General features: G+C 43.4%; 1 protein-coding gene across 1 annotated transcript; it reads right to left on the bottom strand.

Annotated features, from left to right (window-relative positions):
- Positions 1-29,193: 29,193 nt before the first annotated feature.
- On the bottom strand, positions 29,194-106,822 carry B4GALT5 (beta-1,4-galactosyltransferase 5). Its single transcript, XM_060124489.1, has 9 exons — positions 106,644-106,822; positions 47,701-47,835; positions 37,712-37,825; positions 36,622-36,746; positions 35,514-35,630; positions 34,697-34,884; positions 33,841-33,963; positions 30,879-30,980; positions 29,194-29,836 (listed from the first exon to the last, which is right to left on the bottom strand). The coding sequence occupies exons 1-9, from the start codon at positions 106,756-106,758 to the stop codon at positions 29,689-29,691; spliced, it is 1,167 nt and encodes a 388-aa protein (XP_059980472.1). The 5' UTR covers positions 106,759-106,822; the 3' UTR covers positions 29,194-29,688.
- Positions 106,823-119,924: the final 13,102 nt, after the last annotated feature.

Genomic DNA, 119,924 nt, shown 5'->3' with positions numbered 1-119,924 from the left:
GTCCCTGGCCTATCACCACCCTGTTCATCTACGTCTCTCCCGAAAGCCCAGGTTTTCCTTGTTGCTCACTGTGGCTCCAGGAACGACATCAGCCCATGAAGGCAGGACCTGGTCTGTCCAGTTCAGGGCCGTGGCCCAGGCCCACGTCAGGATTCAATACATTTTGGGCAAAGACCTTTGGGATCAGTTGTCAGTGGATCAGTCACTTGCGGCTCAGAGACAGCCCCAGTGCCGACCCTGTGAGCCTAGTAAGCTACATGCCCCCACCGCACCCCCGCGAGCCTCCCTGCCCTCATCTGTAGAATGCGCAGTGTAAAGCTTATCTCTTAGGTCCTACAAATACTAAATGCTCAAGCAATGAGCTGGAAGGGCCATAGCGTCGAGGGTTGTGAACTCAGACATCCCAGCATCCCAAGACACAAGGGAGAAATGATGGAGTGGGCTGGCCGCAGACTGTGATAGCCCCTAGGCAGCTCCAGTCACCAGCTGCCAGATCTTCTCATTTCTCGAGAGAAGAAGAAATCTAGAGTTTACGAGAAGTTTACGAGAAGAAATCTAGAGTTTACGAGAAGTTTCCCAACTCTTGAGTGCTGGCAGCTAATCTAAAACATTTAAACACTTCTGCGGGAAGGATGTGACTGCAGGCTGTCAATCTGAGACCGCTGATTAATCCAATGTGCCTCAGATGTGGAGATTGAGGCCCAGAGAGGGTGAGCCCCCAGCCCCAGGTCACAGAGCACAGGAAGTAGAGGGGAAATGGTGACCTTTATCCCCCAGCTGCAGCCCAGCTGCCCAAGCCTAGGGTATAGGCGGGCCCGCTCACCACGATCCCAAGGGAGGCACCGCAACCTTCACCTCCCAGGCCTGGCAGTTCTGGGGTGAGAGAGAGAGGTCACGGTATCTCTGCCCAACCTGCCTAGACCAGGCTGTATCAGGCTATGAGGTCCAGAGAATAATTCCAAGCAACAGGCTGGCCTAGGAAGCAAGACCTGGGGTGGGATTGGGGGTGGAGGGGAGTATGCTCCTCCCTCACTTCAGTGACTTGGAAACCATGTCAGCAGGCCTGGGCAGAGCTGGGCAAGGGGCAGATCTTGGTTCAACTCCTGTCTGGAGAAGCATGTGGACCTTCAGCCTAGCACTGCCCGTAGAGGTCTTGCTGACAGGCCAATAACACGTGCCAGGCCCATCTCACCAGAACTCACCTGACACCCCACGTTCTCCCTGAGCCCCCCTCCCTCCAGCCTCCCACCACAGTGGCTGCCCTGCTGTGCCTGCAACATACCAGGCATGCTCTCACCTCAGGGTCTTGGCACTTGTGGGTCCCTCCACCTGGTACACTTTCCCCCATTATCCATATGGCTCATGTCCTCACCTCTTTCAGGCCTCTGTTGAATGTGACCTTCTCAGGGAAGGTCACATTTTAAGCGGGGTGAACCTGCCTGTTCACTGTGCTTAAAATCACAAGCCATCCCTACATTCCTTATCCTCCATCTGGCTTTATTTTTCCCCACAGCACTTATCACCACCTAACATATTATATGTTTCATTTCTTTATCATGTATTAGTTTCCTCTTGCAACTGTAACAAATCACAATTTGGTTGCTTAAAACAATACTAATTTATTATCTTACAGCGCCGGAGGTCAGAAGTTCAAACTGGATCTCCTTAGGCCAAAATCAAGGGGCAGGGTTGACTTCCTTGGGGAGATTCAGAGAGAGAATCTGCTCCCTTCCTTTTCCAGCTTCTACAGGCTGCCTGCATCCCTTGGCTCGTGGCCCTAGCCTCCAGCTTCAAAGCCAGCAGAGGCAGGTCTAGTCTGTCTGCTGCTGCATCCCTCTGGCTCTGACTCTCCTGCTTCCCTCTTGTACTTACAAGGACCCTTGCAATTAAATTGGGCCCACTGGATAATCCGGGACCATCTCCCAGCTCAAGGTCAGCTGCTCAGCAACAGTAATTCCACTGCCACCTTAACTCCCTATGTAACTAGCATATTCACTGGTTCCAGGGGTTAAATGGACGTGGATGGGGGTGGGGGGGCATTATTCTACCCACTACACACACATACACACGCACACGCACACACACACACACACACACACACACGCGCCAACAGAGCTCCAGGAGGGCCCGGATTGCTGTCCGTCTGGTTTACTACTTTATGCCTAGTGCCTGGTGCTTCATCAGTGCTCAATCACATTTGGTGACCGGGTGGGTGGATGGAGCAGAATGCGGTGACTGACGGAAAGGGAGGCCCGGGAGGGGGCTCAGACACCCCAGGGGTCCTCCCCATCTCACTCATGGGACCTTGGCTCAGAGGAACCCAACACGCCTAGGGCTGGGGCACTGTGACTTAGCCCCTAAGTCTGTCACTTTCTACTCTGTCATCCTGGGCCCACAGAAAGAGGACGGATGTGGGTGGTCTCACTCCCTCACCACTTAGCTCATCCCCTTCCTGGACTGAGCTTTCATTTCTCTGACAGGCCCTGGGCTGCACGTGGGAGGCCCAGAGAAAAGGCCTGAGCTCTGAGTGGCTCCAAGAGGGGTAGTCCCGGCCATGACCCCCTCTCTGCCGGCGCCCCCCACCCTCAAGAGCTCTCCTCCCAAGGCCGTGCCAGGCGGCGTATGCAGACAGCTGCCCAGCCCCAGCCTGTCCATGGCGGGGGGGTGTGTGTGCCCAGCAGGACCCAATTAGTCACGTAGCAGCTGGAGCTCTCTCCTCCTTCCAGCGGTGCAGGCCCTCCTGCCTTCAAAGGAGACAGGCTCAGGGCCCAGGTTTTCTCATGACAAAAAAATGTTCTGCCCCCAAAGGACATGAGCAAACAGCCTGCTAGGAAGGCAGTGGAGATAACGGTGTTTCACCGTAGCAGGAGACACTCGTCCCCAGCAACAGGCAGAGAATTTGGAAACAGAATGTTGAGTGAAAGAAGTGAGAAACAGAAGAAGAACTTGTCTGTAAATTAAAAACACCCACGTGTAAAATAATAATACTTGTTTCACAAAGACACATACATACCCAGAGACAGATGTCACAGGCTTGGGCATTAAGGATGAAGGGAAAAAATACAACAAAATATAACAAAGTAAAACCATGGAGTTCCCTGACACAAACCAACTGATAGCATGCTTAACGCAACAAATAAGAGGTGTCTGCTTCACTCTCAATTTAAGAAGAGAGGTTTAAACTATACTAAGATATCTGCTTTCATCTATTAGAGTGACCAAAAAATCCAAAAGTTCATAATACACGGTATTGGCAAGTTTGTGGGGAAAGAGGAAGCCTCACATTTCATTGGTGGGAGAATAAATTGGTACAATCTCTGCAAAGTGCAATTTGATCATACAGATCAAAATGTAAAATGCACAAATGTGTCATAAAATCTCACACACAAAGAAAGATATTAAGGAGAAAGACACTTACTACAGTATTATCTGCTAAGAGCAAAAAGCTAGAAATAACCTGAGGGCCCAGCAATAAGTGAATGATTAAGTAAAATACAGTCCAGCCACATAATGGAATACTACGCACCTGTGGAAAAGGATGATGCAAGACATCATCATCCTATTTGATGAATTAGGAAGATCAACAAGGTATGTCAAGAGGAAAAAGCAAGATGCGAGACATGGGTTGTATTATGCTTCTATTTGTGTAAATAAAAAGTGTTTGTGGTCGTGTCATGGTCAGACTTCCCCTGGAGGAGCCCACGTGAGACTGGAAACAGGGCTGCCTTGGGAGAGACAACTGGGAGAGCTGGGAGTCAGGGTGGGGAAAAGACTTAATTTTCACTGCTCACCTTTATGCGCCATTTGAATTTTTATCGTTTACATGTCTTGCCTATGTTTTGAATGTAATTTTTTTAAATGGAAAAGCAACACTCAATTGATCACAAAATTTAAACAATGAAATACAACCAGTATGAACCAATTGTTCCTAACTCTTCCCCTGAAACCACTACTATTAACCACTTTCCAGATTTAATATACGATCTTAAATTTTGACATACTTCTGTATTGTTTGAATTTGTAAGACAGGCTGCATGACTTGAAATTAAACATGAAACTGCTTTCTTTTTAACGCAAGAGACCAGCAAGGAAGCAGTTGTAGTTGTAAAGGTGAGAAAAGATGGTGACCTGGACAGGCTGTTAAACAGTGAAGTGGCTGGTTTCCGGAGACAAGTGTAAGAGTCAGATGTGAGGGCAGGTAGGGACAGGAGGGAGGATGTGCCACGATCTCATGTCCAAGTGGACACCAGTGTGTCGGTCCCAGACAGGTCTGGGGAGACTGGAGCCAGGGTCAGAAATTCAGTGATGGGGGTCACGGAGTACCAGGAGTGGGTACAAGGGTCCCAGATTTTAGGGGCTGGGACTCTTGAGGTCAGAGCAAGATGCCTGGATAATGGACTCAGTTTCTAAGAGTTAAACTCCAGATTTACTTGGAGTTCTTGGGACTTCCCTGGCGGTCCAGTGGTTAGCACTCCGTGCTTCCACTGCAAGGGGCACAGGTTCAATCCCTGGTCGGGGAACTAAGATCCCACATGCCTCGTGGCCAAAAAACAAAAAAACAGATTTACATGGAGCTCAGGAGTCTGGATTCACTGCTGGGAAGTTTGGAGGGAAGTGATGATCCCAACAATAAGAGTAACAGAGGCCAATACTTTGTAGCACTTACTAGAAGCCACGTGCTTTACACGTGTTAACTCCTTTAACCCCACAGCCACCCTCTAGAGAGGTGCTGTCGTCCCCATTTCACAGATGGGAAGACTAAGACACAGAGAGGTGAAGTAACTTGCCCAAGTCACACGGCTTATGGGCAATGGAGAAGGGCAGGGTGCACCACTGAGCCAAAAGGAGGTCCCTTCCCCCCAGAGTCCCAAATTCAACCTTCCTCAGTCCCTCCATCTCTCCTGCCACCACTGCATGGACAACTGCCACAAGCCCCTCCTCAGCCTCCCTGCTTCTGCCCTCATCCCCCAGCCCCTCTTCCACCAACTGATCGAATTTAACATCACCAATAAATGATAATGACAATCAATAATTATTTCAATAACTGGCCTGTACTCCTCAAAAATTATAAAGATTAAGGACAGAATCTGTCAGATTAAAAGAGACGAAAGAAACAACAAAGTCCTATTATATAGCACAGGGAACTATATTCGATACCCTGTGATTAACCATAATAAAAAAGAATATGAAAAAGAATATATGTGTATAACCGAATCACTTTGCTGTACAACAGAAATTAACATAACATTGTAAATCAACTATATGTCAATAAAAAAATTTTTTTTAAAAGAGAGAGACAGGGCTTCCCTGGCGGCGCAGTGGTTGAGAGTCCGCCTGCCGATGCAGGGGACACGGGTTCGTGCCCCAGTCCGGGAAGATCCCACATGCCGTGGAGCGGCTGGGCCCGTGAGCCATGGCCACTGAGCCTGCGCGTCCGGAGCCTGTGCTCCGCAACGGGAGAGGCCACAGCAGTGAGAGGCCTGCGTACCGGAAAAAAAAAAAAGAGAGAGAGAGAGAGAGACAGAAGAGACATGACGACTAAGTATGACGCACAATCCAAATTAGACTCTGGATGGAGGGGGGCGAGGAATTGCTATGAAGGACACCACTGGGACAGTTGGCAAAATGGTTATGGGCTTTGGGTAGCATCTCTAGTAAAGCTGCTGAATCTGATGGCTACAGGGCTGGATAAGGGAATGCCATTGTTCGTAGGAAATACACACTAAAATATTTAGGGGTAAAGGACCATCATGTCTGCAATGTATTCTCAAATGATTCAGGGAAAAAAAAAAAAAAAGATTTCTCCAGAAGAGAGAGAGAAAGAGTGAATGATAAAACAAATGCAGCAAAATGTGGTTAACAATTGGTAAATCTGGGTAAAGGGGTTTTTAGAGTTCATTATACCATTCTTGCAACTTTCATTTCTTTCAAAATTAAAAATCTTTTCCAAAGTCCTCAGCATCCCCCTGTGGTGGGTAAACCCTCCACGTCATGAGCTCAGGCTACACTGTTCAATTCCTCTCTGCTTGTATCCCCTGAAGGTTTATTTCCCTTCAATTCTGCAAGCCCAGCCGTCCCTTTAAAGGGCTCCTTGCCATGTTTTATCCAGAATCCCTAGGTGTCCTGGGGGGAGGGGGTCCCCATCCCTGACCTGTCCCAATGCCCAGCCTCTCAGCACTGTGAGGGCAGGAATGCGTCTCTCTCACTCCCAGGCCCCTGGCACAGACCACGGGCTTGGCAAATATATGGTGAATAAACAAGCTTCGGGTTATAGGCTGGGCTCAAATCACAGCTCTCTACTCACCCATGGGGAAGCCACTTCACTCCACCAAACCTCCCTTCCTTCATCTGCATGGGGACATGTCCGTGTTTTTTTTTGTTTTGTTTTGTTTTATTTTTTTTAATAAAACACAAATACAGAAAGCCACACAGTACAGACATATACCTTAATGATTTATGATAAGGCAACTAAACTTCCTTGTGGCCACCTCCAGGTGAAGAAACAGAACTTGGCCAGTTACCCCAGAAGCCCCTGCAGTAGCCCTGTCCTACTCCGGGACAGCCCCACCCTCCTTCCAAAAGGAACCACGACCCTGACTTTTAGAGTTAACTCTTGTGTTTCTTTATAGTTTTATCACTTCTGTTTGTATCCCTAGGCTATATTTTTTCTTGCCCATTTAAAAAAAAAAAAAATTGATTGAGAATTCCTTGGCAGTCCAGTGGTTAGGACTCCGCACTTTCACTGCTGAGGGCCTGGGTTCAATCCCTGGCCGGGGAACTAAGATTCTACAAACCGCATGCAGCATGGCCACTACCCCCCCCCCCGCCAAATTGATATGTTTTCAGTCTTTTAATTTCTGTTTCCCCTACCATTTGTTTCTTTTCCTTACAGTTCACCTGTTGCAAAACCTGGGTTGTCTGACCTGTTGATTGCCCTGGGGCTGATTGTAACACAGCACACTCTAGCCTTGGCGTTTCCTGCAAAATGGCAGAAAGATTCAGATGCCTGATCAGGGATATTTGTGAGGAATGAGGATGGGAGAGGAGCCTGGCACCAGGGGGCAGCCCCTGAATGCAGGAGCCTAGAAGGTTCGGGTGCCCATGTAACCTGACCGCAGCTCAGCCAGGCGAGACATCCAGTCTCAACAATCCATCTTGGCTTCTCTCCCCAACTCAGACCAAGCTTCCCCACCTCAGGAAAGTTTCAGGACCGAGGCTGGCTCGTCCCAGTGGGAGCTGCCAGCAGAATGGCCCATAATTTTAGCAGTTCCTCTTCCCTAAAATTATTTCCCATCTGGAAATGGATTCCAAACCCCGCCCAGGAAAGAGTTGGTGGTGCAGGGAACATTTTTCTATTAAAAACAACAAAATGAGATCAGACACCGAACATTGAGTTATTGTAGGCCAGGCTCTGGAGGCCTGGCTGAGTACCAGCTGTATACCCTCCTTGAGGGGCTCTGCCAGGGAGGAGCAGAAGGTGAGAGGGACAGTCAGGCTCTGTTCCCAGGATCCCCCATCCCACCCTGGGCACAGACTCTGCATGCAGGGCCTGGGAGGGCCTGGATGACCAGAGGAGAAGAGTTTGGCCTGGGATCGAGCTGTGGGCTGTTCTAGGTCACATGGGACATCAGGTCCCAGAGAGGAAGGCGGTTTTCCCCACAGGGATTCTCTTGCTCTGAGCACCTCAAGGAAAATGCTTCTTGCTGCTAACAGCTCCTTATCATCTAACTAACCCTCCCATCCCTTCTAACAAAGTCCCAGCAGGCTGTTTCCAGACTGGGCGAGGAAGCATCTGGCAAGGATGCAATGGTGTTGTTTAGCTCTCATTGTGTTTATTTTCATCATTATCTTCAATTCATTACACAGGTTTTCCATTTCTGCTAATGATATATAGTTTCCTTTGTACAGAAACAGGTTTAGTTTAGAAGAAAGGTGGGTGGGCAGTCCCTTTAAAATATAGATTAAGGAAGGCAGGGAGCACATATAACACAAAACTCAGAGCCGACCAGAGTTTGGGAGACTCTGGTGCCACGGTTAAGAGGGCAGACTCCAGAGCCTGAGGGCCTGGACTTGAATCCTGGTTCTGATGCTTGTGGGCTGTGTGATCTCGGGAAAATCACTTGCCCTCTCTGAGCTCTGGGGTTTTTAATCTGTAAAAGAAAGGAAAATAATAGCACTTCCATCACAGTTCTTTCTTTCTTTTTTTTTTTTTGAGGAAACTTTTAGTTTATTTTAGTAATTTTTATTGGAGCACAGTTGCTTTATAATGTTGTGTTAATTTCTGCTGTACAGCAAAGTGAATATATAAAACCTTCCCATTTAGGTCACCACAGAGCATTGAGTAGAGTTCCCTGCGCTATACAGTAGGTTCGCATTAGTATCACAGTTATTTCTGAGGATTCAATAAGACGTTGCTGGGAAAACACTCAGCAGGCACACGAAGGACCCATTCTATTCATTCAGCCAAAATTCACTGAACGTTGCTCCTGAGTTCATGATGTTTCCTGAAAAAGCAGGTTCAAATCCCAGCCCTCGGCTTACTGGCTGGCTGAGCAAGCTGCCCTGCCTCTCTGAGCCTCAGCTTCCCCATCTGTAAGAGGGGGACATTGATAGTCCTTTGAGGTTCCCGCAGGAGGTGGAGGGTGGCCTTCTGAGACCCCATGGCACACTGCGTGTCCTGTGTCTGTCCCTGCCTCTCAGTCACAGTGAATTGAGCCCCAACATCTACCTCATCCTGACTCCCTGCCGATCTTTTTAAAAATTATTTATTTATTTTATTTTTGGTTGCATTGGGTCTTCGTTGCTGCCCGGGGGCTTTTCTCTAGTTGTGGCGAGCGGGAGCTACTCTTCGTTCCGATGTGCGGGCTTCTCATTGCAGTGGCTTCTCTTGTTGCGGAGCACAGGTTCTAGGCATACGGGCTTCAGTAGTTATGGCACGTGGGCTCAGTATTGTGGTGCACGGGCTTAGTTGTTCCGTAGCATGTGGGATCTTCCCCGACCAGGGCTCAAACCCGGGTCCCCTACATTGGGAGGCGGATTCTTAACCACTGCGCCACCAGGGAAGTCCCCCCCTACCCCGCCCCATCTTTTTGATGTTATTTTAGACAGACTTGGCTACTGAGGTTCCTTGAGCCACCCCAGGGCCTTTGTATACACTGCCGCTTCCGTCTGAAATATCCTCCTGCTTCCAGATGGGTAACTATTGCTCCTCCGGAAAAATCAGGTAGGCTTCTTGCCCTCCCCTGAAGCATCCCCTGAGGCTTCCCCTCTCTGGGCCATCCCAGCTCCCCAGTCTTCCCATAGTTTCTGATTCTCTGATATGGAGGGTCCATGAATATTTTAAACAAATAATTATGCTCTTGGCACATGTCTGCCTCCCTTTTTTCACTGTGTGGATACACTCACTCCCTCCCCAAAGGAGACCACGCAAATGTCTAATGAGTACAATCATAGCTTATGATCCCAAGGTGCGCGATCTGCCTCCATACACTGAAGACGCATGGTGGAACAGCATCGCCTCTGCTAGCGACCTCAGCTGTCCAGCCTCAGTTACCGCCTCTGAATAATGTGGCAATAACAGTGCCCGCCTCATTCGGGCTGTCCCAAGGGCTGTTAACGTATGTGGGAAGCCCTGAGCACAGCGCTCGATGCAGGGGAGGAGAAAGACATCTCTTTGGTAGGACAGGACCTCTCAGACCAGGGCTGGGACTAGGGTGAAGCAAGCGAGGTGCCTAGGGTGCGAAATGTAAGGAGGTGCTCACTCTCAGAGCCACGAAGACCCAGTTCCCAGGAGCCTCAGAGGAGGCCCAGATCTCTGCTGCCCCCTGCTGGTCACTCTGCAGAATGACACTCCTTCCCTCTGCTCCCAAAGGTCCCTGACCCTCATCCTCAGAGCTGGACGGGAGGAGGGCACCTTGCCAGCTTCGAGGGACAGGTCCTGCTTCTGCACCTGTGGGAGCCTCAGTTTCTTCACCCATAAAATGGGGTAGGAGAGCCTCACAGTGCATGGCAAACAGGAGGCACTCAATCATCTATGTCCTTCCTTCAACACCAGCATTTAAGGAGCACCTACTATGTGCAAAGGACAAAGAAGGAGACTGAAATTCAAGTCCTTCCCTTCAGGGGCTGAAGGGGTGGAGAGGGGAGGATGAAGGAGGCCGGGAATGGCGACTGAAGTACAGGACTGCCCCTATTAGGCACCCACTGGGCACCACACACTGTTCTAAACACCTGTGGAGGAACACACTTAATGCTCTCAGAATGCAATGAGGAGGGTACTGTTTTTACTCTTGTTAGGAAACTGAGGTCCAGAGAGGTTAAGGAGCCTGTCCAAGGTCACACAACCTTGGTTATGGAAGTGATACTAAATCCCACAAAGTTCTAGTGCAAGGTGGGAAGGGTTGTGCAGATTCATCCATTCATTCATTCTACAAATATTTGTTGCACACTTACTGGGTACCAGGCACGAAGCTGGATGCTGGAGAGAGAACAGTGACCAAACAGACAGCCTCTGCCCCCAGGGAGCTGTTCACATAGAGGAGATGGGCAAAATAAATATATATCACTTGGTGATTCTTGCTGTATATAAAAAATGGAGTGAGAAGGGAGGGAAAGCAGGCTGGAGTGTCTTTTGATTTTAAACAGAAGGACAGGGGCCTTTGGGGCCATTTAGGGACTTTGGATTTCTTTGTGAAGGAGAAGTGGGAACCATGGAAGGTTCTGAGCAGGAGAGGGACATGGGGGTGACAGACAGAGAGAAGTCAGAGACAACTGACTCCCTGAGTGTTTGGGGGAAGAGTTCAGTTTCAGATGCGTCCGTTCAAGTTGCCTGTTAGTGTGGACGTGAAGTTTGGGCTCATCTGGATAAAACATCTTGCATTGACCTGGCACACCGTGAGCCATGGGCAAGCGCTTGCTCGATACTATTGGCATTATTATTACAGGAATGCTGGAGGGATCATTTCTGAAGTCTTGGTTCCTCCGGGAGCTGTTGCAGTGTCTCACGAGGCCACCAGGTGGCACCAGCGCACAGTAGGCAGGCCTGAGGCTGCTTACCCGGGGACACAGCATCCCAGGCCAGCATCTCTCAACCAGCCAGGTTTGGACAGGCTCATTCTGTGGTGACAGCTGTCCTGTGCACTGCGGCATCTTTGGCCTCCGATCACTCGATGTCAGCAGCACACCCCGATGCTCCGGGGGACCAGCAAATGCACCAAAATTGTCTTCAGACATTGCCAGGTCATCTCCTCGAGGGAAAAATCTACCCCTGCTCTTCTCTCAACCACTCTGTGCCAGATACATTGGCCTCTTCGAAGCTCCTCCCACTCATCTGCATATTCCTGCTGCAGGACCTTTGCACTTGCTGTTCCCTCTGTCTAGAACTCTCTTCCCCCAAGATATTGTCATGGCTCCTCCATTTCATCCAGGTCTCTGATCAGATATCACCACGTCAGGGACTTCCCTGGTGGTCCAGTGGTTGGGACTTTGCCTTCCAATGCAGGGGGTGCGGGTTCGATCCCTGGTCAGGGAGCTAAGATCGCACATGCCTGGCAGCCAAAAAACCAAAATATAAAATAGAAGCAATATTGTAACAAATTCAATAAAGACTTAAAAATATATATATATCACCACCTCAAAGGCCCCCTGTCCCAGACGCTCTCTACCCAATTACCTGAATATTTTTACAGCGCATTATCACTAGCAGAAAGGATACTGTTAAAATGTTAATTCCTTTACTGTGGATCTCCCCCACACAACAGACAAACCCCTGCCCGCTTAGAGCTCAAGTTCTGGTGAGCCAGATGGTCAGGAAGGGCCTCTTTGAAGTGGTGACATTTGAGTTGTGACTTGAAGGATGATAAGGGACTGGTTGTGGGAGAAACTGAGGGAAGGTCTCTCCTGACAGAAGGAATAGCAAGTGCAAAGGCCCGGGGGCTGATGAACCCCTAGAGCCTGCCTTGGAGCAGGCCTGTCTGCTCACTGGGTGGTGAGCTCCCAGGCCACGCACAGCTGACAACACTTGAGTCATCAGGAAGCCTGATGGTGTGGACAGGGACTGGGCTACACCTGGTCACACAAAGGCTAATTCACGGCCAGATGGGAAGGACACAGGGCAGCCCAAGTGGTTGGCTCCCTCTTGTCAGCTCCCAGGAAGCTCTGGCTGGAAACAATTGAAAGTCTGGAGTTTCCCAGGAGACTCAAGTTTCCCTGGGTCGGGGAGAGAAGCACGGGCAGCCTGGTCACTTGGACACACTGGGCAGCTGTGTAAAGGCTTTGAGGTCCCATGGCCCCATTCTAAGTCCAGCCCCCCACCCCTCGCCAGCTGAGCGACCTTGGCCACATCATCCCACTCTCTGGGCTTCAGTTCCCTCACCTCTAAAATGGGGTGAAAAACAGGACAGTGTGAGGCCATGTGGGAACCAGGTGTTATGCGGTAGGAGCTTGATAGCAGGTGGCCGGCCGTGGCGGTTGGCTATGGTGGTACTAAGTATGAAGACCAGCAGGGGAGCATGGCATGGGTTTCCGGTTCAGAGAGCCCGGGTTCGACCCAGATCTCCTGCTTTCCAGCCTGGGGCAGGTGTGATCTCCCTGCTCCTTGCCTCGGTTAAGGGATAATGAGAGCCAGACACAGGACGATGGCTATAAAGACCCCAGCATGGGGGCCTGTGGCTATAGATGTGGGGTCCAGGGCTTCAGAGGGCAGCCTCAGGAGGGCAGGTGGGAAGTGTAAGGGCATGTTCCCTACAAGCTGACAACAGGAACGGTTTCTGGAAAGGCCCGGCTAAATGGCTGATATGGCAGAAGAATGATGCATCTGGGTCAGCCTGCTGGGTTCAAGTCCCCCATACTAGCCGTGTGTCCTCGGGCAAGTTACGAAACCTCTCTGTGCCTTGGTGCCTTCTTCTGTGAAACAGGGGTAAGATCATCCGCACTAGGCCATGGGGTGGGTGTAAGGTCCTGATGGGAGAAGGTTCATACAAAGAATGGCTGACAGGCTGAGGGTCTGCTTTGATGACCCATAACTGAGGAGGCGTCAAGGCTCCAAGGAGCTGGGAGGGGAACGGGGAAGCGAGCAGGACCCGGAAGGGCCGTGGGGCAGAGGAGGCAACACCCGCGTGTTGTGTGAACACATTGACGAGCTCGGCCGCGGATCAGGGTGAGAAGGCATATCTCAGGCCGGGGAGCAGCAAGAGAAGAGAACCTGAGGCTGGAAAACTACACAGTGGCCATGGATGCTTCAGGTCCTACCAGAAAAGCTGGCTGCACCCAAAGAAAGGAGAGCGGACATGTGGAGATAAGGGGTGTGGACTCGGCCTGGGGCACTAGGGAGCCATGGAAGGTTTGGGAATTGAAGGCCCAACGGCTCTTTGCATGAGACTTGACGTAGTTAGGATCCTCCGCTTCGGAGCTTCAGCCCCTGCACCCAGCTTGGAGCCTGCCACACGGTGGGTGCCCAGGGAAATGGTTTTGAATGAATAAATGAAATAATGAGCGCATGGAACCCAGCCACTTGACAGCTGCCCTTATTCTGCCTTTCCCCACCCACACAGCACTACATACCTCGAGGGACTTAGATATAGCTCTAGAAAAGATTATAGTAGCTATAGGGCATCTATTATTGGGTTTTAGGAAGAGCCAAGAACTAAACAGGTCTAGTCACTGCGTTTGTGGAGCTCACATTTCGGTGACACACCAGGAACAGGTAAACAAATAAATGTGCGTCTGACGTGATGTGCTCTGGAGTGGATGAAACAGGAATGAGACAGAGTGATGAGGTGAGGGTCAGGCCGGCCTCTCTGAAGAGGTGGCTCTGAGGGGATAGTTGAAGGAACAGCCATGGGAGCAGCTGAGGGAAGGGCATGCCAGGCCGGGGGACTAGCAAGTGCAAATGTCCTGAGGTGGGAATGAGCTCAGTGAGAGGGAGTCGCGGCGAGGAGGCCCTAATGGCTGAGGAGGGAAAATGAAGGGACAGGAGGGCCTGCAGGGCCTGTGGGGCGAGGAGACAGGACTTCCCTCCGTACGCAGCGGGCGCCCTGGAGGGCTGTGAGCAGGGAACTGGCTTGGTCTCCTTCACCGTTTATATCCTCCTAGTCAAAGGGCTCCACCATTATCATCATCCCCATTTTACAGATGAGGAGACCGAGGCTCCAGAGTCTGCATGATTTACCTTAGGTCATATGGCCAATAAGAGGCAGAGCCAGGGCTCAACGCCCCCCTCCCCACTCCCCACCCCGTCTGTCTCTGGGGCCTGCAGGGCTGGAGGCAGATTGAAAGACACCTGCTGGACCCAACACAGGTCTCCTGAGTCACCAGGTTGGGCCCAGAGCTAATTTCTAGCAGCCAAGAGCTGCCCCGGGGAGGTGTCCCTCGCAGGGTCACTCCTTGGTGGCCTGCCCCAGTGGCTGTGAAGTGCATCCCTGCCCTTTTGATTCCCCGGCAATTCCGGCTACACTACCTCAGCCCTCAGTGCGCGTGTTGTCCCGTGTGGAGTCCTGGCCCATTGCTGATACTGGGCCCAGGCCTGAGGGTAGAGGGCAGGACAGATAAATGCAGGCAGTGGGAAGCCCCTGTGGGCCCCACTAGGCCAGACTTCTGTGGATGAAGCAGAGGCCAAGGCTACCTCATCAGAAGCTCAGGGGCCCAGGTCCCACACAGATAACATGACCCAAGAAGAGGGAGACTCCTGTGGCAGAACTTGGCTTCTATAAGAGAAAGAGGGAAGGAAGAGAGAAGGGGAGGTAGTGAGGGAAGAAAAGAAGGAGAGAAGGAGGGAAGGGATGAAAGAAGGGATAGAGGGAGGAAGGAAGGATTCTAGTGCTATCATCTCATTTAATCCTCATAACAACCAATGATGATGATGATACCCATTTTACTGATGAGAAAATTAAAACCCAAAGAGGAGAAGTTTTCTCTCAAAGTCCCAGAGCCAGGAAGGGGGAGAGCCAGCATCAAATCCAGGCCTTTCTCCTTCCAGAGCCCCTTTGACTGGGCCTGGTAGCCCCTCAGACTCTTAAGCTTTCGTTTTCTTCCCCACAAAGTACAGCACTCTGGACTGAGCCTCCAGGGGCCAGCAGGCCTTGCTGTGGACCTTGGAGCAGGGCAGGGTTGGTCAGTGCAGCAAGGTGGGCCTGGGGGAGCCTGGTGGCCTCCCTGGGGTTGTTGGCCATCATGCTGGAGGCCACTCTGTCCGTGGGACCCAACCCACCCAGGAGGAGCTCATCTCAACATAGGAGTCATCTGGGGCCTGTGTGGCCCATTTTGGGGTGGGAGGCCCAGAAATTGCTTGTAACTTGCCCAGGGTCACACCAGGGGAGAGCAGACACAGCCAGGGAAGAGGGGGTACAGTGTCCTTTCTTCCTGCCCACTCAGGGTAGTCTTCCAACAATTGCCTCTTTTGTGCAGCCTCAGTTTTCCCCACTCCCAGGACCTCATGTTAAAAAACATAAAATGCCTTCCCTTGACCCCATCACCTTACCATGAGCTCCCCTCCCTCCACTCCCCCACATACCTGGTGACAGTCCACACTCCCTGGCCCACTTCCACACCCTACCCCCTCCTCAGTGTCCCCCAACCAGGCTTCCACCCTCTGTGCCACCAAATGGCTCTCAATGTCACAATCCTTGTTGTCAAGTCCAACCGTGGCATCCGTGCTCAGCAGTATCATTTCTCAGCAACATCATTTCTCAGCAATGTCCTCCCAGAGTCCTGCGTTTGGACCCCTGCCGGCGGCGCTCCTCTCCCTCCCTTGGTGACCTCACCCATTCTGCTGCCTGAAATAAACATGCGTGATGAATCTCACATTCCTATCAGCATCCTGATCTCTCCTGGGCTCTGGACTGGAATATCGAATTGCCGACTTGAAACATCCTAAGAAGACATCTTGCGTTTCTCCAAACACTTATTCCTCCCCCATCCCCACCCCAAACCTCCAGTCTTTGCTCCTGGTGACACTACCCAGTGGCTCAGGCTCCAAAGGCATCACTATTTTTTTGTTTTTAATAGGGGTAGAGTTGCTTTACAATGCTGTGTTAGTTCCTGTTGTACAACGAACTGAATCAGCCATATGTATACACATATCCCCTCCCGCTTGGACCTCCCTCCCACCCCACCCCCCAGGCATCACTCTTGATTCCTCTGTGCCCCTCACTGCTACCTCCAAAATGTGTCCTGAATCGTCCACTTCCGCTGCCACCACCTCGCTCCAAGCCACCGCCATCCTCACCTACAACCTCCTTGCTTGTTTCTCCGCTGCCACAGAGCTCCCTACAGCAGCCAGAGGGAACTTTATTTTTTAAATTGTTTTGGCCACATCGCGCGGCTTGTGGGATCTTAGTTCCCCGACCTGGGCTCTCGGCAGTGAAAGCGCCGGGTCCTAACCACTGGACAGCCAGGGAGATCCCAAGAGGGAACTTTTGGAAACGTAAATCCAAACATGTCACTCGCCTGCTGAAACCTTCCAGTGGCTCCTGGCTGCCCTTCCGCAATCACCAAAGTTCTCACCACGGCCCGCAAGGCCCCGTCTTTGCCTCCTCCTCTCCCCTTCAGCTGCTCTGGCTTCCTTCTACTTCTTCCAACAAGCCAAGTTCTCTCCTGCCTCAGGACGTTTGCACTTCCTCTTTCCCATTCCCCTGTTCTTGTCATAACTGCCCTTCTTTTAAACCTCAGCTGAACTGTCACCTTCCCAGGGGTCTCTTCCCCGACCATCCAATTGAAGGAGCCCCACCCTGTGTCCTGGTCATTCTCGACCCCATCTCCTTGTTTATTTCCTTCACAGTTCTAAGCACATCTGGAACTCATTTATTTGTTTACTTGTTTATTGTCCATCCACCCTTCCTCCCCAGAAAGTTGGTTCCACGAAGGCAGGGATTTATATCTGTCTTGTTCGCTGCTATAGACGGAAGCCAGGTACCCAGCACAGTGTATAGCACAGAGTAGATGCTCAGTAAACATCTGTTGGATGGATGGATGAATTCATACACAACCAGAAAAATGAACCTAAACTACACATTTAATCTTGCCACTCTCCCACTCAAGAACCTTCCTTGGCTCCCCACTGTCTACAGAGTAGACAGCAAACTCTTCTTTGTGACATTCAAAGCTTTCTGAACTGGTCCCACATTGGGTGCTCACTGCACCCCCAGAAGATAAATCATTCATCGGGGCCTGTTAGGAAGTGGATCGGTTAGGTGTCCGTCTCCCCACACCCTGCCCAGAGCCATCTGAGAGTGGGGTCTTGGCGGTCTTCATCTTGGTCTATTGGCATTTAGCCCTTTGTCAGCAGCATCAGAGACGTTTGATGAATAAATACAAGAATTAGTGAGCGAGTGAGAGAAAGTGGCCTCACTGTGACTTGGGGAGCCAGCAAGGGAGAAGGCTCAGATGCAGGAAGCTTCAGACTCAGAGAGCGGCACTTTCCAAATTTAGAATATGGGAATAGTTTCACTGTTTCAGGTCACTGCTCCTGGTCAGGGTTTCAAAAGTATGCAGAGGTGGGGCTTTGCGGTAACAGGGAAATTTTGAAAACTACCAGCAATCAGCCCAGCAGTGTCTCTCAGGAAGGGATGATTTGTTTTTTTTTCTTTTTTTTTCCCCTAAATTATTTATTTTTGGTTGTTTTGAGTCTTCGTTGCTATGCGTGGGCTTTCTCTAGTTGTGGTGAGCGGGGGCTACTCTGTTGTGGTGCATGGGCTTCTCATTGCAGCGGCTTCTCTTGTTGCAGAGCACGGGCTCTAGGCGTGCAGGCTTCAGTAGTTGTGGCACGCGGGCTCAGTAGTTGTGGTGCACGGGCTTAGTTGGCCCGCAGTATGAGGGATCTTCCTGACCAGGGCTCGAACCTGCGTCCCCTGCATTGGCAGGCAGATTCTTAACCACTGCACCACCAGGGAAGTCCCAGGAAGGGATGATTTGAATGATAATGATCAGATCCTCCAATTCTAAGAGCTGTGCAGTATCAGATTCGTAAAAACACACTCTCATGTGATTTTGACCAAAACCATGAAGACCCACAGCCCTGGCAGTGAAGGTCGTTGGGACTTACGGTCTTGCTGGCATTCTTCTGGTCTTTGCACATCTCTCAGACCCTTTCAAATCTCTTGATTTGCAGGTGGGATGGGAGCAGAGCTGGGATGGAGGAGAAGCAGCTATGCGAAGCCACTGTGGCTTAGCAAACTGGTGTTATGGTGCGTGTGTATCTGGAGTGGCTTTGGAGGCATTGAAATTACGGGGAAGAGACAAAGGCACTTCCCACAGCCCTTGATGCCAGCCCTTGACACTACCACTAACCATGATAACACCCCAGGCCTGATGTGACAGATGCCAACGCTCCCTCCTAACCTGGCCCCAGGACCCCACGCTACAGTGGGGGGTGAGCTGTTCCTTTAACGATCATGATGGCTGATTAACGATTCATATTTACCATCACCTGTGAATTAGCTTCAAGGGAAACTTGTTAAGGGTAATTTATGCCACTTGTGAAATGAATTCTGCTCCCCATTCTGGCAGAAAACTTCCTTGGGAGGTTATGAGCTGTGCAGCTCAAGAGACCACAGCTCTGCGACCTTCTCTCCCTCCCTACCACCTTGCCCTGCCCCCCTCAGCTGCCCACTACTACTGCATGTGGCACTGACAGGCGCTGTGTGATTAATCTCCGGGACAATGGTGGGTGGCTTGGTGAAGTAGCCAAATGGGAAAGAGGTCCCTGCTTTGCGGGGGGAAGGAATAGGGGAGAGGGAGATGTAAATCTTCTGCTCTTAATTCTAGAAAGAAGAGGGACTGGGAAAGATGCTCTATAGCTGGATTCCACTTCTACAACTAGCTCCATAGCTAGAACTCCACAGCCTGGGGAAGTCATTTCACGTCTCGGGGGCTCCATTTCCTTAGCAGTGGTTCAGATTTTTGTAAGAAGGACAAATTGAAAAGCCAAGAAGCCTGGGTAGGTGGGTAGGCATCTCTCTCTCTCTCTCTCTCTCTCTCTCTCTCTCTCTCATTCAACAAATATTTTAAGACCATCTACTGTCACACCCTACCCTGGATGGCAAGGAGACCTGAGATTCTTGCCCTCCAGAAGTTTACAATGTAGAGGGGGAAGAAAGATAATAAACCAGTGAACACATAAATGAACAAGCAGATTCATCTAGTGATGTGGTATAAAGAAAAACAACACACAACTGGACAGTCGGCTGCTCCAAACTGGGTGTTTAGGGAAGACACCTGAAATTGATGGAGTGCTCCCAGCAGAGGGAGGAAAAAGAGAAAATCTTCCCCAAAGCTAACGTCTCCAGCGTCACCTTTAAATGCACTCCAATTCTTGACTTACTACCCTACCTAAGATATGCCAGATATACCTACAAAATTTAATCTTTTAAACTGAATTAATTAGCCATGAGGCTGGCAAAATTTTTCCTGTAAAGGGCTAGATAGATAGTAAATATTTTAGACTCTAGGGGCCATACGTAGTCCCTGTCACAACTCAACCACTCGATTTTCCCGTTGTAACTTGAAGCAGCCGTAGACAATATGTAAACCAACGGGCATGACTGTGTGCCAATAAAACTTTATTTACCAGAGGCTGGCTGGCCAGAGTTTGCCAACCTTTGTCAATTTTTAGGCTAAAGGGTCTTCCCTGGTGGTCCAGTGGTTAAGACTCTGTGCTTCCAACACAAGGGGTGCAGGTTCAATCTCTGGTCAGGGAAGTGAGATCCCACACGCTGAGCGGCGTGCCCAAAAAAAGAAAAAAAAATTAGGCTAAAAATTAACAGAAATATGAATGGTGAAGGAAGATCACAGAACAAAAAGAAGTCCAGGAAAAATAAAGCTAACAATGTGTACTGGCCAGTTTATCACCATGTAACACGTAATAGCAATCCCGCAGAAGGAAATCAAACTGCCCAACAAGAATAGACAAACATGCTAAGCTCTGTCAACACAAAGGAAAAGGAAGTGACAGCGAAGAGTGACAGAAACACGGAAAAGCAAGCCAGATAGTGAAGAAAGGATGCACCACAGGAAGGATGTGCCGATTACAATATTAAACTGTCCATTCCTTGATCCTGGCCCATGGCTGGAGAGAGCTAACCAGAGATTCAGAGCAATGGGGGACATGGTGCTTTTGTCTGTCATTCTGTCTTTATGTCTGTCATTTTATGTCTGACAAACATTTATGTCTGTCATCTGAACAGACGATCAAAAACAGAACAGAGGCAAAAGTTTTTTTTAATTTACAAATTGATTCAACAAATATTTAATGAGGACCTACTATGTTAGGGGCTACCAAGACTTAAAGTGGGGAAAATGGCAGTTCTTATTGGATGGGGTTATTGAGAAGCAGAATTTTATGATTATTTTTTTAATTTTAATTGTGGTAAAATATACATACTGTAAAAATGACCATCTTAACCATTTTCACATGTACAGTTCAGTATTGTCAAGTATATCCACACCATTGTGCAACCACCTCCAAAACTTTTCATCTTGCAAAAATGAAATTCTATTATCACTGAACAGCAAAATTTCATTTCCCCCTCCCTTCAGTCCCTGGCAACCACCATTCTAGCTCTTGTCTCTATGATTTTGTCTACTCTAGGAAGCTCATATAAATGGAATCGTAGAGTATTTGTCTTTTTGTGAGTGGCTTATTTTACTTAGCATAATAGCCTCAAGGTTCATCCATTTTATAGCATGTGTCAGAATTTCTTTTCAAGGCTGAATAATATTCCATTATATGTACCACATTTTACTAATCCATTCCTCTGTTGATGGACACTTGGGTTGCTTCCACCTTTTGGCTATTGTGAACAACACTGCTATGAACATGGGAGTACAACTATCTCTCTGAGGCTTTCAATTCTTTTGGATATATACCCAGAAGTGGAATTGCTGGGTCATGTGGTAATTCTATTTTAAATTTTCAAAGAAAGACTGTTTTCCATACCATTTGCACCATTTTACATTCCCATCAACAGTGCACAAGGGATGCAATTTCTCCACATCCTTGTCAACACTTATTGGAGGCAAAACAATTTAGAACTGAAACCTTAGCTGTACCCTGTCACTCCCTAACATGATATATTGATAGATACTATGAAGTGGGTTTTGTTTGTGTTTGTCTTTCTTCCCAACTGGATTGGAGAATATGGACTCTGTTTTTCTCACTGCTCAATCCCCAGCACCCAGTCCAGGACTCGTATACAGCAGGACCTAAGGTATCATGTAGGTGCTCAAAAATTTCCTGAATGAACAAAAGAATGAACCATCTCAATTTGACATGGAAAAAATCAGATGAGATAAGATGAATGTAGAAAGAGCCAGACACACCCATCTCTGAATCCCACTCAGGAGCTTGGGGCCTTAAGTGAAGTCACATTTCTCCAGTCCTGATTTCTCTCTTGCAAAAGGGAGGTCACAATACTTTCCATATGATGTCATTGTGAAGGGTAAGTGCAAAGACATGTGAGTTACTTAGCACAATGCTTGACGCATAATAGGTGGTCAGCCAACGGAGCGTCCTTCATCATGGCAGCTTCACCATGAAGTGCGGTATATAAATCTAAGGTGTTCTTACTATTAGTAAATCCTCATTCTTAAGACCAACTTACCCACAGGAGAAGTAACTTGGAGCCAAGATTTCTAGCTGGTGACAAGACCACAGACATATCTGTCAAAAGAAAAATTGTAATGGAATGAAATACAAAATAATACAACAAAATAGAAAGATGCCATCAGATTTGTTTGCCTATCATTTAGGGATTTTTCTTTTCTCATAGTATTTTTGCTGTGAATCCACTGACTAATAAAAACATAGTTGCAGGGCTTCCCTGGTGGCACAGTGGTTGGGAGTCCGCCTGCCGATGCAGGGGACGCCGGTTCGTGCCCCGGTCTGGGAAGATCCCACATGCCGCAGAGCGGCTGGGTCCATGACACATGGCCGCTGGGCCTGCGCGTCCAGAGCCTGTGCTCCGCAACGGGAGAGGCCACAACAGTGAGAGGCCCGCGTACCGCAAAAAAAACCCAAAAAACAAAAAACACCCATAGTTTTAGGATCATGAGTTGGTCACAGCTAGAGGGAATGGTTCATGTTTTCTCTGAGCAAAAGGATTTGGTAATTCTGGAGATTAGAATTAATACTGTAAAGATACTAAGACTTCCCAAATTAATACTTCAATGTCATGTCAATCATAATCCTATATCGATTTTTTAATAGAACTTGACAAAATGAATCTAAATTTCACTGGATTAAGAAAATACATAAAAATATCCAAGAAATTTTTAATAATAAACAATCATGAGGTTATATGGATATGTTCACTCTAACAATTCAAAGAGCTATTCACTTATGATTTATGGATTCTTCCGTATGTAAACTCCACTTCTAGGAAAGCTTACATTTAAAAGTTCGAGGAGTATATGGAAGATGAGAGATACTTGTCTTTTGAAAATATACTATAGGGATAAATATGAACTATGTAAAGCAGAATGAGACAAAGAACTTGGTGGAATGCAAGAATCTTGCTAAAGGGGACTTCTCTGGTGGTGCAGTGGTTAAGACTCCAAGCTCCCAATGCAGGGGGCCCGGGTTCGATTCCTGGTCAGGGAATTAGATCCCACATGCATGCCGCAGCTAAGAGTTTGCATGCCACAACTAAGGAGCCAGTGAGCTGCAACTAAGGAGCCCATGAGCCGCAACTAAGGAGCCTGCCTGCTGCAAATAAGACCCGGTGCAACCAAATTAATTAACTAAAAAAAAAAAGAATCTTGTTAAAGAATTTAATGTATGAGACATGGTATTTCAAAAACAATGAGGAAATTACATATTATGATAAACAATATTGGGACAATTAGCAGTCCATTCAGAAAAAAAAATTTGGACCCTCCCCCCTACCTCATCTCATACACAAAATCAATTACAGGGGATTAAAGATATAAAGGGCATGGTCATTCATAGATGGTAGAAGGGTTAATTCAGACTTCCTTTTTGTAGGACAAATTGGTGTATTCCATCAACATTTAAAATGTGCAAATTCTTCGCCCCAGTAATTCCACTTTTTGGACTCTCTCAAGTTGACCTGCTTACATATATGCACCCGAATTTATGGGCAGCTGTGTTCACTGTGGTGCATATCATGTGATAGTGGAAAACTGGAAACAGCCTCCATGTCCCTCAGGAGTAGAATAGGTAAATAAATTACATCCATCCATACTACATGCGACCATTCACAGGAATAATATAGGTTTGCTCATTCATTCATTCAACAAATATTCATTGACAACCTACTATGTGCCAGGACTGGTTCTTGGCACTGGGGATAGAGCAGGGAATAAAACAGTCTCTACCTTCGTGGGGATTACATTTGGGTGGGGCCGACAGTCAGTGAACAAAGAACGAATAACCATATAGTAGGATTCAGAGTAAGAGATCTTGTGAAGCAAAAGAAAGGTGAATGAGGGCTGACGCACAGTAGACTGGGTGCCCATGGAATGCTTCCCGGAGGGAGTGACATTTGAACTCTGAGACAGCTCTTCATTCACAGAGGTCACCAAGAAATAGTAATATACAAAGCCAAAAGTAATACAATTTTTAAGTTTCTTTAAAAGTATACATGTCTTAAGCGAGAGAGAGACATGGACATATATACACTGCCAAACGTAAGGTAGATAGCTAGTGGGAAGCAGCCACATAGCACAGGGAGATCAGCTCGGTGCTTTGTGACCACCTAGAGGGGTGGGATAGGGAGAGTGGGAGGGAGGGAGACACAAGAGGGAAGAGATATGGGAACATATGTATATGTATAACTGATTCACTTTGTTATAAAGCAGAAACTAACACACCACTGTAAAGCAATTATACTCCAATAAAGAAAAAAAAAGTATACGTCTTTATCTCCCTATACATGCACGTAGGCATATAGGTACATACAGACACCAGCTAAACTGCTAAAATTAAAGGGAGAATTGAAACATTTTTTTCAGCAAGCATGTGCTCATGCATTACTTTTATAATAAAAATATTTGTGAGTTGTGTTTGTGAACAAAAGCTAGTAAGAGCACATATGCAGAAAAAGAAGTTGCATCACAAGTAGCCTAGGGGTTAAGAGCATTTACCTTGGGGTAAAAATGACCTGGTGTTGAAATCCTGGCTGGGCCCATCGGCTAGTTTTGTCACCTCAGGCAAGTGGTGGCTTGGTGGCTGCCGTTCCCCACCTCTAGCGCCATGGTTCCCAATTGGGGATTTTGCTCTCCCCAGGGTCACATGGTAATGCCTGGTGACATTTTTGGTTGTTACAACTGGGAGGAGGGAGTGCTATGCTACCAGCATCTAAAGGGTAGAGGCCAAGGGTGCGGCTAAATAGCCTACATTGCAGAGAGGATGCCAACCCTCCCCTCTCCATCCCGTACAAAGAATTATCCGCCCCCAAGTGTCAAGAGGCGAGACTGAGAAACCCCACTTTAGAGAAAGGGGCAGAGTCTACCTTGCAGGGCTGAGGATTAAGAGTGCACAATGCACTTAATTAGCACAGCACCTGACCCAGCACCTGACCCAGCACCTGACCCAGCACTCAATAAATGGAAACTACTATTTTTATCACTGGACTTCCCCCAAATTAAAAAAATTTTTGAGTGGGGAGGAAGTGGTAGAACCAGAAATCAATTCGGCCAAATTCCGATTCTCGTGACTTACTAGAAAGGATCCTGGATCTTTTAACAGCAACATGGGTCTTCACGGGCTGTTTGCCAATTAGAGATGGCATAGGAAGGGCTCCTAATGCCTCCTGGTGTTTGCTTTGATCTCACCCCCTGCTACTAGTTCGGGAGCATTCCTGATGGAGTATTCCTTGTCTCACGTATGTTCAGCTATCTTTCTCTGGTGGGCATCTCCCTGGGGTTCAAAAACACACTGAAGTTTCTCTTGTTGGAAAGCCAAAATCAAAACCTGCCCTGAGCCTCACACACTTCCTCCAGGTACCAGCCTTCTTTTTTCATCCCTTTATAGGAAATTCAAGAAACGCCTGCACTCACTGCTACTCCACCCCCTCCTTTCTTGGTCTTCTCCAGTGTGGTTCCCCTTGCACCTCCACTTCAGCAGAATGGCTCTAGCCTTGACCAATGTCCTCCCCGCTGCTCATCCTTAATTTTCACGCCTCATCTTGCATCACTTCTTTGCTGCATTCAGTGCTATTGACCACCCCCTTGAACATGTCTCCTCCCTTGACCTTCCTGTCCTATCCACTCCTGTCTTCCTCCTATCGCTCTTCCTGTCTGCCCCACTGGCTAATCCTCTTCTTCCCAACTGTTATTAATGGAGATCTTAGAGTCTTGGGTCAAGACCACCTTCTGTTCTCCCTCTATGCGTCCTGTTCTACTCCATCCCTAAACAATCTCATCCACTCCTAGATTTTCACTAATCTCCTACCCCAGAGACTCACAAATCCATCTGTGGTCCCGACTATTCCTTTGAGTCCCCGAGCCAGCATACGCAGAACGGCCTGTTTGCTGTTTCGGCTTGGTTGTCTCAAAACCCCCTGAACTCAGCACACTCATGACTGATCTCATGACCTTCCCCGTGAACCTGGTCCAATGCCATCCAGTGCCCTCATCTCATGAAAATGGCCTTGCCATCCATACAAGTGGCAAAGCCAGCTTAGTGGATTCCTCCATCCCAACAGCAATCCATGTCCAGGTCTTGTGAGTATTACATCAGCATCCCTCCATCTCCTCTCCTCCGTCCTGCACACCACGCCCCACCATGACCACATTCACCTACCTGGTCCTCCTACTTCTTTCTCTACAATCCGCCATTCTCCCTGCAGCCAGAGGCCTCTGTTCAAATTACTCTCAACTCACATCACACACAGCCCTACCTACTGGAAGCGCTTGAATCCACTGCTCTAAACATAAAACCTGAAAGCTTTACCTTGGCTCACAGGGCCCTGCACTGCATGGTCCAGCCCCGTCCACCTCCCCAGTCTAACACTGCCCACTGTGCCCCTTTGCCCTTTCTGCTCCCGCCTTACCGGCTTTCTGTTCTTGCAGCTCCCGGGGTACCCTGTTCATCTCCCCTCAGCTCACCCACCGCACCTCAGGGACGCCTTCCCTACCGTGCACTCATGGTCCGGAATTACCTCCTTTATAGCACTTACCGTGGTTGTAGTTAAATCATACCCTCCATCTGGGAGTGCAGGAGGAGAAAAGGATAGTAAACTTTACGAAGCCACTGACCCTTTATTATTTTGCTAATCATTATATCCCTAGCACCTGGGCACAGAACTTTCCACGCAATAAATATTAGTGAGTGGTAAACATTCAACAAAAAGAAGCTACGATTATACTCCACGCAGTATCAGGCAGACGGCAAACTGTGGACTGGCCCCAGAGGACCTCCTGGAGGCAAACTCCATCGACCCTCACCCCACCCTTATTCGACTTGATGGGCATCGCCTGGGCCAGTTCTTGAACGAAAACCCAAGTGTGGGGGATGCCTGGTAGCACAGTGGGGTTCGATGCTTTGGCTACATGGGCAGCGTTTTTCACTCAAGTGGTCTGACTGCAGGGCTCGGGCTGGCAGTACTTCTCTCAGGACTACCTGGAGCTCAGCCCGGCAAAGTGGAAGCCAAGGCTCTAAGAAGTCAAACTGTCCCAGACAAAGACAGACAACCACCAAGGTTTGGTTCTTGAATATGTATTTTTTACTGAAAAAATCATTCATAAATTAACATACAAAAATGTACAAACACATGAGTAAATAATGTAATGACAAAGGACTATTTTCTGTGAAAAGTGTTTTTTAAAACATCTTTAGATTTCAGTGCAAAAATGTACCCCTGGCACCTCTTAAAACATAAGAGCAAGCTCAAAAAACTCGTAGTGATGGAAGTAAGCGAGCTACGTTCAATGTAATGGTCATTGGTGAGTGGATACAATCAGTACGTGTGCTGCTGCTTAGCTCTTAACGTCTGTGGTAGAGAGGCTCTCACAAGAGGCCCTGTAATGTCAGAATGAATAGTTTTGCTGATAACCCCCCCCAAAACAAAACAGCGTGAAAGGAAAATTTCTTCCTATACACAGCAATCAAAAGACAAGACTGATTTAAGGGGTCATTCGTTGGTAGCCTTAAAGAATTTCAGCTGTCAAAATATATGCAAGGTCACATTTGGTTCTTATTGTTCTTTTTTTCTTAACGTGAGAATTTCACACTATTAACAGCACACAGGCCTGGCTGTGTTTTTAACTTTTACCTTTCCCCACACGATACTCAGCTTGGTGGATAAATGACTTACAGTGCACAGCAAGAGATTTCACATGAATAAAACAAACTCACACATGACTGCAAGATGATTTAAATGACCCTACTTTGAGCAGTGGAAAGAGACTTTTCCTTTTGTCCTCAAATCAGCATTTTCTTTTTCAAATCAGGTGTTAGCCTTTTGCCAACATTTTGTTCTTGATGGTAAATGTGTTAATGAAAGGCTTCAAACAATATCATTTTACAATGCTGCCGAGTGTACACGAGCCATTCTTGACCAAGAATCAGTCTGTCCTGGCAAATTCTTCCAAATGACATCATAATTTTGTCACACTGAAAGCAGCTCACAGCCCTCAGAGAGAAGAGGCCAGGCTAGCCCAGAGGCCTGGGGGTGCTCAAAGGAAGGGGGGAAAGAAATCTTTATTGCTATTTGCACCATACATCAAAGGAAAGCCAAAAGAACGTCTGTGTGTCATGTTCCTCGTGAAGGTCTTTTAAAGCAAGAAATGCTCAAAAAAAAAACAAAAAAAAAACTCTTTTAAAACATTATGATACAACTTACCAGCGTGTTCAAGGGCAGGAGTCTGCTCTCTCATATGAGCTGGTAAGAGCTTTGCAATGCAGTTTATTTTCTAAATAGCATTCTCCTCTTTGAAGGAACAAAAACACAACAAAAAAAACAAGGCCTGGCCAATCACTCCCACAGCGTGTGGGGATCATACGTCCATGGAACCAACACATGCAATGGAATAAACCCCCAACCCATGTGTATATAAACAAATACAGCCTCTACACACACCCATGTAAACCATGAAAATTAAGGAAGTTGAAGGCAAACAAGGCAATTAAAAAAAAACATGAAGTACTCTTCAGAAAGTACTCCTAATAATGATATATAAATATGTTTTATGGAAAAGGAGGGGAAAAACCTGGCATTTTTCAGAATTCTGCAGAAGCCAAAGGGGACTATGAGGTGAGGGATTCGGCTCAGGCGAAAACACAAAGGCACAACTTCAAATGTGATTGAGAATCTGACTTCAGAAAGCACATGTGGGTGTGAATGGAGCACTTGGGCTCCTGCGGCCGCCGTCCGGCAGCTTTGTTAGTCTAATCCCAAAGCTTGGATTTGGTCTAACCTGGATCCCAGCTGACCCCATAGCACACGAGTGTCACCTGCTCCCTGGCTGAATTCTTCATAATTCAGTTGCTCATCATTCTATGTCCTAGTTAATAGTGTTAACGACAAAGCTTTCCAGAAACCAAAATGGGAAATATTCAAAGGAATCGCTGAAGCTGGTTGGTAATTTAGGCACAGACTTCAGAAACTGTGGCCAAGTTCCATAAGAGCAAGCGAAAGAAGGAGAGAGAGAGAGAAAGAGAGAGAGAGAGACGGAAGTAGGGAAAACCAACACCCACACTCTCTCTTTACGATGATGGAAGGACAAGACAGGAAGTCCAGAGATCCAGGGGTGTGTGCACAGTGGGCCCACCTGACGGGTTTGCTTCAAGCGGGAGAGCAGTGTTCTAACACAGCAGCTTCGTGTTCAGCACAAGACTGGGATGAGAGTGGACGTGCCCAGCAGGGCAGAGACTCCAGAGCCAAAGTCGGGAGCAAGACTTTTGGAAAAGGGGACAGGGGTGGGGGCACAAGAAGTTAGCTACCGGTGATAAAGATTGGACTGTTTTGCTCTCTTGTGACATGCCCTATAACCACTCCCTTCCAGAGTGACAGCAATTTGGGAGACGATGTTATTCCACTTGAGCTGAGTTCCTGCATCTGCCAAACAAATACGGGATCTAATTTATAAACCCTCGGTTTGAATTGGAGCCAGCTAGAAAATTAAATTTAAAAAAGGCATTTTACATGGCTTATTTACAATTATACTTCTTCAAGAAGTGATTGTTATATGTCTATTTATCTTCCCCAATCCCTCCCCCACTCCCCCCTCATCCCCACCCAAAGCAGGTAATTTTTTTTTTTTTTTTAATGAAACCGAAGAGAACACCAGAGATGTAGAAGAATGGTTGTGTGGAGTTGCCTTTGCTCTTCCTAAAACACAGCTGCCCTGTGATGGGTCTGCCTCTTTGCTCTGAAGGGCAAGAAGCTCCCAAGGCCATTCGTGGCGGGATGGTGGCGGATCACAGTTCCGGTTCTGCAGATTGTGGAGGAGATGGGACGTCAGGGCAGAAGACGAGGGAGAAGAGCAGCAGGACAGACGTCTGTCTTGTGAAAAGAGCAAGTCAGTTCCCGGCTGACTCCCTCAAGTCCAGTGGGTCCAAACGGTGAAGGCGTTATGTGCGTGTGCTCTGTTCACATTTTTTCCTTGAACCCTGTGATCCCTCATGGATCCACACTGGATTTCTGTTTTCTTCCTCTGCGGAGCCCCGAGACATGTCGTCAGGCTGCTTTCTTGGGGGCGGTGGGTGAAGCAAACATATATTCTCCCCTCGTCTCAGTACTCGGTCACCTGAGCCAGCTCGGGTGTCAAATTGACAGTAATGTTTTTATACAAGGCGTCATATGTGATGTTTGCAAAGTAGTTCAAGTTGTTGAGGCCGTCCAGCCCTTGCCGTTCTTTGGACTTCCTCAGCAACGCATACCTGTTAAGCAGAGAACAGAGGGGTGGCTCTGAGCGAGGGTCCAAGCTCCTCACGACACGGACGGGGCAGGGCAGACCACAGGAGGCGGCACAACCCAAAACGATGTTCCTGCCCCACATGGCGGGTGACTGGCCGTTCAGCTCCTCCAGGCTACACGTCATCATTAGAATTAGAAACATGTCCTATTTCATGTGAGGTGTTTTACTTACAGCATTATTTCATTTAATGTCAGCTCCTCCAGGCTACACGTCATCATTAGAATTAGAAACATGTCCTATTTCATGCGAGGTGTTTTACTTACAGCATTATTTCATTTAATGTGCCTGCCCCTTTGCAGGTGAGGAAACCAAGGCTCTCAATATTAACTGGCTTTCCCAAAACCACAGAGTGGGGAAGTGGGAGGTAAGCTGCTAAACACATGGGATGAGAAAGTTCAGTCTGTATTCAGTGCCTGCTTACTCCCATGAAAACAGAGTTCACGCAGCCAGATCGACTGTCTAGAGAACAGTGCTCCCCACTACTAACAAAAGACACAAAGAGCCACTCCTGAGGACGCAGAGACGTACTCCACCCACATGCCCCGCTCAGTCCGATCAGGAATTTCTTTATTGAACGTACAGAGGGTAATAAAGCAGCTGCAACCACGCAAACAGAAGCTGAGGGACACCCTTCCAGAACCAGAGCTTGCAGAGAGGGTGCCAAACTTTTTGTCATGTGACTGTGAGTTACACAGAAACCTTTACCGGAGTGGATTCTTCCCCAACTCCCTGAAGGCTACAGAGGAGACGACAAAGCTTAAGACACAGAATGAGTGATTTCCTTAAAAGATCTTACTGTCAAAAATTTTCACCAATGGTATGATTTTGCCCCCAAACACCTGCCTCACACTTAAATTAAAATATATATAGGAACTCTAAAAGAGCTGTCCGAACAAGACCCTGGAGAGGGGTGGGGAGCAAGACAGGGGCTGCAGTGCTCGGGGACACCTGGAAATGCGAAGTATACAGGATATTTGTACAAGGAATAAATAAACTGCACCAACCTTCCAAGAAACTGGACTTCTCCGCGGTGGTGATGAGGAATGGACTTGTACTTCCCCGCGTCACCTTCTGGCCGACTCACAGAATAGCCTGCATTCTGCACTCTGTCCAAGACAAAGAGGGTGGGCTTTTGGGTAAAATGATCAAGTCCCATAGGTGACCAAACCTATCCCGAGGCTGAAGGACCCCAAGCTGAACAACAGAACTTCTGCATCTAAATATTCATGTTGCTTCCCCTCTGGATAGGTTCACAGTTTTAGAAAAGAAGTCTACAATACAAAAACGTTTTGAAGAAGGAAAGAAATTTGAAATTCAAAAAGAAATTCAAAATTCTTGAGGTGTGACACAGGGTCTCCGTGACAGGTACAACCACACTCCCTCTGGGCCGGCTTGTTTGGGTCCTATCAGAAACATGTTCTCCCCGGTGGGCACACCTGTCTTCCATGACCTACCACAGAGCAAGTCAGCAAAGTCAGAGTCACCGTGTGTCCCCCCTAGAGAGACCTTATGTCTCCGCCCACCTCCCCCATCACCAGGGAGATGAGCTAATTTATACGATGTCCTCCGATATAGATGTAAAACTTCACAATTTATGAAAAGTCACCATGAGGGAAGAAGAATTTAGAGGAGGTGTTCAGGATATTTATTCTTAACATGATAAATATAAGATTTCCCAGGCTGGGTTTACTGGAAACTTGACAGGACTCCAAGAAATACGCAATACATGGGGTAGACTTTGGATATCTATGCGATATTTATGATCATTTTCATATTTCAACATCCTCCTCGACTCCAAATTATACTCTCATTTTGATATATAGTCAGCCCTCAGTCTCTGGGTGGGGGACTGGTTCCAGCACTGGGCCCACAGATATTGAAATCTGTGGATGCTCGAGTCCCTTATGTAACATGGCATAGTATTTGCATATAATCCACTCACATCCTCCAGGATACCTTAAACCAAACCTAGCTAACTTATCACACCTAATACAATGCTATGAGAATAGGCGCCAGCATGTGGCAAATCCAAGGTTTGCGATTTGGAACTTCCTGGAATTTTTTTTTTTAATATTTTCATTCCGTAGTTGGTTGAATCCTCAACTTCAGAACCCATGGGTACGGAGGGCCGACTGTGTGAAGACGTGTTCTCACTCTCACTTGATAAATATATATGAAATGCCTACTGTGTGTTTGGAATTGTGCAGGGCGCTGGGGAAAACCAGCTGTAGGTTCCTGCACTGAGGGGCTCCTTGCTGAGCTGAGGAAAGAGCAAGACGAGAGTTATGGCAGATATCCTGGGGGAGCTCAACTGGATTCAAAAACCAGTCAAACTTAGTTAAATGTCTGGAAAAGCTGTTCATCCTCACTAGGTTCCTAAGAAACCCAAGTTAAAAGGATGAGATGCCACTTCTACCTAACAGACTGAGAAATAACTGTCTGGAGCTGCTTTGCCTAACAGCAGCCACAAGCCACACGGAGCTACTACAGAGCTGAAACACGGCACACGTTTAAAAGGTTGTTTACATCCAATGTTGCTGGTGGTGTAAGAAAATTTGTACGCTAATGTGCTGTTGGTCAGAATATTTTTGCAATCTTTTCTGGAGGAAAATGTGACAATAACTATCGAAATTTAAAAGTGCATTTACTTCTTGGGACTTCCCTGGTGGCGCAGTGGTTAAGAATCTGCCTGCCAATGCAGTGGACACGGGTTCGAGCCCTGGTCCGGGAAGATCCCCCATGCCGCGGAGCAACTAAGCCCGTGTGCCACAGCTACTGAGCCTGCGCTCTATAGCCCGCAAGCCACAAGTACTGAGCCCGCATGCCACAACTACTGAAGCCCGCGTGCCTACAGCCCGTGCTCCACAACAAGAGAAGCCACCGCAGTGAGAAGTCCTCGCACTGCGTCAAAGAGTAGTTCCTGCTCACTGCAACTAGAGAAAGCCCACGCACAGCAACAAAGACCCAACACAGCCAAAAATAAATTAATTAATAAAAAAAAATTTTTTAAAAAAAGTGCATTTACTTCTTGACTCTGCAGTTCTGCAACTAGGAATTTAATCTAAAGATATATTTGCACATGTGAACAAAACATGTTCAGAATTAAACAATGTTCATCAACAAGAGAGGATTAAAATAAATTGTTGTCTATCTACAAAGAAATACCATGCAATTGTTAAAAATAATGAAGTGGCTCTCTAACATGGTTGGAAGGGGAGAAGGGATGTGTCTGGGTTGTTTATGTATGAATAGAAAGAAGTCTATAGAAAGAAACAGCTTGTTCAAATGGCTACTTCCTGGGAAGGAAACAGGGTAACAATGGGGATTAAGACTTATACTCCCTGGCTTAGACACATCTGTATCATCTGAATTTTTACCCAAAAATATTATTTTGTATTAACAACCAACACACCCTTTCTTTTCTTAAAGCTGAGATAGAAAGTGGATACAAGGTAGAAATTCTTTTGGTTATTTGTTCCTTATTAGGTTACTATTTACTTACTCTGTAAAAATACTACTTTACACTAATCACACACAGGATTGTTCATACAAACTTACATAATACAAGCCTTATCTGATGGCATGGATAAATCTGTGTACACATAACAAACATCTGACCTCTGGTTTGGGGAGGTTTCAGTAAAATGTGCTGTGAGTGTAAAGTACACACCAGATTTCTATGATTTAGTCAGAAAAAAATGAATGTAAAATATCTCATTAATACTTTATATTGATTACATGTTGAAATGGTATTATTTTGGATATACTATGATAAATATAATTTAAAAAATATTTTTATTAATATAATAAATTAATTACACCTTTTTCTTTTTTAACCTTTTTAAATGTAGCTACTAGAACACTGAAATTTACATACGTGGCTTAGTACATCATATTCCTATTAGACAGTGATAGTCTGGAGAGTCTAAGGTAGCATTTCTAGAAGACATCAGAAGAAGGTAGTACCTGTTCCACAGGTCGTCATCTTCTCCACCCCAACCCCAGAAAGCATTAGGAAAGCCATTGATTTTCCGAAACTGTTCCACTGTTAAGCCGCTCACTCCACCAAAGAACTCAGTATAAGGAAGCCTAAAAGGAGATGTATGGTATCAATCATCTGTGCATTAAAGGGTGATTTTTTTCCCCTAGAACAGGCCATCTCACTGGAGAACTAAGTCTTAAGTAAAACAATACTCTCTGTGCTACTGCCCTGAACCACCTGAAACTGTTTCCTCAGGACGAGACGCATCAATCTGAGTAGCTAATTGAACTTTTTCCTAGTTGATTATTTTGATAACAGCTTTATTGACGCAGAATTGACATACCATATAATTCACCCATTAAAAGTGTATAATTCAATGGTTTTTAGTGTATTCATGGAGCTGTGCAACCATGGCCACCAACAATTTTAATCAATTTCATCACCCTCCTGAAAGAAGCCTTGTACCCACCATCAACAGTCACTCATTTCCCCCTATTCCCCTCAACCCTATGCAACCACTATTCTCCTTTCTGTCTCTACAGATTTGCCTATTCTGGACATTTCATATAAATGGAATCATATAACATGCAGTCTTTAGTAGTTAGCTTCTTTCACTGAGCATAATGTTTTCTAGGTTCGTCATGTTGTCACATATATCAGTACTTCATTCCTTCTTATTGCCAAATAGCATTCCATTGTATGGATGGATATACAACATTTTGTTTATCCACTCATCAGGTGATTGCCATTCGGGTTGGAGCTAATTGGATTTTGTCATCTTTGCATCTCTCACCATCCTTTTAGATTTAACCTCTTTAATTAAGGGGAAATGATACTCACAGATACATATACTTATCCAGTTTAGTTGCAAAGTGCCTTGGCATCTGTCCACATCCATAATAGTTACGATCGCTCTCTGGTATATGATCCACATCATGAAAAATAAGACAGTCCCAGTCCAGGTCCTTCATTGCTTCTTGAAAACCCACATTAAAAAGCATGGCTCGATTAAAGGGCTGGGTGCCAACCTAAAAGAAGCAGACCTTTATTTTTAAAAGGACTCTTGAAGCACAATCTTTGCTGCCTCAGCCCCGCCTAAGGGAGAGCTTATTGAGAGATCCTGGGCCAGAAGGGAGGTGGGTCCTGCCCAGCTCATCACTGACTCACAATCACTTGACCTCTGGCCTTGACTTCCTCGGAAATAAAAAGGGGTGATAAAGATAAACCCAAGCTCCTCTCTCCCAAGGCTGTTGTAAAGGCAGACAGTCAGCCATGTAACAGCATTTAGAAGGGTACCCAGCCCCATATACGGAAGGAAGGACAACACTGCCATTTCGACCTGTGGCTCCTTATCTTAAGGGGAATTTCCTGGGTCTGGGGCCTAAAGACAACACTTAAAGCAGCTCTAGCAAAACCAGCCCACAAGAGGCCTTTGTTCAGGGTAAACAAGTTCCAGGCTGCACTCAAATCTGCTGATATTGAGCAACATCTCAAACCAGAAGCAGGACTGCTCTCTGCTCCCCTTCCTGCCGCAGGGCGACTCAGTCGACTGTGAGCTTTCAGTTTTACTGGATCTTTCCACCAAGGATGCATTAGCTTGAAGCTCTCTAAACTGCTGTCTCAGAAGAGAAAGAAGAGAGAAGAAAGGACCACTTACTTGCTCCACCACATAAAATGCAAACTGTAGGCGCTGGCGTTGGAGCATGGGAATCAGGTGTCGGAGCAGGACCGGGAGGTGCTCATGGCGGTTCCGGAAGGGGATAAGGATTGCCACCTGCAATGGGTCACAGCAAAAGAGGCCGCCCTGTTAGTCCCCTCATCTGTTGCTTTGCAGCAGGGCACTTCTGCAGAATCGGGGACCAGCTCTTGGGGAGTTCTGGGAGCTGTCTTATCCTCAGCTTCTCTAAATGAAGACCTATGGTGGCAAGTCGACCCTTGGAAGTAAGTGGACCTCGTTCTTACATGTGCCATACCATGTACACAGTGGGCCTGCAAATGAATTCGAGACCACAACCCAGAGAAAGACATACATTCATATTCACTGTGACCCAGTACACAAATATAGAGACATACAACTAAAACACACTTCACAGAACAGTACTTCCCCTTAAAACATGCAATGCACTTTTATATATATATACATAAATTTTTTTAAATGCTGCTCATTAAATTGATTTTACAACCCAGTGATGGGCTGGAAACACTGATCTGTTCCAGACGTGCTTTGATCACTGCTGCACCACAGCCTCTCATAGGGCTGGCACAGAACAGGCACTTTACTAAATACTTGTTGAAAGAATGGACTTGAGCCAGTGCCATAAGCTTGATCCACACTACCGATGTCTCCTGATTAGAGTCACGCAGAAAAAAACTAAACAATTCTCAGTGTCAGGCTAGATAACTCCACTTTTTATTCCACTAGACTCACGGCAACAATGCCAAATAAGGCATGAAGCACTGAATTTGTGAAGATGGCTTCTGCAAATGTGTCACAAGAGACCTACCACCCCCTACCCCCTGCTTAGCCAATAGTCCTGTAAGGAAGAAAAAGGGTCCTGGCTCAGTCATCAGAACAACGTGAATTTCTGTGGCTACAGAAGAGTCCTCAGGGAAATCCATTCCTCCCGTATGTTCCCATCAAATGCAAATATTTTCCATTAAGTAGTAAGTAGGGTGCAAATTACAGAAGGTCAGAGTGAAACCCATGGTGATCCAGATGATGGCAGGTAGGCTTCCAGCACTTGGGGTCTGACCTCACCCCCTACCTTCCATCGAGGAATGCAATCCGATGGCTTCCAGTGACCTCCGAGCTTGATGGTTGGGTCTTTAGAGAAGAGTTCATGGATGGCATCCATTCCAATTTCACTCATGTTTATGGCTATGGGGCCCTCTGAACAGAGGAGGGAAAAAAATAATAATTAAGAGGCCAGAAAATGGTATTCTTATTCCTATGTTCAGGGTTGTAATCTCTGGAGCAGTTCAGTGCTTTTTCAGTGGGTGGTGTTTTTAACAGGGATGGGGGTCCCTTCCTCTGCTTTCCAACTCATTGCATTTCAGCAAATCACTATTACTAGTACTGTGTAAAGCAGCAAATCAAGAAATTGAGCCTTTGAGTTCTGCTTCTGCCAAGGGTGTACAGCAGCTGAACTTCTGAAAATGGAAGGAGGAAAGTAGCTGAGCTTGGCACCGTCGCTGTGTGCTCCTGAGGCATGTATAGACACACTATCCCAATTCATTGATCAGTGACCCCGACTGGTCACGTCCAAACTCAGAACTCTCATCGTCTCGGACTCAAGTCCAGAAGAGGACTGTCCAAGAAGTCCCAAAGTACAGAAAAGGTGTAACAGTACATTGTCATTGTTTCAGATTATACATGAGATTCTAAGAAGGAAAGGAAAGGGGAAGAGGAAGGGGAGAGGAAGAAGAAAAAGGAAGAGAAAGAAAAGATCCAAGAATTTCCTAAACTAGCACTTTGTTAAGAAAATAACTTCCCTCATAGCGAGCAAGTCATATAATCAGTGTGAGATTTATACTAAAAGACAAAGCTGGTTGCCTACACTTTCTCTAGGACATCTTAACAGACCCCGAGTTACAAAGGAGGGGGGCATGTGTAAAGCAGAGAGTGAAAAATGTGGTAGAAAATGGCACCAGGAACACAGGCCACCCTACAGAAGTGCTGAAGAGGAGCCAGGGCACAAGTAACTTTCAGAATCCCCGTTCCCAACATCCGGGAGGCGTTTACAATCTCTGTGTAAGTAGACATCGACAGCTCAAGAACACTCTCCCTTTTAGTTTACTCAAATAAGAAGGCATCAGTTTCAAAAGCAGAGGAAGATAAGCAAGAGCTCTACTCACTCATGGAAGGGAGCCTTTCGGGGCAGGTATGGTTTGCAAAGTAGGTGAAGTCTTCAGGAAGAAAAGTTGTGGTTTGTAGGAAGGTTTCGCTGTGGTTCAAGTCAAGAGGATAATCTAGAGAGGTAAGAAAAAAAGGCAACTCAGACTGGTACATGTCATCACTCCTACAACTCTTCGATGCCTACCAAAGGAGTATTTTTCTTAGATATCATCTTTTGGGGAGGCAAGCCACTGGCCTAGCTCTTCAGCTAAAATCTGAACCTGTCAATAAAAATGTTAACCAGATGATACTAGTTTACCAGTGTTTCTATTCTTACTGTTGTTATAGCTTTATATGCAGGTAGTTCACAGTCAAATAACCTTACAACGTAATTAAAAAAAAAAAACACAGGGCCCCCTCGCATGTCTTTCTCTAAAGGAGCCGCTCTCACTTCCTCACCTACTACCTCAGCATTTATCTCCGTCAGCCTGCACACCCAACCTCGATGCTTCGGTTTTAGGTCCATCTGTTGACTTCTCACTGCGGGAGCTGAAGACTGCGCTCCCTCCCTCCCCTGCCCCCACCACACACATACGCTTTCCATCCTCCAGTCTCCCTCCAGTCAAATATGATAATCGTGGTTAGGACAACCTTCAGTATTTATATTATGACGATTCGATAAATACTCGCTGTAGCTGAGAAATGTGGAAAGTTACGATTACTTTTCCTTTCCTGCATAATTATTTTTTCCTGGAGCGACTGTCTTGTTTTCCTGTTTGCTTAGTTTTATGTGAAATGATGACAACTTGACGTCATGCCCTTTGCCACTTCATTTCCCCTGAAGACACAGGCATCAGGTCTTCCCTCAATTTCCTCTTCCTTAAGAAGGTCCAGCACCTCCCGATCCACTCCAGTTTGGACAGGCTTTCCTGTGAGCCTGATGTGCACATGCTACTCTGGGATCTCCCTTCCTCAGCGTCCTGGGGAGTCCCTTCATCTTCCTATAGTATCGAACCTCAGTTTTCCTAAGTTCAGCTTCTCCCTTGTTCTCACTTGGTAGAGCACATTCTTCCAGTGGCTTCCTAAGAAGGGGGAAAGGGCAGTGATTTTGAAACCCTGTATAGCTGATTATTTTCATTCTTCCTCACTTGATACACGGTTGGTTGGTTTTATAGAATTCAAGGCTGGAAATAATTGTAAAGGTGCTTTCCCACTGCCTTCTAGATTCCCCTGTGCCTGTTAAGTCCGAAGCCATTCCCATTCTTTATCTTTGTAAAAGGTGAAGTAATTTCTTTCTGGAAGTGTAAAGAACTTTCTCTTCAGGAAATTTCATACTGGTGTGCCTAGCCCACCCTGTTGACCTTTTGGTGGGCTTTTAAAGTTTGGAAATTCATTTTCTGTTCTAAAATTTTGGGGTGAGGAGGAGGTATTACTGTGATGATGATTTCCTCCCTTCTGTATTGTGCTATCTTTCTGGAGAACAGAAAATAGGACTCAGATGTTGGACTTCCTGGCCCTACAATTTTCTCATCTTTTCTAACTGACTTTCCATCTTGCTATTCTTCTGCTCTACCTTGAGAGATTTCCTCAAACCCAGTCCTTCTTTTAATTATCATTTTCTGCTGTTAGAGTTTTTATTTCAAAATGTCCCTTTAATTTTCTGAATGTTCATTTTTTTTCCAATGTCTTGTTCCATGTTTGCAATCCTTCTCCTCTGACCCTTGAGAACATATGTGATAGTTAAGTTTTTTCCTCCCAGTATATTCTGTTTCTTTCAATTTGCTGCTTCTTATTTGTTTTGGTCTCTAGCACAGTGATCCCTGGCCATCTGCTAATATTTAGGAGTGGGGAACGAAAGCTAACTGGAAGGGTCTGGACTGAGGTTCTTCATTGGAGGGTGTTCTGGCCAAAAGTTTGGTTTGGAAACCTCCGGTGTCAATATCTTTGGGTCCTTCCTCTTGGTCCAGTCAGGTTCCCCAGAGAAGTCCATTCTAATCTCCTGCCAGAATCACATGCTCTTTGCTGCAAGCACCCTAAAACTGAGGAAGAGGAAAAGGCTAGGGTACCCTAAACCAAGCCAGGTCCCCCCGGTTGAAGGACCCTCTATTTTGCCATCTCTGGAGGTTATCAAGTCTCTCGTACTTTGCCAGGACGGGGGAAGGAATCTGGGTATCTGACTGCTTTTTAAACAGCTTTCAACCAACCTTTATCTTAGTTGCCTCCTTTATTCTTATCTCCAAAAGTACTTGATGTTGCTGATTCCTGAGCTTCTGAGGGATTCTGGGGTATAAACTGCAGTGGTTGCTGGCTTTCCTTGCTGCCACATTAGCAGTCAGTTTTCTTAGGTCCATTAAGTCCTTTATCACTGGTCCATCTGCTTTCCAACTTCCAAAATTTTTTGCTGTGGTCTCCTTTCTTGTTCTCATTTACAGGGGTTTACGCCATTAAACACACACACACACACACACACACACACACACAAAATCTACTGTCATTTTAGTGATGTGTTAAAGAGTAAAGCAGAGGCCTTTTTCCTAGGGGGAGGTATGAAGGGGGTCCTCCAACCTCTTTATCTTTTGACAGATAAAGAAAGTGAGGCACCGTATACACAACTTGTACAAGGAGACCTGGCTAGTGCATAACAGAGACCCGACTGAACTCTTTCCATTACACTGCACTATTTTTTCAGAGTATGAAAATCTCTTTCTCCAGTCCTTTTGGATTCATGCTGATTCTATGAAAATTAAAACTTCCTATTCACATTCACTTTGCACCCTGGAATTCTAGAATCTTCAACATGGATAGTTTTTAAAAAGCACTATGAAAAGGCTTCCAAGAATCAAATGGCTAATACAGTGAGTCCTTTTATACAGACACATGGCTGCCTATTCTACAAGTACTCGGAGGACGAAACTCAATGAGAGGCAACTTGAAGAGAATTTGAAGTCTCTTTTTTTTTTATATTATGAGTATTTATTATAAATATGGCTGAATACAAGGATTCATATATATATAATAGGTTTCATATCATCTCGTAAATACAATAATATTTAAGTCTCTTAACAGGGCAGGAAAGGACAGAATGCTTTCTGTCCTTTTTAGTTGCAGCTTTCCTGAAAAACAATAAACTTGCATTTATATAAAGACATAAACCAAGTCAGCATGAACACTAAAGGTAAAATTACATTTACACAGAAATTAGCCCAAAGTCCTCAGTTCACACATGCAAATCCATCCTAAGTCCAGCCCTTTCTGAAGGTATTAACATTTCAAAAAGCTACATCAAGAACCTCCAATGCTAATCATTACTCTGGGTGATTCTCATTTTGCTTAATTGTATACATATATATACACACATATTTTTTTGTACATAAAATGATTCTTTTTAAGAAAAAAAATTAGCAGTTTTCATGTGTTCTAGAAAACGTGTATGTCTGTGATGTGTGCATGTGTGGAGGGAGAAGCTGGTTAGAAACGTCATCACAAAAATTATAGTCATCCTCATCAGTTCACTCAGTCCCATGTCAAATATACAAATCAATTTTCACTGCAAAGTAAAGGCGCTGTTACTGTGGAGGATTCCTGGACTGAATGTCAATATTATGACATAGTGTGAGTGTGTTTCGTGTTTGGTAATTGCAATCATTTTTGCTTCTGTTGTGGTCATCCATTTACAATGCTTGGTGTCAGTTTATTTATCTCTTGTAAAAATAAAATACAGTGTGTGTGTGTGTGTGTGTGTGTGTGTGTGTGTGTGTGTGAAATAAATACATACATAAATACTTTTTAGGGGAAAAAAAAAAGAAACGGCATCACAGTAATTAGGCAAAGAAATTCCCAGAAGTATTACAACAGGCATTTTCATAAGCAAATCAACAAAAACAGAATAATAATTCTGGGCAAAGACAGAACCAAGCCTTAGAGCTACAACCAAAGTAGGGAACAAGAAGTTAAAAAAACATGTGGGAGAGGAGACAAGACACCGTCTAACCTTAATGATCCTACTTTGGGGGTCTGTTTGGGGACACAGATAAATTCCTTTCTACTTCCTTCCAACACTGATATATATATAATAGGCCTGGTAGTGAAACTGTACAACCCAGATTGGGACTTGAACCCACTGTCTTTTGTCTTTTTTTTTTTGGCCACTCCCATAGCATGTGGGATCTTAGTTCCCTGACCAGGGATCGAACCCGCACCCCCTGCATTGGAAGCGTGGAGTCTTAACCACTGGACCACCAGGAAGTCCCATGAACCTACTGTCTTTTAACAGAGATCACACATCTGGTCTCAGGACTTACTGAAGCTCAGGTTATGTCTCAGCACAGAAATTCAAATTCGGTGACAGACAAAGTGATAGGTAAGAAGTGGATTTGTTTAGAGATACACATTCCACAGGCAGAAGAATGCAGTCCATTGCAAAAGGCGAGAATGGCCTTGGAAGAAACACACACCACAGACAGAGTGTGGACCATCTCAGAAGGTGCGAGGCCTCGAAATACGGGGTTGTTGTTAGTCTTTCTGAGCCGGGTAACTTCATAGGCTAACTAGTGGGAGGATAATTCCAACTTTTGGGGGGAAGGGGCAGAATTTCCAGGAATTGGGCCACCACCTAATTTTTGACCTTTTACGGTCAGCCTCGGAACTGTCATGCGCCTGTGGGTGTGTCATTTAGCTAATGTATTACGGAGAGTATATTATGAGGCTCAAGGTCTACTGGAAGTCGAATCTTCCGCCATCTTGGACCTAGTTGGTTCTAACCAGTTTATGTCATATCCCAAGGGCTATGTCATTCTTTTAAAGGTTGTGCCCTGCCCCCTTCCCTCCTGTTTCGTTAGCAGCTAGCATGAAACAAAACACCACTTATTCTTTTCTTCTGGTTACTAAATTAATAATGTCATTTTAAAAAAAGAAAACCTGAAACACACAACTCCTAAGTGAAAGTCCTCCATAACCTTGCCCTACACCGTGGAGAACACCCACCCCCAACAAACACAAATTTCCTCATTTCTAATTTTAAATTCTTTACATAAAAATTTAAACAAAATCTACCTTTCCACTAGTAGTAGAAGCCTTTTAAACTGGAAGAGGCAGAGGAAATTAATTGCTCACGACCTGGTAAAACTGTGCCTGGTTATTGTGGAGTCCTAGCTCTCCTCCAGCCGCCTAGAAATGGGAGGACTATACTGCATACTCTCTTCAGGGGTTCCAAACACCCATTTCTTTTTTTTTTTTGCAGTACGTGGGCCTCTCACTGCTGTGGCCTCTCCGGTCGCAGAGCACAGGCTCCGGACGTGCAGGCCCAGCAGCCATGGCTCACGGGCCCAGCCGCTCCGCGGCATGTGGGATCCTCCCAGACCGGGGAACGAACCCGCGTCCCCTCCATCGGCAGGCGGACTCCCAACGACTGCACCACCAGGGAAGCCCCAAACACCCATTTCTTAGTCTTCTAAAGCACGACCCTACTGAATGAGGGAACTGCTGAGAGAAAAAGCCAGCCTGCTGAATTTCTATGGTCACGGTTTTACTTTTTAATTTAAATCTAATCCATTTCGAATCAGGACATGTTCTTCCAGCAAGGGAGGTAGACAGCAAAGAAAGCAGCTGCTTTTACATTTATAACATGGGACCACAACAGACATCCTTCCTACCTGCAGATCCAAATGGCCTGCTCGGTCAACTTTGCTTTACATCAGTGGTTCAGCAGCCTTGGCTGCATACTAGAATCATCTAGGAAGCTTTTTAAAAATCCTTATGCCCAGGATATACCCCAGACTAATTAAATAAGACCCTCTGGGGGTCAGGGGTGGGGGCAGGCATCAGCATCTTGTAAAGCTGCCCAGGGGAGTCCAGTGTGCTTCCAGGTTGACACGGCTACCCCAGTCCACGGTGGTGGGAAAATTCTGCTTTCTCCCTCAAATTACCAAATCCAGCTGAGCGGGGACTGAAAAGTGCTGACTAACAGACGCCAGGAAGAATCACTACTTTCTCCTCCCATTTGAGAAAAGGCCAAACCCTTGCCTCTCTGACTGAAAAAAAGTGGAAATATATATATATCAGAAAGATGCCATCAGGACAAGCATTTGTAAAATATAAAGAATTTGCATTCTTCGAGAGTTAGCTCGCTTAAGGCTGACCACCTGCTGGGAGAGGAGACGAAAAGACAACTATGGGCTGAGCAGGCAAAAACCAGAGAGAAAGAGGTTAAGAAAGAACATTGACCTCACGGAATAAAGTATGAAACGTACTGGCAGTGACTCTGTTCATTTTATTTGTCTACAACAGACCTGTTTTGAAGGATGTGGGCAACAGGATACTTTCCTGAGTATGTGACCACAAGGGGACTGAGGCCATCAGCACGGGGAGGTTTGTGTGCATGTGCACGTGAATACAGAGGGAAGAAATCTCCCTCTGGGTAAAAGTGACTGCATAGAACGACACCTGGAAATTCGTACTTAAGAATGAGAAACGCCAGGCCACCCAACCACTCACCTCAAATATACAACTAAGTGGCTGGACTGGATGAACCCAGGGATTCTCTTCTGATGCCAATATTCTCTTGAGCGTCTCCCCCCGGTGCTCTGGGTAAATTTTACAGGACTCACAATTTCACATACCAAAGGCTTTCAGTGACAAGAAGTTTCTCCAGGTCATTATTTCAGGCTTAATTCCAGGTCACATTCCTGGTCCCTCAAAGTACTTTCTTTTTAGGCAGTAGCCATTTTAGCTTTCAAGGATAAAGAAAGCTAGCATTACTTAAACGACACACTAGCTTTTTAGCTACCCTTGGCCTCCTGAAGGCCTTTGAACATGGGTGTGTGCCACAGCACTTTTTTTCCAGAGCGGGGCAACACAGTTCATGAACTACCTCAGTCCAGGCTACGCTTACCAAACCCACGGTGCTCCTGGCGGGAGTGGCTGGGGTCAGCGGTGGTGGTCATCTGGCTATCTCAGCAGCTTTAGGCCCCAAATGCTCTTTCTGACTGTGCTAGGCAGAAAATTACTTTGAAATGAATAAAAATAGTTGGTTTTTACTGGATAACTTCCAATGAAATGATGTTTCCTCTTCAACACTTACTCACCAAGGATGTGCCAATAAAATAGAAGCCAATCAAGATGGTAATCTCAGAACTAGGTTACAACACTTAAAATGTGTTTTCTTGTTAAATCTATCCACTCACACACTCAAAAATCATTTACTCTATGCCTCCTATGTGCTAGGCAGTGTACCAGGTACCAGGGGTAGTACAAAGGCAACACAGGCAATGAGGAGCGCTGCTGGGGTTCAGAGGTCAGCAAGTCCCAACCCCACTGCTGCAGAGAATCCTATAACTCCGACCCCTTCATCCCTGAAAGGGGGACACAGTCGTTTTCTTACTGAGTTCTTGTGAGGAGCCTATGAGATAATGCAAGCAAATCATCTACCCCAGGGCGTTTATGCTGACGGAGCGGAGCCAGCAGCGCCAGGATGGTGCCGCTGGAGAGCGAGCAGATGATGATAGAACTAATAAAGCCGTTCCAAGGAAGGGTTCTGTGGAGGGCTTTGAGCCCTCAGATGACAAGTGTCCGTTAAGAGCTACTGATGGGAAAAGGAAGATCAGCACTGTGGTGAGCTCCGAAGAAATGATTCAGTTTCAGATGGCTTGTTCAAGCCTACTGAGAGCTAACATGGGTGGGCTGGAGAAGGGGGACAAAAAGAGTAAGAAGAGCAAAGCAGCGCAGTGAAGGGCACCAGATCTCCCATTTTCACCAGCTAGCCACTGAATCGCTATTTTTCCTTTGGTTTTTACTTTGGGCCACAAAGCTGGGTTTCTGATTCCCCTACAGTAACTGTTTTCATGTGAGATTAGGGTCATTTTTGGATGGAAGAAGGGCTGTAGTATTTACAAGAAGCCAGTTTATTTTAGATCTGGCTAAGTGATCTGTGTTGTATGGTTGTAAGTTTCTGGATAATAGTTTATAGTCTCTGTAGCTGTCTGTGGAGAGCACTGTATCATTAAACCTGTATTTATCAGCACTGACCATCTTTTATTCCTTTTCCCACCCCATAAAAAGTTTCTGGCAATAGACCCTCATTCTGGAATGATGTGACTATGAATTGGCTTTAGGCCCTGTCTTATGGGTTACTGGAATTGAAACCTGACAATTTTATAAAAAGTTGTGTTATTTCATGGGTATTTTTCCCAACTTGTTGTATAATTTTATCATCATAGTGCCTTTAGCAAATTTGAAAGAGTTCTCATAGCCAAATTAGAGTTTGCTTAACCAAACTAAGGATAAGCTATTACAAAATCATAAAGAATAAAGATTCCAAGTTAAAAAAAAAAAATCATCTACCCCATCATAAGCAGGCCCCGACAGCAAAGACTTCCGATTTATGAGGAAGAGAGACACATTAAACACACAATGGATGATTAACTAGTCCAACCAGAGGGATGCTGGGAAGAATTATTTTAGTGTATGATAATTTGAGGATAAACACATGCAAATTCAAGTAACAATGGGTCCCTGGATAGGACTTCCAAGGGTGCAACTCACTCTCTGCTCAACTTCCAGGGACAATAACCCCTCAGGGAATTAGCATGACCTGTGTTGCAAGACCAGCAGTGGTGCAGGGATGGAGACCTGCTGCGCACCCTCTAACTTTGAGAGAAAACAGGCTACCTCGCCAACGGCCCAGAGAGACGCCCCAGCAACCTCTAACCTTGGAGAGGCATGAACACATGGACTGGGTAAAGGTCATGACAGCACACATGCTCCTTTATCTGGAGTGATACAGGGGAAAGAGCTCTGAACGGCGGTCAAAGTATTCCCGAGTTTTATCACCCAACTAGAAGCAGGTTCGGGCGGGGTTTAGGGAAAGTCGCATGACCAAGCCACTCCAACACCCCCAAGATTACCTGTACGTGTGAAAAATGGAAGTAACAAAATCCTGCCTACCCGATGGAGCCATATCCGAGTCAAGTGAGACAATGTGTGTGGGATCATCTGTTAAAACCGAACACCACACAGGATGAATTAGGAAACAAAAATCTGCTTGGCCTTCTCCCTTGACTTCAGGAGCTGCAGGGACTCCTCTTCCAGGTACGGTACAGAGCTCAGGCAGTTTGTCCCGTGAGGCCACAATTTGGCTGAAAAGCTCTGAAAAGTTGATTGTTCGCTCTTTGCGAACAAGAAGAAAGGAAGTAAGTACCAAAGCTTATGGGTTTGCTAACTGTAGTGCTTGGTTGATGCTAAACTGGCCAGCAGGACAGACTGATAAATTAGGGCATGGTCAGTTCTTCTCAGGATTTAACTACCCTTTCAGAGGCAATGCTTTCTCTTGATATCCCAACACCCCAGAATAATTCTCACTTGCAACGGTTGCAAAGCAATTTCACATTCTACGGTGAGCTCTGGACAATCTTAGAACTTACTAGAGAAGAAAAAAGGATTGATTTGGAGGAAAGAATATTTTTAAAAATATACATATTTTATAATACTAGGCTTGAGTGAAATCACTAAGAAGCCACAGGGGAAGCACATTAGTCCTCAGTTAAAGAAATAAGTGGCAAATCATGAATGCGAAACAAAATGAAATCTCAGAATCTATTTTCTAAATAAAAACCATCCCTGGCTGGAGACTGGAGAGGCTTCACGACAGACCCATTTAACCATCTGGAAATACTTCCTCTGTTCAACTTTTGGAAGAGTTAAAAAGAGAGACATAAAAAAGACAGCCTCCTCTCAAAGGTGAAGAACTTGCTATGTACAGTCTTTTGTAAAAGTAGTTAAAGTGAAAACTACGATTCGGGAACAAGTTCTTACAATATAATGTCAGGCAAAGCCATCTAACCTCAATGTTCTTTTCCCCTCTTTATATACTTAGTGCTTATAAGACAATAAAAGTTACAGGTAAAAGCTCCAAAGACTGAGGCAGAAATGTTCACTCCTGGGTCCATCATTACCGCTTAGCTGAACTCCTGGGAGGAGGCCCTCTGAGCAGACCACCTCTTTACTAAAAATATACCTGAGTCATTCACGCTGCTGTTCCTCTTGGCATAAGCGCTCCGAACCACCTGCTCGTAAACCTGAGCGCCGATCGTTCTCATGTTGTCCCGGATGAGAATGCCTTGAGCCTGCATCATGAAGAGGTAGGTGTTCACTGCAGGAAACAGACAGGGAGGGAAAAGAGGTTAATTCAAAAGCAATCAGTAACGTAAAACACACAGAAAACCCCACATAACTTTGCGTTTCTTTCTTTTGTATCCCCTTTTCTTTTTGAAACCTCTTTCAGTTCTAAAACCCTACAAATGCTGTAACTTCTATTTTCCATACTGGGTTCTATGTTTTCAGGACACCAATATTCCTTGGGTAGCTAGTAGAACTTAGGGGTATTTCTGTCCATATTCAGCAGTTTTAGAAAAACCACAAATGAAAAAAAAATTATATTCTACCTGGTCTTCAAATACCCAAGCTGTATTCTAGCACTGTTATGATCAGAAAGACCTTTATGGATCAGTTAAAACATTTTGAAAAAGATCTCCGCTCTCTTTAAGTTCACATTCTCAATACTCAATCGCTATTCTCAGAGAAAGGAAACCACCAATTGCCCTGCCTTCTGGAAACACTTAGATGTAGGTCTGGTCCTGGCTATCTTTCGAAAGTGGTGATGAAGGTTCCAGCTATTTTTCTTTGCTTTATTTGGAGAGAAGAAGAAAATAACGAAAGAATGTTAGCAGTCCTCACTACCCACCCACCTCAGCCCCAAAGTTCAAAGCAATGGGAAAGGAGCAGGGGGCTTGGTCCAGGTGTCAGTTAAAACATATTCCCTTCATGATACATACAAATATCCAATCATTATGTTGTGCACCTGAAACTAAAATAATGTTATATGCAAGTTATATCTCAATAAAAACAAAGCGAAACAAAAAAAACACATATTCTTAACCATATTAACTGCCCAATCATCGTCATCTTTGGAAAGCAATCTCAGGGGTGGCACATTTATAAGTCTAAACTCTGGCGTGTGCTAGGGATCATCTGAACACTTGACTGACCTCTAACCAGGCCCCAGGCAGGTATGCAGCAGAGAGGCTGGGCCACTCCTCCAGACTCAATACACACAGCCTCGGGCGGTCCTGGTTCTTCAGCAAGACATATTTTGTGGACACTGTCTCATCATTATTATCACAGTGTCCTGCACATAATGGGCAGTAAATAACGACTAAATGGATGAAGCTTAGAAGTCTATTTACTTTATTTCAAGCTATTGTGTGGTGCTTGTACTTCTGATGGGGGTGGGGACAGGGACAAATCAAATGGCACAACTCTCAATGTGGAAAACATCAGGTGGCCCACATTAAACGGGGACATAAACTCTTTCAAAAGATTTCTAATCATCTCTAAGATAAATCCAGAGCCGTAAAATAATTAACAAAAGAAATCAATGTTCAGAATGCTTTTAGAAATGAGGGAGGAGTTTCAGATTAGGCCCGGCTGTGACTGGAAGACAACTGCATGCTTAACTCCTGGCACTGGCTGAGAATATATCAGATACAGTGTTTACTCTCTGTAGCAAGAAAAAGTTACAGGAAAAAAAATTAGCTTCAAATCCTTAAAGAAAGTACCATGCTGTGAGGCCTCTGAAAACAACAGTAGCATCTCATTTTCTATTTACAGCAGAGAGCACTGTGCCCGGTCATAGTAGGTAGGTAGGTAGTTAAGCCTAAGATTTAAACTTCTTCCAATATCATATTTCTAATATGGTTCTGTACTATATTTTTTAATCACTTAGACTTATGTATATTATACATATTATATTAAATCTTCCTTCTATCCCCAACATACTACTTAAACCAGTTGTCTTCAATAACATAGAAACAAACATTTATTGAACATTGTGTGTAAAGCTGTCAGGCACTGCAAAAAATACACTACCTCTTTTCTCCCGAATTTCATCTTCTCTGAGCTTTTTATCTTCTACACTGTAAAGGGCAATGTTGTTAGCCCCTCTTTTAAAAATTCCCTCCCTTTCTTAGTTCTGTAGGATTCCTCTAGGGCAGTTCTCAAACCTTTCCCTGCCTATTGCCTGGAGAGCTTTCTGAAGCCTGCTTCTACGCCTCCCACTCCCAGAGACCCTGATTCAGTAAGTCTGAGTGGGGCCCATGAATTTGCACTTGTAACAAGTTCACAGGTGATACCAGTGTGGCTGGTCAGAGGACCACACTTCCAGAACCAAGGCTCTAGGGAGACTTCAGCTACCTAATAAATAATAGTGAGTAACATTTATTGAGCACTTAATTACCTAATTCTTTATCTTGTTTAATCCTCATAACCTAAGAGGCAAGTAATACCATCCAACTTAGAGTCAACTTCTAGGCTTCAGTTTCTCCACCTTGCTTCACCAAGGTCACTGAGGGATGGATTTGAACCAGGTGGACCTACGCTCTAACCACTGAACTTAAGAACTTGCTCATCCATATTCTAGCCACAACCTGTCCCTCAAAGTTTTCACACACCCACATGACTTAAATGATTGCTCTTAAGGAGATTTTTTTTTTTTCTTGCGGTACGTAGGCCTCTCACTGTTGTGGCCTCTCCCGTTGCGGGGCACAGGCTCCGGACGCACAGGCTCAGCGGCCATGGCTCACGGGCCTAGCCACTCCGCGGCAGGTGGGATCTTCCCGGACCGGGGCACGAACCCGTGTCCCCTGCATCGGCAGGCGGACTCTGCGCCACCAGGGAAGCCCAGTGGATCTTTCTTAATTACAGATTTAGCCACACTGCTCCTCAAAACCCTTCTACGTCTCTTGCCTGCATGCCTGGGCTTCTGTTGATCTGCAATGCTTCTGCTCTCCTTTCTGCCATCCAAATCTCATTAATCCTTCAAACCCCAGTTTATATAATTCTCCAGTCTTCCCCTTCTAGAATTTCTGTGGTACTGTTAAAGATTGTCAAAATTTTGCCTTTTGTTTACATTTTGTCTTAGTTTGCTAACAACTGTCTCGTGTGTTAGTCTTGTCATTCAATTAACAAATTTACACAAACCACGTATTATCAACGCTTTTTCTAATTATCCACAGGAATTAGCACAAGGCTGAAAAAACAAAAGGCGGAAGACATAAATTTTGCCAAACAAAAGAAAATAATCACAAATTCACAGACTCAGGGTTGGATGGGATTTTAAAGAACACTTTTCAATACCTCCTCATACACCACCCAAAAACTATGCCTTCCAAGAACACAGAATCAGTAAGTAAAATAAAGCCATCTTCAAAGAAAATTCTACTTTGGGTTGGGTCCAAAATGTTTTCCAGCCACTTTTACCCACTGGTTCTCATCCTGCCCCTTGACAGAACAGTAAAGTCCCTTTCCCACACTTCAGATATTGGAAGACAGGCATTTTCAACCTCCCCCCACCCTCACCTCTACCCCACCTAACCTCCTCCTGCAACCCCTTGCCATCACCACACCTTCCCTCCCCATCCTGGCTGCTGTCCTCTGAACACCCGCCCAGTGGTCTACACTTTGACAAAGAGTGGTGCCCAGGCTGACAGTGGTCCAGGTACAGTCTGATGGGCCCAGAAACAAGCAGAACTACCAGCAGCCCTATTCCATCTGTTACCAAAGCGCTGTCAACTAAAGCCTCCTCTTGGAGATGCAAATGCACAATAACTCAAGGCCAAAGAAATCCTACAGGGGAGAGGCTGAATAATCTAATCCACCATTTCCCAAACCAGCCCCTTTTCCCCCACATAATATAACTAGTAGTATCAAGTGATTCTCTGCAGAACTCACTTTGGGCAATTCTGTTTTGGGTATTTTTATTAATATAATTTAAAACTTCCATTACATGGTAGATAATCAATCGATAATTGCTAAGTGTTGTTAGTAAATAGCAGTCACACCATATTACTGATTCACATTAAGCTTGCTAGAGGCAAAGTACTCAATCTTTTTAGCTGCTAAGCTACACTTCCTCTGTTCTGTGCTCATGCAGTTGGTTATAGAGATCAAACTGTAGGACCTTTACAAGTGTCCCTATTAAAAGTCTTGTTACTAAATTTAGCCCATGGTTCTGGCCTAAACTAGGAAGTGTATATGTGCGCTGCTTTCAATCTAAATGATCTCATTTAAAAGTCACATCTTTGTGAAGTAGATATCATCTTGATTTCCTATTTAAGATAAAGATGGCTGTCCTCCAGAAGCCATTTACCTAAGGTCACATGGTTAGTGAAGTCAAAAACAGAGAGAGGTGAGGTTAGGTGTTCCATACCACTTCGATGAACGTTCCTTTGAAAAATGGTACTTTCCAATAATGTGTTCCTGATCAACTGTAGCTGAATCACAGAGAAAAAAATTTAAATTGGCACATGGTTGTTAAATCCTTAATTGTGTCAACAAGTACCTACTGAGCCCCTACTTGCCTGTGTGCTTTTTATTTTTTTACACACAATTCTAGGCCACTGTGGGCCAAGGATGAGCAGGACAACACAGAATAAGGTACAGACACAATTAAATAAGAAGGTATAATGCAGTGTGATAAATGCTAAAATAACATTTACTACCAATTCAGGCTTACCAGTAGCTTTTTTACACTTTCACGAGAAATGGTAATTATTATCCAGCCCCTGTTTCTAGATTGAGGCATCTCTTATGATCATAACTTAGCTGAGAAAAATAAGCCCCATTCAGGTTTACATAATTGGAAATTTCCGTCCAGATGCCAATGTAAGCAGCCTTGGGCCATGACTTTAACTGGAGAGTTTCCGGGAGCAAAGCACCGGGCCTCCTAACAGGAAGGCAACCATCTCCTCTCTCCATCAGAATTCCAGTCAGCCTCCATATCCCTATGAATCAAGTAACACGATTTTCACTTGAACACACACATTAATAAATGACTCTGACTCATAAAAAATTCCTCACTAGATAATGAAATCTGACATTCCCGATTAGGAGCAGAATCATTTGACACAACTGAACCCAGGAGGAAATGACAATTAGAAGATTCTATATACTTGAGAGTTCACAATTTGTTTTAACCTAAACATGTGTATCCTTAATGTTTGTTACATCTGGCTTGGTAAGCTAAAACAGCATTAAGAAGTAGAAAAAGAAAGCCATTCCTTTCCTGACCACTGTCTAAAATCTGTCTTAACACCAACACCCAGACACTCCTGGCTTTATTTTTCTATTACACCTTTTCTTATTTGTCTTGTTATCACCCTCTAGAATGTGAGCTCCATGAGGGCAAGGATCTATGCCCCTGGTGGCTAGAACAGTGTGTCTGGAACACAGAAGATACACAGTGAACACTCGAATAAATGAGTATCTAAGTCAGGACAATGAACAGTGGAGACTTCTAAACTCAGCTGTGCCCAAGAAGGCGTGGATATGGGATTTCAAGCCTTTCTCTCTCCTTTATGAGAGGAACTCAAAATGCTTTGAGTTAACCAGCTTCATTGCACGAAACTGTTCTTAAGAAAAGTTCAGCAATTCCTTTTCATCAACCGAGCAGAGCTGCCAAATAGATTAGCTTTTCCCTAAAAATGTTCTCTGGTACTCTCACTCCTCATGAAGTTGTTTGTTTTTTTAATGTTCCTTAATATAACGCACAAGTTTATTCAAAACCTTGTGCAATATTATTTGTAATAGGAAAACAATGGGGAAAAAAATGAGACTGGTTGAATAAATTACTGTACATCCACATGGATGGAGTACCGTGAAGCTACACAAAAGAATGAGGAACCATTCAAAATAGCTCCAAACTGGCAAGAACCCAGACGTCCATCTATAGTAGAACAGATTAAAAATGTGTAGCCTATTTGAATCTTGGAAAACTATACAGCAACCAGAAGAGACAAACTGCAACTATATGCAACCACATGGATGAGTCTCATACATCACATGGAACAAAGACACCAAAGGGCACAGATGGCGTAATTCTATGTACACAGGGCCCCAGAAGAGGCACGACTAACCTGTAGTGTCAGAAGCCAGGGAAGAGTTATCTGTGGGGCAGGGGAGGAGGGTTGGAAAGGGGGCTTCTGGTCATCTTTTATTTCTTGACCTGGATACTGGTTTCATAGGTATATTCATTTTGGAAAAAGTCATCAAGCTGCTCACTTACTTGTGCACATTTTAATATGTATGCTATACTTCCATAACATTTACCAAAAAAAAAAAAAAAAAGAATGAGGAAAATCTATGAACTAATTCCCAGGATATATTGTTAACTGGAAAAAAGCAAAGAGCAACAGTGTGTGTGTGTGTGTTATGCTGGCTGTTCAAGACATAAGGTGAAATTTTATACACATATTTTTATAGGAAGAAACGGGAAAGGCAAACCAGGTAAACATTCATTATACACCTATTGTGTGCCAGGAACTGCCCTTCACTCTGTGAATAAAATGATAATTATAAATAAGATACAGATCTTGTCACTATCTTCAGTCAAAGAGCCAGACAAGGAGACTGCAGCCAGTGCTGTCTGTAAGGGGGAACAGGAGAGTGGCTGTAACTCATATAGTGACGCGGGGGATCAGAAAATATTCTCAAGAGGTGACTCTAGGATATGGTCTTGAAAGAAGAGCGCTGAAATAGGAAAGGGAAGAGCAAATGAAGGGGCACAAAGGGAGAAAATACATTTGAGGAACTAAAAGCAGTCGGGTATGGCTGGAATGAAGGGTATGTATGGCCAAAATGCGAGGATGCGGTGGGGTGGGGATGGAGTTAGAAAAGCAGAGGGGCGCAGGAACACTAAGGGCTTTATGTGCTATACTTAGGGGCGTGACATGGAAGAAACAGTCCAGGATCAGATTTCAGGTGGGCCAACTAGTAGCAATCAATCAAAACAAGTGAATACACCCCTACTCAATTTCAGGGCTCCAGATAAAAGACTGAGCGTTTTAGTATACAGACCCAAGTTCCTTAAAGGGAGAAACGTCTTTGGATGAACTGAATAAGGTGCCGTACGTAGAATCCCATTTGGTTACTACAAGCTGGGTGCCAAATCTTACCAAAGACTGTATTTTCGCTCTACATGAAGCAGCAGGAGGAATGCCCTGTCTGCCAAATCTTGGAGCAAGCAGATGGAGTGAAAGACATCAAGATATAAAGCCAGTACTACTGATACACAGCCGGGGAGAGCTGGGGCAGGGGTGGGCAAAGGTGGGCCTGGCGTTCAGTGGGCCCATCAGAGTAGGTGTTCTTTCCCGGGACTGACTCACATCTGGTATCTTTGTTCTGAACACCCCCTACAGGCCAAACAATGTATGATTTCTAACAGGGTCAAGTACATTCCAGGAAAACAATGGAACAAATCAATGGACCAAGGATTATACACCATTCACATTCATATGATTTCAAAATAAAATAAAGGATGGGGAAAGGGAGAGCATATAAAGGAAACAGAAGTAGAAAAGGAATAAATAGAAGAAAACAGGAAGGCTGCTCACTCTCTCCTCCTGCCCCCATATATAAAATACACCAATGAGATATAATAAAAATCAAGGGGAAACAACGAACAGAATATGTCATAGGAATGCTGAAGTTTGATTTCTGCCATGCTAGAATATCTGAAAAACCTGCATGGCTTTTTTGGACCAATATTTTCTGAGAAATACCAGAACCTGAAAAATAACTGATCTCTACTCCCCAAATCAGAGATTATCAGTGTTCACTGTTCCACACAATAGGTGTTCTGTAAAGAATGAACCCACTTATTCTGCTTATAAAGAGACAGATTCCTGTAAAAAGCAATGCATTTCTTGAGTCCCCTATGTGCCAGTGCCTTTCTAAATACCTTCTGCGTTATCCCATTTCATCCTCACAATAAACTGAGAGGTAGGTCATTACTCTCATTTTATAGATGAGGGGACTGAGGTCTGGATATAAGTAACTTCACTATTTGGAGCCAAGATTTCCCAACAGGTCTTTGTTTCCAGAGTCCAGGTTTTTAACAAATATGTTCTATCATCTCCCTGGTTCTGGATGCCCAGGAGTCCTGTGAACCCACAGCTGTCATCACCACACTCTGCTCGCTGACTCCTTTCATCTGAATCTTTACCTTGAACTCATACATGATTGGCCTCCAATATTCCACTTCGGTGGTGGTGCCAATGATCATGGTATAGTCTGGTACATCCCTAGAATTTTATTAAAATTTTATCAGTTTGAAGCTTTAGTATGAATCACAAATTTCTGCATTTCAGATCTACTTAAAATGTTGGATACTCATACTATACAGAGAGAGATGAAGACCCAAGGTGTGGGTACACAGTGACAAATATTGAAGAAAAAAAGAAAGCTGTTTGGGGTTTTTTTTTAAGATGCAAGGAATTTTTTGACAATAAATTTACACCCTTCGGCACATCTATTTTAACGTTCTGGAGCAACTGTGTGACAATTTTCACACTCCTCTGTACGAATGCTTTCTGGTGACACCTGTTCATACTAAGCTTTAATGGCTCTTTTCATGGCTTTTCCTGATATCATCCCACCCCCAAGATTAGAACTGTCTTGACTCTTTCCCAGCTGATAAACTCTTACCATGACCCCTATAAATGTGAGCCTATCTCTTCCGGCAGGCTGTAAACTCCTCACGAGTACAGACTGTCTTACTCTTTTTTTCATCTACAATATCTGATAAACAGTAGATACTTAGCTACTTATTAAATTACTGAATTACAGCTCAGCACACAGCATGCTGTTATGGCCATTTGGTGGAGGTGAGCCTTGTTTTCTCAAATGAGAAGTAGACTGTTTTTTCTGCAACCATACAAGATTCTATAAGCCAGAAGACAGCATAGTGAAACTGATACTTGACTAACTTTTCTGGTGTAAGTGTAAAGTATAACCTTTTGGGGAAACTATTTGCAAATTCAACAAAGAGCCATAAAAATACCCGTATCCTCTGGTCTAGCAATTTCAAGGAAATTATCCTAAATATGAGGACATTCTATGCACGAAGTTTTTAATTAAATTATTCCTAAAAACAAAAACTTGGGAAACAACTCAAAAGCAACAATTAAAGAACAGATAGGTTAACAGCAATACATATTCCTGGTAGGATCTTATACAACTTTAAAAGCAAAAGCCATGAAACCTTATAAACAGAGTAAATGTGGAACACCTAGCATAGACTATCATACTCTTAAGAATATGAAAAAAAGTTCTGTTATATTATGGTAATTATTGCTAAAGAATAAGCACATGCATAAGGCAAAAAATGACTAGAAGCAAATTTACTAATATGCTTAGATGGTAGGGGGTAACAGTGATATGAATTGACTTTTCCTTCTTCTGTTTTTCCTATTTTCTCTGTAACAGCTTTTTGTTGTTGTTGTTAATATACAGTAGGGAAAAATAAAGGATTCCTGCAGCCAGACGGAATTTCTCTAACATGACATTTATAAACAAGATACTCACGATTCCGTTCTTTGCTTGCCAGGCTGATGGGGGGTAGGTGGGCGTGTAGCGTGCGCAGCTGCCACACTTGAACTGTCTCCACATCCACATTGTTTTAGAAAGGTTGCCAATAATGGCTGCCACATTCTCCTTAAGTCCTCCCTACCTTGAAGGCCAGGAGAGCTTCTTAGACTAGAATTGCCTACAGAAACCAAGAATTCACGCATGGACAAGGTGTTCTAGTTTTCTCTCTTGGGAGTAGAGTATATCTACACTGCACAAACAACAGACCTGAGGGGAAGGAGAAGAAACCCCTCATATTCTAAGGGAAAAAGGTAGAGGTTCGAGTCCTGTCCCTGGCTGGCTCTGTGGTCCTCTCCGGACCTTGACCACCCCATCTGTACGATGGCATTACTGAACTGGATACAGTTTCCTTATCCTTTTCTACCAAGCCTGACCCCCATCACTGATATACATAGGAGATCTTCTGCAAATAAAAATGTTTATATTTACACTGAATATCTTCAAGACATAAACTTATATAATATTGAATATGCTTTTGCAAATCACACAAACCCCTGTAAATTCTGATTCTTCTCCCTTCCCTTTGGATCTTGAGAATCACTAGACTGCAAAGTCTCTTTCAGCTCAAAATACCACAATTATAAACTCACTGTCTTCTCCTCTCTTCATTTGGGAAAAACTGACTTACAAACACCTCAGATTTACATTTGTCTACCTTCTCACTCCTTCTTTTCCATAGGGAGTAGGGTTTGGCTGTCCTTACACCCCGGCCTTCCTTTCCAGAACAACGGCGCTTTAGCCCTCTTCATGATAAAGCTGGGAGTGGAGCCTGAATGAGATGGGAAAGCACATTCCCAGAGCCACTGCCTTCTCCATACACACTGGAGTGATCTAGAGGGAACATGGGTCCACACAGGGCTTCTAATTCCCTATATTTCCTCTCTTCCTCCCTGACCATGTTGAAAAATTGCATTTTCATGATGATTTAAAAGAAAACAATTCTATAGTAAAGAGCTGAATTTCTTTAACTCAAATGCTATCTGCCTACAACTCAGTTTCTTCTATCCCTTTGCAAATATATAACATAAGATTTTAGGATCAGGCTAAAAGTTGCTTGTCTAAAGGATTCAAAAGACTGACAATAATGAATGTTGGTGAGGATGTGGCAGAATAGGTGTCTCCTACCTTGCTGAAGGGAACATCAATTGATATAACCCATAGAGGGCAACCTGGCGATGTACTATGTCAAAGTGAAATGATCACTCTCTTTAAACCCACTTTCAGGTATTCATCCTAAAGAAATAACTTGACAAATATGAAGTATGTCCAAGGATGTTTATCTCAGTATTATTTATAAAAGCAAAACACAAACCTACCTAAATGAGCAACAAAAGGACTAGAGGAAAAAACTGTGGCAGAGTCATACCATGGAAAACTAAGCAATCATTACTTCATGAAAAGAAATCATATTGTGTAACAATGTATACGGGACATCACATTTGTGTTAAAGTAAAAGACACAGAGGAAAATACATGCATAAAACAATTCTGGAAATTGTACATCAAGAAGTTCACAGTGTCATTTCTGCTCAGTAGAATTATGGGTCTTCTATAGTTCCTTTGCTGTTACAAGGCAGCATTTCCATGACAGTCAGAAAACCCTTGTATGATAAAGAGAGTCTCTGTTCCAGCAGTGGAAATTCTTGCAGTAACCAAATCTGTTTGAGTTGATCCAAAATTTCAAAGTTTCCAGAATTACTAAGAATGTCTTTTTCACACAGCACCTATTTTTAATATCTAGGAACAAACTCTAGGAATGCTGCCTTAGGACATGGTCTTTTTCTTTTCATTTTTTTAAACAATGATGTTTTCATCTTTTTAAACAATGATCATACATCTTTATATGGGGGAGGGACACAAAAACACATCCAAGCCTTTGCCTTCTTAAGGATCCCCCCCTCTTTACTGCTCCAGACCCAAATAATTTCCCCAACCCCAAACCATTATTCTACTTTCGCCTACCCCCATATGATTCATAATTATCCTAAAACTTCTGGTGCTTCTAGTTGTAACTTCATCAAGCAAGTTTTCTCCATCCATCCCACGATCCCAAAGTATTTTTCCGTAGACAGCTCTTTGGTCTCCCTCCTGATCCTCTTTTGGAAAGGAGATTATTCTCCATGTCCTATGGGGATAATATATGATAATCATATTATTTTTACCCTAGAAGATTGTAACAGACTAATAGGGTTATCTACTCTTTAGGAAGTTAAGTGTTTCCAGAAGGCATCATTCTAGCTGAAATTAGCAACCCAGTTGTCAAACACATGAAATCAGAGCCATGATTTCTACAGAAAGACAAAAATTACTAAAGAAAGCACTTGAAAATGTCTTGACTCTGAGGCATAAACACTCAGCAAAACAAGGTCTTCCTTTAACACCCTGTGGGTATGAAACCCTCCCTCCAGACCAGATGGCTTGTCTTTAGCAAACATCAAACTGTAGTCCTAGAAAGGGGTCTTCTGAGCCACTCATTTGCTGTCATCTATAATATCGCTTTGCCTTTCACTTGATCCAGAATGATCAGACAATAACTCTTCTTTCTTCAGCTAAGTGATGCTCACATGTTACAGCAATGCAAGGCCCACCAAGTCCACAGAAACAGAAGGGCCAAACTACTCTACAAGGGAATGCTGTAAAGTGTAAATCGTATTCAAAACTTATAATAAGACTACTCTGGAACATTAAAAACAAATTCTTCCCACAGATTACTTGATTGCCAAGGGCAAAGTACACATTTACAATGGGGAGATTAGACAGGCATCCTTGACCAAGGGATCAAACTGGGCATTGCTAACATTAAAACAAGGTAACATTACCTTCAAGAGAATTCCTGCCAAAAAACTTTTAACCTACATCTAATCAAGATTTTAGATCTCTGGTTTACAAAAAATACAGGGGATTAAGGAAGACATCAAACTCAAACCAGGCAATTCCACATTGTAGGACAGTCTATGAAACAATTGGCCTGGACTCTTCAGAAAGTTACTGGGGGGTTGGAGGACCGGGCAAGCAGCTACAGACTGAGACCAAAAAGACGTAGTCAAATATAATGATATAATAATGTGAGTTGGGGGGAGGAAAGCTGTAAGTAACATTTTCAGCACCACTGGGGAAATTGGGATATGGACTGGATATTAGAAGATATTATGAAAGTACAGTTAATTTTGTTAGTTGCAATAACAGTATTGTGGTTATACAGGAGAATATCCTTATATTTTAAAGAGATGCCTGCTGAGGTATTTAGAGTTAAATATCTTGATGCTGGGAATTCCCTGGCAGTCCAATGGTTAGCATGCCACACTTTCACTGCCAAGGGCGCAGGTTCCATCCAGGAACTAAGATCCCGCAAGCCGCACGGCATGGCAAAACAAACAAACAAACAAAACTTGATGTCTACTTACAATTTAATTGTACATGGCTCAGAGGAAAAAGAAAAAAGAAAGCCAGAGTTAAAATAAATAAAGCGAAGTGGTAATAACTGTTGACTCTAGATGGAGGGTAATGTGTTCACTGTGTTATTCTGTATACTTTTCTGTATGTCTGAATTTTTTCATAATAAAAATTTGGGGGCGAAGTCTGATTTTGGATGTATCTCAACTGCCAACTACATCTAAATTAAAGTATACTAATGCTATACTAAGATTCTGTAAGTGGGTCAAAAATTATAATACAGGGAGTAAATACCCTTAGTGATGGTCACATAAAAACTTAAAGCATTCATTGGCTATTCTTTTTTTTTAATTTATTTTATTTATTTATTTATTTTTGGCTGCATGTGGGCTTTCTCTAGTTGCGGTGAGTGGGGGCTACTCTCCGTTGCGGTGCAGGGGCTTCTCACTGCAGTGCCTTCTCTTGTTGCGGAGCACAGGCTCTAGGCTTGCGGGCTTCAGTAGTTGTGGCTCGTGGGCGCTAGAGCACAGGCTCAGTAGTTGTGGCGCACGGGCTTAGCTGCTCTGCATCATGTGGGATCTTCCCGGACCAGGGGTCGAACCCGTGTCCCCTGCATTGGCAGGTGGATTCTTAACCACTGCACCACCAGGGAAGCCCCTCAGTGGCTATTCTATGCCCCCCTCCTTAATTTTTTACTTTCTTTTTGGAAACAAAAGTTGCATTTACTCTTTTCCTCAGGAAAGCTGAAGAGAAATTATAAATAAATCTTCCTGCTCCCTCACTTAATCTTTGAATGGCTTTCTACCACCTTCAAGGTCAAGTTCAAATTCCTCATGCTTAGCATGACTTTTGAGTCCATAAAACCTCTCTCCTGTCTCTGCAATTTCAGATCTTGCCACTCCCCAATTCCAGCCACAATGGACGTCAGCAGTTCTCCAGGATCTCAGACAACTCTGCTCCTCCTGCCTGAATCTTAAAGGCACGAAAACAAGGAAGGCTTCCCAGGAGAAATCAACTATCACAGAAAAAGCATGTGCTTGGGATGAAAATAGTGGGGAGGAGAAAAGATTCCAGCGAATACCAAACCCAGCTGTGCCTCCCTCTCCCTTCACATATTCCTTAGGTTGGCTTGTTTGCAGTTCTCTTCAATTACAGTTGTAGGGTGGCCAAAAGAAAAATGGCTAATTCCTGAGATTGGATTTATTAACAGACAAAAGACAATTCCTAGGCCTGCACACCCCACAATCAAAAACACTACAGTACGTCCAAAGACCTTATGACACTGACCCTCTGCCGGCAACCATACAGCACTGAAATGTCAAAAAATTAAATTACGGTCCTTTGTAATAGATTTAGCACTTTATTTTTAAGTATTAACAAGACTGCCAGAGGGAGTAAGTTTATCAAGGGATAAGAATCCTATCAGAGGCCAATTAACATTTCTCACCACGCCCAACAACTCTGCTCTGCAGGGTTCAAAGTTGCTTACAACCCTGTGGGTTTGTCAGCAGGTGCCTCTGACCAATAACCTATTACGATGAATGTACTAGGGGCTCAGTGTACAGGGAGGAAAACCTGAACTATTAGAAATAACTACCTGAGCAAATTTAGAATTGCCCAGATTTTGTTTTCTGTCTTTTGCTGACAATCCACAATCTAACGCAGCCATTTGATTTTTAGTCTCTCTTCTCACCTTGGTTTTCCCTTCTCACAGTTATTTTTAAAATCAGCAAATGCCGGGGCTTCCTGGTGGTCCAGTGGTTAAAAATCTGCCTTCCAATGCAGGGGACACGGGTTCGATCCCTGGTCAGGGAACTAAGATCCCACATGCTGTGAGGCAACTAAGCCCGTGCACCACAACTAGAGAGAAGCCCGTGCGCCACAACAGAAGATCCCACATGTTGCAACGAACATCCCGCGTGCCGCAACTAAGACCTAATGCAGCCAAATAAATAAATATTCAAAAAATAAAATAAAATAAAATCAGCAAACGCGTAACATTCATAAACTGTCGGTGGCCATCTGTGCTTTTCACAATTAGATCACTATTAAAGAGGAGCAAAATTTTCAGCTCTAGACTTTACTTCGACGATCGAGCAAATCATTAAAGGGGTGAGTGAGTGACTCATCTTTAGAGTAGGGTTGCTGTACTCTGAGGCCACCCTAAAACAAACCTAGTTCTTGAACTCAACTGTAGGCCCTGAGGCTTCTGGCTAGAGTTTTATTACTGCCTCTCCCCCGCACCCCAACTCTAGCTCCTCAAACAAAGCCTGGCACTTTCTGGATCCCTGCTCATAAAATGACTCAGTCTACTGATGGGGTCATTGGCAAATTTTTAAGGAACTGAAATATTATCAGGTCAAAAAGTGAGTTACAAAGAAAAAAACTGTTCTAGGAGAGCTGTGAAGTACATAAGAATAATAGAAAAATTCACCTAAAAGAAAAAAAAAAGATCAGGCAGCACCAACCATAACCTTCTACCCACATGACCCCTCTAAGTGGATCCACAGAAGACTGTCTTGAAGTGTCTTTTGCTAATTTGTGGTTAGAGCACAACACAAGAAAATGATGCTCACAGCAGGACACTAATACTAAGTAATTTTATGAGATTATGCCTGTGTTTGTGCTAAATAATTTATGCTGGGAGCAGTAATAAAAGCGGAGATGAAGTTAAGCTATTAATTGAAGACTGTGCCAACCTCATTCTTCCCCCCAACCAAAAAGAGAGAGAAGGATGAATGAGTCCCTTCAAGACCCTGTGCAAATGTACCTGCCAATTGATCTCTTCCTTCTTTAAGAAGCCCTGCTGCTCTTCTGGGCACACTTTCTGCACTTGGCCGTTGTGCAGTGGCTGTGAAGTCTGTGAAGGCCTCCTGGTACCAGGACTAGAGCTGGCACACATAAAACTAGTAGGAAGCCAGCTGAAGGCAGGCGACGCTCAAGGGACAGAGACTGTGAACGGCCTGTCCTGGCCCATCTCGAGGGAAGGACAGAGAACAAACCAAACAATAGTTTTCACTCTTTAAAAGAATAAGGTTCAATGACATTCATCCTCTGTGTTTAACATGACTAGCTGCTGCTGCTTTCTGGTGAGTAAGGAAGGGGAGTCAGCCTGAGAAACAAAGAGTTACTTCTGTGTTCCTCTACAACATAAAAGCCATCATCATTCTAATTATGGGACTCCGGTATCCTAAAAGCACCCTATGAGGTGTGTGCCTAGCTTTTAAAAGGTGCTACAGTGTTGATAACTTCTTTGTTCCTGGAGGCATTTCTGCAATCTTTTCAGAAGAACCTTAAGAGTATTAGCCAGAAAGTGCTACAACTTTCTGATGTCAGTCAGGGAGCATGGGCTAGAAGGGGAACCACAAGGCTTCATGGATAACCACAGCCTCACCACCTATCATGCAAAGATGATCCACACTCAAGTACAAGTTCACCCTGAGTATGAGAAGTCTTAAAGTAATCTCCCTCCCCAAAGTCTGGCCCTAAGATCACACCTTAGACACTGAATAGGGTAAAATGCTCACAATCTCCTTCTACCCCACCTCCCCCCACCTGCTCAGCACCACACCTCCACTCCAGTTTCCCCAAAGCAGCATTTCCAGGACAGCACGATCTTGAATCCACTGAAACTTCAACACTGGCTAAAGTGTACTATTATTTCTTTTTTTTTTTTAATTCCCTTTCACACCATTTAGACTGTAAACACACAAATCTCTAATCCCAAATGCTAGGTGCAAACCCTTGGTGATTATGTTAAAGTCAGGCTTTTTAAATTCTATTTGATCTTTATCTGATTTCTGAAGTGGAATTCTCTGCAGAGGAAAAGAGTTGAAACTGCTTTTTTTATGATGCAGCTGAACAGATAAAACAAAAATTAAGTATAACCAGAACACAATACAAGAGTCATACTCTCCAAAATTACATATGGATTTGGCTAACGTGGTAGGTGAAATATCTTTTAAATCAAATGTTAGCATATGCTCTAAAGACATTTTCCATCTTAGGACTCAGGGTAAACAAATTTTATTTCTTCAGAGCAGAGGAGAATGGCAAGGTGGAGAATCAGATGACATTGGAAGAGAGCCTAGATCTCACCCCTCCTCAGATGCCAATCAGATACAGCCTAGGGCTCCTGGGCTAAATCAGAAGATGAAGGTCAACTTGGTTACTAATCTCCCGGAGACAGCCCAAGGGAAGCAAGACAGAAAAGCAGAACCAACCCTGGGACTCAAATAGGATTAAATGCATATCATAGCATTATTTATAGCCCAGGACAGGTGGGTAATAATTTGGCTGGACAAGAGTTTAGGCCCTTTCCTGAGTTATTCATCTACTGTTCAAAGAATGCAAATGCCTTCCTATTGTAGCCACAAGCTAGACACCAGCCAGGAGTCCTTAAGTGGATACACCCTCTGGTATAGGCGGGCACTACCTCTGAAGGACAAGACTTATAATCAGCTGGCCATGAGGTCTTGAAAAATGCCTACCAATGTGTACTTGATAAGATACATAATCGCTGAGCCCTGGAAGCCATCCAGGAGCTCACCAGGTCTTTGGAAGGACAAAGTGAGACAGATATAACAGTGTAACAAGGACACACTCCTCTCAAACTTCGTCCTAGCACAAGCCTTGATGGAGAAGAAAATTAAGAGACAAGGGGTTTCATTTAATTTTGATGAAGTATTATTATTTCCATTTTATAAAAAAACAGGGCTACCCTGGTGTCGCAGTGGTTAAGAATCCGCCTGCCAATGCAGGGGACACCGGGTTCAAGCCCTGGTCCGGGAAGATCCCACATGCCGCAGAGCAACTAAGCCCGTGTGCCACAACTACTGAGCCTGTGCTCTAGAGCCCGTGAGCCACAACTACTGAGCCCGCATGCCACAACTACTGAAGCCTGCATGCCTAGAGCCCGTGCTCCACAACAAGAGAAGCCACCGCAATGAGAAACCCGCGCACTGCAACAAAGGGTAAAAAAAAAAACGGTAGCCCCCAGCTCGCCGCAACTAGAGGAAGCCCATGCACAGCAACGAAGACCCAACGCAGCCAAAAATAAATAAATAAATAAATAAATTTATTAAAAAAAAATAAAACCTAGGGCCAAGACCCAAAGCCAACCACAATTCAAAAGGAGAGAACAATGGATACTTTGATCTTCCTTTTCAACTCTCATCACAGCTGACTGTTTCCAGCACTGCTGGGATGGCTCAGTGAACTATGGGAAATGACCTGAAAGGCCCACTGGTAATGACTAAACGGGGACTGCGTCTTGAAAAAGACTTCTTGCCTCCAGTTTTGTTAATTTATTTTATTTTTTAACTAACAAAGATTTTTCTGCAATTGCCAGTCCCGAAGTGAAGCTGAACATTAATTTTCATTCTATCCTTAGTCATTCTCTCACTCCAGGCAGGAACATCACTGAGTCTTGCCTATGAGACCGAATGTTGGTTAAACAAACATCACCATGTTCACATGTCAGCTAAGGTTGCAGCAGACTCAATCCCCAAGCCCAAAGGAGAGCCAGATTTTTCCTCAATGCACTCACTGCCATAAACACTGCTGCTATCAAGCAGAGTGAAGAGGTTATTTAGGAGATATGGCAAATAACACTGTAATTGCTTTGAAGGGAGAGGCAAACTTACAGGACTTTGCCCCAAGCTCAGCAATTTGTCAAATGAGCCGGCGTAAAATTACGCTCCCCCAAATACCTCTCCGCCCATTACCAGAAGGAATCTATTCTGACTTGGTTGCTGCCTTTAAGCTGCCATTTTTTCAGGTTTTCTATCTATCCCAAATGAGACAAGCTTATCCTTTGATTAAACATGCCGTATAATATCAGAAAATCCATCAAGTCATGTAGACCAGAGAGTAAGTCATCCGGCTCCTCAGTATCAACACCATTGTTTCACTAGCTGCACAAGGAAGAAAGAAGGATGCATGGGCTGAAGAGGCACTTCACAAACTCTTAAAGCTTTCCAGACACACAGACCATGAGTATTTTGGGACACAAGGCTGGGTTATTGAGGTTGCTCTGTAGCGAAGAACTCCTCTTAGAAATAAGACTCAGTATAAGAGATATTAATTATTCAAAGAAGTTTTAAAAAGTAATAAAAGCACTGACACTTGCTACAACATGGATGAATCTTGAAAACATGCTAAATCAGACACAAAAGCACAAATATTGTATGATTCCACTCACATGCGGTACCTAGAACAGGAAAATTCATAGAAACAGAAAGTAGAAATGTGATGACCAAAGGCCAGGAGAAAGGGGAACTGGGGAATTGTTGCTTAAGGAGTGCAGTTTCTGTTTGGGATGATGAAAAGGTTCTGGATATGGACAGTGGTGATGGTTGCACAATGTGTGAAGGTACTTAATGCCACTAGATTGTATACTTAAAGTGGTTACAATGGGAAATTTTAAGTTTGCTTATGTTACCACAATTTTTTAAAAGCTGTATGTAAAAACTAGAATTATAACAATAAAATTACAGGTGATAAATAATAAACCTAACCAAAGGGGCATAAAAGTTCTGTATTTAAAATCCATTTAAGATAACCAACAAGGACCTACTGTATACCACAGGGAACTATACTCAATATTATACAAGAAAAGAATTTCAAAAAGTATACACATACATGTATAAATGAATCACTGTGCTGTACACCTGACACCTACATGATATTGTAAATCAACTACACCTCAACAAAAAAATATTTTTATTAAAATTAAAATAAATAAATAAAATCCACTTAAGAGTCAGAAGGATCAACACTCCCAAAGCGCCAAAACAGTGCAGACAAAGCTACCGCTGCTCCCCTGCTTCTCTCATCCAGTCTCAGGACTTTACGTACCACATCTATGCTGATGACTCCCAGGTTTGTAAGGCCAGCCTGGACCTCTCCCCAAACACCCTGTCTGTATACCAACTGCATCCTCCACATCTCCACTTGGATGTCCAACAGTCCTCCCAAACTTAACTGGTCAAAAGCCAAATCACTGTCCTTCCCGCCCACAAACCTGCTCCACTGTAGTTGTCCTGTCCTGGTTAGTGGTAACTCTACCCTTTCACTCTCACCCCCTTTTACAGTCATTCTCAACCAGGCAGCCAGCAGCATCCTTTTGAAACAGAAGTCAAATGGTCTCACTCCTCCCTCTTCAAACCCTCCAATGAATTCTCATCTCTCTCAGAGTAAAGTTAAACTCTGGACAATGGCCTACAAGGCTCTAAATCAGGAGTCAGCAAACGTTGGAGGCCAGATCCTGTCCACTGCCTATTTTTGTAAACAAAGTATTATTGGAACACTGCCGCTCCCACTGGTTTAAGTATTGTCTATGGCTGCTTCAGCGCTACAAGTTACAGGGCGGGCGGAGCTGAGTGGTTGCTATAGAGACTATAAGGGCTAAAACATTTACAGCTGGCCCTTTACAGCGTCTGTCTGTCTTCCCCTGCTCGCAATGATTTGCACCTCTCCTCGCCCCTTTGCCGGCATCTCTTTCCACTGTCTGCCTCACTCACTCTGCGTTAGCCACCGCGGCTTCCTTGCTGTTCCGCGGGTACCCCAGGCAAGCTAGCACCTCAAGGCCACCGCCCACACGGGGCTGCTCTTCCGCAGACAACGGCACGGTTTTGCTTGTGCAACTAGAGCAAAACCTTCCCTAACCCAACTATATTTCAAACGGCAGCCCTTGCCCCACCCTCCAGTTTATCTTCCCCCTCTCAGTTTATCTTTCTCCATAGCACCAATCACCTATTACGGTACGTAATTTTCTTTTTTGTCTGACTTGACCTCAGTATATTAGAATATTAGCTCCATGAGGGCAGAGATTTCTGTATGTTTTGTTCATGTATCCCAGTGCCTAGAACAGTGCCTGGCATACTGTAACAGCCCAATAAATTTGTTAAATATAGTTCAAAGAGTATGCATGGTATAGTTTGTGAGCCTAAGGCTAAATTCAAGATTTCTATTCTAATCGTAGGGAGTAAAAATCAAATGATTAACAAAAGAGATGGGAAAAACTAGGATCTGTACTTTAAAAGAATCTGAAAACACAATTTTGGCTTCTAACACATCCAAATACAGTTAAATTTCTCAATTAAAAAATCAAACACCAGTCTAGAGTTGCAATTAAGTAATAAATATCATATGTGCTCACAATGCGAAACCTGTTTTAAGCTGTAATCTCCAATTTATTCATATACTACTGAACTTTATTTTTAATCTTCAAAAGTTGACATTTTAATTAATATTCGATACATTTCCTATTATTCTATTCCAATATCCCATTAATACTGCTTTTCATATTACCCTCTTAGCTGAAAAGACCAGAAGTAGTAAAAACAACTCCTGCTTTGATGAAGTAGGTTAAAGAAATGATATGTTTGCAAAATAAAACCAACCAACCATGTGCTAACAAAATTGGCAACTCTAGTTTTTAATAAGCAATATTTTAAAGAAGAAAAATGTATCATGCAAGTAAAGTGAAGGATGTTAGAATGATAGTAAATTGTTTGCCCCACTACCAAGAATACCAAGAAAACCTGAAAGGAAATCTGTAAGAACTCCAGGTTTTGAATTTACCAAGTAACAAACCAGCCCTACAGGCAGAGAGTTTAACAAATACAATTTTGATATTTAACAACACTAGTATACCTGAAATGGCTCAGAAACTAATAACACATTAGTTTTTGTTTAGAAAAAAGCTTAGAAGAACATGTAGCAGGCTGTTTAAATAGAGGTTACCTGGAGCAACAGGTGGGATTACGCAGAATTTTTGACTTTTTAAGATTATATATTTCTATAATGTTTGCATTTTATGTAACCTTATATTCCTTTGTAAGAGAAAAACAAAGATATAGAGAAATGATATAGAAATAAATTTGTATACAGCAGATAAAAACTCTCAACTGAAAATGATTAATGAAGCAATTATCCTAGAAATAAATTGTTTTCATCTCACAAATAGCTAACGTTCAGATGAGAAGTTGCAAACTACACACAAATGTGTTTTGTTTGGCCTATCAGGTGTCTTCCGGTTTTCCTTTCACTTTCAAACTGTGAATTAACTGCCAGAGAGTTTAGTGGTTAAAAGTATCAATTTTGGAGCAACTACCTAGGGATAAATCCTAGTCAGCTGAATGACCTTGGGCAAATTACTTAACCATTCTGTGCCTCGGTTTCTTCATCCATAAAATGGGGATATCAATATCCCTACCTCATTTAGGATTAAATGAGTTAATATTCGTCACATACTAAAAATAAAGCCTAGAACATAATAAGCACTATATTTACTTAAATATTTGCTATTATTATTCACAGAAAAGTCCAGATTTCTAGATTTTCTTGAAATATTGGAAGATCTAGCAAAAATGGACATGCAATTCCCACCTTAATGCAATCATCAGGTGCTGAGTAGCCTAGTGGCTCTCTCCTTTTAACAGAAAACACCTTTTTAGTTGACTCTAATCCTCACCAGGGCCTGTCTAGTGCTTACAGACACCAGCATTTGAGTTTATACCCTCTGATCTAAACTGAAAAAGGAAAATACATTATAAAATCAGAATTTCATTGTTTCCACCCTCCAAGGAGTTGCTTTTATATTCATTAATTTATTAATCTAACCACCCATCAACATTTACGTGTCTACTACGAAGCAATGGGGATCCAAAGAAATTAAAATGGGACTACAGCTTAGTGTTTAAGAGCCTGGCCTCCAGAATAAGACTACCTGGGCTTGAGTGCTGGCTTCATCACATGGTAACTGAAGAACCTTGGTCAGGTTACTTAGACTCTCTGTACCTCAATTTCCTCACCTATAAAATGAGGGAAATAACACCACCTACCTCATCGTGTAAGGAAAATGAGTAACAAATGCAAAGCTCTAAGACCAGGACCTTGTGTATGGCTAGCACTCACATGTTAGCTTAGAATTAATTTTAATTAGAAAAGAAAAAAAGAAAAAGTTGGTCCCTGAACTGATGGAGGCCACATACCGAGAACATGAGCATGCAAATCAATTATGTGCCATGCAATATTAGTGGCTCTGTAACAGAAAAAAATCAAGGCTTATGTGTAGACTTAAAGAGCCACTTGTTCGAATAATTCTATCCTCATTCCCCGGTAAACAGAGAGGAAGCGAAATGGGGTAGGATTAGTCTTTCATTCATATAAGACCAAGGTCTGAGTCTGGACCCTGCACAGCAGTGTGGTCTTAAGATCAAGACTGAACTTCTCACAGTCTTGTGAAGGTTGGATATAACAAATGTCAGACCCAAAAGTTAGTGATTAGAACAGAGTGGCCCTTTGCTGAGTCACAGTTATTATTATTTTCATGAGCCTTTTGTTTTAGAATAATTTTACAGAAAAATTGTGACGATATTACAAAGAGTTCCCATACAATTTTTCTTTTTTATCTTTTCTTTTTTAATAACATATTGTTATTCTGATCGTGAAGAGAGGTAAATAACTTCTAGGCTACCTTGAAAACCCATGGCAACAATGAGGACTACCACTCTGGGAAAATCCCGATTTAAGCACTCAAAGCACCACAGCACATCAATAAACTGATTTCACAAGTTTGTTAAGATGTGTCATGGTTTAAAGGCTGACCTGAGTAAGAGGCTATGATGCTCACCACAGACCTCTCGCTACACGTTCTCCACGTGACCATCTCCAACAGGAGCTTCAGCAGGTGTGCGGGGTATCCCCTCAACCCGTACCACAAACCCAATGGCTTCAAAAATTCCTTTTTTCTCCAGGGCCCATCCTAACATAGTTACTTCCTAACCAACCAGAAATAAAACCCTGTGGCCCAAACAGACCTGCATTTGAAAACAGCAGGCACAGCAGCGGCTGGGCTCTTGAAGGTCAGGCTCTGAGTGGCCATCCAGAAGGCTGTGGGCTGGCAAAGGCAGGGGAGAAAAATGTTGGCTCCAAGCCTGGACCCTAGTGCTCACGGAGCAATGAATTACTTGTTCTATTCTCTTATATCTGACTCCTAGCAGCTGCCTATCATAAAGGTAATGTGAAAAATATCATTTTAAATTTTACAAAATAGAAATTAGGGAACTCAGAAGAGACGTATCCAGACAATAGCTAGAAAAGTGGGAAAACAACAGCTATTGTCCCAGAAATTGAATGCAGTTCACACTAACATTCAGACCAATTTTTTTTTCTTTTTTCAGACCCACTTTTAAGAGCTCTCAAAAACCTTATGTCATAGACGTTTCTGGATAGTTTTTAAAGCCTTTAAGAGTAAGAAAAAAGCACCCTCTGAATTGAAGCTTTAGAGTAATTAAGGTGGAAAAGCTGCTACAAGATATGTGTGCATGAAAGATGGCAGCATTTGAGCACTGCAGCGGGGTTTCTCCTCTTCACCGGTGCTGAGCTGCTGCTATAACAATCTTCTCTGACTCAGCACCTAAGAGGCACGATGGGAGTACCATAAAAAAGCCATGCATTATTAATAAGAGCCTTGGCATCAAAGCAGAATGATTTGGAAAACAGGGAAATGTCTGCAGAGAAAGAGTAGCAAACAGCTTAAATCATTTTTGCCAGTGTCAGAAATGTCCACTCCAACTCACTTTTCTTCTAAGCTGTCTTTTCCACTTTTAACCCTTAGTTTTAGCCCTAATTCTGATCTCTTTATGCCCTGTGTCCCTTAAATTCCCAGTGGTTATTTACATTCTGAGTGGACTTCTCTGTGTTAATTTGCTCCTGTCAAGATTAGACTGTACATGTGTTAGATCACCGTGAAACCAGAGGGCAACAGTACTGCTCTGCAGAAGCCCAAGGAGACACCACACACGGGCTGGACAGTTACTACCACCTGAAAGCCACGTCTGTCTTCTCATGTGACCTAAGCTCCAAATTCACAGCAGGCAAGCTAATGGTGGCAAAATCTATGTACTCTTATAACGGTTTTAGGGCCCCAGTGTCTACCATCAAATGAGCAGGCAAGAATGAAGTTGGAAGTTAGTCCAGTGGTGAAAGACAGTAACGGGTAACTCAAAATTCAATTCCACTTCTCTGGTAATATATCCAATTAGGAAAACTAATCCCTCCTCTCAGACCAGTGGCTCTCAACCAGGGGTGATTTTGCTCCCCAGGGGACAGCTGGCAGTATCTGGAGACATTTTTGGTCGTCACAGCTGAGGGAGGGGGTGCTATAGGATCTTGTAGGTAAAAGGCCAGGGATACTGCTAAACACTCCACACTGCACAGGATAGCCACCAGCGACAAAGAATTACCCAACCCGATATGTCACTAGTGCCAGTATTGAGAAACTCTACCTTAGACAAATCATTTAATTTGTTTGTGCCTAACACTTACTTTTAAATTAACCATTAATATTTTTAGACAAAAAGCATAGTAGTAATGTACAAGTAAGTTTATTAATGTCTGGTTCGCTCTTAGATTTTTTTAAAATTAATTAATTTATTTATTTTGTATTTGTTTGGCTGCGTTGGGTCTTCATTGCTGTGCACGGGCTTTCTCTAGTTGCGGCGAGCGGGGGCTACTCTTCATTGCGGTGTGCAGGCTTCTCATTGCGGTGGCTTCTCTTGTTGCGGAGCACTGGCTCTAGGCACGCAGGCTTCAGTAGTTGTGGCTCATGGGCTCTAGAGCGCAGGCTCAGTAGTTGCGGCGCACGGGCTTAGTTGCTCCGCGGCACGTGGGATCTTCCAGTACCAGAGCTCGAACTCGTATCCCCTGCACTGGCAGGCGGATTCTCAACCACTGTGCCACCAGGGAAGCCCCCACTTTTAGATTAATAAACAGATCATATTTCTTTTCAATTCCCTTTGAACTGAACATGTCTTCCTTTATAAATGAAGCAAACACTAATACCATCTTTTCTACAACGTAAGGAAAAAGCACATGAGCAAGATTTATATAAAGTAGTGTCTGCTTCTGACTATTACTGAGTAGCTTACTGTAGACCAGGGATTCCTCAGAGAACAACTAGAAAAGCCAAATAAAATACAAAAAGAAAAAAGTTTGAAGACTTTGGAGAGTTGCTGAGGCAACCAGGACTTGAGGAGACAAAATCCTGGGGAAGGGAGAAACCCTTGGCGGTGAGCCACACACTGCAGTTGGTTTGTTCCTCCAGGTATTCACCAATTCTGGGTACCAAGAACAAGGCTGAAGAAGCAGGCAAACAGTCTGGGCACAGGACTGAAGCCACTACTAAGAGGCAGAGAAACCAGGAGAGCTTTTGGCAGTTATCTCAGGTCTAAGAAACAAAAATGGAGACTTAAGGGGTCAGTATCCTAATGAAAAGAACTGAGCCAGTTTTCCCTTTACGAGATTTTGTAGAATCCCAACACTGCATAGGTCAGGGGGCTAAGAAACCAAGCCGAAAGCCTCTGAAGAGCACAGCTGGGTTTTTTAATCCATCCCACGTGCTGAGGAGACAAAGATTAAAGTTCAGGACACACCATGGAGGAAGGGCCATGGTAAACAGCCCAGGTTCTCAGCTGTAACTCCTGCAGGGCTACTCCCTAAGAGCAGGCAAAGCAGAAGTAAATGGAGCCTTACAAAAACCACACCCTAGCTTTGGTCCGCCCAATAGGATAAATGGGATCAGCTCTCATCCTATTTGTGTAGCAAGTGAAGTGAGCCTTCTCTAGAAAAGAATAAAATCATGTAAGGCCAACTACAATTTTTTATACACAACATCCAGTTTTCAGTCAAAATTACCAGGCATGCCAAGTGGCAGGACACCAGATGACTGAATATCAAAAGAAGAACCAGACAATAGGAAAAGACCCACAGGTGATCCAGGTATTGGAGTTATCACTCATGGGCTTTAAAAATAAGTACATTCGAGAAAAGAGAGGAAAAAAATTAAGAAAAAAGATGGGGAGAAAAAAGAAGAATTTCACCATAAATGGAATCTATAAAAAAGTATTGGGATTTCCCTGGTGGTGCAGTGGTTAAGAATCTGCCTGCCAACGCAGGGGACATGGGTTCGAGCCCTGGTATGGGAAGGTCCCACATGCCACAGAGCAACTAAGCCTGTGCGCCACAACTACTGAGCCTGCACTCTAGAGCCCGTGAGCCACAACTACTGAAGCCCGCACGCTGAGAAGCCCACACTCCGCAACGAAGCGTGGTCCCTACTCACCGCAGCTAGAGAAAGCCCGTGTGCAGCAATGAAGACCCAACGCAGCCAAAAATTAAAAAAAAAAAGTATCAGATAAAAATTCAAGAGCTAAGAAATTAAGAATTTAGTAGACAGGTTTAATATTGGATTAGATATAGCAAAAACAAAAGGAGAATTAGTGAACTAGAAGTCAGGACAATAGAAAACATCCAGATTGAAGTTTGTAGAGTAGGGGAGGAGAATAGAAAACTACAGGTTTGTACTGAGCACTAGCCTTAGAAAGTGCCGTGGCAAAGTAGTGTTTATGTACCACTGGATACTGTATGTAGAAACGAACACAGGTGCTACCTTTGACAATTATACAGGATTTATGTTGCTTGCTCACATCCAAGACAGTACAATAATCAGAAAAATAATCTTTGGACTTAAAGAGAAAGACTGTGAGAGCTTTAACACAGTAAAGATGGAGAATCTAACAATTCTTAGCTTGCTCTCTATCAATCTCAAAGTTAAAATGATCAAGTCAGTGGTCAGATTCAAATGGCTCCACTTCTGCCCTATGGTAACTAGAACCTTAAAGATACTAATTTATGGGACTTCCCTGGAGGTCCAGTGGTTAAGACCCTGCCTTCCAATGCAGGGGGCACAGGTTCGATCCCTGGTTGGGGAAATAAGATCCCACATGCACAGCAGTGCAGCCAAAAAAAAAAAAAAGATACTAATTTATAACATTTTTAACCAATATTTTACTATGAAAAATTTCAAACATATAGCAAAGTTTAAAGAATTTTACAGTGAACACCCATATACTCACCATCTTGATTCAACTCAACTTTTTTTTTTAATTGAAGTATAGTTGATTTACAATGTTGTGTTAGTTTCTAGAGTACAGCAAAGTGATTCAGTTATACATATTATTTTTCATATTCTTTTCCATTATGGTTTATTATAGGATACTGAATATAGTTCTCTGTGCTATACAATAGGATCTTGTTGTTTATCCATTCCATATATATTAGTTTGCGTCTGCTAATCCCAAACGCCCAAACCAATCCTCTCCTGCCCCCCCTTACTCTTAACTTTCTCATCAAAAATACATCCATCTATCTATCCATCAATTCATCTTATTTTTTCATGCATTTCCAAGCAAATTACAGAGATCACTATATTGCCTTCTAAATACTTCAACATACATATCATTAATAAGAGACCGATATCCGTATAAATACTCTCCTTTTGGTGTAAAATTCCATAAAATGAACAAGTATACACTTGCTGAGTTTTGACGAATGCACACACCTGTGTAACCCAAATCCCTATCAAGATATGAAATACAACCATCACCCCTGAAAGTTTCTCAAGCCCCCTCCTAGTCAATCTCCATGATCACTTCCCCCTCCCAGAACAAGTGTTACTTTTAACCCACTATGTTACAGAACTGCATTTTAAACATTTTCAAGTCTCTAGTGTAAAGAGTGAATCTTAGAAAAGTAATGTTTAAAAAGGACAAGCATTTTCATTATAAAATATTAAGTGGAAGCACATTCCTGAAGTTAAATTTAATGTATCTATACATGTAAAGTAGGAAAGAAAGTGACATCTTTCAATTCCTATAAACCGACTTAAAGTGTGGTATTAGTAATAGCTAATTTACTGCCAGTATCTTTCAATGTAATAATATTTAGCTCTGAAGAAGGCACATTGATTGGTATGTCCAACATATGTAGCCATTATTTAACAACTGTTCTTGTTTTCTGAAATTCTACTTTTATGAATTCATGGAAGCACAAAATATTCTAGGGAAGAATCCTTACTTTCAGACTTCCATGTTATCTGTAATTTACATTCCTTAAATATTTGGCTTTCCTTTCTGCATATGACCAAAGTGAATCTTTCTTGGCAAGAATGGATTGCTCTCTCTGCTGTGAACTGTAGTTACCTGGCATTATCTAGCAACCAGTTAATTTAACACAAATTAACAGATTATGCCTGTATTCTGGTCCTAGAATATTATTAGACAGATAGCAGATAAGACCTAAGTAAGTAAGCGATCAAATGGTGCTAGCGGAACCAGGCAAAACTTCCTTGAGAATGAATTACTATTCTTTTCATTTCTGAGATTTCCTATAGGTGGGGAAATATGAGTCTTTCTGATAAAAGTGAAGGTGCATCACAATCAGCCTGCTTTAGGCATTACTACTGCATGAAACACACACCAAAGAACGTTCTTCTATGGCATATGGTAAAGTCCAGATTTTCTTACAGGACTGAAAATGTGACAGTCACTTTGCCTCTAGATTGTTTTAACACTTTAATTATATAAAACTGTACATAATGTGAGCTCAATTATGTTTTTGAAAAATTACACACATACCAAAAAAAAGAAAGAGAAGAAAGAAAGAGCACCAAAATGTTAATAGCAAATTATCTTTGGGTTGAGATTTTAAGCTGTCTTTATTTTCTTTATACTTTGCTGTATTTTCCAAATTTAAACAGTGAATGTATTAGTTTTATAATCCAAAATACATACTTAAAAAAAAATAATACAAAAACCCTAGCAGCAACTGACCTGTAATGATCCCCATCTCACTCTGATTACAGTGCCCTTTGTACCTGTTTTATCTTTCTGCTCACCCCAAAGATGCATATAACCTGGTTCTCCCAGCAGCAAAGCACCTTGACATCCCACTTACCCCATGTTTGTAAGGACAACAGATGGTAATTCAACTGTTTTAAACCTATGCTCCCTACAATCATGCTTTCTCACTATCTTTGGTATATTCCCACCTGCCAAGTTTTTTTTTAAACTTATTCGCTGTAGTCTGCATTATAAAAACAATAGGTATGTTGAGTGTGCTTTTTCTATTTATACACAAATGTCTCTCTGCCTTATCCCCAACCAAAAAAAAAAAAAAAATCCTGGTATCATCATATCATCATCATTCAAGGCCAACTTTATAAGAATCCCTGATAAGACTGGTGAAAATCCCTGGTAGTACAACCAGACTGGGAATCAGCTCTAGTCTTGGTATTGCCTGGGAGACTGAGTAAATCCTGTAACATCTCTCAGATTCCATTTCCCCACCTGTACAATACAGAGTTTGTTCCAGTAACCCTGAATATCCTCTTCTGTTAAGCTGTGATCCTATATGTGTGACTTAGTCCTGAAAACACATCTAAGATTACAATCTCCCGATAGGCAGACTATCAATCATAGTAGCAGCTAACATTTACTGGGCATGCTCACCATTGCCGGGGACCTTGCTAAGCACTTCACTATAGGGTAGGAACTGATATTATCCCATGAGGAAACTGAAGTAGGTACAGAATGGTTCAGTAAACTTGCCTGAAGTCACAAAACCAGCAAACTGCAGAGACGGGACATGAGCTCAGAAGGTGTGACTCCAGAACTTATTGCGGGTTTACAGCTCCCAGGGGCAGGCGAATTCCCCTTGTCCTAAATAGAGCACAATGGGCCGGTACAACATAACTTGTGTTTCTAAAAGGCCTGCAAGCCAGATGATTGATTGACGATAGAGAAAGAGACAGGGAGGCAGGGAGGGAGGAAGGAAAGGGGGGGAGAGAGAGAGAGAAAGGAAAGAAAGAATCCTATACCTCTGATTTTTAGGACTCTAGGAATTCTAAGTATAAACATCCTTATTATTCTCATGGTTATACATCATCAAGAAACAAGTTTACTTTCCTCACCAGTTTCAAAAAGCCTGACTGACTTGACTGTGTTTATGCTCAGATATGATTAGCTCAGTTCCATGGTTAGAGAGCAGCACAAATGCAGTCCTGCAGCTTTGCATAGAGAACAACTCTTTGCATAAGGAGTAGCCTGGGGGGAAGTTCCCCAATTCCTGACAGCTGCCTCACACCAGTCACAAGGGAGAGCTGATGTAAAGGGGGACAAAGGCACAAAGCAATTGTCTCTGTACCTGGAAAATAACTGAAAACCACATGATGGAAACCCACTTTCAACATAACAATTAGGACTTCCCTGATGGCACAGTGGTTAAGAATCTGCCTGCCAATGCAGGGGACACGGGTGTGATCCCTGGTCCGGGAAGATCCCACATGCCAGGGAGCAACTAAGCCCGTGCGCCACAACTACTGAGCCTGCGCTCTAGAGCCCACGAGCCACAGCTACTGAGCCCGCGTGCCTACAGCCCGTGCTTTGCAACAAGAGAAGCCACTGCAGTAAGAAGCCCACGCACCTCAATGAAGAGTAGCCCCCCCCACTCCCTGCAACTAGAAAAAGCCCGCGAGCAGCAACGAAGACCCAATGCAGCCAAAAAAAAACTACGGGAAAGCAGGAAAAATGATGTATGAACAAAATGAGAATATCAAAAAACAGACAGACAATTTTTAAACAAACCAGGTAGAAATTCTGGAGCTGAAAAAAAAAAACCCAACAATAAAACATAACAATTAGCCACATCATTCCATTCACCAAAAAATGATGGCACTGGATGGGCTGATAAATAAGCAGACGTCTAAACTGCTCTTCCTTAAAAAAGCAACAGACAGCTTAAGTATACTTTATTTTTTTTTTGATGTGGACCATTTTAAAAGTCTCTACTGAATTTGTTACAATATTGCTTCTGCTTTATGTTTTGGTTTTTTGGTGGCATCTTAGCTCCCTGACCAGGGATTGAACCTGCACCCCCTGCATTGGAAGGCGAAGTCTCAACCACTGGACCACCAGGGAAGTCCCTAAGTATAATTTTTAAGACCTTAATTTTCACATTAGTTTCCCAAAAGAAGTTCAAAAAGCTCTGATCCTCATACTTCAAAGTGCCTTTTCTAAGTACAAAGAGATGAACTGTGCCCAGATAGGGGTGGGGGTGGGGTGGGGGTGGGGAAGGGTTTATCTAGGCTTCACACCTACCACTTCTTTGGGCCTATTCCAGTAATACAGTCAAGCTCTGTGACCTTGAACAGTTTAACTTCTCCAAGCCTTGGTCTCCTCATCTATAAAACATCTAGGTCTCACAGAGCTAGGGTGTTAATAGGATAAAATATGAAAAACACTTCTAGAAAGGCTCAACAAATGGAAGCAGCACCTGCTGCCACTGTCTCCTTGGGAGACAGAGGAAGACTGCTGAGCTAGAAGGGGAGACGGAACACAAACCACTCACTGAGATAATCACTTCTGGGAAATAGGGTTTCTCAAATACCAGTCCCTAAGACTCAAGAGGGAAGGAAGAGTCATCATAATTACGTGGGCTAAATGTCACTTTGTCACCATCTAGTTAGTGAAAAATGTGGAGTCTATAGGAAGAAATCAAGAGTAACCTGTGCATCAGGAGACACAGAAAATAGCCTAAAAAGAACTTCAGACAGCTATGGTGACTCTACTTTCAGAATGCAAAACTAGGTGACATGGTCAGGGCAAATAAAATTTTCCCCCCACATGTGAATTTACTTATCAAGAAGTTTTATATAGTGCCTTCCCCTTTTCCTTTCTTTCTGAAAAAAAAAAAAAAATTTTTTTTTTTCAGTCCTAAAGGAAGCTATTAGGTGGGACCAAGCTAGGTAGATGTCCGTGCCAGGGGTAGACAGGGGAGACACGGACGTATGTCTGAGCACAGCAGGATAGGGGCTGGCCTGCATGGAGTGTCAGAGCCAGGAAGGGTGAGAAAAGCATGCAACAGGGAAGAGGGGATGCCACGGTGGAGTTCCAGAGTTGAAGCAGGGGTGAGAGGAGGAGCCACACAGGGAGGACGGAGTAGCCTGGCGCAGGCTTGTAGGAACCCAAGTGGGATGAAGAGGGAAGACAGCCCAGCTAAGAGAGTTGAACTACATTTGGGGTGAGAAACATGCCCAAACAGGGACTGGACAAGAGCAGCATGCTTACGTATGGGGAAATTAATCAAATAAGTAAATACAGTAAGGAAAATGGGAGTTAGGATTCTCACTGTCAGAGAAAGGAATTACAAATATGGAAAGGGAAAAAACTAGAATGAACCCCTTAGCTGTCAGATTTAAATTGTGGGTATTGGTGTGAACTCACCATTTTCTATATACATAAATGGAGAAATAAATATAGATGTAATGTGTGGGTGTGTAAGAGTGTGTGTATACATACATATATTCCAGAGCTCTATACATTGATGAGAAAGCCTAGAAGTCACAACACTCCAAAAGCAATGAGTACATCCAGAACCAGGATCTTGACTTCTAAGTAGCCATTCTCCACTAAAAAGAATCAGAGTTTTTTGGAGAAATAGCTGATTCCAGGTCCGGGATTAAAAAAAAGCATAAAATGTGCCTAGAACACCTTGCTATCCCAGAAAGTAAGGAAGCGTTCAAGAATGAGAGGGACAGGGACTTCCCTGGTGGCTCAGTGGTTAAGAATCCGCCTGCCAATGCAGGGGACATGGGTTCAAGCCCTGGTCTAGGAAGATCCCACATGCCACGGAGCAACTAAGCCCGTGTGCCACAACTACTGAGCCTGTGCTCTAGAGCCCGCGAGTCACAACTACTGAAGCCCGTGCACCTAGAGCCCGTGCTCCTCAACAAGAGAAGCCACCGCAATAAGCAGCCCGCACACTGCAACGAAGAATAGCCCCTGCTCCTGCAACTAGAGAAAGCCCGTGTGTAGCAACAAAGACCCAACACAGCCAAAAATAAATAAATAATTTTTAAAAAGAAAAAAAAAAGAATGAGAGGGACAAAAGGACAGATGCCAGGGCAAAGGGGTTCCCATTGGCCTAATGAGGACAGTTGAGCATGAAGATGATGACAGTAAACAGATTAAAACCACCAGCCCATGCTGGTAATAATAAACTCTTTAAAAAGCATGGGTATAAATAAATAAATACACTGAAAAGTCTGATGAAGAAAAAGATATTTTTATAGTTTTAAAGTACCTCTCCACAAAATACATACTGATTACAGAAGGGAAAAGAGTCACTTTATGGTGGAAACACGAGGCAGATACCTCCTCAGTCAAGTGATCAGAGCAAACATCCTCAGCAATGGGACAAATCACAATCCTGTGTCACCTGACATGCATTGGAAGGATGTAATACACTTCTGTGATTTTGCTGCCAAAGATGCATAACCTGAATCGAACTGTAAGGAAACATCACACAAACTCAAAGTAAGGGACATGCTACAAAGGAGCTAGCCTGTCATCCTCAAAAGTGTCAAGGTCATGAAATTCAAAGAGAGACTGAGGAACTTTTCCAAATTTTCCTGAAGGAGACTAAAGAAACATTACAACAAATACAATGGGCGATTCTGAACTGGATCCTTTTGACATAAAGGACATTACTGGGGCAACTGGCAAAACTTGAATGGAGGTCAGAGGATTAGATGGCCATAAGGGTGAAGTATCAATGTTAACATTAATGGTTGTATTGTCCTTGGTTGCAATATCCTTCTTTGTTGAAAAACACACTCTAATATTTGGGGGTGAGGGGCATAACGTCACCACATGGTTCAAGAAAAAGTCACGGGACTACATGTGCAACTTTTCCGTAAGCTTGAGATTTCAAAACTTTTTTAATCATTTTTTTTAAGTTTCACATATTTATACAAATTACATCATATTTTGTCTCACAGTCAGTTACGCTGTAACGCTTATTTTGGAAGTACACATTTGTTCCAACACAACTGACATATTTGGGAACAATCTGAGCGTAAGTGGACTTGCATCTGCTTATGTGCAATTCCACCCATGAGTGACACCCAGAAAACTACAACTCGCTGAACAGACACACACCTATGCACATACTTCAAATGTCTACCAGTGACCTCAGTTCACCAAGTGAGTATCCCATACACATCTGGATATTACAACATCCAGTACTATTTTAGAACAACTCTCCTTCCTCCACAATAACCCACAAGTTGCAATCCTTCTGATGCCCACTTCCACAAGCAAACTTCAGGTCTTTATCAACATAAACTGCCCTGCTTATGGTGTTTCTTAACCATTTAACATGTGTAAAACTGTACTGGTTTCATTAGGTTCCTTCTTTTTTTTCTTTTTTAATAGGACACTAATTTAGTTTTTAAGTGTTGTGTGCTTAACCCCATTATTCCCATAAGCTCTAGGTTTTTATTCAACCATTTTGTACAGCACAGTGATTTTTAGAAACACTTAAGTCATGTCAGAGCAGAGCTAATTGCATTTGATGTAATCACCTTTACAGAAAAGAATAAATTGCATGACATCAATGGTGTCCCCCTTCTGTACATATAGGTATGGGGATCTCCCAGCTGGGATCTTCCAAAGGGCTAAAGGAAGCCCAGGTCAATCTAGAGAAGGCCATACAAACTAACTTTACATATTTAATTCCTTTAACTATAGATATAGAGTGCAAGCTGTGTCACACAGCTTACACTTGAAAAACAAAGAAAATAATGGCAATAATGTATATAATTATAGTGTGGCCACGGCAGTCCAACCTACCCACTTTGGTTTCTGCTCAGTTGATCTGATCCGTCTTTGAACAGTTTCTTACTCATTCAAAGTTTAGTTACTCTTGACAAACTGGAGAAAAAAATATCAGACTGGAGAAAAATAACCACTAAGTACAAATAGGTTTCTGAGAAAGACTTTATTTCTACTTTGTGGAATCCAATCAAGGGAGGAGACAGATCAAATACTACACTCTCACATTAGATTAGCCACACTGTTATAACATTTAATAAAACTTAAGGTTCTTCTATTTAACATTATTAATAGTATTTAAGAATGAGATTATATTGACTTGACGCCATAAGGGCTAGAATTTCCCATCAAGTTTTCCACATATTGGTAAAGAAAGCAAGTAGGTTTTCTTTAGAGCTTTCATTTCAAGAGTCCCTTGCCAGAAATAATCTTATATCAAGACACTACGTTTAGACTCCCTTTTGCAAGAACACCAGAATCATAACTAACTGCTGAACAATCATTGACAGGAAGACACTGGAACTCACCAAAAAATATACCCCATGTCCAAAGACAAAGGAGAAGCCGCAATAAGATGGTAGGAGGGGTGCAATCACAATAAAATCAAATCCCAGAACCTCTGGGTGGGTGACTCACAAACTGGAGAACATTAATACCACAAAAGTCCACCCACTGTAGTGAAGGTTCTGAGCCCCGCATCAGGCTTCCCAACCTGGGGTGCCGGCAATGGGAGGAGGAATTCCTACAGAATCAGACTTTGAAGGCTAGCGGGATTTGATTGCAGGACTTCGATAGGACTGGGGGAAACAGAGACTCCACTCTTGGAGGGCACACACAAAGTAGTGTGTGCATCGGGACGCAGGGCTAGGAGCAGTGACCCCATAGGTGACTGAACCAGACCTACCTGCTGGTGTTGGAGGGTCTCCTGCAGAGGTGCCATTAGCCCCACCAAAGAGCTGAGTAAGCTCTAGTGCTGGGTCGCCTCAGGCCAGACAACCAACAGGGAGGGAACCCAGCCCCACCCATCAGCAGACAAGCAGATTAAAGTTTTACTGAGCTCTGCCCACCAGAGCAACACCCAACTCTACCCACCACCAGTCCCTCCAATCAGGAAGCTTGCACAAGCCTCTTAGATAGCCTCATCCACCAGAGGGCAGACAGCAGAAGAAGAACCACAATTCTGCAGCCTGTGTAATGAAAACCACATTCACAGAAAGACATACAAAATGAAAAGGCAGAGGACTACGCTCCAGAAGAAGGAACAACATAAAACCCCAGAAAAACAACTAAATGAAGTGGAGATAGGCAACCTTCCAGAAAAAGAATTCAGAATGATGATAACGAAGATGATCCAGGACCTCGGAAAAAGAATGGAGGCAAAGATCGAGAAGATGCAAGAAATGTTTAACAAACACCTAGAAGAATTAAAGAACAAACAAACAGAGATGAACAATACAATAACTGAAATGAAAAATACACTAGAAGGAATCAATAGCAGAATAACTGAGGCAGAAGAATGGATAAGTGACCTGGAAGACAGAATGGTGGAATTCACTGCCACGGAACAGAATAAAGAAAAAAGAATGAAAAGAAATGAAGACAGCCTAAGAGACCTCTGGGACAACATTAAACACAACAACATTCATATCACAGGGGTCCCAAAAGGAGAAGAGAGAGAGAGAGGACCCCAGAAAATATTTGAAGAGATTATAGTCGAAAAATTCCCTAACATGGGGAAGGAAATAGCCACCCAAGTCCAGGAAGTGCAGAGAGTCCCAGGCAGGATAAACCCAAGGAGAAACACCCCCAAGACACATAGTAATCAAACTGACAAAAATTCAAGACAAAGAAAAATTATTGAAAGCAACAAGGGAAAAATGACAAATAACATACAAGGGAACTCTCATTAGGTTAGCAGCTGATTTCTCAGCAGAAACGCTACAAGCCAGAAGGGAGTGGCATGATATATTTAAAGTGATGAAAGGAAAGAACCTACAACCAAGATTACTCTACCCAGCAAGGATCTCATTCAGATTCGAAGGAGAAATCAAAAGCTTTACAGACAAGCAAAAGCTAAGAGAATTCAGCACCACAAAACCAGCTCTACAACAAATGCTAAAGGAACTTCTCTAAGTGGGAAACACAACAAAAGAAAAGGACCTACAAAAACAAACCCATAACAATTAAGAAAATGGTAATAGGAACATACATAGCGATAATTACCTTAAACGTGAATGGATTAAATGCTCCAACCAAAAGACACAGGCTCACTGAATGGACAAAAACAAGACCCATATATACACTGTCTACAAGAGACCCCATTCAGACCTAGGGACACATACAGACTGAAAGTGAGGGGATGGAAAAAGATATTCCATGCAAACAGAAATCAAAAGAAAGCTGGAGCAGCAATACTCATATCAGATAAAATAGACTTTAAAATAAAGAATGTTACAAGAGACAAGGACACTACATAACCATCAAGGGATCAATCCAAAAAGACATAACAATTATAAATATATATGCACCCAACATAGGAGCACCTCAATACATAAGGCAACTGCTAACAGCTATAAAAGAGGAAATCAACAGTAACACAATAATACTGGGGGACTTTAACACCTCACACCAATGGACAGATCATCCAAACAGATAATTAATAAGGAAACACAACCTTTAAATGACACAATAGACCAGGTATGTTTAATTGATATTTATAGGACATTCCATCCAAAAACAGCAGATTACACTTTCTTCTCAAGTGCACACGGAACATTCTCCAGGATAGATCACATCTTGAGTCACAAATCAAGCCTCGGTAAATTTAAGAAAACTGAAATCATATCAAGCGTCTTTTCCGACCACAACACTATGAGATTAGAAATCAATTACAAAGAAAAAAACGTAAAAAACACAAACACATGAAGCTAAACAATACATTATTAAATAACCAAGAGTCACCTGAAGAAATCAAAGGGAAATCAAAACATACCTAGAGACAAATGACAATAAAAACACGACGATCCAAAACCTATGGGATGCAGCAAAAGCAGTTCTAAGAGGGATGTTTATAGCAATACAATCCTACCTCAAGAAACAAGAAAAATCTCAATTAAACAATCTAAACTTACACCGAAAGGAAGTAGAGAAAGAAGAACAAAACAAAACCCAAACTCAGTAGAAGGAAAGAAATCATAAAGATCAGAGCAGAAATAAATGAAATAGAAATGAAGAAAACAATAACAAAGATCAATAAAACTAAAAGCTGGTTCTTTGAAAAGATAAACAGAATTGATAAACCTTTAGCCAGACTCATCAAGAAAAAGAGGGAGAGGACTCAAATCAATAAAATTAGAAGTGAAAAAGGAGAAGTTACAACAGACACTGCAGAAATACAAAACATCCTAAGAGACTACTACAAGCAACTCTGCCAATAAAATGGACAACCTGGAAGAAATGGACAAATTCTTAGAAAGGTACAACCTTCCAAGACTGAACCAGGAAGAAATAGAAAATATGAACAGACCAATCACAAGTAATGAAACTGAAACTGTGATTAAAAATCTTCCAACAAACAAAAGTCCAGGACCAGATGGCTTCACAGGTGAATTCTATCAAACATTTACAGAAGAGCTAATACCCATCCTTCTCAAACTCTTCCAAAAAATTGCAGAGGAAGGAACACTCCCAAACTCATTCTACGAGGCCACCATCACCCTGATACCAAAACCAGACAGAGCTACTACAAAAAGAGAAAATTACAGACCAATTATCACAGATGAATATAGATGCAAAAATCCTCAACAAAATACTAGCAAACAGAATCCAACAACACATTAAAAGGATCATACACCATGATCAAGTGGGATTTATCCCAGGGATGCAAGGATTCTTCAATATATGCAAATCAATCAATGTGATACACCATATTAACAAATTGAAGAAGAAAAACCATACGATCATCTCAATAGATGCAGAAAAAGCTTCTGACAAAATTCAACATCCATTTATGATAAAAACTCTCCAGAAAGTGGGCATAGAGGGAAACTACCTCAACATAATAAAGGCAATATATGACACACCCACAGCAAACATCATTCTCAATGGTGAAAAACTGAAAGCATTTCCTCTAAGATCAGGAACAAGACAAGGATGTCCACTCTCACCACTATTATTCAACATAGTTTTGGAAGTCCTAGCCACGGCAATCAGGGAAGAAAAAGAAATAAAAGGAATACAAATTGGAAAAGAAGTAAAACTGTCACTGTTTGCAGATGACATGATACTATACATAGAGAATCCTAAAGATGCCACCAGAAAACTACTAGAGCTAATCAATGAATCTGGTAAAGTTGTAGGATACAAAATTAATGCACAGAAATCTCTTAAATTCCTATACACTAAAAACAAAAGATCAGATAGAGAAATTAAGGAAACAATCCCATTCACCACTGCAACAAAAAGAATAAAATACCTAGGAATAAACCTACCTAAGGTGGTAAAAGACCTGTACTCAGAAAACTATAAGGCACTGGTGAAAGAAATCAAAGAAGGCACAAATAGATGGAGAGATATACCATGTTCTTGGATTGGAAGAATCAATATTGTGAAAATGACTATACCACCCAAAGCAATCTACAGATTCAATGCAATCCCTATCAAATTACCAATGGCATTTTTTACAGAGCTAGAACAAACAACCCAATCCAAAAATGGGCAGAAGACCTAAATAGACATTTCTCCAAAGAAGACATATAGATGGCCAAGAAGCATGTGAAAAGCTGCTCAACATCACTAGTTATTAGATAAATGCAAATCAAAACTACAATGAGGTATCACCTCATACCGGTTAGAATGGGCATCATCAGAAAATCTACAAAACAACAAATGCTGGAGAGGGTGTGGAGAAAAGGGAACCCTCTTGCACTGCTGGTGGGAATGTAAATTGATACAGCCACTATGGAGAACAGTATGGAGTTTCCTTAAAAAACTAAAAATAAAAAAATAATAATAATAAAAAATAAAAAAAACTAAAAATAGAATTACCATATGACCCAGCAATCCCACTACTGGGCGTATACCCAGAGAAAACCATAATTCAAAAAGATACATGCACCCCAATGTTCACTGCAGCACTATTTACAATAACCAGGTCATGGAAGCAACCTAAATGCCCATCGACAGACGAATGGATAAAGAAGATGTGGCACATATATTAAAATGGAATATTACTCAGCCATAAAAAGGAATGAAATTGATGGATCTAGAGACTGTCATACAGAGTGAAGTAAGTCAGAAAGAGAAAAACAAATATCGTATATTAACATATATGTGGAATCTAGAAAAATGGTACAGATGAACCGGTTTGCAAGGCAGAAATAGAGACACATATGTAGAGAACAAACGTATGGATACCAAGGGGGGAAGGTGGTGGTGGTGGTGGTGGCAGTGGGATGAATTGGGAGATTGGGATTGACATATATACACTGATGTGTATAAAACAGATAACTAATAAGAACATGCTGTATAAAAATAAAATAAAATTCAAAAATTCAAAAAAAACAGACACAATATTTAGTTATAGTGAAGAGAACAGAACTAACCAGGAAAAGATGTTACAGCAAAAAGACTGTACAAGATTATTCTAAATCAAACACTCACAGCGTTTACTAAATTGCTGCCACCCTTCTAACATCAATTCTCTCAGCCTAGCAATTCCTATAAGGTACAAAACTTTCAAATATCTGTGTGTGTATACAAAGATGAGAAGGAAACAATGACATGAAAACACCTGAGGAAAAGATGATTATGAATAAATTACTGTAATTTCCTTTATTATCCTTCAAGTTGATTTAATAGTTTAAAAATATTGCTTAACAGAACAAGGGTGGTAACATTTGTTAGATCCTAACTAAACATGATTCATTCTGGAATGCTTCTGATGACACAAGCTTACATAAATAATCTACTGGTAAGTTTGTTCAAAATTCACAATGGAGAGAGTTTTTCACACATACAACCCGAAACTATAGCTTCAATCTATGCAGACTGTTTTACTTTTTTAATTATAGAACTAATAAATTAATATAACTAATAATACTAAAATTAAATCAGTGTTGTTGTTCACTTGTTACTAAACACAAAGCAAAAAATCTGTGCCAACACAGATCCTAAAAGAGGTATTTTTGCCATTCTTTCCCTTGCAAGCTTGGCACTTGGCTTTGGTCAAAGCTGATGTAAATAGCGACAGAATTCAGCAATATATTCTCAGAAAAATAGGTCAAGAGAAGCAAAAGAACACAGGTGTTACACACTCGAGCAGTAATCATCTGCTCCCAGGGCACCTCGGAGACTTCAGCATCCTCAGCCAGAGCACCTGCTCCTCAAGCTAAGGAGTGCCTTCGAGGTACCACCACAGTACAGAAAGTTTTATTCTTGGCAAACATCTGACCCTTGTTTTTCCAGCTCTAAACTTCAAGGGTTCAAATGAAGGACAGGGTAATAGAAAAAATAAATAAATCCTCTGGAAACTTCGCCGTAATCAACTCTCTACCGTGTACCAGTTCATCCACGTGTCCCTTCCCCTCTCTACTCCAATTGAGCACTGTGATTGAGGAACTGTGAAAGGGCAAGGAGACATTTACCTGTTGAGCATCTAACTGGTACCAAGCCATGGAAACATCTGACAAATACTCTCTCCTTTAATCCTCACAATAAGCCTATGTTTATATACTTTTAGTCTTCCCTTTTGACATATTAAGAAACTCTCATTGAGGTAAATGGATCAGCAAAACATCTGAACAAAAATGAAATCCAATTATCCAAAGGTTTTAAAAATACAGGTTATTAATTAGCCTAAGCTTGTACTTTTGTTTTGTTTTGTTGGGGGAATGGGGGCTGTCTATGTGCCCTTTCACATTTATATTTTTCACAAATATAAAGGTCATATCAAAATACCTTTGTTCATGGGAGTCCAGTATACTATTCACTCTACTTTTGTATGTGTTTGAAATTTTCTATAATAAAATAAAATAATTAAGGGAAAAAATTACCTTTAACATAAAGCCAACCCAAAAAGTAGCTCTTACCTAAAGCTAATTTCCCATGGTGCCAAATGAAATTCAAATAAATCCAAATCTTCTAATTCACACATATCTTAAGATTTCTGAATACTTAAAAGCAGAATGAAAAAGCCAGGCATGCCAAGTCAACAATGAAACAGAAAAATCAAGCCAATACCAAAACCAAACATTTCACTTCCTCCCACTCACATTCACACACACATACACAAAATGAAGGATTCCAGTTGTCCCTTCCAGACAAAGCAATTGATGGGTGCCAGCCTAGCACGAGTCAGCTCAAAAATAATCTCAGCAACAGAGGCAAGGTTATGTCCACCTTCCATCCAACAGCGTAGAGCACAAGAGACTAGCTGTTTATGAATAACAGACTTACTTTCCATACCATCCATATGGTCTTCCAATTCCAGAATTTGTTTCTTCCTCATTGCTCTTTGGAAGAAGTAAAATATACAACGATTTCTCATTTCCTAGGCAAAGACTACCTCTCAAATTAAAGACTGACAAGCATATTCAAGACATAAAAGTATAGCTTTTATCATAAATTTGAAAACACCAAAACCATTAACCTAAATATCTGTCTAATTAAAAATTAGAAACAATGTTCCTAGCAATATATAAGAATTATTGTACCTACTTCTTCCTAAATCAGGACTGAGTGTTTTCCTGTTTATTAATTTTTATTTTATTTTTATTTATTTATTTTTTTGGCCACCCCATACGGCTTGTAGGATCTTAGTTCCCCAACCAGGTATTGAACCTGGGCCCACAGCAGTGAAAGTCCCGAGTTCTAACCACTGCACTGCCAGGGAATTCCTTGTTTATCAATTTTTTCATCTAGATTTCAAGTTGAGGAACAAGACTAACCATTAATACATTCATTTGTGATCTGCAATTTCAAAGCATTATCATACACATACTATGTAAGATACAAAAAGCACTTAAAAGGGTTAAAATCCATGTTGAATCTTAAATGGGTAAAACTTTAAAACTCCTACTTGTCATCTGTCCACCAAACCAGGCCCCCACAAAAACAAACATCTGACTGGATTGGACATAATTAATCTGAGACTGAGCTAGGAATCATACTTCCAATTACAATTAATATTTTTACAAATCCATTGTGTTTTTATTTGATCCTTTTTAGTTCTTCACCTTGAAGTCCTAGCAGTTAGCACAGCAACCTTCAACATACCCAAATGAGCAGGGAATTGGCTAGTTGTACTTTTCAGGACCTCAGATCTGTCCACCTCCACCTTACTTCCCTGATTTAACAAATAAATATTCATTGAGCACCTACAGTGTGCCAGACCAGCGTTCCAGGCAGGGATACAACAATGAACAAGAAATGAGGCCCTTGGGGCTTCCCCGGTGGCGCAGTGGTTGAGTCCGCCTGCTGATGCAGGGGACACGGGTTCGTGTCCCGGTCCGGGAAGATCCCACATGCCGCGGAGCGGCTGGGCCCGTGAGCCGTGGCCGCTGAGCCTGCGCGTCCGGAGCCTGTGCTCCGCAACGGGAGAGGCCACAGCAGTGAGAGGCCCGCAAAAAAAAAAGAAATGAGGCCCATGCATTTGCCACTGATTTAGAAGTCTGAGGATGGGCAGGGATATTTGAGTTAGCTAGTGAAAAGCTTAAGGATAGAGCCTAGTCTATGCTGGAAACCAGGTGGGGAGGCCCATGTGTCTGGAGGGAGAGAAGTGGCATAAATGAAGCTGGAGAGGGAGGTAAAGGTCAGATCACAAAAATTCTTATAAACTACAATAAGTAATCTGAACTTTATCCTAAAAGCAATGAAAGCCACTGAAGAGTAGAAGACAGACTGATCCTGTCTGACAAATGCTCTCTGAGCACCTGCTCAGTGCCAGACCTCTATTCTAAGACAGATACTCTTCCAGGTAGAAGGGAAGAGGCCTCAGCATCTAAATGCATCCTTCCGCCACTGGTCCAGAGAGCATCTATGTTACTAAGAAACTTCAGGTCACTGTTCACCACCATTGCCATGACTCTGTTCAGGAGATAAACAGCAAAAACATTCATGTAAATATGAATACCACCAAGAACATGTACAGCCAATGGGCCCAGTGGGGTAAAAAATTAAACTAAATGACTCTTCAAGAATTTCTTTAAAATTTTTTTGCTGTCTTAAATGTCTACAATTAAAATACATTCACTGTTATTCCTGGCAATTAAGGCACGTTAACATCAACTGAACTGACCCTCAATTAAACACATCTTCTGGGGATATAAAATCACTCAAAATTCTGAAAATTTTTTACTAAAATGAAGCCATGCTCCCTTGCTGAAGACTTAAAAAATAACAGAGGTACGGTGTCCACATCATCCATCACTGTACCCCCAAACCTAGCACACTCTAAGGGTTTAACACATAAAGATTAAGTTAGCTCTAAGAAAACAGCCAAAACAGGCAAATGCAAAGCAAGTCTGTAAATCTTTTCTTTTATCACAGGCCCCAAAGCACAAACATTTTCTAAGTACCCACCTGTCTTTAATCACTACCATTATCACTCACATTTAGATAAATACATTTGAAATTCAGCTGATACCAGGAAAAAAAATCAAAGTGCCAAATTCTACCATGTCACAGATGCAGAAGTCCAGCAGGTTTTTACACGTTAGACTTTTCTGTTTCCTCGTTCTTTAACGTTCTCTTCACTTTCTGATAATGTTATAAAGGGAAAATGTTATAAAATAATTTTTAAAAATGTTATAAGGGGAAAAAACAAATCCTGTGTTCACATCACACACCTCCTAGTCAGCCAGGCACCATCTTAGCAAGCTGTTTCTCATCACTACCTGCCATCCTGTGCCTGTGGAGGCCTGGGGAGGTATGGGGAAACAGAGTGCTCTGTTTCAAACAATCAGAAGGAAAAAAATCATACTTAACACCAAACTCAAAGTCATGCATCCGGGTCTACATTCTAAGTATCACCACTTATTAAACAGCAAAACATAAAAGGTGCTGGTTAATGGAGATTTGAGGCTAACAAAATGCCAAGTGATATATACTTTTCCCTATCTTCAAAATCATCGTATACTTTAATTTCTGTATGGAAAAAAAAATAAGTCCAGTGTTTCATGGACTATATTCATCAATCTATAATATTTTCTAAATTTCTCTTCTATATCATATGTTTAATCAGTAAACTGTATTGTCCCCAACAAAAATTTGGTGTGCCAACTTCTGGCCCTGTCTTACATGGACTTTCAGAGAACTGCAATTAGAAACAGAAAACATTTAAATTTAAGTTACATTTCAGTCCTACTGAACAAAATAATCAACAAAGACATCAATAAGATTTGGACTCTTCAAACACTTGAAATATTTAATGGAATCTGCAGAGCATGTCAAGTTTGGCAAAGACAGTAACCATTTTAAAGACCAAGAATCAGGGCTTCACCGGTGGCTCAGTGGTTAAGAATCCGCCTGCCAACGCAGGGGACACGGGTTCAAGCCCTGGTCCAGGAAGATCCCACATGCCGCGGAGCAACTAAGCCCGTGCGCCACAACTACTGAGCCTGCGCTCTAGAGCTCGTGAGCCACAACTACTGAGCTCACAAGCCACAACTACTGAAGCCCTGCGAGCCACAACGAAGAGTAGCCCCCACTCCCCGCAACTAGAGAAAGCTGGTGCACAGGAACGAAAACCCAATGCAGCCAAAAATAAATTAATTAATTTTTAAAAAAAGAAATCAAGAAACCAGCATCAAACTTAAACAAGTGAGAGAAAGATAAACCAAAAAACCTTGCCTCCTGCTTCTCAGAAATCAGCTCAATAATAGCTTGTGTAAGATATGCCTATCAGTAACTTAGGGAAAACTTTCACGGGCAGAAAAAGTAAACGACTACAATGTAGGGAGCAAAAGTTCAGTCAAAAACTTACCAAGTAGTATATTTTTTAAAGTACAAACAAAAGGGGCTTCCCTGGTGGCGCAGTGGTTGAGAGTCCGCCTGCCGATGCAGGGGACACGGGTTGGTGCCCTGGTCCAGGAAGATCCCACATGCCATGGAGCGGCTGGGCCCCGTGAGCCATGGCCACTGAGCCTGCGCGTCCGGAGCCTGTGCTCCGCAACGGGAGAGGCCACAACAGTGAGAGGCCCGCGTACAGCAAAAAAAAAAAAAAAAAAAAAAAAAAAGTACAAACAAAAGAAAAATATAAATAAATTGAACCTCGTTAAAGTCAAAAGCTTTTGCGCATCAAAGGACCCTACCAAGAGAGTGAAAAGACAACCCATAGGATGGGAGAAAATACTTGCAAATCATATATATCTGGTAGTGGTTTAATATTCAAAAAATATAAAGATCTCTTAACAACGGACAATCCAATTTAAAAAGGGCAAAGGAACCTGAATAGACAGTTCTCTAAACAGGATACACAAATAGCCAATAAACATATGAAAATATGCTCAACCTCATTAGTCATTAAGGAAATGCAAACCAAAACCACAATGAGCTACCATTTCACACTGAGGATGCCTACACTTTAAAAAAAACACACACATTCAGAAAATAAGTGTTGGCTGCAAGGATGTGGAATATATTGCTGGTGAGAATGTAAAATGGTGCAGCCACTGTGGAAAGTCTGGCAATTCCTCAAAAAATTAAACAGAATTACCATATGACCTAGCAATTCCACTCCCAGGTAAATACCCAAAGAATTGAAAGCAGGGACTCAAACAGATACTTGTATGCCAACATTCACAGCAGCACTATTTACAACAGCCAAAAGGTAGAAGCAACTCAAGTGTTCATCAACAGATGAGAAAAAGTGTGGTATATACAAGATAGGATATTATTCATCCATAAAAAGAATACAGTTCTGACACATGCTATGACATGAATGAACCCTGGAAACATTTTGCTAAGTGAAATAGAGCAGACACAAAAGGACAAACATTGTATGATTACACTTATATGAGGTACCTAGAGCAGTCAAACTTACAGGATGGAAAGTAGATCAGCAGTTGCGGGGGGTGATGGATGGGGAGTTACTGCTTAATGGGAAGAGACTTTCTGTTTGGGGCAACAGAAATTTTTGGAAATAGCTGTAATGGTTGCAAAACATTGTGAATGTAATTAATGCCACTGAGTTGCACATTTAAATTACCAAAATACATGGCAAAGTTCATGCTATAAATATTTTACCACAAAGAAATAGGGGGAAAAAAGACAAAGTAGTTTTGGGCAAAATGAATTCAAAATCACTTCAAAATCAGGATTAACAGAAGAAGCAATCCTTCCCCCAGATTAAATGCAATCCAGCAACAAAGAGGCTAGCTTGACCAGGCAATAGTTTCTTCATTCATTTCAATAAATATTTAAGTGCATATAACGTGCTAGGCAAAAGGACATTACAACCCAGAGAACTCCCCTATCATTACTCTATAGATTATGATGATGTGGATAAAATGAGTTTTTCTTTAAAAGTTAAACGATTAAATGGTTTTATTTAAAATATAAAGATTCATAATAAGTACATCAAGAAAGTCAGTCTACTATCATCTCTGATCCATCTGATTTAACTTCCCTAAGTTGGCAATGTTTTCATTTTTCTGCAATGGAAGAAAGAATTTTTTTTTTAACTACACAAACATGACCCCAACACAGCATTTAGGAAAATACTATTTTCTAGCCTTCAAAAGCCAATGGTCTACCAATCTGAAAACACATACATTATAATCATGAGTATAATTTAGGCTTAGTGCCTAAAAGCACAACTCCTCAAAATGGGGTAACTAGTTCTATGAGTAAAAAAAATACTCCTGCTTTTCCATTTTCCCAAGCATACCGTTGTTCAACACATGAGAATTAAGCAAAAAGTTTAAATGACTATTAATCACACTTTTAGATGGTGAAAAAAGTTCCCTCTTTACTGGTATTTAAATGTTTTACAGCTCTTTAATAAAAATAATAAACAGCTGTGCTCACTAGCACACCTCTAATTTAAGTTTTAAAACACAACACTGAGCTTTCCTACAATCTACACTTCCCTGTACGTGTCACTCCACAACATTTTTCATAATCATAATTATGCCACTAATAAGCCTCAGAGAACTGTTCATAATTGATGATGGTAACTAAGGTACTTCAGAAACAATGCCCAGCTTCCCTTCTAGTCATTGCAAAGTACCTGGCTATCTTTGTAACCTGGGAAGGAGGCGGAACAAAACTTATAGTCTAATAATTACTCAAACTAACAAAAGGGGTGGGGGGAGGGAATCTAAGAAGAGACAGCACTTTAAATTATTCAATGTGATTCCCAGGCTTGGGAAAACACTGGATTCATGGGATCACTAGAGGAGGTATGAATGCTCTTCTATATAAGCCACAATATTAAAAAGAATTACTGTACTGTGAGAAAACCATAATTCAAAAAGAGTCATGTACCACAATGTTCATTGCAGCTCTATTTACAATAGCCAGGACATGGAAGCAACCGAAGTGTCCATCGACAGATGAACGGATAAAGAAGATGTGGCACATATATACAATGGAATATTACTCAGCCATAAAAAGAAGTGAAATTGAGTTATTTATAGTGAGGTGGATGGACCTAGAGACTGTCATACAGAGTGAAGTAAGTCAGAAAGAGAAAAATAAATACCGTACACTAACACATATATATGGAATCTAAAAAAAAAAAAAAATGGTTCTGAAGAACCTAGGGGCAGGACAGTAATAAAGATGCAGACGTAGAGAATGGACTTGAGGACACGGGGAGGGGGAAGGGTAAGCTGCAATGAAGTGAGATAGTGGCATGGACATACATATACTACCAAATGTAAAATAGCTAGTGAGAAGCAGCCGCATAGCACAGCGAGATGAGGGAGATCAGTTTGGTGCTTTGTGACCACCTAGATGGGTGGGTTAGGGAGGGTGGGAGGGAGAGGCAAGAGGGAGGAGATATGGGGATATGTGTATATGTATAGCTTTTTCACTTTGTTATAAACCAGAAACTAACACACCATTGTAAAGCAATTATATTCCAATAAAGATGTTAAAAAAAAAAGAATTACTGGGTCAAAATGTAATATTCATTTCTCATTTAACATCCAATTACCTAGAGGAATGAAGATGGGGCAGGAGCTAATGAGTCCAGGGCTCTATTTCATGCTTAAAAGCAAAAGTGTGAGGCTAGAGGTAAAGACTGATTTAGCAGATTAAAACTTAAAAGGATTACCCAGGGGACAAAAAGCAGAGAAAAAAAGAGGAAAAAAAAAAAGTCTTAACATCCCAAAGATATTTCCATAAAATTCTTTTAGTATTTTTCCTTTGACCAAAACAACACACATTTTTTTGTTGTTTCTTTGACACAATGATTTCAAAGATAGACTTCAAGGCAGACATTCTACGTCTGTCTCATTTTTAGGGCAAATGTCCTCAAACAATAGCATTGCACAGTTTGAATTTCTCCATTCACCCTACAGAGTGAAACTGTTAAGTCTGATGGTTATACACCGACACTTCACAGAATCCATGGCTCAGTATTTCACTAAAGGTGGGAAACTAAGTGAATGGGAGATGTGAATTTTTTTTAATGGGGTGTCTTTACTTGACAGACCTCATTATTCCTTCTTCTCCTTCAAGGTTCAACTCACACTTGCTCAGAATCATGGAACTTCAGATCTGAGAGGGACCCTAGAATCTGTACTTTAGTCCATTGCTTTATTTTACAGATGAGAAAACTGAAGTAAAGGTTTCCATCTAGTTATTGGTAAAGCTGGACTGGAGCTCAATCCTCCTCTCAGTTTAGTACTAGCATTAGGCCAAGAGGACATCTCCTATGGTTATAAATAATAATTATTAACATATGGAGCTTTGTGTCAAGCTCTGTGCTAAGCCCTCTTAAAGGCATATTCCACTCAATTCTCACAACGACCCTGAGAAAGATGGTATCCTCCACTGGGCAGATAAGAAAATTGAAAATAGTGTGCCCACTCAGTCAGAGTTGATTCAAACCCAGATCTGGCTGATTTCTAAGTTAATGTTCACTCCTATCCTACAGCCCTTACCATGGCCTATAGGGTCCTACAAGGCCTGACCCCTACCATCTTTCTAAGCTCGTTTCCTACCATTTCTCACTTATAAAAATCCAGTCAACCTTCCTTCAAGTGCATTTCTGCCTCAAGACCTTCATGTATGCTTGACACGCCCATCACCATCCCAATCCCCAGACCTGTGACCTGTTCTACCCCTTCAAGTCAAATATCACCTCATTAATGAAGCCTTCCCTAACCACCCTATCTAAAACAGACCCTCAGGGACTACCCTGGTGGCGCAGTGGTTGAGAATCCACCTGCAAATGCAGGGGACACGGGTTTGAGCCCTGGTCTGGGAAGGTCCCACATGCCGTGGAACAACTAAGCCCGTGAGGGCCCCAACTACTGAGCCTGCACACCACAACTACTGAAGCCCATGTGCTCTAGGGCCTGCGTGCCGCAACTACTGAGCCCATGCACCACAACTACTGAAGCCCGCGCGCCTAGAGCCCATGCTCCACAACAAGAGAAGCCACCGCAATGAGAAGCCCGCGCACCACTACGAAGAGTAGCCCCCACTCGCCAGAACTAGAGAAAGCCAGTGAGCGGCCACAAAGACCCAACACAGCCAAAAATAAATAAATAAAAAAATAAATAAATAGACCCTCAGTCACTCCTACCACTGTCTGAAATTATATTGTATATTGGCTGTCTCCCCATCAGAATTAAAACACCACAAAGGGCAAAAACGTCCCACTAGAATGAAATCACCAGGATGGCAGAAACATTCTGCCTTACTCATTTCTAGATTGCCTGATACCCAAAAGAGTATCTGACAAGAGGAGGCACTCCAAAAAAACTACCTATTGAATGAAGGAATGAGTGTCTCTGTCTGAATCTCTCACCTCATTAAGGATCAGTATCATACAAGTCAGCAATTGATTACATACTATTTTCTATTTTCTCTAGTTATTTCTTATGATTAATCTTGTATTTTCAACCATATAGTATATGCTGCAGAGGTATTTTATCTTATTTATTTATTTATTTATTTTTACAGCTATTTCGTAATTCTCAACTTTGGGCAAGTTAATGACTCAACCTGGGCTTATACAATCATCTGTAAAATGAAAGCAGCAGTCAAAAGTCTAGAATCCAAATATCTCCCATAGCTGGTAACATGATAGGAAGACACTCAAATACTGGATTATTATTGACCCACAGATCTTAAATTCCTTTAATTTTCTCACAGCTTTCTACAAAAATACACACAGTGTGCAAAGGAAGGCATACTCTTATTTAGCTAGTATTAGAAACTAAAGAATAACTGTCCTTTCACTAATAGTACACACAGGCCTGCCTCTTCTCACGATAACTCCTTTAACTTCTTCTAAGCCAACACCCAATCTGTTTGCTTCTGATTAACCTTTATCTTGACCAATGTTAACCACTAGTTTTCTCTAGTTCTTTGACAGGCCTTTGCAGCATCACATTGCCTACTTCTTGCTTACTAAAGTTCTGTTTGCTTATATAGTTGGATGTGTACAATGTATCTTCCATGATCTAAAACGCTGCAAAATTAGGGAAGCAGGTAAGTCAGTAGCACTTTGGCTCCTACGGCTTTCTCCTCTCTTAAAGAGCTCTAAAGAGTCATGGCAACACAAGAAGACCCTCCTTCCTGGCGATGTTATACGATGTTATACGCTGCTCTCACTGGCCTGTCAAGCTCTGGGGGGAAATGTCAGGGTTGGGAGCAGAATTATCTACTGGCTAGAGTAGCGATGCCTTGGAACAGCAACTGATACTGGCCGAACGGCTGCTTCCAAAGACTGTCCAAGACTAGCACATTTTCACTGTTAAGAGACTTCAATTCCAAACCCAAGACTTTGTTTCCAACATAGCAAACTGCGGCAGAAAGGACATAAAACATCACCAAAATCCTGGTCAAAAGTGGTGCTGTTTAGTTTTATAACTTCAATCTGTTCTCCAAATATGGTTTCCTTCTAAGAAGACTGACACGATGCAATACTCAAAGGAAACATCTGAGTGAGTGAGTCCGTACAGGCACACGTGGGGAGAAGGGGGTCCTTAAACAGGGTAAGGCTTTTTAATTTTCTAAAATAAAATAACCCACATTCACAATATGACATATTTCACTCCAGAAAAGCTCAGAAACTAAGTGCACTGAAGCATTTAGAGGACACTTTCATGTGAGGAACAATAACAAAAAGGTTGTTTTCATACTACACTTAACAAGGGGGAAGATGGGACTTCCCTGGTGGCACAGTGGTTAAGAATCCGCCTGCCAAATGCAGGGGACACGGGTTTGAGGCCTGGTCTGGGAAGAGCCCACATGCGGCGGAGCAACTAAGCCCGTGAGCCACAACTACCACAACTACCGAGCCTGCGCGCCTAGAGCCCGTGCTCCGCAACAAGAGAAGCCACTGCAATGAGAAGCCCGCGCACCACAACGAACAGTAGCCCCCACTCGCCGCAACTAGAGAAAGACCGCGCGCAGCAACAAAGACCAAACACAGCCAAAAAAATATATATATATATATATATATACACATATATATATTTAAAACAAGGGGGGAATCTGAAATTTTCCTGGGGTTATTAGAGAAAGTTGCATTCAGTTATTTAAAACATGTATCTTATCTAAAATCTTAGGTCCAAAATTTGCATAGGATGTGAATGAATTATCAACTTTCTATACATAAATACTTCTGACTATGCTAACACATATATATGGAATTTAAGAAAAAAAATGTCATGAAGAACCTAGGAGTAAGACAGGAATAAAGACACAGACCTACTAGAGAATGGACTTGAGGATATGGGGACGGGGAAGGCTAAGCTGTGACAAAGCAAGAGAGTGGCATGGACATATATACCCTACCAAATGTAAAATAGATAGCTAGGGCTTCCCTGGTGGCACAGTGGTTGAGAGTCTGCCTGCCGATGCAGGGGACGCAGATTCGTGCCCCGGTCCGGGAAGATCCCACATGCCGTGGAGCGGCTGGGCCCGTGAGCCATGGCCACTGAACCTGCGCGTCCAGAGCCTGTGCTCCGCAACGGGAGAGGCCACAACAGTGAGAGGCTCGCGTACCGCAAAAAAAAAAAAAAAAAAAGATAGCTAGGGGGAAGCAGCCGCATAGCACAGGGAGATCAACTCAGTGCTTTGTGACCACCTAGAGGGGTGGGATAGGGAGGGTGGGAGGGAGGGAGACACAAGAGGGAAGAGATATGGGAACATATGTATATATATAACTGATTCACTTTGTTATAAAGCAAAAACTAACACACCATTGTAAAGCAATTATACTCCAATAAAGATAAAAAAAAAACTTCTTACTAAAAGTTTGGCTAAGATGCAGTTCTAGTGTTTCAAACAGCTTTGTTTTCTGGCCAAGTATAAGATCAGAGAATCAAGTGATTTGCTCAAGGTCATTTGGTCAAATCAGGTGGGATTAGAATTACTGATTCCTGTCTTCCAAAAGCCAGCCATGAATCAAACTTTTCTTGGAACTAAGCAGGCCAAAAGGGAAAAATCATTCCCCATTTCCTTTCCTCAATAATCAAGACAAAAGAAAAATTAATTTAAATAGTGGAACTTTAATAAAATTTCATCAGTATATAGACTACTGCCTCTAACCATGCACAGGCATCTCTCTCAAAATCAGTAACTAAACAATTTGCAAAGGTCAGTAACCTCTATACAACCTTGCCATGTGACAGCACCATAAAGTTAATAAGATTTTTAAAATCAGCCCTTCAAATGTATGTCCATCTGTAAATAGTTCACTTCTCTTATCTTCTAAAAGACCTGGTCAGACTGGAACATGGAGGTACTCCAAGCTCTTAGATTTTTTTTTTTTTTTTAAGTTAAAGGATCATAAATAAGTTCAAAGTTCTCTTCGGAACCCTGAAAGGAATAGGGATATTTCAACAGTGCAGGTAAAACAAGTGATGAAATAAACGATAATCACTCAGGCTGTGGAGGGCAGGGTGCTACAGGGAAGAGGCACGCATGCATTTTTGTGTGTGTGTGTGTGTGTGTGGTACGCGGGCCTCTCACTGTTGTGGCCCCTCCCGTTGCGGAGCACAGGCTCCGGACGCGCAGGCTCAGAGGCCATGGCTCACGGGCCTAGCTGCTCCATGGCATGTGGGACCTTCCCAGACCGGGGCACGAACCCATGTCCCCTGCATCAGCAGGCGGACTCTCAACCACTGCGCCACCAGGGAAGCCCACGTATGCATTTTTATAACCATATTCCCTTCCTCTTCCTTTTTCAAATCCACCACCTCCCTCACACTTTCTGCCCCATCCTTTTCATTTCTACTTTTAAACTGCTGATATAAAACACTACTTTTGATTTAATAACAAAAACATAATGGCCAATGAAGTCATATTTTTAAATTACTTAACTGGATTGGCAGGGGTTTATTTAAGTAGCTAAGCGCACTTTGTATTTGTTACAAACACATTATAGTCAGATTTAGTAATATTCCTCACATCCAATTTTCTAAGCCAAATGGTACCACTACCTCCATTTCAGATGACCCTCAAGTCCAGGAAAATTTCCCTTTGCTGTTAGACTATGGGACACTAACATTAAGAGCTAGCATTAGATCTCAAAAATACCAACAATAGTTAGGTTGAAATTGTAGCTGGGCTATATTACACATGAGCAACTTTAAAACATTTAAAACTAACATGGTTTTTCTCATATCTCAAATTCAAGTCTACATAATTCCAAATATAGCTGTAACACACTCTCAGGTTGATGATTTCTCTTTAGCCGTAGAGCACAGCGTGGCCACAGGGTATACAAAGTAAATCAAAAGCAGGACTGGAAAAATATTAAACCTGGAAGGAAATACAAGTCTGACACTTCCCATTATGCCAGAAAACAGGATTGTCATTATTTGGAAATGTATTAGATTGAGCTATATATCAAACTGCCAATATACAACTGGTTTTGACCTGCAAAAAATGGAAATTTCATGTGGTTCAACCCAGTATTATTTTCTAAGCTCATTTTAACAATTGTCTCAAATAAGGTCTTCATAATCCAAGGCATATAAAACCTTCTATTTCTCTAGACTGCCTTAACTTTTTGAAAAGATTTGCCACCCTCTGTCCAAAGCTGATTATTTAAAAAATTAAGCTCCTAAACAGGAAAGCCAAGATAAATAAAATCACCAAACTGCTCAATGTATCCTTCTAAAACCACTTCACATCCTTCCCACCACTCCCCTTTCCAACTAACAGAAGTGAATCTTAAGTAGATCTGCCCTTTAGAAGACCCACATTTAAGAAGAAATTAGTGAATATTTAAGTGCTTTGCATCTTTCTCAGTTATCAGTGATGTAGGAATCTAAGTGTGGTAGAAGCCCACTGCTTTATTATTTTTTTTAAATTTACTTATTTATTTATTTTTGGCTGCGTTGGGTCTTCGTTGCTGCGCGCAGGCTTTCTCTAGTTGCAGGAGTGGGGGCTACTCTTCGTTGCGGTGCGGGGCTTCTCATTGCGGTGGCTTCTCTTGTTGCAGAGCACAGGCTCTAGGTGCGCAGGCTTCAGTAGTTGTGGCTCGCGGGCTCTAGAGCACAGGCTCAGTAGTTGTGGCACACAGGCTTAGCTGCTCCGCAGCATGTGGGATCTTCCCAGACCAGGGATCAAACCCATGTCCCCTGCATTGGCAGGCGGATTCTTAACCACTGCACCACCAGGGAAGCCCCAAGCCCACTGCCTTTCACTGGGGTTCCACTGACCTAAAAATCTACTGCTGAAGAGTTTTAATTAAGTTGTTACGTTCCATCTCTGTTTTAGAATCTGGCTTCTAATCTTTCTAATCAAGAGGGTGTTTACTATCCCAGTGGGATATATTTTTCCATTGACATAGCTTATTTATGCACCCACACCAGAAAAAACCCATCACTTTCACAAAAGGGGATATGGCTTCAAGACTACCTCTAGGTTCAAATCCATCATTTCACACCCATTTTTATGAGCCTAATATCCAATATGCTAATGAACTCTTTTCTCAATTAATTCCACTAATTACTCACCTGTTCTTATTCTGCCCAGACTCCTATCCCCTCATCTGATCCATCAGGCCACATACAACACCTTTCCAGAGGGATGCTTTTCCTAAGACATTTCATAAAATGTTACGGCAGTAGGATATTACCTGTTCTATCTTTGTAGTACAAACTAGATCTAGTTTGTAATACAAATCATCAATATTTACCATCAAATGAAATATGCTCTTTAAAAAAAACAATCAGGAGAGGACTTCCCTGGTGGTGCAGTGGTTAAGAATCTGCCTGCCAATGTAGAGGACATGGGTTCAAGCCCTGGTCTGGGAAGATCCCACATGCCGCGGAGCAACTAAGCCTGTGTGCCACAACTACTGAGCCTGCTCTCTGGAGCCCACGAGACACAACTACTGAGCCTGCATGCCACAACTACTGAAGCCCGCACGCCAAGAGCCCATGCTCTGCAGCAAGAGAAGACACCGCAGTGAGAAGCCCGCTCGCCGCAACTAGAGAAAGCCCGAGCACAGCAATGAAGACCCAACACATCCAAAAATAAATAAATAAAATAAATAAATTTATTTTAAAAAAAAATCAGGAGACAATCTCCGGCTCTATCTGGAAATTTCTCTATTCAGCTAGTTCAGTGTTGACAGGTCAACAGAGAATGGCACTAATCATTACTACAATCCTAAAGGGTATTTCCCTAGAGTTAAACCATCAACCCTTTCCTAACATCCAAATGATCCAGACTTTTTACAGCAAAATTTACTCTCCTTGCCCCACCCCCAACAGCATTTTCTGATCATTTTTCACCTTAAACTGAGGTTTTCTCTAGGGCCTCATGGTGATGCCAAGTCAGGCAAATACATACCTTAAACCTTCCATCTACTCCCTCCCTTCTTTCTTGAAAGCTACATATAATAGCTTTTTTTTTTTTTGAAAACTCTCTAAGCATCAGGTACAATGATAAGTGCTTTAAAAGGGAACTTATCTACTTCCATCCTTAAAACCCTATAAGGTTAGGATGAGTACCCCCATTTTACAGAGAAGAAAAGGTGAGGCTTAGTAACTTGCTCAAGGTCATAAAGGGCAGCGATTAGAATCCAAATCTGACCTCCATGTCCTCTGACCTTAACCCTCATGCTGTTATTTCCTTCTAATGTTTTTTCACATCCTAAATGTCTGCTCTATGCTCTTAGACAGCCTATGCTTGGTCAGGGTTCAGTTTCTCCAGGGCTGTCTTTCCTTTAAAGGACATGCCTTTGAGAAGAATGAGTCCCCATTCCACCTTTTCTCCATGCTCCTTCCCACCTGCACCATTTCCCCAAGGCCCTTGTCATATCTCCTCCTCTAGGACCAATTTAAATGTACACACCCCCGGCCCCATAGGATACTACTGAAGGGCCACCTTCTACCCTCAAGGCTAGGAGAGGGCATAAGTTAAAGAAAGGGGAGAAAGGAAGAGCCCAGACAGCACCCCTTCCCCAAGTCTTCAATCAGAAAGAAACTGTGCCTGAGGACCAGAGGGGGGTGGTGAGGATTCGGGGAAGGATAGGAGATAAGGGAGAGGAGATGACAGGGAGTGCCCTTGGGGGTAGGCGGGGCAGGGGGAGGGGATGGAGAGGAGGCGTGGCACACTCAGGGGTTCGTAGACTGAATGGAGGGGGTGGACCTCCCTGGGGGGTGGGGGATGCCACCCTGCTAGGAAAGGGATCTGGCCACTTGGAAGAGGAGAATGTGTGTGTTGGGGAGGAGGACCTGAAGGTGGATGTACCAAGGGAAAGTCGAGGGAAGAAAGGGTAGGAGGGAGAGCAGGAAACGGTGAAGTCACCAGGGAGAAGAGAGGGGAAGGATGGATGGGAACCAGGAAGGTGGGACTCCTGGAGACCCCAGCACAGGGGCTCCGCGAGGAGGGGAGGGCGGGCCGCGGAGGTTCGGGGGCCGAGGAATGCCCGGAACCGGGGCTGGAGGAGACCCCGGAGGAGGGAGAGCGCCAGTTCTCGAGCCGAGGAGCGTTAAGTGGGGGTTCTAGGGAGGCCAGGGCAAGAAAGGGGGCGTCCCAGCACGCGCGCGCGCTCGCGTGTGTGTGTGTGTGTGTGTGTGTGTGTGTGTGTGTGTGTGTGTGTGTGTGAAGGCATGGTCGGGTTCCCGCGGGGAAGGGGTTAAAGGAGGGCAGGGGGTGGGCGGGAGGCTGGCGGGGGGAGGGGGGTTCTGGAGCCCGTCGGGGTGCAGGGTACTGGAATGTCCTGGAGCCCCCCGAGGGCCAGGCGTGGGGTCTCCCGAGGGTCGGGCCGGAGTCCCCGTAGTCTTCTGAGGGCCAGGCTCGGGGTCGCCTCCTAGCCGGGTGTCTTCTGAAAGCCAGGGTCCCCTCAGGGCGGGGCGGGGGTTCCCTGGGTCCCCTTGAGGCCAGAGAGGCACCCCCAGGGTCCCAGGCCCCCTTCCTACCTATGCCGGGCGCCACATAGACGAAGTAGAGCAGCGAGGACGAGAGTGAGAAGAAGAAGAGCGCGGCGAGCAGCGAGCGGCGCGGCAGCCGCAGCAGCCCCCGGCGGACGCGCATGCTGCAGCCAGGCGGCCGCTCGAGGGCCGGGCCGGGCCTGCTCCCGCCGCTCTCCGTGCGCCGCCTCCTTGGCCGCCGCCGCCGCCGCCTGGGCCTCCGCCACCTCCCGGGCCTCGCCGGCCGCCGTTCGCCGCCGCCTTGCCGCTCCCAGCCGCCGGCCGCCGCTGGCCGGGCCACATGAAGCGGGCGGGGGCCTGAGCGGCCCGGTAGAGAGCGCAGCGGCGGGGGCGGGGCGGGGCGGGGCGGGCCGCGGGGGCGGGGAGGGGGCGGGGCTAGCGCCGCCGGGCACCGTCGCAAAAGACCCGCGCGCGCGCGCTCACAGAGCGATCCCCTGTTTGGCCCCCGCGGCGGCGCAGTGGCCCGCAGGGAAAGTCGCCAAATGGCGACAGCCCCTCTACCGGCGCGGCCACCGCCCTGGCTTTTGGGGAACGTCGCTCAAGTGCCCGTCGGTCCGCTCTTGGACGCCCCCAACCTGGGAGCCAAGGGGCCGTATGCAATGTCTGTCTCGGCTGGCCACCCACTGCGACAGAAGAGCAGGGATTGTAGGCATGAGGGCTCGGTATACACCTCCATTCATTCATTCATTCATTCAGTTCACCATTTATTGAAAGCCAGACATATGCCAGACACCGTTCTTGGCGCTGGGGATGCTACATAGAACAAAACAGACAAAATCTCTGTCTTCTTGAACATAACATTCAAATGGGAGGAGAAAAAGAAACAAATCAGTTCATAATGTCAGGTACTGATAAGTGATATGAATACAATAAAACAGGAGAATATGTTTGAGGCAGACTAATGTGGTCAGGGAAGGCCCCACTGAGGGGTGACATAAAACAGTGAACATCAGATGCAAAGGTCCTGAGGTTAAAAAGCCTGATCTGACCCCAGCTTAACTCAAGGCCAGCATGGATACAATCCAGTGGGGCAGGGAGAGCGACAGGGATGAGGTTGTAGCTCTGGGCAGGTTCCATATCCCAAAGATTCCTAAGGAGCTTAATGATAACAGTTATCAATATGAAGACTTGCCCTTGAGAGACACTGGGCTTTACCTACCTCATTAAATCACCCCAACAGGCCTGAGATGTGTGCTCTTATTATTCTTATTGTACAGCTGAGGAGACTGAGGCTCCTAGATGGAGAAGTAATCCACCCAAGCCTTGCAATAAGGGCTTAAATAAAAAATGACCTGTCTCCCAAGGCACCCTTGACCACTAGGCTGTAAGTGCCTCAGCATTCCATCTGAACCCTAATTTCCATCCTGCAGACAAATCGGTACCCTGCTGCGTAGGATAGTGTGCGGCCATATCCAAAACAATGGTTTAAGATCAGCCCCAGGCCAGAAGACCTCTGATGGCAGTAGGCAGTAACTAGAGACTCAGGTGAGGGCCAATAGAACCTGCCTCGGCCTCAACTCAAGAAGTTGCCAGCTGAACTGGGGAGGCAAGTGTCCCCTTGGAATGCCATAGCAGTCAGGAGAAGAAAGGACTTTGCAGGGATTCTGTGAGAACCAGCAATAATCCTGCTTTGTATTCCTGAAGTGATTTATCTTTTCATGGTGTTTCTTTGACTCTTTATATTCGGGCTCTAGAGCCAGACTGTCCTGGTTCCTTGTTCCTGTTCATTGTTCCCTGTTCCTGTCTCTTCCATTCTTAGCTGAGTGACCTCAAGCAAGTTACTTAACCTCTCGGCCTCTCAGTAAAATGACATGTATTATTAGTAATGACTGCATCGGGTTGTTGTGAGAATTTGAGTAATACATGCACACAGGCTCTCAGCTGACCAACACCCCTGGGAAATGGAATGGGAGAGAAGAGGCTTAAACAACAAAAAAGAAAAGCAAATAATTTTGACTCAGGCAGATGTGAGTTCAAATCTTAGCTTGGTCTCAACTGGCTGTGTGACCTTGAGCAAGTCACTTCACCCTCTGAGCTTCTATTCATTACCTGTGAAATGGGCCCAGTGTTGCCTACCCCATAGGGATGTGATGCAGAGTAAGTGAGATAGCAGAGGTGAGGCCTTAGACCAGAAATCTCAAACTAGCTGGAATAATCTGACCTGCCACTACTTTTGTTTGGACCATACAATGGCCCCCGCCTCCTGCCCAGCTCTGTCTTTAACAAATATTTTCAAACATACAGAAAAGTTCAAAGACTAGTACAAGGAGCACCTGTATACTCTCCACTTGGATTGATATTTTTCCAGCTTTTTAAATTTTTTATACAATTTTTAAATGTTACTTTCCATTTACAGTTATTACAAAATATAGGCTATATTCCCTATGTCATACAATACATCCTTGAGCCTATCTTACATCTAATAGGTTGTACCTCTCACTTCTTCATCCCTATATTGCCCCTCCCCCTATTTTTTCAGATTTATCTATCTATATTCATATGTACAGTTTTTTTCTGAATTATTTAAATTAGTTGCTGCCTTATTGGTACTTCATGCTTCAATACTTCCACAGAAATCCTAAGAAAAAGTACATTCTCCTACATAACCACAATAACATTATCACACCTAAGAAAATGAACAATCATACCACAATGACCTGTAATACCCAGTCCATTCCCAAATTTACCCTTTGCTTTAAAAAATGTCTTTTATAGCTTTTTTTTAACAGTATCAAATCAGGGTTTACACATTGCATTTGAAATTATTTCCATAGTATTTGTTTATCTACCATAGTCCCTCTACCTTTTTTTTCATCATCCCTCCCCCAATATGTTATTTAAAACATTTTTAAACCCATTGGGAAGTTGAAAGAATGGTACCATAAACACCCATACACCACCATTCAATGTTTTGTTTAATTGAAACAAAACAATTGGTGCTGGGTCAGTTGGACTTCCATATGGGAAAAAAAAAAAGACACCACTCCTACCTCACACTATCCATGAAATCAGTTTAAGATGGATTGTAAATCTAAATACGAACGATAAAACAAGAGAACAAAAGCTTTTAGATGAAAACATAGAAGAATATCTTCCTGTCCTTGGGGTAGGCAAAGATTCATCAAACACCAGCCAAAAAGGAAAATTTTGATAAGTTGGGCTACATTAAAATAAGAATTTCTCTTCACCCAAAGACACCTTTAAGGGGAAGCACAGGCCGCGCAATAGAAGAACTAGAAATATGTGGCTGATAAAGAATTCATATCCAGAATATTGTTTAAAAACACACGCAGATTTATAAAGACCAACAAACCAATAAGGAAAAAAAAGGAAAGGCTTGAACACACATTTCATAGAAGAAGATATGCAAGTGGCCAATAAGCACACATAAAGTTGCTTGTGTTCATTTGTCCTCTGAAAAATGCAAATTAAAACCACACCTCAATACCATCTGTGGGCTGCTGATTCAGAGGATAACAGGGAGTGCCTAGAGCCGAGCCTGGAGGAAGTCCACCTTGAATGGCAGAGCCAAAAATTATGACTCTGCCAAGGAAACAGAGGGCTCTGGAAGCTGAGGGAAGAGGTGCCTCTGCCTTTGTGCATGAGACCAAGGTCACTTTTCATCCCTGACATTATATTATACATGTATGTGTTTATTTATTCCTTTTCTGTCTCCTGTATCGAACATAAGCTCCATGCAGTCAGGGATTTTGTTTCATTCTCTGCTGAATCCTTGCATCTAGCACTGTGCCTGGCATACAGCAGGTGCTCAGTAATTATTGAAGGAATGCTGAATGAATAGCAGATGTGCATTGAGCACATCTGGGCATGGCAAATGCAGAGGTGACCGAGAGGAGGTGCCTGCAGCCCACCGGCAGGACTGACAGGAAAGTGAGTAACTGTGGTACAGTGCGATGAGGGCAAGACTCATATGATCAGCAGTCTGGGGAAGTGTCCTGTGAGATTTTAGATGGCCTTTGAAAGGGAGGTGAGACATGCTTGCTCGATGGGCAGTGAGAGGAGGCCAGCCTGCCTGGAGCAGCTGGTGACTCCAAGGAAAAGGAAAAGGGATGGGGTGAGATCAGAGGGGCCTTAACCCTATAGTTCAGTAGGGGCCCCAGAGTCAGAAAGATCTGATGACCAACCAGTCCTGCCTCTTCCTCACTCTCGCTCTGTGACCTTGGCAAGTCATTTCACCTCTCTGAGCCTCCATTTCCACATCTGTAAAATGTGGATCATAGTTTTTCCTCCTGGGGTTGCTGTGAGGACTAGAGATAGTACCTATAAAGTGCCTGGCATGTAGCAGGCGCTCAATCAATGGGAGCTGTCCTATTCTTACACTTTCTCCTGTGGGCCATAGGGAGCCCTTGAAGGCTTTAGAGGAGAGGAGTGGCCTAAAGAAAGGTGTGTGTGGGGGGGGGGTGGTCCCTTGAGAAATTCCAAGAGAGCATGAATTGGGCCTCACATGCTTGTCAACACTCAATTACAGACTAGCCCAAGTAAAACACGCGAAGAAAAGGATCCAGAGCCTGAAGTAAGTCAGAAATAACACTATGCCCTCCCCAACCCCTCAAACTCTCCTGTTCCAGGCACCTGCCCCGAGGAAGCCATTGCACAATCCATAAATGCCAATCACCAGTATTGTGATAATATTACAAAGCAGTGACTATCTGAATTCAAACTCCCAGAGGCAGTGAGTAGATAAATGTCGTTGACATTTCATAACTGCTTTCCAGGCCCCAGGAGACTTGGCATTGATTACTTCTGGTGCCAGAAACTCCTGTTGACTGAGTATTGACTGTGACGTTCACCCTGGTAAACTCCAGCCAGGCAGTCCTTTCAGAGGAAACTGAGGCTCAGAGCAGAAGCTTTAAGAGCCGGTGTGTCCTCTTATCCCTCTACCACAGTGACCATCAATGTTCCACAGAGCAGCTGCCCCACCAGCTGAGTCCCAAAGGGAGGAGAAAATTCCCCCGAGCCCATCAGGCCAGTGATGAACATATAGCATGAGCAAGAAATAAAACTTGGTTTTAAGCATCTGATTTTACTGTTTATTTTACTACAACATAACCTGGCTTATCCTAACTGATCACAAATATACTCTTGCGTCATGAATATATGCTTTCATGACGCATATGCGTGCGTCATGCTTTCCCTCGATATATTTTTATAAGGTATAGCCGCAATGAAACATGTAACTGAGGTTTATTCATTTCTTGATGATGTTAATTTGTTTCTTTTTTTTTTTTCTATTACTGGTCCATAGATCCTTAGCCACAATTCAAAATCTAAAAAATCTGAAACCTAAATGCTTTTTCATAATTTATTTGTCAGTTACGACCTGACCTGACCTGAACTTCTTTGGTGGCAAAACTTGACGTCAATAGACAGAAAGCTATCTATAATCTTTATCATACTTAATATGAATAATCATATGTTCCACTGAGAAAATATTTAGATTTTTACTTACAGGGTGACCCATTCCTCTCAAGGGGTGTTATATAAATATTCAGTGTATGTACCATGTTACCTTTCAAAATTCTGAGATTTTTTTTTTTTAATTTCAAAACATATCTGGCCCCAAAGGGGTTTGGATGAGGGATGGTGGCCCAGTAAAAACGTTGCTGCAATGAACATCTCTTGCAGAATGTCATTTACAAAGATGGCCTCAACAATATTTCCCATTCCCATGTTCTTCTGGAACTTACTTTAATTCCTCTCCCTTTGAACCTGGTGGGATTGTGAATCACTTATAGCCAATAAAAAGTAGTGGAAACGCCAATGCACAACTTCTGAGGAAATGCAGCTTCTGACTTGTTGGTTGGACCATCCACCTTAAGAGCCTTTAGCCACCACACTGTGAGGAAGCCCAGGCCACATGGAGAGGCCACGTCCAGGTGCTCTGGTCAAGGCCCCAGCAGAGGTCCCAGCTGACAGCCAGCATCAATCACCAGACACGTGAGACAGCAAACCTTTAAACAGTCTAGCCCCCAGCTGTCAAGTCATCCTCCACCTTCAACCCTTCCTAGCTGAAACCCCAGGCAAGCAGTCCTCACTGTGCCCTTTCCAAATCCATGAGCATAATAAAATGGCTCTTGTTTACACCACTAAGTCTGGGGTGGTTTGCTACGCAGCAATAGTACCTACAACAGTGCTCTTCTGTATATATCCTGCGCACCAGGGCAAAAGTTTCTCCAGAGCACAAACATACAAGAGTGCACTTGCTGAGCAGTAGGATATGCACATCTTCTGTTTAACTGACTGTTTCCCAATTGTTCTCTGAAATGGGTGTGCCAATTTACACTCTCTGCAGCAGTGAACAAGGACTTCCTGCCTCAACCATGGCTGCTAATGATGAGACTTTTCCAGGGCTCTGTCCCTCTGCCACGAAGCCCCTCCGAAGAAAGAGAGTAAGATATGAGGAACTGGCATAAAAAGTTAGCAAAAGACCTTCAAGAGCATTGATTCTACAGAGACCTATGGCTTTGCAGTCAAAAGACTGATTTATATCCCTTTTCTAAATTCTGACACTATCTTTTCTGTCCTGGACAGGAAGGCCTAGGGCATGACCAGGTGGCTCCTAGGGAGTATCAACTGATGGAAGTGATTCTCTCATTCAGCAAGTATTTATATCTACCAAAGTGGGTGCCAGGCATTTTTCAAAATGCTAAGAAAAGAAAGAAGAGGAGGAGGAGAAGAAGTATAGGTACCAGATATTTATTGGACTTTTTTAGATATTTAACTTCCACTCACTTCTGCAATAGTTCCAATTTCCTCCTCCTCTGCTTTCAGTCTGTGAGGTTCTCTGAGGTTGTTGACTCCATTTCTGCCTCCAGACTTGTTAGGTGAGCCAGCCTGGCGAGTCAGAACATTGTATTCCTCTGGTAATAGTAATTGATTCAGGGTTGGGTAGACCAGTCAGAGCCAATGAGACTCAATTCCCAAACATTTAAATTTGTGCTTTTGGAGAAGCCAACTTTCTCTTTCATGCTAGATATAAATATGAAAGGTTGTGAGGCTGACGCAATGGCAGCCATTTTATCCACATGTGGAGCCTGGGGATGAAGCCGGCACATGGAAAGAAACTGATGCAAGCAACAAAGAGAAATCGAGTCCTGATGACATAACTTGAGTCCTGGATCCATCTTGTCCTAGCCTGCCATTCTTTCCGCCCCACCCCCCACCCCCACACACACACACCAAGTTTTCTACCTGCTGAACTTTTTCTGTTTTGTTTTTGTTTTGTTTTTGTTTGTTTGTTTTTGCGGTACGCGGGCCTCTCCCGTTGCGGCCTCTCCCGTTGCGGAGCACAGGCTTCAGACGCGCAGGCTCAGCGGTCATGGCTCACGGGCCCAGCCGCCCAGCCGCTCCGCGGCATGTGGGATCCTCCCAGACCGGGGCACGAACCCGTGTCCCCTGCATCGGCAGGTGGACTCTCAACCACTGCGCCACCAGGGAAGCCCTGTTTTGTTTTATTTTTAATTAAAGTATAACATACAGAAACATACACATATCACAAGTGTATAGCTCACTGAATATTTAGAACTGAATATACCCATTTAACAAGCACTCACATAAAAAAAAAAGAAGCAGCACATCACTGGCACTCACTTTGTACAAATAGAATCATATATTCTTTTATGTCTGACTTCTTTTGTTCAGCATTATGTTTGTGAGATTCAGTCATATTGAGGAGTGAAGTTGTAAGTCACTCATTTTAACTGATGAATAGTATTCCATTGTGTGACTATACCACATTTTATTTTCCAGTCAACTGTTATCAGGCATTTGTGCAGTTTTTAGCTGGAGACTGCTATGAATAATGCTGCTGTAAAGTCTTTAGTGTAGTGGCTCTCGTACTAGTAAACTACTCTCTCGACATAACGTATTAGTCAGGACTTTCAACTCAAACTGGCTTAAACAAAAATGAAATTTATTGCCTTAAATGACTATAATGGCCTGAAGCAAGGTTACATGGCTTCAGGCATAGCTGAGTCCAAGGGCTCATGTAATATCAGCACGCAATTTCTCTCCATATCTTAGCTCTGCTTTCCTTTGGGTTGGCTTCATCAGATTCACCTGCTCCCCCTAAGGAGGTGGTCCCCACAGCTAAGGAATCCCTGCCAAAAAAAGAGTGTTCAGGGCTTCCCTGGTGGCGCAGTGGTTGAGAGTCTGCCTGCCGATGCAGGGGACGTGGGTTCCTGCCCCGGTCCGGGAAGATCCCACATGCCGCGGAGCGGCTGGGCCTGTGAGCCATGGCAGCTGAGCCTGCGCGTCCGGAGCCTGTGCTCCGCAATGGGAGAGGCCACAACACTGAATGGCCAGCGTACCGCAAAAAAAAAAAAAAAAAAAGTGTTCATGATCAAGTCTCATTGGCTTGGTTTCAGTCACATGGCCATCCCTGAACCAATCAGGGACTAAGGGAATGGAGTGTGCTGATTGGGTGGACCTGGTCACATGCCTACACCCAGAGCCAGGGGGCAAGAGGAACTTCATATGAACTACCTGACTGATAGTGGAAAGGCTGACTCCCCAAAGGGAGACCAAGGTGCGGTTACTCCAGTGGAATAGATGCTGGGTAGGCAAAAACAATAGACGTTTGTGGACCATACCAAGCTTTTTTTATGCTTTCATGACTTTACATACTCTGTTTCTGCTACCTGGAAACCCTGGGTTCTCATTTGTCTTCATCCTTTAAGACCCAGCTCAAATATTTTTCCCCAGTGTGATATCTCCCAGAATTCTTGGTCTGGATACTCAGATGGGTGCTCTTGACCTCCATTTCACTCTCCTTCTACTGGAAGAGGCTCAAAAGCTTAAAATGACATTCCCCAGGCTCCCTTGCAGCAAGGAGGCCAGTGGTAAATTAAGTTCTGTCAACTAGATGCATTTGCATGAGATCTGAAGGGTGGGAGGGAGGCAGTGGTCCTCTTCCTGTGGCTGTGGCCCCTGACCAGCCATTCCTGGAAGATGGGAGGAGCATTGGCAGTGGAGTCCTCCGTCTAGTCCCCAGTTTGAAGGGTGTGAGGCAGGAGGATGTGGCAGTGGTGATGGCAGGAGCAGCAGCAGTTTGGTGACTTCTGAAGCATGACCAGAAGGAACCTTAAAGTGGAGGAACCTTAACATCAAAAGTCCAAAATGGGGACTTCCCTGGCAGTCCAGTGGTTAGGACTCTGCACTTCCACTGCAGGGGGTTCGGTTTTGATCCCTGATCAAGGAACTAAGATCCCACATGCCACACAGCATGGCCAAAAAAAAAAAAAGAGAGAGAGAAGTCCAGAATGGTCACTCCGATCACTCTTCCACCCCTTCTGGTGACTTTGCAAGCACCTAAATCCTGTATCAAATCCTGTTTTGACTAAAGTACCTGGAGTGGTTTCTATTTCCTGAACTATATCCTGACATAAAATTCTCTGATGTAGAATAATCATAGACACCTCTGTGAGAGCACCAATTACACTGCTTTATGTGTACGTACATACATATGGGTGTATTTTTACATGTGTACATAATAAAACAAGCAATTAAATAGCACTTACGCTGCATCAGGCACTGTTCTAAGCGTTTTACTTAAGGCTTACAGCAACATCTTGAGGGAGGTATTATCACCACCCTCATTCACAGATGAAGAAACTGAAGTGTAGAAGGATTAAGGAACTTGCCCAAAGTCACACAGCTGGTTTTTTTTAATATATAAGTTATGCGTCAGTTATGGCTGGATTATACATTTCCTTGAGGGCAAGAAAATGTCTCTTTTTCATCTTTGCACCCTTTGTGCCTAAATCAAGGCCTGGCACATGGTAGATATTTGGCAAATATTGGTTAAATGAATGCATGAATAAAATGTTTATGAATTCATCTGAGTCTACTGTAAGAAAACAAAAAAATTCCCCCTCAAAGTCCAATCATTAAAAAATGTTTCAAGGTATTTCTTTTCCCACTAGAGCATGGGTAAGTAAACTTCTTTTGTAAAGGGCCAGATAGCAACTATTTTTAGTTTTGCAGGCCATACAATCTCTGTCACAACCACCTAATTCTGCTAGTGTAGCACAAAAACAGCCATAGACATGCAGCTGTGTTCCAATAAAACTTTATTTTCAAAGATAGGCAGTAGGCCAGATTTGGCCCATGAGTTGTAGTTTGCTAACCCCTGCACTAGAGAATGAGTCTCTGTTGTATCACAGTATTTACTACAGATTATTGCACTTAGTAAAATCCATCAGTACCTTAATTTTTACTTTGTTTTGAAAAATTACTTTTTAAGCTACCACCCTTCAGCTTATCCCATTTACTTCCTTCAGTATATTAAACTTCCTGGCACATAATTTTCATCATGTCACTCTTCTTATCAAAAACTTTGGTGGCTCTCTATAGCTTATAGAAGAAAGCATAATCTTCATTTGACCTTCAAGACCCTCCATGACCTGGCCATGACCATTTGTATCACTTACTTCTCTCCAACATGTAAGTGGGGATAGAGAATAAGTATTTCAGGTTCTATACTGAGGAGTGTGCTTAGTAACATTCCATGATTCTACACCGTACAGGGCTCAGTCAACATTCCATGACTCTACACAGAAGAAGGGGGTTCAGGGCTTCCCTCGTGGCACAGTGGTTAAGAATCCGCCTGACAATGCAGGGGACACGGGTTCAATCCCTGGTCCAGGAAGATCCCACATGCCACAGAGCAACTAAGCCCGTGTACCACAACTACTGAGCCTGCACTCTAGAGGCCATGAGCCACAACTACTGAAGACCGCGTGCCGCAACTACTGAGCCCATGCACTGCAACTACTGAAGCCCGTGCACTCTAGGGCCCATGTGCTGCAACTACTGAGCCCACGTGCTGCAACTACTGAAGCCCGCATGCCTAGAGCCCATGCTCCACAACAAGAGAAGCCTCCACAATGAGAAGCCCGTGCACCACAACACAGAGTAGCCCCCACTCGCCACAACTAGAGAAAGCCCACACACAGCAACAAAGACGCAACACAGCCAAAAAAAAAAAGAAGTGGGTTCAGCTAACATTCCTTGGGTCTATACAGACGAGGAAGCTCTGTAGGCATTCCATAATGATAAGCAAAGAGGCTCTGCAAACACTCAATGATTTTATAGAAGCAGGTGTCCTGCAAACAGTACAAGATTTAAGCCACAAAAAGGGGTTCTGCAAACATTCCATGATTCTGTACATATAAGAGTGTTCCTCAAAAATAGTTCATAATTCTATATACAGGAAGGAAAAGTTGATCAAACACCCTAAAATTCTATACTCAGGGAGTGCTCTGTAAATATTTTATGATTTTATACCTAGGAAGAGACTTACAAATATTACATAATTCTATAGATAAAAAAGGGCTGTGTGAGTCTTCCTTGATTTTCCAAGGTGTTTTGCAAACAGTTGGTGATCCTGGAGAGGGATCTACAAACAATTAATGATTCTACTCAGAAGAGGGTGTTCATTTCCCTGATTCTACTGAGAACAGGAATGCTCTGTAAAGATTCCACGGTACCAAACGTAGGAAACTCTGTGTGCAGTTAATGATACTACAGATAGGAGGGTATTCTGTAAATATTCCTTGATTTCACACAGAGGAGGGGCAGTCTGCAAATATCTCGTGATTTTATATGTAGGAGAGGGTTCGGAACACATTCCAAGATTTTACACAGATGAAGGGAGTCCAGCAAACACTCCTTGATTCTGCTGAGAAGACAAAGAATGCCTACAAATGTCCCTCGATGTTACATACAGGAAGAGGATTTGGAAGCAGTTCATTATTTAATACACAGGAGAGTGCTTGGCAAGTGCTTGGGAATTCTGTGGGCTGTAGTGGGCTTGGCAAATCTGATCTTACAAAGGAAAGCTGTGGGATGGGCAGTTCTATCAATGGACCCCAAAGGCCAGAGCCCAGAGTCTCTAAATGCTTCAAGTGCACATAAAGATGTTTGAGACCAATACTGACTCCAAAATATAAAAAGGAAACTGCAAAAATTGAAATTAGTCTAAGTTTAATAAAAACATCTACAAAATATAATGTTAGGTCAGCTAGTCATCTACCTCTGAACTCACACGATTGCTTGGCAAGTGCTTGGGAATTCTGTGGGCTGTAGTGGGCTTGGCAAATCTGATCTTACAAAGGAAAGCTGTGGGATGGGCAGTTCTATCAATGGACCCCAAAGGCCAGAGCCCAGAGTCTCTAAATGCTTCAAGTGCACATAAAGATGTTTGAGACCAATACTGACTCCAAAATATAAAAAGGAAACTGCAAAACTTGAAATTAGTCTAAGTTTAATAAAAACATCTACAAAATATAATGTTAGGTCAGCTAGTCATCTACCTCTGAACTCACACGATTGCATCTAACTGTATCTACTGAGCCATGGGGATGCATTTTGTTATGCTTAATATGATGTGGATGCGGCCTTACAAAGTAACAATGCCAGAGGCCCAGGAATATCCTAAAATGACCCTAGATGGAGAAGTTGCTGGAACGTTCCCGTGGGAAGGTTAGAGGACTCTCATCTCCAAGCCACTTGCTGCCCCTACCAGCCCAGCTCCTGAGCAGAACGCTGACATTCCAGAGCTGGGCTCAGTTCATTCTCTGCTGGGGTGAGAAAAATATCCCAACTCCCAAGGGACGGACAGGGCTCCAAATATCACCCACTGATTGGAGGAAAGGCTGCCCATGTCCGCAACAGGGAAAGCCAGTGAGCCAAGGACATTATGTTGTGGCATGTGCCTGGAGCAATCAGATATTGTCATGGTATCAGGAAGGAAAAACAGCTGTGTCTGCTTCTCCCCCTCCCATCCTCTGAGCCCGCAGCATGACTCCCAGCAGAGTAATGGGGGTCAGAGGAAGGAGCTGTGGCGGCAGCTAAGCCCCAGGGTCACAGGCAGGAATCAGGAATGTTGACCAAAGGCAGTGAGAGAACGTCTGAGTCTAGGGTCTAAACATCCCAGAGCCCAGCTATAATCAATCAGCCCATACGACAGCAAATGTAATATTGCCCTGAGCTAGAGGCCACAGGATGGGCAGAGGTTAGAGCTCTGTTCTTCCGTTTTCTTAACCCATACCCCGCCTTCAATGAACATAAAAGCACCTCAGTCTCCTTTGGCATCATTTCGATTTCAAAAGAAATTTTTTCCCTCTAACTCTAAGATGATTAAAGAACACACAGAAGAATATCTTTATGACCTTGGAGAGAAAAGGATTTCCTAAACCAAGCACGAAAAGCACAAAGTATAAAGGAAAAGATTAACCAATTGGACTA

This window comes from Lagenorhynchus albirostris, chromosome 15, assembly GCF_949774975.1.
Source record: "Lagenorhynchus albirostris chromosome 15, mLagAlb1.1, whole genome shotgun sequence".
Taxonomy (NCBI): domain Eukaryota; kingdom Metazoa; phylum Chordata; class Mammalia; order Artiodactyla; family Delphinidae; genus Lagenorhynchus; species Lagenorhynchus albirostris.
Note: the sequence above shows the minus strand (reverse complement) of the source record. Positions and strands in the feature narration are given on the sequence as shown.

Excerpts from the sequence above, each read along its gene's own strand:
- B4GALT5 (XM_060124489.1), bottom strand. The coding sequence starts at position 106,758 with ATGCGCGTCCGCCGGGGGCTGCTGCGGCTGCCGCGCCGCTCGCTGCTC. Across the intron at positions 47,836-106,643 it reads CTATGTGGCGCCCGGCATAG|TGAACACCTACCTCTTCATG; the intron begins GTAGGAAGGGGG and ends TGTTTCCTGCAG. Across the intron at positions 37,826-47,700 it reads CAGCAGCGTGAATGACTCAG|ATTATCCTCTTGACTTGAAC; the intron begins GTATATTTTTAG and ends TTACCTCTCTAG.